General features: G+C 44.6%; 2 protein-coding genes across 3 annotated transcripts; one reads left to right on the forward strand and one right to left on the reverse strand.

Annotated features, from left to right (window-relative positions):
- Positions 1-11,311: 11,311 nt before the first annotated feature.
- On the reverse strand, positions 11,312-58,308 carry LOC144259320 (uncharacterized). Its single transcript, XM_077807530.1, has 19 exons — positions 58,187-58,308; positions 56,513-56,616; positions 55,099-55,213; positions 53,053-53,227; positions 51,196-51,307; positions 50,016-50,122; positions 49,565-49,691; positions 46,729-46,849; positions 45,770-45,855; positions 44,730-44,854; positions 43,689-43,748; positions 29,534-29,600; positions 27,315-27,409; positions 26,495-26,623; positions 23,441-23,555; positions 22,452-22,589; positions 21,119-21,285; positions 18,666-18,754; positions 11,312-11,507 (listed from the first exon to the last, which is right to left on the reverse strand). Exons 1-19 carry the CDS (start codon positions 58,306-58,308, stop codon positions 11,312-11,314), a joined length of 2,250 nt encoding a protein of 749 aa, XP_077663656.1.
- Positions 58,309-68,095: 9,787 nt separating this feature from the next.
- MKRN1 (makorin ring finger protein 1) lies at positions 68,096-102,665 on the forward strand. Of its 2 annotated transcripts, none has more exons than XM_077828162.1 (8): positions 68,096-68,326; positions 83,745-83,873; positions 89,863-90,089; positions 98,992-99,218; positions 99,738-99,952; positions 100,690-100,733; positions 101,273-101,411; positions 101,780-102,665. In XM_077828162.1, the coding sequence occupies exons 1-8, from the start codon at positions 68,178-68,180 to the stop codon at positions 101,862-101,864; spliced, it is 1,215 nt and encodes a 404-aa protein (XP_077684288.1). In that variant the 5' UTR covers positions 68,096-68,177; the 3' UTR covers positions 101,865-102,665. The 2 variants fall into 2 exon arrangements, with proteins under 2 accessions (XP_077684288.1, XP_077684281.1); XM_077828155.1 differs by having other exon boundaries at positions 68,103-68,326; positions 100,690-100,800.
- Positions 102,666-109,706: the final 7,041 nt, after the last annotated feature.

The raw sequence follows: 109,706 nt of genomic DNA on the forward strand, positions 1-109,706 counted from the left end.
AACATTTGTTTGCTTCTGTATTCATAATACTCAGCATTTCTATAATGTTTTCCATCCCCTAATCTCAATTTGCTTTACAATCAGTAATTAATTAAGCTTCCTACCATGCAGTAAGGTAGCTTTTATGTTCATTATGCAAATGAGGAAACTGATGCACAGAGCGGTTTCCCAAGTTCACACAAGACACCTGTGCAGATCTGGGAATAGAGCCAAAGTCTCCTGACTGCTACTCCAGTGTCTAAACCTCAAGACCATCTTTCCTCCTCACCTTGCTTACACTGACATGCTTAGCATCTTGTGATGGGATGGAGGGTCAGAGGACAAATCTGAGATCTTATTACAAATCTAAGGAAAGCAGCAGCATCTTTCCACAGATCTTTTTTAAAAAATTGATTTATATGGCACTATGAATGGTTGGGGCCCTTACAGAATATATATGTGCTTCACAGGTCCCTGCCTGTGACAGGCTATGCAGATCTGGTCCAGGGGTTGATAGGGAAGGGGTTTCATGTTAAATAAAGGATTGCAGTTCTGCTGCCCTGAGTGCAGACACTTGCAAGGCGAGCAAGGTTGAGCCAGCTCTGGGGAATTAATCAATTCCCTCACTACCCTTTAATAAGGATATGCTGTGGGAAATTGAGCACTGAGTTTGCCAGTGAGAGTCAGGCTGTTTAGAGAGGCTGGGGGCTTAGGTCAGATCATGCCCTCATCCCCTCTGAAACTTGACTGAGAGGAGCTGGCCTTTAGATCTTTCTTTGGACTTGGTTGCAGCAAGCCAGGCCTTATGCCATCAGTTTAGCTGAGGAAACCCCTGTTTTGTGTTTGGCCTTCAAAGGGACAGGACACTCTTCACATGTACTTTTCTGTAAACACCACAAGGCTGTGCACACTCCACCTAGCCAGGCAGAGTCTTCCTCTGCTCTGAAAGTATGTCTACACTTGGAGCTGGGGTGGGGGTGTTTCCCAGCTTGAGGAGACATACTTGTGCTAGCTCTGATCAAGCTAAGCTAGCTAAAAATCGCGTGGCTGCCGGCAGCCCAAGTGGTGGGATGGGCTAGCTGCCCTAAGTACTTAACCCATCCAAGACGATAGGCATGTACTGGGGGTGGCTGCCTGCTGCGCTGCTGCAGCTATGCTCTATTTTTAGCGCACTAGCTCTGATCAAGCCTAGCTTGAGTATGTCTCCCCAAGCTCCAAGCGCAGACTTACTCTAGCTGACCTATTAAATTGCCCCCAAAAGACTGCCCTCTAAAGGCACAAGTCAGGACTGCACCACACACGACACTAAATCGCACAGGGTGAGGACTCAGCTTGAATAATCTAAGTTAAAGTCTAAAATGCAGCTACTTGGAGCTTGTCTACATGGGAGAGTTTTGCCATAGTATAGTTATACTAGTATAAACCCCTGTGTGTGGACACTCTTATTCCAGTATAGGAATGGCTTTTTGCTGTTTAGCTTAATCCCTTTCTAAGCGACACAAAGAAAAACTAAAAAAAGGTGCTCTTATGCTGGAATAAGTCTGTCCACGTGGTGGTGTTATGTCCATGTAACTATACTGGTTTAAGTTCAGACCTTAGGTTACACAGAAAAATTGTTCCTACAGAAAACAGGTTTTAGAATATCCAAATTTTATTATGACAGTAGATAGATATGCTGTTTAAGGTCTCCCGATGTTGTTCCTATGACTTCACAAAGAACACTTACACTGGGATTCTGTTGGTCTTTTGGTGTTCTGGACTAGAGTGTCCACACAGGGTTTTGCACTAGTTTCATTAAATCTGTTTAAAATCACTCCTATGGCTTGTCTACACTACAGATGCTACAGCAGCACAGCTATGGTGCTGCAGCTGTGCCACTGTAGCACCATAGCATAGACACTTGCTGCAGTGATGGGAGGGTTTTTTCCGTCATTGTGATTAATTCACACCCTCAAGAGGTGGTAGCTAAGTTATTGGAAGAATTCTTCTGTCAAGCTAACGGTGTCTAGGCCAGGGCTTAGGTTGGTTTAGCTATGTCTGTCGGGGGTGGATTTTTCCCAACCCTGAGTGACGTAGCTGGGTTGACCTAAGTTTTAGGTGTAGACCAGGCCTTAGTATACTTCTGAGTGTAAACCAGGCTCAGGAAAAAAGGTGGTGGTCTGTTTGATTGGAGGGCTTTTTTTTGTTTTTTGTTTTGTTTTACTTACCCCAGGGTAACTAACCCCATTTGAAACACCAATTAGCAGCTAAGGCTAAGCTAGATGCAATGTAACACATTTACAATCATGTTAGCTAATGTAGCAGTCAGCCTGAGGAAAAAACTAGTATGTGATCCTAGTTAAAAGCTGTATCTTAGTGCACATAGGCTCAAGGGGGCTTAATGATGGTTGCACATGCCAGCTTAATTCTGGCATTTCCTAACTTGAGTGCTTAATTTTGCAACCCAAATCACTCAGGGCTTGTCTTCACTACAGAGTTAACGGAAGCTAGCTAGGGCCCCCCATTACTGCCCTGCCTGTAGCTCACTTGCTGAAGCTCGGAGGAGCTGCTATGTGCGACACGAGGAGAGGTTTTGAAAAAGTCCAGTGTGGCATTTTGGCATTGGGTTTTTTAAGTGACATGCGTAAAGCCCCTACCATCTGGTCATCTGTAATGGGCCCCTGACGCATTCATTGCTGCATTGGGCTGGCTGACATGGGAGTTGTACAGTACCTGTTTTCCTGGAAACAGCTTTCAAACCACACTTCCCCTGAGGCAGTTTGCAGGTGTAGAGGCCAAGGCAGCCATCACAGTCTGAGGGTTTCTGGCAGGTCTTAGCCTGAATCCCGGGACAGGAATACTGGAAGGAGAAAGAGAGAGAGGCTGTCATACCAACCCACTCCCTCTGCAACCGACTCCCAGCCCAAGTGATCCCCACACCCTCAAACTATACTGAACTTTAATTCAGGTTTCTAGTGGTTGCACTAGTAAGTGCACTGAGTTCCCCACAGTTGAGGGGAGGGTTATCTCTAAACATAAACATTGCCTTTCTGCATAGGCCTGAGCCATGAAAGTGTGGATCCTGATCCAAATTTCATTTCCTCCTTCTACCCCCAGTATTTGGCTCCGAGGGTTTGGTTTGGCTTGCTCTAGCACTGAGGAACAGACATGACATCGGGATCTAGAGTCAAATTCCAAAGCTCCCTTCACTCCAAAGTTTGGGGTTTCCACAGTTGGAGGTTTAGTTAAGACCCATCTCTGCACTTCAGGTTAATATTTAAACATTTTGAGGTGGAACTGAGCCCCTGATTCCTCCCTCCTCCTCCTTGGTGGTGCTCACTTTCTTCTTAAACTCTCTAATGTTGCAGGGTGAGGATTTCAGAGTCCTCAAAACCTGGATTGATCTGGGCCAGGACTGTCTTTTTGGTAAAGTGCGGATGGTGCCTAGTGCTGTGGGGCCTCTCGGAGCTACAGCAATGCAAATAATTCATCCAAATAAAGTTCTCCTCATCTCTAGGCATAGCTGCAAATCAATAATAGGGACCAATAAGGCTAGCGCCACATGGACTTCATAAAAAACCAGCTCCTTCCTGTTTTTAATTTAGCAAATTATATAACAGACCTATCTTGTGTAGGTGGCTTAGCTACTACCACATTTAATTACTTGCCCCAGGGCTGAAACATGACAGCAGCTTCTCTTAAAGCTAACTACTTTCCTGGCAGAGGCAAAAGGGTCGATTTTTCACAGGCACAAAGGGCAGGTGGGCTCCTAATATCGACCCCAAAGCCACTAAAGGGAGCTTCTGTTTAAAGCTGTACAGCTACTGTGCCATTACTAATTGTGGCTGGCTTCTAAACTGAGCTGCGCAAAGCCATTCAGTTCATTATTCAGTTTTATCCGTGTCAGTGAGTCAATCTCCAGGATTGCACTTGTGGTGGGCCATTGTCTCCAGCACTTGCAAGTTGACAGCAGTAGGATGTTTGGAAATTAGATGAGCTCAGAAGATCCACTTAATCTCTCCCAGGCAGCTGGAGGGATCCTTAATGAATCCAGGAGAAAATGAGCCAAGTTGCAAAGTTGACTGTGCAATAAGGTGATGAGCATTTGCTGCCTGTTCTGGGCTCCTCACTTTATTGTTCTTAAATGGTCTGGATGTACAATCTACATTAGCTAGGCCTTGGCTCTATTTAAGAGACAGAAAATGGTAGATTACAAGGATCTAGAAAGGTCTGGGGGCTTCAGTTCCCATTTTTATAAACAATATAACAAGCAAAAAAAAAATTCTAAAAGCCATAACTCAAATGAGACTGAAGGAAGGAGCATGGTGCTAGATCCCTGCTCTCTCCAAGTGGCGTAGCTCTCTTCCATCAATACTGTGCCTCCCAGTGCACCTCGCTATCTAGTACAGCCACATACCTTGTGCTGTGGTGTTGTTTACTGTGATAAAACAGTGTGCCTATAGAGAGGAGTTAACATTCTCTCTCTCTCTCTCTATATATATATATAACCTCATCCATTTGAAATTTGCTGGAATGAATCTGCAAGAAGAAACCACCCATTTCTCTATAGAGTTGAGCTCCGATGTAGAGAGCTAGGAGGAAGAAGTCTGAGTAGGCCTGGATGAACTGAAAATACTACATGTGGACACCCAGTGCAAGGATATGGACAATGAGCTGGTTTGATTAGATAAGAAACAGTCCCTTCCAGGAAGGAGGACATGCAATTGTGGGAGACGTTGATCAGCTCTCTCCTGGGCACCTGCCATTGAACTGGGGAGGGCAAAGGGGGAAAAGCAAAAGGTGCAGACAGGGGACTCTGGCTTGTACAGTTACCTCTACCACCCTTTAATATTTGCAATTACAACCCATGGCAGCTGGGTTTGTGCAGTCATTACCTAGACAAGGTTCAAGGAGATCCTTTCCTTATCGTATTTCTTGGTTTGTCCATTTCTTCGTTCTCTTAAACAGTATCCTGTTTAAATGCAACTCTAATTTGACTTTGACTGTTAATACTGAGTAGGATAAGTTTGATCTATTGACAGACAGCAGAGGCTGTGTGTCACTGATGCCTCCTCCTCGTCGTGTTGGGAATTAGCTTGAGGCCAATGCCCACGTCCATGGTGTGCACACCAGCACTCTGTCTCTGCTTCTGACTATGGCTCCTCTCTCAGCTCCCAAAACCACAGCATCCTCTCTTCAACTCAGCCCCCCAGTTAGGTCGCCATCCACTTTTCCCCTCTTCTGGGATGTGGGGGAGAAGAATATCTCTGTCCAACAGTCCCAACACTTCCCCACTGGTGAGTGGGTGGGGGGAACTAGTCACTGCCCTGTCCAAGGTGTTTACAGTTCACTCAACCATATAGGCACACAGTCCTTACTCCCTTGGCTCTCAGCAGCAACTGCCCCTACCCTGCAACTCTCTTTTATATGGACCTTCTGGGCCCTGATTGGCTGTCCCTCACAGTCCCTCTCCTATTGGCTGTGTCCCACACAGCCTCCCCAGGGCTCTGTTAACCCCTTCTCTGCCAATGTGGGATGGTGGCTCCATCACACTATGTCATAGGGTCTAAGGAGGAGCTGTGTTTCCAGCCTTATGATGAGGCACTGATGGAGGTCCATACTGGTATAAAGCAAACCCTGTCACTATAGATTGGCCAAGGCTGGATGACCCACATTACACAGATACCAAAGTTTAAAGTGGCCTGGGTGAAGCTGAGTGGCAGATGTGAGACCACTGTGGTGAGATGTGATGCAAGTCAGGTATTCAATGAGTCCATAGTAGCACCGCGATTGGAGATGGAGCTCAGCCCCCAGGGGCTACAGCCCCTATAAGCTACCTGCTCTGTCAAGATGCTATTTTTAAACTTAGATGCTTAAAGTTGATATTTAGCTGCCCAGGTCCAGGCACTTGTAGTTTTGAAACTATGTTGGTGAATGGTACCAGCAACGGTGCCATAATTAGCGTGAGGTGAATTTTTTTCAACCAATAGTAAATTTGCCAAATAATTTTTTATTCAGGGCCCCAAAACTGTTCATGAATTTGGGGCAAAGTCAGTGAATAGTTTCAGCTGAAAAAAAAATTTTTAAATGTTGAAAATTTCCTTCTAACATTTTTCAAAATGAACTGTGTCAACATGTCATTTAGGAAATGTTGTTTTGAAGCGACATTCAAAACGTTTCATTCGACCTGAAGAAAATTTATGTTTTTGTCTTGTTTTGGCAAGGGAACACTGGGGGGGAAAACCCCCGTTTTGGTTTAAAACAAACTGAATATTTTGAGGGGGATTTTTTTGGTTCAGCCACCAAATCGAAAAATCAAATTATTCACTCCGTTTTAATCATAACGCATTTGTTTAGATGGGAACTACTGGCCTGGGAATGAGATTTCTGTACACTTCTTCTTGCATTTCCAGGTTAGAACTGGGCTCGTCTGTTTATGCTGGACTCTAAGAACAGACAAGCTCTGCTGTGTCAGTGCTCTGCACCCATCCCTGGCTGACCTACAAGCCGGGAGTAGAGGTTCCTGACTGGCAAAGATAGGCCATCTCACACTCCTATCTGAGCTATGGCTGCTGTTTAGTATTAAAGTATTAATCTCCCCATCTCCCTAGAAATATTGAAAAAAAGCTGTAATTTGATTATGAGCTAGTGAATGACAGACCCAGATCTTCGGTGAGACCACTTTAAGCCCTGCAGACAGATTAACTAGACTGGATCACAAAACTGTATGCGCACACACAGACTAGGAGAACCACTTGATGGCTTTAGTTGATTGTTAGGCAGGCACAGAGACCCCCAAGAACTCTTTCGCTCTGACTCTCCCATACAAACCCTCAGTATGCTGGCTCCTTCAGGATGGGATGGCCGGGAGGACAACCATCAGCCATCCTATCCTGTTGTCTCTCCAGACCTTAATCATTGGTTTTTATTTCACCTTCTGATGAGATGAACCAGGGCCACCTCCCCACCACCCCAGAGGCAGCTGTTAGACAGGGACAGGTTCTGAGGTGGAAGCAAGACACAGGCTGGGGGCAGTGGTGTGGTGTTATACTCACAGTGTCAGTATTGAATTTCCCATGGCCTTCCAAGTGGTTGCTGGATGCTGGGCTCTTGCTCTTGGGGGGCTGCAGCTTGCTAGTGGCCTTCTGTTTACTGCTTTCTCGTTGTGGCTTGCTCAGCAGTTTGCTGTGGGACCTGGCTCAACTCCATCTTCTCCTGCCTTCTTCTGCACTCTGGCAGCAGGCTGACACCTCACTGAGCTGCCTTTTGGAGCTTTCTCTCCTCCATCTGATGGCTGAGGTGCTTTTCTCCCTCTCTCAGCCCCCTCCTGCTTCTCTGGAGCTACCAACCCTTTCTCATCCCCAGCCTGAACCAGGAACGAGAGCTGCACCAAGAGGACAGCAATGGTGGTCACTGCATAAACCTTCATCCTTGGGCTCTGGCTTCCTCTCAGCTACTGTGTGTTCCTGTGCCCAGCCCAGGTGCTTGTAGGGAGGATCAGACCTGCCTCTTGCTCAGTGTTGGTGGCTGAAACCCTTTTATAAAGCAGAGATCTCCCTCCACCCCACCCCTCTTTCTGGGTGTCAATGACACTGAAATTCTAGCTTTCGTCTTATACCTGCAAACCTGGCTGCTACTGCTGGGAAACTCCCCCTCCCCCAAACTCTCTCATAGCCCTCCCATGAGCAACACCCCCTCCCTCTTTCCAAGGGTATCTGTGTGTGTCTAGCGTACTCTTTCCCAGTTGTGATCATGGCATATTTTGGCTAAACTATTTGCAGGCAGGATTGAGATAAATAAATGGATCTGCTGGCAAACTGTGCACATCAGGTGTGGGGAGGTGCATGAGAGGAAAGGGTTAATTTGGTCTCAAAGGCATCTTTTACAACCATACATTTTTAAATACCTTAGATGACTGATTATGCACTTTCACCACTGGGATGTTGGGGTGGGGGCGTGTTTCTTTCACTGCTTCCAATGGAAAGACCCTTGGTACCCCCACTTTTTGGTTAGGCTGAGGTTGCCCCCTGAGTACACAAAGGTGGTGGGAAAAGGTGTTAGCTCGATGTGAACTGGTGCGAGTATGTGTACACAAGTAGGGAATCACACCCCCAGCTCGTAGTGTACACATAGCCTTAGTGAAAAATGAATGTTTCTGAGACTGTATAACAGGCAGAGAAGATTCCTGCTTTGTTTCCAGTGGTGCAAAACACAACCTCCAGTGCTTACAGGTGAGAGAAAAGCTAGTCATCCACCTTAGCTGGCCTTGCTGCTGAATTTAGCCAATGAATTACGAACACCACCTGCTGGTTTTGAAGAGGAGGAAGGTTGGGCCACTGTAATATTGGAGGGCTAATGCTACACACACACACCCCAACTGCTCTCTATCCATAAGGGTACCAGTGAAGGAGGTTTAATTGCACAGACGACCACCAGTCCACTGAACTCTGAAGCTGAACATTGAACAACCCCAACAAGCAGTGCTTAAAGTTGCAAGGTTGGGGGTTCTAGACCCAGTGGAGAAAAAATCGAGCTGGATCACTGAGGGGCACACACACACTTTAAGCATTGTCTTACCACAGCTGCTGTTCCCAGCTTATGTGAAACCTGCCACTTTTTTAAGACCACTTTAAGCACTGACAGCAAGTTCAGGCTGAAACCGCAATAGGGTATTTCGCTAACCATATACTTCCATCTAACTTGTAAAACCCCATGGGTGTCTTACGAGCATTTGGAACTGCAAGCACATGGACTTGCATAGTGGCTCTTGTGAGGTGAGCTAGGAACTGGGTTAAAATCATCACCTTCAGTGTCACTTGTGACCTGATCATTGTTTGAGTGGTGATACCCAGCCCCAGGTCCTCTGAGGTATTTAGGCTCCTGTGACACAGAGGCCCAGTAGTAGTTCACTGCTCTGTCTCAGCCTCATACACCTCTCACACCAGTTATATTTACATAAAAGGTGACATGCCATATATCGTTTGAAATCTACTAACACACTGGTCATTAATGTCACTGTGAAATGTTTGTAACAACACTGTAGGTGAGATTATAGATCCTTTCTGATATTATGTCTTGGAGACTAAACAGACAAAGGAGATAAAACAGATCTTTTTTCCAAATGAAGGGAAAAGAATATGGTGGCAGATGTCCCATTCAGGAAAGCGGGGTCTGACTTGCTGCCTCCGGGTCAGCCAGTGGCTAACCCTCCTACAACTTTATAAGTGGGGGGGATGTGATCCTGAGAGCATCCCAATGCTAGATGGAATAAACTTACTTTTCATAGGTTTGTTTGCTCAGTAGTCAGAGGATTAGCAACTTGCCAGAAGCTGACGGACGGTATCTAATTTGTATTAATGGTACATTTAGTTACTGCCTCAGTAATAAAAAGCTGGATGCCAGAAGAGCCACAGGTAGAAGAATGGTCTTGTGGTTAAACACTGGGCTGGGAGCTGGTAAATCTTGGTTTGGTTCCCAGCTGTGCTACAGACTCACTGAGAGCTTGGAAAATTCACTTAATCTCTGTGCCTCACATTCGCCATTTGTAATACAAGAACAGCGCTTCCCCACCTCAGCGAGGAGATGTGAGGTTATATTCATTTGTGTTTCGGAAGCACACGGACATTGCAGAGGGGCGATAGAAGTATCTGGATATTTAAGTCCCAACATACAATGCTCCACTTTGATCACTGGGCCATATCATAGAACTGTGTGTCAGTGGGTTGCTGTTCGGCAAGCCCATATATATGTAAGCAGTGTCAGGATGAGCTCCACCCTGACATCTGGTGGTGAGGTGTGGCAAGTTGTGGAAAAGAACTTCAGGGGCTGATCTCATTTGCATAGGCACACCCACCACGCCTAGAATGAGACCATAGCTGCCCAAATGGTCACTTTAGCTGCTGTGGGATCCCCAGTGTCTCTGTTATTGGGACAGGAAGAATAAATTGTTATTACCCTGATTATGGGAACTGTGCTTGGAACTGTATGTGGCCTTTTGTTATGATGGAGGGATTCACCATCAACTAAGTAGCACTCGCTAGGCAAGGGTCATGGGTTCCAAAACTGTGTGAATGGAGAGAGGTTGGGGACAAGTATTAATACTTGGTGGCATGGGCCCCTTGGTGAGGGCCTTACATGCTAATTGCACTTCCTCCTCTCTCCACTGTGGAATATCAGAGCTAATTTTGATTTCATTAGAAGTCTAGTTATAGGCTGCTGAGCTCACTTTGGGCTGACAGTGCACCAGCACTGGGGCTCCCCTACTACAAGCTGAATTCACCTAAGAGCTGAAATCACTGAGTGTTGTGTTAAGTAGTGGGGGAGCCTGAAGATATATTGAGGAGCAGTTTGACGTGGAGCAGTTTGTGGATGGCAGGAGCTGCTTGTGGGCCGTGGAGCTGAGCGAAGGAGTTCGTGGGGCGACTGGCGGAGCGGAGCGCGGCTGAGCGAAGGAGTTCGTGGGGCGGCTGGCGGAGCGGAGCTGAGCGAAGGAGTTTGTGGGGCGGCTGGCAGAGCGGAACGCCGCTATGGAGCTATGGGGCGGTCAGCTTCAGATCATGTAAGGTGCCTCTTACCCCCGTCCCATTTCCACCCAGGTTGGGAGGTAAAGCTCCGCAGATAAACTTTCGAACTCTGGGGCTGCCCTGACCAGGGACAGAGACTTTTTGGGGCATTGGACTTTTGGGACTTTGGGTGATTTGGGGTTGCTGGACTCAAGAACCAAGGGGAAAAGGGCATGCCCCAATTTGCTTGGGGTGGGTTTTTTTTGCTCATGGGTTGTGTTATGAATCCTGTTGGTGGTGTTTCCCCAACATAATGCCACATTGTTTCTCTCTGTTATTAAAAGGCTTTTGCTACACTCAGACTATGTGCTTGCGAGAGGGGAAGTATTGCCTCTTGGAGGCGCCCAGCGGGGGTGGTATATATTTGTCCCAGGTCACTGGGTGGGGGCTCGAGCCGGTTTGCATTGTGTTATTGGAATGGATCCCCTAGATATTGAACCCGGCCCTTGTTGCTGCCAACTCTGTCGAGCAGAAGGGTTACATATAATAAGCATATTGTCTCAGATATCCATTGTTTTGCTGAAGTAGTGGCTGAGCAGGGCTGTTGAAAGGAGTTTGGCATCTACCCTATGAAGATGGGAGGAAGAAATACAAGCTTTTTCAGGAAGGTGCAACCCAAGCTGTTTAAGCACCCTGGTTTTTTCTTTTTTTTTTTTTTTGCTTTCTGGGAGATATTGGCTGTGTGGCATTGGGGGATTGACAGTGGGGGGGTGGAAATCTGAAGTAATGTTGCACTTCAGGTGTGGTTGGGATGGGGAGGTAACATCTGCTAGAGCTGTGGAGCATAAACTCTAATTCATCTTCCACATCTTCACCTCTGGCCAGCTCCTAGCCTTGACCTGTTCCAGGTTCACGCTGACAGTACTGATCTCCTGGGAGACGGGCTCGTATGAACGGAGGGAGAGGCAGGCAGAGAGCAGGCCCATCCGGACGCAGGTATCTGTGTCGTGCCCAGCAAGTAGCCCCGCGATTATCCCTGCCATTAAACTGGGAAGAGAAAGAAAAGGTAGCTTCGGACATTGGGGAATGGTTTTGATTCTGCAGACCTTGTCATCCCAAAGAGACACTAAAGTATCTCTATTCACAAAACAAAGCTAAAAGCCAAGGGTCCCTACAGCAAATCAACCTACAAGCAACAGAAACTGGGATGGGGGAAAGGAGGATCTAACAAGGGGTTTGAGTATCCCTAAGGAAGACTGAAAGTCCCCTCTCTTGTCGTGTCCCAACCTCAGGACGCTGGGTCACAGACATTATCCTTTTAATGGAGAAAGATATCATGTCCTGGAGATGTCCCTTCCCAGGTTCCTGACAAGACTTTAAAACAGTGAGTGCCCCCTCATTTTATTCTATCCCAGCATGCTTTGGAAATAGAGTTGCCAACCCTCCAGGATTGTCCTGGAGTCTCCACGAATTAAAGATTAACCTTTAATTAAAGATTATGTCATGAGATGAAATCTCCAGGAATACGTCCAAACAAAACTGGCAGCTCTGTTTGGGAGGTTAGTCAGTGCGGCATGGCTACTCACTGCAGATGTGACCAGTAGAGCTCAGAATATGTAGCACAGGTGCTGGAACTGGGGGTGCTGCTGCACCTCCTGGCTTCAAGTGGTTTCCATCATATCCAGGGTTTACAGTTTGGTTCAGTGGCTCTCAGCACCCCCACTATACAAATTGTTCCAGCACCCCTGATATGTAGCTCACTATTGAGCCTCAGTGCCTGAATTTAAGAAGCTCCCAGTATCATTGGGACGTAAAAAAGGAGACAGAACTTCCTTTAGAGACTCTAAGTAATGTTTCTTACCATAACAGAGGAGGAGAGATTCCTTCCTCTGTCATGCGCACAGCCAGGCTACTCCCAGTCTCCTGGGGTAGAGTGCCCTGCCTCTGAGATGTTTGTGAAATTGTTTTTAATTTTCTGAGACAAGGTGGGCGAGGTAATATCTTTTATCGAACCAACCTCGGTTTGCGAGAGAGACAAGTTTGGAGCTACACAGAGCTCTTCTTCACATCTGGGAAAGGTACTCCCAGCATCACAGCCAAGTACAAGGTGGAGCAGACTGCTTAGTGTAAGGAGTTACCACATGTTGCAAGAGACCATTCAAAGATCTTTTCCCCTCTAGGCGTTTAACAATGGGGGTGGGGAATAGTTAGGATAAAGGTAGGGAATTGTTGGGAGTTAGAAGATAGGGGATGGGAGCATGAGCTTCTAAGCTTCCTGACTTGCTGGTGGCTGGTTCTATTGACTTCTGCTGCTGCATGTGAGACATTCTGGGTGATGTATTCAAGTTCTATCAAGGGGACTTGGGTATATGGATAGAAGCCTCTTTCTAGCATTTATACACATCTGAAGAAATAAGACAGAGGAAACAGCAGTGAAGATGAGGAAAAAGGAAAGACGAGGAAGAGAGAAGGTGGTGGTGATCATAAGAAGAGAAAAGGGGTGGTGATGTGAAGGAGATGGAGAGGGGGTAAGACTAATGGGAAGTTCTAGGAGGATGGAGGCGATGTTTAAAAAAAGCAGAGAGATAGCGCTAATATCAGGGGAGGGGCTTAGGGCTCTAAAACAGAGCTCCCACGTTGGCAGGGGGAGGGAGTCCTCTTCAGATAAAGTAGTCTTGTCAACTTTCAGACAGCAGTTCATCTAAGGTCTCTGCAGGCTTCATCTGCCTAGTAAAGGTTACAGCAGCTGCAGGTGGCATTTAGTGGTAGGGCCTCCTCGGGTCTGGGGAGCTGCACTTAGCTACCCTTGCCCTGTAGCTATGGGCCAGCAGAGATTTACACTCAGTACCAGCATGGCCTTCCACTCTGAAGAGCGGCTACTGCCGAGAGCTTCCAGGTGCTTCTCACTACATCCTAGGGGTGCGAAGGAAAAACTTCCATTTCTTACTTAGACGAATTACCTCAGTTTCTGCTTAACAAAAGGCACAGAACATTGTGGTTTGTGATGACCTTTCAATCTCTCAACAGCTCCTGAGACTTGGAATAAATATTTGGGGGGGATTATTCCTTAGCAGTGCTGTGTACGTGCATACACTGTTATGTTGTTACAGCAACCAGGGTGCAGGGAGCAAACAGCTTCCACAGACTGACAATGGACCCAGCCATCTGGGCAGGGATTCCAAGAGAACCTTAAGATACAAATGAATTGCATGCTCCTCTTGAGCCAGTGCCCCTACCTACCCCCTTCCCTCCAGTGGCTCCTGCTGGGAGAGACTGAGACTGGAGTAGCTCTAAGCACCTTCCCCAAGCCACAGCTTTGGCACCATTAACTACAGCACAGTGAACCTTGATGGATCCGAGCACAGCATTTGGAAGGTGAAACTAACTGAGACATGAATGTGTTGGCTACTTCTGGTTAGATTCCATTGTTCAATCCCTTGAAACTGCTCACGGCCACTCTGTATGCCGTGAGTGTATGCAGCTTTGGTTTCTCAGCACATGTAGCCTGTGTAAGCACTGGTCTTAAAGGTCTCGCAAGGAGTCTGTTCTTGCATCCAGCACTGTATGAAAAAGAGGATTTCTGCAGAGTGAAGGAGCAGCCATTGGATAGCAGGAGAAGGAAATTACCTAAATTTCAGGAAACTGAAAGATTCTAAGAAATGCCAAATGGACTCAAAGAAACTGAGCTTCGTGAGAGCAGATCAATTTAAATTTAATAGGACTACAGTAATATAGATACTAATGGGCCTGAACTTTCAGGGTCCTCTAGGAAGAAAAAGTTTAGTAGTCATCAGACATATCCTGGACAATGTCTGGCAGGGGAGCAGCTTAAAGCAAATAGGAAGCGTAGGTAAAATTTAGAAGAGAACAAATTATAAGATATTAGGCCACGTATAACAATTATTCTGGAGGAGGCTAGGTCATTGTTCAATGTATCGTGCCCAGTTGTGATCACCCCACCTTCAAGATGTGGCTGAGATTGAAAAAGTCTAGAGAAATGCAGTGCTGAGGGAAAGAGATATGGCAGGATTTACATATGAGGAGTGATTGGAAACACTGTGATTGTTTAGTCTGGAAAGGAGAAAGTAGAGGAGTGTTGACTGAGGTACTCAGAATTACTAATAGCTCACCTTAAGTGATCACTCTGGTTACAGTGTGTATGGTAACACCCATTGCTTCATGTTCTCTATGTATATAAATCTCCCCACTGTATTTTCCACTGAATGCATCGATGAAGTGAGTTGTAGCTCACAAAAGCTTATGCTCAAATAAATTTGTTAGTCTCTAAGGTGCCACAAGTACTCCTTTTCTTTTTGTGAATACAGACTAACACGGCTGCTACTCTGAAACCTGTCATTATGCAAGGCACTGAATTTAGCCGTATGGAGTAAAAATCTATCAACTTCATGAAAAAACTCATACAGATACAGACAGACATCATCTTCCTTTCCAAATGCAAACAGATGGACATTGTACCAAAAGGACTGAAGGTAAAAATTCCATTACAATCTACATACCACACAGACTATGCTGACAGCTTGTGCCACACACTCTCAAAGAAACTGCGGAACCACCTGATCAACATCCTCTACAGCAACCAGGGAAAGATTAAGAATGAGCTCTCAAAACTGGATACTCTCATAAAAAACCTTCCACACAAACTTCCTCGTGGCTGGACTTTATAAAAACTAGACAAGCCATTTACAACACATACTTGCTTCTCTACAAAAGAAAAAGGACACTAAACTATCTAAACTACTACATGCCACAAGGGGCCACAACAGTGGTTCCCTTAACCCGCCCAGCAATATTGTTAATCTATCCAACTATACTCTTAGCCCAGCAGAAGAATCTGTCCTATTTCGGGGCCTCTCCTTCTGCCCCTCCACCCCCACGAACATGATACAGTTCTGTGGTGACCTAGAATCCTATTTTCGACGCCTCCGACTCAAGGAATATTTCCAACACACCTCTGAACAACATACTAACCCACAGAGAGCTTCCTACCAAGACTACAAAAAGAAGGATTCCGGGTGGACTCCTCTTGAAGGTCGAAACAACAGACTGGACTTCTGCATAGAGTGCTTCCGCCGACATGCACGGGATGAAATTGTGGAAAAGCAGCATCACTTGCTCCACAACCTCAGCCGTGCAGAACACAATGCCATCCACAGCCTCAGAAACAACTCTGACATCATAATCAAAGAGGCTGACAAAGGAGGTGCTGTCATCATGAATAGGACAGAATATGAACAAGAGGCTGCTAGGCAGCTCTCCAACACCACTTTCTACAAGCCATTACCCTCTGATCCCACTGAGGGTTACCAAAAGAAACTACAGCATTTGCTCAAGAAACTCCCTGAAAAAGCACAAGAAAAAATCCGCACAGACACACCCCTGGAACCCCGACCTGGGGTATTCTATCTGCTACCCAAGATCCATAAACCTGGAAATCCTGGATGCCCCATCATCTCAGCAGGATTGTCTGGCTATGTAGACTCCCTCCTCAGGCCCTACGCTACCAGCACTCCCAGCTACCTTCGAGACACCACTGACTTCCTGAGGAAACTACAATCCATCGGTGATCTTCCTGAAAACACCATCCTGGCCACTATGGATGTAGAAGCCCTCTACACCAACATTCCACACAAAGATGGACTACAAGCCGTCAGGAACAGTATCCCTGATAATGTCACGGCAAACCTGGTGGCTGAACTTTGTGATTTTGTCCTCCCCCATAACTATTTCACATTTGGGGACAATGTATACCTTCAAATCAGCGGCACTGCTATGGGTACCCGCATGGCCCCACAGTATGCCAACATTTTTATGGCTGACTCAGAACAACGCTTCCTCAGCTCTCGTCCCCAATGCCCCTACTCTACTTGCGCTACTTTAATGACATCTTCATCATCTGGACCCATGGAAAAGAAGCCCTTGAGGAATTCCACCATGATTTCAACAATTTCCATCCCACCATCAACCTCAGCCTGGATCCACTTCCTGGACACTACGGTGCTAATAAGCGATGGTCACATAAACACCACCCTATACCGGAAACCTACTGACCGCTATTCCTACCTACATGCCTCCAGCTTTCATCCAGATCCATTGTCTACAGCCAAGCTCTACGATACAACCGCATTTGCTCCAACCCCTCAGACAGAGACAAACACCTACAAGATCTCTATCAAGCATTCTTACAACTACAATACCCACTTGCCGAAGTGAAGAAACAGATTGACAGAGCCAGAACAGTACCCAGAAGTCACTTACTACAGGACAGGCCCAACAAAGAAAATAACAGAATGCCACTAGCCATCACCTTCAGCCCCCAACTAAAACCTCTCCAACGCATCATCAAGGATCTACAACCTATCCTGAAGGACGACCCAACACTCTCACAGATCTTGGGAGACAGGCCAGTCCTTGCTTACAGACAGCCCCCCAACCTGAAGCAAATACTCACCAGCAACCATGCAACACACAACAGAACCACTAACCCAGGAACCTATCCTTGCAGCAAAGCCCGTTGCCAACTGTGTCCACATATCTATTCAGGGGACACCATCATAGGGCCTAATTACATCAGCCACACTATCAGAGGCTCATTCACCTGCACATCTACCAATGTGATATATGCCATCATGTGCCAGCAATGCCCCTCTGCCATGTACATTGATCGTACTTTTCTATGTAAAAGAATAAATGGACACAAATCAGACGTCAAGAATTATAACATTCAAAAACCAGTCAGAGAACACTTCAATCTCTCTGGTCACTCGATTACAGACCTAAAAGTGGCAATACTTCAACAAAAAAACTTCAAAAACAGACTCTGAGAGACTGCTGAATTGGAATTAATTTGCAAACTGGATACAATTAACTTAGGCTTGAATAGAGACTGGGAGTGGATGGGTCATTACACAAAGTAAAACTATTTCCCCATGTTTATCCCCCACACTGTTCCTCAGATGTTCTTGTCAACTGCTGGAAATGGCCCACCTTGATTATCACTACAAAAGGATCCACCACCACCCTCCCCCCCCCCAGCCCCGCTCTCCTGCTGGTAATAGCTCACCCTACCTGATCACTCTCATTATAATGTGTATGGTAACACATGATTGTTCCATGTTCTCTATGTATATAAATCTCCCCACTGTATTTTCCACTGAATGCATCCGATGAAGTGGGCTGTAGCTCACGAAAGCTTATGCTCAAATAAATTTGTTAGTCTCTAAGGTGCCACGAGTCCTCCTTTTCTTTTTGCGAATACAGACTAACATGGCTGCTACTCTGAAACCTAGAATTACTAAGGTTTCCATGAAACTAATCAGTCCCTTTTTATGCTGTCCTCTAGCATGAGAAAGGGGGAGGCTAATCACTCCTTTCAATTAGTGGCAAATAAATGTGGAAAAATCTGCCTCATACAGACTTCCCAGACAGTTCACTGCAGTAAAATATCAGTCATTGCAGCTTATGAAAAAAGGTCTGGATAATTATGACTGTATCACATGTAGTTATACAAGACAAGGAGGATAATAAAGATGTCAGCTGATCACTATGGGGTCAGTAAGTAATGCCTGTCCCCTCCGACCCCAGTGTACAGCATTGCATCAATGATTAGGTAAGGTATGGTGAGAACTCAAAGCATAAGGTACCAGCCACTCCCACAGGCAGAAAACTGGACCTGATGAACTGAACTTATATGGCAACTCCTGCCTTTAAGGCACTTCCTGGCCTTTTAGCAAACCTTACAACGAAGGTTAAGTCTCACTTCCACTGGAGAGAAACTGATCCAGCTTTGGCTTAAGGTAGTTTACTTTATTTTGACTACTGCTGTAGTACTTCAATAGCCACTAACGTCAAGAAGTTTGACAGCCCAGCCCAGAGTAATTCAGAACTTGTGGCTGTACTGCTGGGACCTTGGATGCTGTAGCATATGTTCAAGACGGTTCTGGGAAAAGGAGGATGAGTGGCCAGATGGGCTTCAATCGATATTAAGCTGTTATGGGCAAATTCTTAGTATGCGTTGTGGAGAATGATGTCCCTTACTCCTTATTGGGTGGATTTAATGTTTAATTCCCAAGCAGAAGAGTGAAATCTGTCTTCATGGTAGTGTTAAAAATTCCAGATAGGAATTCAGCTGCAGAAAATAAAGAAATCCCATAACTGCATCTTTTCTCTGGGTAATTAGTAATATACCTGTCACCCGCTCCTGAGACATTCACTATCTCTTCCCTGGAGATGGGGATTGCTGGGTAGTGGGTGGCACACAGCTCGCCGGCAGCATTCTATAGAGAGGGAGAGGAGGAGTGACATTACTGGGAATTCACCGAATTCTAGAAGCAATATTTGGACCTGGCTGATCTTGCCCACAGCTGCCTCAATACTTAGAGTCCAAATAATATTTTTTTACATTTTGAATCACATTCACTTTGCCTATGTTTGCGCCCTTTTGGGGTTCGCTTTCTACCAAGACTTCTGCAACTGAGAGCGTGTATGTTCGTGGAGAGTGTGTTTTAAACTTGCATTCTTAATTACTCAGGGAAAAGCACATTTTAAATGTGCTTTCTGTGATCACTCCACAGATATGAATCACTGTATCATAGGATGGTCCTTCCTGGAGCACTCTCCTGTGGCAAGCTACAGCATGACTGAGGCACCTGCCTCAGTTTCCCTTTCAGAGTCCCCAGTAACTCTTTGCAAGCTTATCCTCCAGTCCTTTGATTTATTACCAGAAACATATGTCAAATCATCCAAATGATAATGAAAGTACTATACATAGTCCATTTCTCACATCCCAGCACAGAGAGTCTTTACAAATCCAACGACATGGCACCCCACATACTACACTCCAGAGTTTTCCACCACACCTAGGCTTCTTGTCAGTCCTCCTCTTTCCTTCTGCTAAGAAAGCCACCCCAGCCCTTCCCGCAAGAGTAAGTTCTACTCTCAGGGCTGGCTCCTGCGAAGGAAGCAGGTGCCTGGGGCGGGCAACAGAAAGGGGCGGCATTCCGTCAGTTATTGAGGCGGCACAGACAGGTCTTCGGCGGCACTTCGGCGGCAGCCCAATCGATTTTTTTTTTTCGCCGCTTGGGGTGGCAAAAAAGCTGGAGCTGGCCCTGCCTACTCTCCCCAGCAGGAACCCCCAGAGCCTTACCAGGGGAGCATCCCACACTTCCCCTGGCCCTCTCACTGCTTCCCTGAGGCCAGCTCTCCAGTGTGGAGGGGAGTAAGCCTTGCTGCTCTTCCCATCTTCAGCCCTCTCCAGTCCTGGGCTGCAGCTTAGACATCAGCAGGCAACTACCACTGCTGCTCTCTGGCCTTCAGCCTTGGCCCTCTGGCTTGGGGACACGTGCCAGCCACCAAACCCCTCTTGCTGCTCTCCTGTCTAGCCTTTTCCCAGGAACCAACTACAGCTTCCTTCCAGGATCTTCCACCATCCCCCTGGTGTCATAAATATAAAGGAAAGGGTAAACCCCTTTGTTTCTCTCCCTCCTCCCAGCTTTTGAAAGTATCTTGTCTCCTCATTGGTCATTTTGGTCAGGTGCCAGCGAGGTTACCTTTAGCTTCTTAACCCTTTACAGGTGAGAGGAGCTTTCCCCTGGCCAGGAGGGACTTCAAAGGGGTTTACCCTTCCCTTTATATTTATGACACCTGGGCTCACCCAGTCTCCCTCCTCTTTCAGTTTCTCCTTGATCCTTTATAGTTAGGGCCCTACCAAATTCCATTTTGGTCAATTTCACAGTCATGGGATTTAAAAAATCATAAATTTCATGATTTCAGCTATTTAAATCTGAAATTTCATTATGTTGAAATTGTAGGGGTCCTGACCCAAAAAGGAGTTGTGGGGGGGGGTCATAAAGTTATTGTAGGAGGGGTTGCGGTGCTGCTACCCTTACTTATGTGCTGCTACTGACGGTGGCTCTGCCTCAGAGCTGGGCAGCTGGACAGCAGCGGCTGCTGGCCGGGAGCCCAGCTGCGAAGGCAGAAAAATCGCCAGCAGGAGCACAAAAGTAAGGGTGGCCTGGTATGATATTGCCACCCTTACTTCTGCACTGCTGCTGGCGGGGTGCTGCCTGCAGAGCTGGGTGCTCAGCCAACAGCCACTACTCTCGAGCCTCCCAGCTCTGAAGGCAGCGCAGAAGGGTGGCAATGCTATGACCCCCCTAAAATAACCTTGCGACCCTGCTGCAAATCCCTTTGGGTAAGACCCCTAGTTTGAGAAAGGCTGGTCTTCCCTGTGAAATCTGTATAGTATAGGGTAAAGGCACACAAAAGACCAGATTTCACAGAGGGAGAGCAGAATTCCCAGTCCAGGATGCATTTTTCATGGCCGTGAATTTGGTAGGGCACTATTTATAGTCCCAGGTGCTGCCTTGGCCTCTTAACTGGCCAAACTGAGAGCACCTGCTCTGGCACAATGGACCTGGACCTGCCTCCTTTACCACCCTGTGACACCCAGTGGCATAGGAAAGGAAGGCTCAATTTCCATTATTAATCTGCGGAGCCAGCCAGTCCTCCAGGGTCAGGTATATGGATAGCAGCATTAACCTTGGTGAGAGAGGCTTGAAGAGTCACTACTATGCTGGTGCTCCCAGGCACAAGGGAATGAGAACTCCTTGCCACTCAGTTGGTCTTCCTGAGCCTCCTACCTGTTTGTGAGTTCCAGGGCACAGTGAGACACGCCCTTCCACTCTCCTGCCACACAAGAGGACTCCATGCATGCCGAGTGTCACCACCACACAGTGCAGTTGTGTCAGCAAGGGGCGGGTCAGGGTCATCGCAGTCCTGACAACATCCTCCAGCCTGGACGGCAGCTCTTTAGACAGCAATGGAAGAAAAGCCGTGACATCACTTCAGACCACAAAGCTGCTGACTTGAGCTTTCCATGTCACTGGGATGTTGGCCTATTTGTGAGTGGTTTTCAAAGTCTAGCTGGGAGTTTACAGTGCTCTCGGAAAACGCTGACAGCATGAGCACAGGCAGCCACAGAGCTGATATATTGTGCAAACTTCCCACTCACAGTTCCCCCCTGTGCTTCTCATTCCTGACCTGCAACACTCCCCATCCCTATTCCAGTTCTGGTCTTCCACGTAGCCTCTCCAATGCACCTCCACTCCGAAATGAGGATACCATCTCTCATGAGTTTACACCTGTGTGTGTGTGCAGGGGACAAAATAACTGTCTGTGTCTTAATGTCATTGCGTTGGTGTCAGCATAGGGCGATGTTTCATCTCCTATAGAGACAGCGTCACAGTCTGAAGACAAATACCATCATACTGTGATGCTTCATTGGGACATCTGAAATAAACTAGTGATCCTATTTGCTTGGTTGGGCTTGTAGCGTGCATGACAAAAACAGTGACTCAAACTCTAGGATATGTAGCAATCCCAGACCTGCAGCAGTCTCTCCTGGACTAGTTTTTTGCCTTATCTGAGTCAAGTTTCAGAGCTTGCGAAGATTTTGTGAGGTGGTCTAGATGCCTCATTAGTTAACCACGGTCTTTAGGTTCAGTGCATTTATTTTAACACACACACACACACACACACACACACACACACACAACCAAAGGGGGACTGAAATAGAAATTAATTAAAATACAAGTCTGTGTACTAACCCTAGAAAATCCATGTTCTTTCAGGACACATAGAATGGTTACCAGCTCCTCTGCTTAGTGAACTGCAGCTTCTAAGCTAGTTCATCACTCCTCTGCCCAAAGCTGGCCTTCCCTGCTTCTTGGGCTTTGTAAAATCTCCAGCTGCTGTAACTGTTTTGGTAACCAAAGTTAACTCTTCTGGAGGCAGTACTATGACAAACAGCTCTGCTGTTTCTAGAAGTGCTGGTTCAGCATAGTGGGGGACTTGCGGTCAATGGAAGCAGTCAGTCTGGAATGGCGGCAGGGGTGGGGAAAACACAGCTCCCTATGCAGTGTCTAGGTTAATCTGAAAGTATTGCTCTCTCGCTACCACATCACTGTACTGTACCTGCCGGCACAGGGTGCCCGAGGGTCCGATTTATTGCCCTTAGTTCTCGCAGATTGGGGGAGATGTAGGTCAGCGCTCTCCAGCTGTCTGAAAGGAATGGCTTAGAAGCCTTGTTCTCATCTGTCGGCTCATAGCACACTTCAAAACAAAATTGTAGTTGGTTAGCCGATATAACAATCTCTCTGCTTCAGGACAGGCAGATATTTGGAATGCTCGCTGTGATTTTTACAATGTTTGGTATCTACACTTTATTTTAGTTAGCTATCTTCAATCTCCCTTTCTGCTGCAACAGTAATGATTCACCTGCTTCTGGCTCTGGGGTGATGTGATGAGAGGCAGATTCAGGAATGGGCATTTAGTTTGATAGACAGGCCAGTGAGCCAGCCAGCCAGCCAGCAGGAACTATCTTTGTAGTCTCTGCTCACTGGCTGAATCTAGAGAACTGTCTCCCCCTACAGAGCTTACTTCTGAAGAAGATGAGGGAACAATTCTGAAGTCTGAAGATGGGTTGTGAAGAGTCTTCAGCAAACCAAGAAGGGGCCAGTGTATTTCACAAGAAGCAGGGGGGCAAATCATTTAAAAAAATAGGTAAGTTAAAATGTATTGCTTTGCTGAATGCCACAAACCATGGGAGACATACAGCATACAAGTCTGTGCCTGCCTCAGCTTTCAGCTTAGCTTTTCAGTTCACCTTTAACCTTTGCTGGTTTTCTGTCATTGCTGGGGCAGTATAGGTTTCCCTTATAAAAATCTGATGTAGCTGCAGAATAAGAAAAACTAAAAATATATGAAAACATATTTCATATATTTTTTAAAAACCATGGGGGAGGAGGGGAATAACTTGAAATGCAAGATAGTGTTGGTGCCTTCAACTCTCAGTCTCTCATTGAAGTTAGCAGGAGCTGAGGGTGCTCAGCACCTTGCGGGTCATATTTCAGAACATGCACGATTATGCCCCAAGGGGTCCATTTGCAGTGAGTTCTCCTTACCTGCTACCTGGTGCTCTCTAGCAATTTCACAGACGTACTGAATGGTGGCAACTGGCACGTTCCCATCAATACATACCAATGGGGCCAAGCATAGACTCTCCTTGAACTTGCACACCTAGTGAAAATACAGAACACAGAACAGGGGCAGCTTGATCCAACTTGATCCAGCTTGACACAATTGGACAAGAATGAGATTTGCAAACCTAGCGCATCTTGCTGATAGACTCAGGTGGCTAGGATGTATTTGAAATATCAATTTTTGCTGACACTCTTAGATGCAGGCTTGACGTGAACCAAGAAGAACATTTTCCGAGAAAAAGCAGGTTTTACAGGTTCTCAATTTTTTTTCCTTCTCTTTCCCATCCTCTACTACCAAGCCTTGTACCAGACCAGCCTGTCCTCCTCACAGAGGAAGGTTGCTGGTGGCTCCCCCTCAAGATCTTTACTGCTGCTCCTATATCAACTGAAGCTCTCTAGGGAGCAAAATGAGATGCTTCCTCCCCTTTGAGGTCCAGTGGGGTGCCTCTGCAGGGCTCCCAAACTCTGCTAGGCCAGGGAACAAGGGACTACATCTCATTCTCAGATCCCCATATGTCAGTCCATTGCAGTACCAACATTAAATTGCACGACTATCTTGGAGAGAAGCTATTAATACTTACAATGTGTCTCATAGTCAAGCCAGAATGATTAGAGAGGGCAGTTTATTCAGACCCTTGAAAATATTATATTTCAACGGCAGCTAGACACCTAAATGCCTTTTGAGACCTGGCCCTTTTTCAATAACAGGTCTAAACCAAAACAATAGAAATAATTGGCCACATTCAGACCTGATCTAAACAAATGCACCGGGTCTGAATTCAGCCTAACATGTATCTCTCTGAAGCCTTGTGAAGGTATAAATAGAAGATAGGAGTACGAAGGTGACAAAAGACTGATCTGAGTTAGAAGAGGACATCCCAACATATAATGGTGACAGAGCCGTCAGTCTAGCACCAGATTCCTTTATCATAATGAGTATTTGCCACCCAAGAAATCCTACCAAATGCACTACCTGCATATGAAGCCTGTGCTGAATGTCAGAAGGAAAAGAGGTTAGCATTCAACCCATTTGGGGAGAGGAGCTAGCTAGAAATTGCCTGCACACTATGAAGGCCATGGAGAAATCACCAAAACCAGACCAACTTTCTAGCCAAGACTTTCAGAAGTGGGGTGCCTAAAGTTAGGCTCCAAACGCCATACTTAGCCCATAGGAGCCTCTAAGTGCTCACTACCTTGGAAAATCAGACAACTTTTTAGGGGCCTGAATATGGACACAGGAGCCTAACTTTAAGCACTGGCTTAAGCCTTTCAGCTCCTATGTGTGTTACACTGAACATATCCCACTCACAGGCCTTCAAACTCCCACATTCATACTTAACCCTCTATATTCCTGGATCTTCAAATCACTCCCCTTCTTTCTGTGTTTGTGTCTATTACTCCATTTGCAGGCCTTCAAATGCCCCCAATTTTTTATGCATAACCTGTTAACTGGCCTTTAAACATCCATCCAGGAAATCTTATTTCCCCTCTGCCTTTATCTCTCAGCTCTGAGGCTTTACCTCAATGCAATCATCTTTCCCTCCAGTGAGAACTGAACTGAGATTCTCTTCAGCATGCATCATCTTTGCTGCTCCCTAATTACCCAAAGGGGTCACAGGTGTGAAATCAAGTTTTCCCTCTCCCAGGGGCTGAAGATACTGTCTCTATGGTACTTCCAGATCTTGACCACCTGGGCGGTGAATGGCAGCAGAGAGCAGAGGGACTGATCACTTAAGTAAGCAGCCCAGTATTTCTTGTTACTCAGCTAGAAATATTAAGGTACGACATGTTCATTTTAGCAAACGCTTCCTATCACAGTAGTCATCTCCCATAACCATGGCATCCCTGAGGCAGACGTGCAGAATTCAGAGACACTGTGATAATGTATGTCCCAGCCCTGTTGTGGCTCTTTGTGGCTGGCGTGACAACACGCTGCACAAATGGCTGCCACGTGCCGTCGACTTCCATCCCTACTCCAGCAGTCTCTCGCTCTCTCACACATCTCCGCTAAATTTCCTTGAAGTAAACATCACCACAATGCAGCTTTAATCAGTAGCTAGGCTCAGAGTTTCCATTGGTTATTTTGCAAAGCTCCTGAGGATTAACCCATCATGTAATGGTTTTGTTTTCCTGTCTGATGGCAAGGTGTGGGGAGGGGAAAGGTGGAGATGGAAGTGGGAGCAGTGATCACTTTTTCCCCCTAGGAATTCTGAACCTCCTGGGGGTCCCGCTGATAAGTAAGTTACACTTGCCTTCCAAATCACCATCAGTTGTTAAGTACAGGCTCTTGTTTTGTCAACAGTGGAATTAATGGTGGAAGGGGGTAGGGCTGTGGGGGTTTGTTTGTTTGAATCAATCTTTAATCATCACTTCCATTAGTGTCCTGAAACCTTCCCTAACCACCAGGCTGAGAAGCAGAATCTGTTTAGCTGTGTTTAAATAGCTCAGCATGTAGAAACAGAGAGGACGGGGGAGTAGAGAGAAGGTGATGGGACAGGAAAATGGGCTTTCGGGGCCCTATCCATGCTTCCTATTTTGGTTTCCAAAGGAGAAACACCATCTCCAGGTCGGTGGGCATGAAGTTACTGAGGGCTCAAAGGGGCCTTGAGAAATAGGCTGCCTTGGATTAGTTTTCGAGAAGTCTGTGGCACAGACGTTGTGGATAGGGCAGCATTGATGACCCTCAGTTGGGAAAAGAACGTATTCTGTTTCCATCTGGCTAGCTGGAAATAAGTAGCTTTGGCTGGCCAGCAGCTTGCTGCAGTGCCATTTCACTGACCCAAGTTTGAGGCTACCCTTAGGCTTCCACAGGTTGATGCTGCTTTCAGTATGCCACCACTTGCAATGTATAATTATGTTATCTAGGCATCCTCCACCCACAAGCACGTGCACACACGTGCACTAGATACTTGCAGCTGTCACACATCCAGGCTCCTCCTTATGAGTGAAGGACTATAGGTCAGAGGGAGTCCTTACATGTTGCTCCGTTATCTGCTGGTGGATGTCCATGTCTCCCAAGCCAAGGCTGAGCTCCCCGCTGCCTGTAATCACTGCACAGTAGGTGGCTGTACTGTGCCCCGCAAGCTGAAGGACTCCTGCCATGTCCTAAAACAGGAGGAAGAGTCATAAATGGAGTAAATTTCCCTTCTCTATCACACTCAGCTGACTTCAGGTTTCTCTTCCCCCAGCAGACAGCCTCATGGCAGCCCACCTATCTGTTCTCAGTTCCACTTCCTCCCTGTCTTGAGCTGAGCAACATCAGTGAGGAATCCCACAATACCCAGTGTGGATAGTACTGGTTGGTGGTTTGTTTTTAATGGGTGTAAGGCACCCAGGCTCCATCGAGATGAGTACCTAATGCATTATTTAGTAAATGGAAGTGACAGATCTCTCCAATAGAGTTTGGTAAAGCCCTGCCTGCACCCTGCCCCCATCTCTTTCTGATGCTCTGCCTGAGGAAGGAAGGGGGTCTCCGACTTCTCGTATTTATATGGATGATAAGCCAGACACATCCCACTGATGCACAATACTGTCAGTAGGTTGAAGAAAGCCAGCTAGTTCCCTCCCAGTCTTGCCAGTTTTGGTCCAATGTTCTAATGCAAGCAAGTACCACTGAGCTATTATCCTAGGTAGATTTTTTCTGCCTGCATTCAGGAGAATGATGGCACAGGTTAGAGAGCTGTGTGCATTTAGATGAGGTAGGGGATTATACACATGCAACTCTGGGGTTTCTGTACACCAAAGAAGTTCAATTATCATCTCTGTTCCTCTGAGGAACTGTCATTGCATGACCTACCATGTGGTGGCAGTAACGCAAGATGGACTCTGAATATTCATCCTTCCCCAGAGCTGAGATAAAGAGAGGGGTCTTCCCAAGACGGCTTAAACAATCTAAAAACAAATGGCAAGGGAGCAAGATTATAATCCCAGCAGAGGACAGCATGCTTGAGCGCAAATTCCAGCCTGTGAAGGGTGAAACCTTTGAGCATTTGTAGGAAGGCTCTTATTGGAAAAACCGGTGCCCTTCTCCCCATCCACCAGTCCCTTTCTAGTATGTCTTCAGCAGAACGCTCTATCAGGGCTCCCTGTGGCTGCCCATCAGTCTGTCTGGCATGGGGAAAAGACAAGTTTATATGCTGGTCTTCTGCCACAGAAACTTTTGGCTGTGTGGCTAGTTTGGTTTGGTAATGGGGGAAGTGGAAAGGTGGGCAAGGAAGAAACACCGGCAAACAACACCTTTCTTCCTTGGGATCCCACCTACAGAATTGCAACCCAGAGTTTCCCCCCATCATTTCTATGCATGGACTCTGTGGGTATGTCTACACATCATTTTGGAGTGAGCCTCCAAGCCTGGGTCGACAAACTCGGGGTAGTGCTTTAAACATGGCAGTGTAGACAGCACTTTGAAGATGCGGCTTGGATTCTGAAGCCTATGGAAGTGGATGGGCTTCAGAACCCAAGTTCCAGCGCGAGCTGCACCTTCAGAGCGCTGTCTACACAGCTATTTTTAGAGCACTAGCACAAGCCCCGCTAACCTGAATCTATCAACTCAGGCTGGGAGACTCACTCCAAAAAGCTGTGTAGACATACCCTATCACCGCTAGACTTCCTATTCCACTGCTCCAGCTGTACCTTGGACTAGAACTGACTCCGAGAGGAGAATGAGTTTCCCAAGCTATCACAAATATTTCACTTGCATGGACTTTTTTTTTAAAGCCCGTCCGTTCCTTGCTCTGAGGTGATGGCAGATTCACATTAGCAAGCTTTGGGGACTGACCACAAAGCTTAAACTCCAGGGTTCACAGATTCCAAGGCCAGAAGGAACCAATGTGACCATCTAGTCTGACCTCCTGTATAACACAGGCCAGAGAACTTCCCCAAAATAATTCCAGGAGCAGATCTTTTAGAAAAACATCCATTCTTGATCACAGTCTGTAAGTACCTATGTGGGGAACAAATATTTGGTAATGGGCTCTTCAATCTAGCAGAGAAAGGTATAACAGGATCCAATAGTTGTGAGTTGAAGCTAGATAAATTCAGACTGGAAATAAGGCATAAATGTTGAGTAGTGTGGGTAATTAACAATTGGAACAACTTACCAAAGGTTATGGTGGATTCTCCACCACTGACGATTTTTAAATCAAGTCACCCCTTAACCTTCTCTTTGATAAACTAAATAGATTGAGCTTGTTGAGTCTATCGTTATAAGGCACATTTTCTAATCCTTTAATCATTCTCGTGGCTCTTCTCTGAACTGTCTCCAATTTATCAACATCCTTCTTGAATTGTGGATACCAGAACTTTGTACATAGTATTCCAGCAGCAGTCAAACCAATGCCAAAGGCAGAGGTGAAATAACTTCTCTGCTCCTACATGAGCTACATTAGGGTTTTTTCTGTAAACCTTCTCTCCTTTCCCCAAATTAACAACATTTCAAGCTCTGCTCATTACGGCACCAGTAAACCTGGGCTACTGGAGTGGTGCCAATAACTTTACAGCACATATCTTATGATGTCACCCTAATGATCACAGCCTTGAAGGTCCCTTTGTCTGCTTCTCCCACAAATATTTCCATGCTTGCCCTTTATGCGTGGAAATATCCTCCCTGAGTTAATCTCTAAAGCCACTGTGGCTCCTGTAGGAAGTCAGCTAATAACTGCTGCAAACCTGGTCAGCATTAATCAGGGAAGACTGATGTTTGTTGGTTTAATTCTGATTTGGAACCATTGCACTGTGAAATAGTTACTGCATGTAATTACAAGACCTTATTTTCATTTCCCTTGCCTGCCCTCCAGCCCTCCCCTTCTATTTCTTGTAATGCCCACTTGTTGCATCTGGTTTCCTAATAGATTGTAAGCTCTTCAGGGGAGGGACTGTGTCCATTTGTGTGTTTGTACAGTGTCTAGCACCGTGGGGCTCTGATCCTGATTGGGGCTTAGTCACTCCTGCAATACAAACAATACACAATAAACCATTACTTACATGCCCCCACAAACAAAACCCACCACTAAGCACCTGCCAGGTTTCTCCCCACACCTCCAAAAGATTGGCTCACTTGCCCAGCATTTGTCTGTCCGCCAGCCTGCAAGAGTAAATCGGAAGTTAGTAGAGTTGGGAAAGTTGAATAGAACAGAGAGAATTTCTCTGAATATGTTTAAAGTGAACTGAATGCTTCTGAAATGGTAGGCTTGACACAGCTGTGGAGACTGATGTCCTCTAGCTTCAGAACAAAAAACAGTGCAAGCTTTCCTATCCTATTCGCCTGCTGCAACTCTGAGCAGAAAGGACCACTTCGGGGGGTTGGTCGGAAGGCAGTTCATGCTCCTAGTTCATTTAATATTTTGGCCTTATGTGCTGAGATTACTTACAAGGATGCCAACTGTAGTGTTTTATGTGATCTGAACAGTTCTGTACTAAGATAGTGACCAACTCAGACTAGAGTTGAACCACTGGGCCTTGGGCAAAAGGCCCTGTATTCCATTACCAGCCTCCAACCCATTCAGTCCCTCATTTAAGCAGTGTAGAAATATCATTCTTAAATCATTTAATAGATATTGATGTCTGCCTATGCTGTGCATCCTTCTCTCTGTCCCCAGAAGTGTCTGCTTCACAATCTATATATCCTTTCCTTCTCCATTCTCTTCCTAAATGTCTCTGTCCTCATAAATGCCCTTCTGTCCCATCTGTCTGGCTGCTGCTTTCTCTCTCCTCCTGCCCATTCCTTCAACTTTCTCTCGCTTTTTTTAAAGCGCTCTGTCAGTCTGTCACAAACATGGCCAGATTCTGGACTGTGGAACAAACTCTGCTTTCCCGCACCAGTACATTACCTCACCTGGCTCTTGCTGAGATGCAGCAGCCCCAAATTCTTCAGCTAGAAACAGGACAGGCTACTTGCCTCCCCTGACCTGGCAGGTGAAATATCTCTCTCAAGTCAGTTGAGGTGTCATCGCTTATTATCAAAAGGTCTTAGAGCTCTTAGCGCATGAACCAGAGAAAGAACGTTTTTCTGTTCTGCAGTAGGCTTCTATCCAGGGAGGTCGTGAGGATTATCATTGCTCTGGAAATCCCAGAGATTAACATAAGGACATAAGAATGGCCATACTGGGTCAGACCAAAGGTCCATCCAGCCCAGTATCCTGTCTACCGACAGTGACCAATGCCAGATGCCCCAGAGGGAGTGAACCTAACAGGTAATGATCTCTCTCCTGCCATCCATCTCCACGCTCTAACAAACAGAGGCTAGGGACACCATTCCTTACCCATCCTGGCTAATAGCCATTAATGGACTTAACCTCCGTGAGTTTATACAGTTCTCTTTTAAACCCTGTTATAGTCCCAGCCTTCACAACCTCCTCAGGCAACGAGTTCCACAGGTTGACTGTGCACTGAGTGAAGAAGAATTTCCTTTTATTTGTTTTAAACCTGCTACCCATTAATTTCATTTGGTAGCCCTTAGTTCTTATATTATGGGAACAAGTAAATAACTTTTCCTTATTCACTTTCTCCACACCACTCATGATTTTATAGACCTCTATCATATCCTCCCTTAGTCTCCTTTTTTCTAAGCTGAAAAGTCCTAGCCTCTTTAATCTCTCCTCATATGGGACCCATTCCAAACCCCTAATCATTTTAGTAAAAGATTTAGTAAATCTTTAGTAAAAGATTTAAAGGCAGGGAGGAATATTTTCCAAGCATAGGTTTAAACACGGGTGCCAAGTGCCAAAATGCGTCCCCAGCCAGCCCCCGGTAGGTGCCAGAGACGGGGGCAAAAGGGCCACTGCCCCCACCCCTTTTAAAAAACCTGAAATGCTCATAGCCAGGGGCACGATTTAGGTGGAAGGGCAGTTGCCCCCCGCCCAGTGATCCTGCATCCTGGGGAGTCCTGACTGAGGTGCAGTGTAGCTTCCCTGGGTTGCAAATAAACTGCATCCCTTTCCCCCTGAGCCGGGAGGACAGGCTGCAGCTGGTGCGCTAAACTGACCCCAGGGCTGCTCTAGAGCACTGCCCTCACTCGGAGAGTCATGACTGACCTCCCCACGTGGAACCCCATGTGCCTGCAGCATCTGCAATCATTCGAATCTCTGACTTAACAGAACAAACTAGAAGGGTCATGCTTTCATAAATATTTATACCAACTGTACTGTAAATCTAAATGGGGAAACGTTGTCTGCAAAGGCTCAGACAAAGAGGATGACCTGAAGGACTAATAGTCAGACTGCATGCAGCCCACAATGATGCAGAGACAGGCAGTTTGCTGCATATAAAAGTGAAATGAGCAATCGAGATCCAAGAGTCCTGAAGATACTCAGTCATCTTCATACCACCGTGTCTTTGCCACCTGAGAGAGAATTCCAGTGGGACACCACCACCTATTTCGGCTACATAGCTGTTATCACTAACAAAATGAACTCACACAGCCTCCCAGTGGCTGCTGGAGATGCTTGCAGTCAGAGAAGTTACTAGACACATTTTCTGGCAATGCCATCGGAACCAAACTTTCTGATGTCACATAAGTAGCCTGAAAAATACCTTTGTAACAATCTTCACATTGGGTCATTTACATGGATTGAATCTGGAGCATTAGCACCAAAAGCCAGGCCCCTACCACATGAGCTATACATATAATGCCATTAGCTGGTATTACAAGTAGGGTTTTATCTTGTAAACGCCTATTAGTGCTACCAACTACCAGATTTACTCAGTTAACTGGTAGAGGAGCAGTAGACTCATCCTCTATGCGGAGTAGTCATTAGAGAGGGACAAAACATAGCCCATGTGTTATACCTTTAGTATGTGGTTTAATACAAATCCAACTTACTGTATTCAAGGAAATATTTCCAAATACAGAATGTAATATTATGGATTATTTCCCACTGCAGAATGCCACCTATTCACAATAGCAACTGTAGTTGTTGAGAAATGTATTGCTATGCTATAGCTCACAAAAGAATCTTACGATTTAAGGTGAGACTAGACAACATACAAGGAAAAGTGGGCTTTAGAAAAATCTACTACTCACAACATATAATTTCAAACTAAAATACAGACACAGAATAATTCCAGCCTTCCAGGAAAAATATCCCAACAGAAATCAAGGCCCCATTGTACTAAAAACTAGACAGGATAGAAAGAAAGGCAGGAAGAAAGAATTACTATTATCCTCATTTTAGATCAAGGAAAATAAGCACAGAGAAATTAAGTTTGTGTCAGACTCCAGGATTTAAACTCTTATCTCCTGATTTCTAGGTCAGTGCTGTAATCACAAGGCTACCCTACCTTCCCAAGTTTTTAGTCACCTGCATTTCTGCCTGCTACTTATTTAGCAGTTCATGCTCTATTGCACTATGCATACTGGAAGCTGGAAAAAAGCCAGTAACAATAAATTGTTAATACTCTGGGGTTACTACCTGTTCTCATCATTTAGTTGTGTAACTGCCTATATAGTCTCTGAATCTAACAGCTTTCTCAGTTGTGTACAATTCTGTAACACACAGCTAAACAGTTATTTAAAAGGAAAGAAACTCTTGTCTTGTCCATAGCATATACCAAACAGCAAATGCTCATTTTGCCTAGCTGCAATGACCAACTCAGCAATGACCTAATCCTTTGGCATCTATTACATCTTTGTATCTTTTTTATATTTTGACCCCATTTTCAATAAAACTGTTTTATGGTACTATAAAAGAAAGTGCTGGCACTTCACTCCTGCAGGGAAATGGTGTCAGAATTCAGGGCCCATTGATGAGAGATTTACACTTGTTCAGTTGTTCTGGGCCAAGTCTAAAAATGTTGCTCCTTTCCTCTGCCCCCCCACCGCCCATAAGACTGGGATGTAAAAGTATTGTCCCTGAGAGCACCAGCATCGGATCTGGCAAACAGTCAAAACTTCACATATTCACAAATGTGCATTGAATGCTGTCCCAGAGATCATAGAACCTTATGTAAGAGGACTCTTGTCCCCTTACTAAAACTCAATGGGGGTGTTTCGGTTGGCTAGCTCCCAGCACCAAAAGAAAGGGGAAGGGTCCATGGGAAATCAGGACCCTGAGACTGACAGTCCCCAGGAACAATGGGAAGAGACCAATGCTCCAGGTCAGCCTGATTGACAGGGTGGGCAGGCTAATCAGGGAGTCAGGAGGCATCTGGGGGGAGAAGAGCCCGTCCTCTGTGTGAGCTGGATTTGCCTGGGTCAGACAGAGTGGGGCCAAGCTAAGGAGATAGCAGGGGCCAAAGCTGAGCTGGGGAGCAGAGCTGTTCCAGATCCGGGGGGCCAGAAAAACAGACCAGGAAGCAGGTTAATGCTGGGAGCAGAGTCACAGAAGCAGCCCACAGAGCAGACCTGTCCTGGGAGCAGAGCTGCAGCAACCAGGGCCAGAGGGGCCAGAGAAGCAGCCCAGGGAGCTGGAGGCAGAGTGGAGCTGGAGCTGGAGCTGGAGCAGTCTGGAGCTGGGTGCGGTGAGCAGCTGGGGAGAGCGAGGAGGATCCTGGGCAGCAGGCCCAGCCCAGGGAGACACCCCCAGCCAAGAGGCCTTGCAGGCCAGACAGGGCAGGGGCTGGGAAGAAGGGTCCTGCCACCTAGAGCCTGAGGGTGTGTGGCCACCGCCAGAGCAAGTGTCTGACCGCAGCATCCCTGCAGCATAGCCAGGGCCTGGGTGGGAGGCCTGGTGCTTGTAAGGAACAGACTGAACTTCCCTTACATTCCAGATATGCTGGTTGTGATGTCCCTGTGCCACAGAGCAGGGTTCTCTGTTTTCGTTTCACCTTTCCCATTTTTTCCTTATTTTTTTTAATTGATTACTGTTTAATAAACTATATTTGCTTTTAACTGTATGTAATGACAGTGGGACAGGGAAGCATCCAGTGTAGAGAGAGCACCCCGGAGTGGGGACACCCTAGCCCCTGCCCTAAGTGACCACAACGAGGTTGGGGGGTCAAGCCCCCCAGGAATCCTGGGCCAAGCCTTCTTGGGTTTATGAGGACTCTGCCACACAGGAGAGTGGAAGGGGAGCCCTTGAGGTCAGGAAGGCCTCTGGGTAAAGGGAATGGGAGCGAGGACTCAGATCCTTTCACCAGCCTATTTCACCGGGGTAGTGTATAAGACAGGAAAGTTCCCCATAAGAGCGGGACCATTCCCCTGCTTACACTTAGCTGATTAGTATAGAGAAACACACAACTGAGTCAAATCAAAATGGAAACATTTTATAACAAAGCACCTGGGTATCCCTTCATTCTTTCTCCCCTCACCATTGACTGTTGCCCCTCATTTACTATTGCCTCTGGCGTTGACCCACCTGGCCCATAGGTTAAATTTGTCAGTGGTACCTGTGAATTCCTGCTTGCTTTCAGCACTGCCAGGAGTAAAGAATTTCCCCCTCTGCTTCCCCTAATTGCTTGCCTATATGAATGATGCAAGGTTTACACAGCCCCATTTGACAGCAGCAGATTTTCAAAGCACCAAGCTTGGCTATTTTTACTCTGACACCCACTGTCAGCAATAGATGTAGCCTCAAAAAATCCCACCGAGGAGTTAAAAGCCAGAGTGCCTGTCTGAGTGAGTCAAAGGCACTGCTTTGAAAACTCATCCCTATGTTAATGTTAAATCAACCTGCTCACAGCGTGAGCACACTGAAGAGCAAATAATCCATTTTACAGCAATCCCAGTTACATAGATTTCAAAACTGGCTCCAGTAAGAATATTGAAAGGTGCTCATGTAACCCACACACCTCCTGGGTGTGGCGTTCTGTCCCATCTAATGGCACCTAGACCACTTAGAGAGAGAGAGAAAATGAATCTGCTCTACAGCCTTAGCTAACTGCCAGTTGGCTTTTAGCTCATGCGGTAGAGACTCATGCACTAAGCTCCAGAGATCCCAGCCTGCCTACGGGCGACCGGGGTCTGTCGACATTACAAGTGGGGGCTCATCCGGGATTTCAACTGGGAAGTCTCTGAAGCTCGGGATGTGCTTCCTAGCTAAAGAACTATATAACCCACACACTGTCGGCGTCACAAGTGGGATCGACCTGGGGACCTCTGGAGCTTAATGCATGAACCTCTACTGCATGAGCTAAAAGCCAACTGGCTGTTAGCTAAGGCTGTAGAGCAGACTCATTTTATCTCTCTCTAAGTGCTCTTGGTGCCATTAGATGGGACAGAACACCACACCCAGGAGGTGTGTGGGTTACATTCACACTCCCTGTTCTTCAGTCCCTACTTCATTCTTCTCATCACAGCAAACCCTTCAAATTCCTGGTTGTTCAGTCTCTTGAAACAGAGTGTGGCCACTACAATTCTTTTACCATCACTTTGTACATAGATCAGAGCATGTGAAGCTTTGTCGCCCCCCTAATGTTGGTCAGGAGTACAGCAATAGAGAGAAATTAAACAGAACATCTTTTTAAAGCAGCAGGTGATTACAGTTATGGAAAAACTAGCAACCTGCTTTCACAGCAAAAAGAGATGACTCCATGTGGAACAGTTTCTGGATCTCCTTGGACAATTATGCAGGTGATACTCAGCTCTCTCTCTTTTTTGCTGAGCCCAGACAGAGCCTGTTTCCTTGTGTTTTTCTAAGATAGAAACTGGATAAAAACCTGCTCACTTGAGCTTATTTAAGACAAGACAGAGATGATGCTTGCTGGCAGGAGAAAGCATTTTGGGGAACTAAATAGGGACTATGATTTCACTGTTGTTGAGGGTCTTTATCCACCTCTTGTCAAGGTGGTGTGCATTCTTGGAGGGAAGAATAGACTCTTCTCTGCTCCTGGATTTCCACGTACCATGGTAGCTGCATTGCCTCCCCCTGTATCTTTATCTGGCCAAAAAAATGTGGCCTTTCTGCGGCAGGCTAGATTACTTCCCTTTTCAAGTGCTCTATTTTGGGCTATCCTTGAGAGCCACTCAGAATCTACAACCAGTACAGAATGCAGCTGTCTTCTTGTTAAAAGGGACAGCATGATGAGAGTGCATCACATCAGTGCTCTGATATGAATCGGCAATGCAGAACAATGAGAGCTCTTTTAAAAATCTGGTCCTAAAAGCCTAAATAGACTAGGGATCTTGTATTTTACAGATGGCTTCTTCCTCTGTGCCCTCTCACAGCTGCTGTCAGTAAGGCTATTTCTGATGTCAGTTTGCAGTTAAAACTCCTGGGGACCAGAAACAGGGTGTTCTCAGCTCTAGAATTTGCTTTCAGTGATCTGGCATGGCCCACATCTTATCACTTTTGTGTTCATTATAACCTCTTTGTTCACATTCCCTAGCTATGAATGCTGGATTCCTCCAGCAATTACTCCCCTGCATAGGTGTGGAGAGCAGGATACCATATTTGAGAGCAGGATTTTGCCCCTAGTCCCTAATTCAGCAATCAGTGCATTGTAATTTAAACCAGGCCAACCAGGAGTCCCACTCAACCTCACTGTGGTAAATCCAGGAAAAACAGCTACAAAAAAGGGAGAGGTAGTAATTAGTTCCAGGGGATTAAAAAGCCTCTCCCTGTCCACTGAGGAGATAACCACAGGGAAATAAGGTTCAGCTGGAAAAGGGGTTGCTAGGGAGCTAATTAGGTTCAGCTGGCTCCAACTGGTGGAGAGCTTTTTAAACCCTTCCCTGCGTGGGAGTAGAGAGTGAGAGAAGGAGGGAAGCTGCCAGCAGGCTAAGGGCAGCAAGACACCAAACCCTTTGAGGAAGGGAGGCTACACTCCCCCGCCCCAGAAGGGAAGGAAAACAAACACAAGGGACTGATCAGGGAAAGGAATAACCGGACCCTGTGCTACCTGTAAGGATTTGCCTTGCCCAGGCCGGTGTCTCCAAGGCTAAAAAGGACTGAGTCTGCTGAAGAGAACAAGGTACTTTGCCACACATGGTGTAAGCAGTGGGATAGTGAGTGAGTAAGGCTCGGTGGCAAGCCATCTCAGGGCAGGGTTTAAAAAAAAAAAATGGAGGATGTAGTGAAGGCGTTGATACAGGCCACTGCGGCCCAACAAGAAGCTCCGAGGGTACAGATGGCGACCCAGCAAGAGGCAGTATGTGTCCAACAGGAGACGAACCAATTACTGATGAACCAGGTGGCCCAAGATCGAGCCACCCTTACTGAAGTAGTAAACCAGTTGAAAGCCCTGATGCACAGACGCCAGGGGACCCGGCCGCTGCAGGCAAGCAACTATTTACAGAAGATGACAACAGACAACGATATAGAAGGATATCTCTTCGCGTTTGAGAGAACGGCACTATGGGAGGCCTGGCCCCAAGACCAGTGGGCAGGGATCCTGGCTCCATTTCTGTGCGGGGAGGCCCAGAAGGCCTATTTCGACATGACCATGGAAGCAGCTATGGATTACTCCCAGCTGAAGGTGGAAATCTTGGCAAGGTCAGGCGTGACGCCAGCCATAAGGGCCCAACGCTTCCACGAGAGGAAATACCGGGACAACAAAGCGCCAACATCCCAGTTTTTTTACTTAATTCACCTCGCCCGGAAGTGGCTCTGCCCCGAGACCCATGGGCTGGAAAAGGTAGTGGAAATCCTAGTGTTGGACAGGTACATGAGGGGGTTGCCGCCGGACATATGAGGATGGGTCCGTCAAAATGATCCCTCCTCCTATGATGAACTAGTTGCCCTCGTAGAGAGGCACTTAGCAGCCCAAGAACTTTCTCGGATCACCGGGGAAGGAAAACGCCAGAATCGGAGACAAGTCTCCATGCCGAGGCCCCGGTTTGTCCTAGCGCCAGGCCGGATAATGGAAGGGAGGAAGGAGGTGGAAGAGCAGCTGGCAGTCCCAGAGAGACTTGAGGACTGAGGAAGAAAGACTCGGGGGATAAAGCCCAGCAGCCCGAAAGATAGGGAGCTGCCCTGAGCGGGGTACCGATGTTACGCCTGTGGTGAATTAGGGCCTATCGCTGCCCAATGCCCGAATCTAGAAAAGCCCATGTAATGCGAATTGGGAGATATAGGGGGACCATGTGATCTAATAGGTCTAGTTGGGGTTGCGATGGTCCCTCATAGGTACACTAGACCCATTAAGATGAATGGTATAGAGACCACCGCGTTAGTAGACTCGGGGAGTGTGATCACGTTGGTCTCGGGGAAGCTGGTAGGGCAGGACCAACTATCCCGGGCCAAGTGCTCAGGAATATCCTGTGTGCATGGGGATGTCAACTATTACCCAACCATCCCCATAAAAATAGAAGTTCGCAGAAACCCCACTAAGGTGACGGTGGGAGTAGTTCTGAAACTCCCCTACCCAGTCCTTATCGGATGAGACTTCCCAGAATTTGATAGCCTTCTCTCCGGGGAGAACGTAGAAGAAAATAATGACTCCGGGACCCAGGGGGTGGCCCTGCTAGTTAACCCCCCCCCACCCCGGCCTTCCATGAATTTGACCAGGATTTGTTCTCCCTGCCGGGGAAGACTCGGAGGGAACGGAGGGAAGATAAAAGGAGGGGGACGAAGATCCTGACCCAATACCAGAAGTCTATGCTTGTAGGGGAAAGAGGTGGCTCAACCAACAGCGGGACTGGGCTGGCGATCCTATCGCCAAACTGGGTTCCCCAGGGGCTTTCCCCAAATGGGAGACTGAGGTAGACCCCTCCTGAGTTTGGACAAATGGGGATCGCACTTGGGAATTTTGGTCAGGATCAGGCCAATGATCCAATATACAACAATATTCATAAAGAAGTAGTTGAAGTAAATGGGGTCCCCGTGGAGGGGAAAGTTAAGGGCCCAGAGCCATGTTATTGATTAAGAATGATCTGCTATACAGAGTAGTCTGGGTCCAAGAGCAAGTCGTAGAACAACTCTTGGTCCCACAGAAGTATCAGAGGGGCGTGATGGATCTGGCCCATGGCCATTTGTTCAGGGGCCACCTAGGGGTCGATAAGACTCTTGATCGGATCCTGCAGAGGTTATTTGGCCTGGCATTTACGCAGTGGTCCGACGATATTGTACATCCTATCCGGAATGCCAGATACATGGGCCCCGACCACACTAAAGGGCCCCTTTGGTACCTCTATCAATTATTGAGACCCCATTTGAGCTAATAGCTATAGACCTAGTAGGGCCATTGGAGAAGTCAGCCAGGGGCCATCAGTACATTCTGGTAATACTAGATTATGCTACCCAATACCTTGAGGCCGTACCCCTGCGGAATGCCCTAACCAAGACCATAGCCAAAGAATTAGTCCAGATTTTTTCCAGAGATATCCAAGGAGATCCTGATGGACCAAGGGACCCCCTTTGTGTCTAAGCTGATGAATGACCTATGTACAATGCTCCACATACGGACCCTCAGGACATGGGTCTACCATCCCCAGACCGATGGTCTTGTCAACACTTCAATAGGACATTGAAGAACATGTTGCGGAAAGTGGTTAGTCGCGATGGGAAAGACTGGGACGCTCTGCTGCCCTACTTGCTGTTTGCCGTAAGGGAAGTACCCCAGGCTTCTACGGGATTCTCTCCCTTCAAGCTGTTATATGGTCGCCACCCCAGGGGCATACTGGACCTGGCTAAAGAAGGCTGGGAAGAACAGCCGAACCCAGAGAGAAATGTCATTGAACATGTGTTACAGATGAAAGACAGGATAGCACAAGTTGCCCCCCTTGTACGCAAACACATGGAGAAGGCACAGGAGACACAACAGACATACTACAATCGCCAAGCGGCAACCCGGAAGTTCCAGGTGGGAGACCGGGTAATGGTGCTCATACCCACGGTGGAGAGCAAGCTCCTGGCCAGGTGGCAGGGGTGATACGAAATAATAGAAGCCTTAGGAGAAGTCGACTATAAGGTCCGACAGCCAGGCCGCTGGAAGCTGGAGCAGATCTACCATATAAATCTGCTGAAACCTTGGCAGGATAGAGAAGTTCCGGTGGTTGCGCTGGGGGCGCCATCCCCTAAAAGCAACCAGCCTGACCAGGTGGGGATATCTCCGGGGTTGACTCCAGAACAACGATCGGAAGTGATCAGCCTGATCAAACGCAACCAGGATGTGTTCTTGGAAAAGCCAGGCAGGACTACGGAGGTTCATCACCACATCCTCACAGAGCCTGGAGTGAAAGTGAACATCAAGCCATACCGGATCCCGGAGGCCAAAAGAGAGGCAATCAGGACAGAGGTCCAGAAAATGCTGACCTTAGGAGTCACTGAAGAATCTCATAGCTAATGCTCAAGTCCCGTGGTATTAGTGCCTAAGCCTGATGGCAGTATGAGGTTCAGCAATGACTTCCGCAAGTTGAATGAGGTATCCCAATTTGATGCGTACCCTATACCCCGGATAGATGAGCTAATTGACAGACTGGGAAAAGCACGATTTATGTCTACCCTTGACCTGATCAAGGGCTATTGGCAGATCCCACTGGCCAAGGCCAACAAAGAAAAGATGGCCTTTGGAACTCCAGAAGGTCTGTATCAGTACACCGTCCTCCCCTTTGGGTTGCATGGTGCTCCCGCTACATTTCAACGGCTCATGGACAAGCTGTTGCGACCCCCTGGCAAGTACATGGCAGCCTATCTCGACAACATCATTATATATAGCCCCGACTGGGAGATGCACTTGGAGAAGGTGGAAGCGGTTCTGGACACCCTGAGGAAGGCGAGGCTGACGGCGAATCCCTCCAAATGTTCGATCAGGTTAGCTGAGGCCAAGTACCTCGGGAAAATAGAGGGGAGGAGCATGGTGAAGCCCCAACTCAACAAGTTAGAAGTTATACAGACATTGCCCCGATCCCTCCGGAAAAAACAGGTCAGAGCCTTCTTGGGACTAGTGGGGTGCTATAGACGGTTCATTCCCCACTTCACCACCAGGACATGCCCATTAGCAGACCTAACAAAAGCTAGGGGCCCAGACATAATAAATTGGTCTGCCGTGGCTGAAGGTGCTATTGTGGATCTGAAGATGGCCCTCTGCACAGACCCCATACTTGTAGCCCCAGACTGGGGGAAGGAGTTTATCCTGCAAACCGATGCCTCTGAAGTAGGGTTGGGGGCGGTACTTTTACAAACGGTCAGAGGCGACGAACACCCCGTCCTCTTCCTCAGTAGAAGACTCCTGCCTAGGGAATGGAAGAACGCTGTAGTGGAAAAGGAATGCCTGGCGGTACAATAGGCCGTAGAAAGCCTACTCTACTATCTACTAGGACGGAGGTTTACCTTGTCACGGACCATGTCCCTCTGCAGTGGATGCACCAAAACAAAAGACAAAAATGCGAGAGTAACGAGCTCATTCCTGTTGCTTCAACCCTTCCACTTCACAGTACAACATAGGTCTGGAATCCAACATGGCAATGCAGATGGCCTATCGAGAGTGCACTGCTTTCTGACTCAAGTAGCCCAACCCCATAGTGTTGAGTGGGGTGGGGGTGGAGGGGGAGAGAATGTGGTAAACCCAAGAAAAACAGTGTGGTAAACCCAGGACAAACAGCTACAAAAAAAGGGAGGGGTAGTAATTAGTCCGAGGGGATTAAATAGCCTCTCCCTGTCCACTGAGGAAATAACCATGGGGAAATAAGGTTCAGCTGGAAAAGGGGTTGCTAGGGAGCTAATTAGGTTCAGCTGGCTCCAACTGGTGGAGACCTTTTTAAACCGGTCCTGGCATGGGAGGAGAGAGTGAGAGAAGCTGCCAGTCGGCTAAGGGCAGCAAGACACCAAGGGAGGAAGGGAGGTTACACTCCTCCGCCCCAGAAGGGAAGGAAAACAAACACAAGGGACTGATCAGGGAAAGGAATAACCGGACCCTGTGCTACCTGCAAGGATTTGCCTTGCCCAAGCCGGTGTCTCCAAGGCTAAAAAGGACTGAGTCTCTTGAGGAGAACAAGGTACTTTGCCACACTCACATAAATGCATAATGCCATATTCAGCTGTACTGTACACTACCTCCCATCAGAAAACAAAAAAATAAAAAGTACATGTACACTTAAAAGGCAAGCAGGCATGCTTTGAAATGGAGATGACACAATTCTGCTCCAGACAAAACTCTTGAGACACCAAATAGATTTTAAAAGATACTTCCTTTAAAAAAAGCAAAAAAAAAAAAAGCGAGAGAATGAGTTGCTGGGGACATTTACCACTTTATATTTTTTCTAAACTACAATTGATTTCCCATCCAAATCCAAGTTAGTTAAGCAGATTGGCTGTAACTGTAACACCGCAGCTTTTGTGAAAGGCTTCTTAAGATTTGTTTCTGCGCAGATAGGAGTTCCCCCTACGTAAATGTTCTCTAACCATACCCACATGCTTCCTATACACACCCCCATAACTGCATTATACACTCACTCGCCACGCTGCATTCTGTACAGTTTGACACACTGACATGCGCTATACACACAAACAAAAATAAACCTACCCTCAGTACTCTACACATAGACATTGGACCAGATTTTGGCTCCTGCTCCCATTGGTTTGTGCTGCCAACCATAGCGATGCAAAGGACAAAAAACTTCCTCTTGGGAAGTGCCTCTGTATAAGGGTTATCCTAGGGTGCCGCAGAAGTAGCTGTTCCATAACCTCACTTCTAGCATCTGGTACCAGGGATGTGGCTGGAGAAAAGGGGAGCCTGGCTGGGCAGCTCTGTGCATGAGCTGGTCTACTAGAACAGCCCCTTGGGATTGGGGGCAGCTGGATGTAAATTTGATCAGCCTTAACTTACACACATGGGTCAGAGCTGCCTCCAGAAGACAGCCCCTGAACATGAGGGCCACAAAGGTGGTATATTGCCACTTTTGTACCTCCTCTCCTGCCATGAAGTGCACTGAGATCAGCTTGGATGCAGGTCAGATTAGGTTATTGTGTGTGCCCACATACACACATTACACCAGAGGTAGTCAGTTATCTTTTGTCAAGGTCCCAACGTCTTGGTCAAGGTATAGTCAATGTCTAGACTTAAGAGAAAATAATTTAAAAAAACCCAATGATGATGATAATAAGTAAATAAAAATATTCCAGAGTCCATTCAGAAGCATCTGGTGGTCTGTATTTGACCCTCAGTCCGCCTATTATTGACTACCCCGTATTACACCAATACATGACACTGTACCCTCCCCAAATATAAAGGCACATTAGGCACCCACTCTGCACTTCCATATTCAGATACACCACGCACACACACACATTTTTTGGTTTGGAACTTGTGTGAAAGTAGTTGAGAATGGTAGTGTCTACGAGTGCTTTAGATATAGTACCTGTATGGTGGTATTCCTTGCCTTGGCTATGAAGTCCACGTTGATGCCTCCAATCACCACCTTAATGGGGGTGGGGTGGGGGGAGGAGAAAGTAGAGGAAAAAATTGGCCAGAAGAAGTGCTGAGTTTTGTTTGTTTTTCTCAAGCTCACTCTCCCACCAACCTATCAAAGTAGATGAAAATCATACTGTGAAGGCTTGATCTTATCTGGCTAGGCCAGACCAGACAGTCCTTCCACAGAGTGCCTTTGGAAAGAAAGGAAAATCTATTCTGAATTCTACCCTCTGAACTATTCCTCCTTACAGCTAGCCGCAGAAGAAGAATAAACTTCTTGAGGCACGCAGGGTATTAGACGCACACGTGTACACACAACACCAAAAGTACAAAGTTTCATTGGCATAGCTATGTTGGTTATGAGTGTGGAAAAAAATAATTTAAAAACCCCAAACAAACAGTGTAAATGCAACTTGGCTGACAGAACAGTGCTTCTATCAGCCTAGCTAATGTTGTTTGAGGACGGGGTGTAGCTATGCCTGCAGAACTCTTTCTGGAAGTTTACACTGTGCCTACACTAGGGGGCTCTGCCAGCATAGCTATATTGGCCAAGGCTCTGTAGTGCAGACATGACTTTACTTTGCATTGACATCAACTAAGTTGACGTGTTGGGAAAGGTATATATGTGCTGGGAAGGGGAGAAATGTGAAAACAAGGTAGAACCTTAAAGGGATTTGTAGGAAACCCAAGCTGAATGTCCTAGGGATCCACTCTGATGACTAAGACCAATGCCTCTGCTAATCACTGAGGACTTTGGCTCAGAGAAGCTTTTAGAAAGAGGGAATGAAAATAAAGAATGAAGAGGATTTAAAAAGCACCTGAGGGAAATTAGAGAGTGAAGAGAGAGAGACTTTCCAGCTGTTTACAGCAGAATGGATGGTCCTTGCCCCACAGTGGATAAAGTTACCATGTTTTGGACACTGGCTGTGAACTTATCTATAATGCTATTTTTAAATAGGCACTATACACGGAAGAGCAGAGGACTCACAGGCCTAAGTGCAGTTACTTTCTCACACTGAGGCAGGTTGCCCTTCCCTGTGGCAGTTTGGATCTTGCACAGGGCCACAGCTATGCGGCTGCCCACTCTGGCATTGTTCTGGATCAGAGCGATGTCTGAATGGATATTCTTTTTTAAAGAAATGAACAGCAAGAAACTGTCCTGGGAGAAGCCTGTGTTGGAAATTCCCTTCCCTAAGGGGGAGAGAACAGGAAGTGGAGACTGGGACAACGACACAGGGGGACCTCTTGGTCCTGATTCACCCCACTCTAGTTATTGTACATATGCCAGATTCCCCTAGTGCGTGGACACCTCACAGTCTTTAAAGGCATTTATCTTTACTATGCACCGTGGACGCAGGGAAACGCTATCAGATGGGGAGCCTAACGGTTAGGTGCCTAAATACCTTTGAGGATCTGGCCCTATGTGACTTGCCTAAGATCACACAGGAAGTCTGTAGTGGACTAGGGAATTGAATCCATGTCTCCCAAGTGCACTTCCTAACTGCTGGGCCATCCTTTTTCCTCACCTGTACCAAGTAGACTTACACACTGATGTGCTGGCACTTAACTCTCACTTTGCATCAGTGTAACTGACTGAACAAAGCAGTGGGGAATCAGGCTCCATATGCAGGGTGATTGACCACACTCCAGTACGCTCAAGCACAAATGCTACTCAAGTGACATATAATAACGATGCCCAGTCTTCTCTCTAAGACTGACAGAGCCTGGCAGCTTGGGTGTTTGGTGTACTGCCTGTCCTGAAAATTGCAGGGGAGCCTTGGCTTTAGAACTCTTCCTCTCTTTGCCAGTCACTAGTTCTTACAACAGAAGTTGAGGGAGACAGAGTGTTATTAACAAGCTTAACAACTATTTCTGTGCGTTCAACTGTTTTGAAATGCTAAAGTTTTTGCGCTTTCAAGTTTCCAGATTAGCAACAGTGACGGTATTTTGTGGTCAACCTGTACAATGACATTTTTTGGAGGGGATTGTGGAATATTTTTTTTTTTTTTTTTTTTAGTAAAAGGATACTGGAGTCCAGCGATTTTCCACTAGTCAGTTCATTCACCTTCTGTAACATAAAGGGAGTCAGCTCTTTCCCTATGATCCCTTTTGACCTGCAAACAAAAAGAAAATACCTTGTGATAGGAAGAAGTGAGCTAGCAGGGCATCAGAGTGGACGCACTGGTTACTAACAGATAATCTAGCTATATAACTGCATGCTGTCTAAGGCCCAGTAAACAAGCCTCAGTACACAGTACATAGAACTATACTGAAAATCATATCAAGGAGTCACCCAGACCTGAGATTAAGGACATAGTCTGCACTATATCCTTGTTGCAGTGTAGTCTGGAGAAATGATCACAGCAAGAATAGTCTGGGGCTCCTGAGATCTGCAACATAATCTAAGTATAGATTTTAAATTACTACTCATTTTTCAAAGCGAAGTAGTTAGAATGATATTTCTTCCTTCTACTTAGCTGCTAAAAATTGTGTTCTGGGTTTCCCTCACCCCCAGAGAACAGTATTTTTCTGTACCTCCTTAGCTTGGGCTTAGGCGTTATTACTGATGTGCAGTGAAATTCACCTCTCTCTGCAGAAGAGGGTTCAAGTATTCCATAGATCTTGTTTTGGCCATCTGCACAAGGGTGAATTTCACACACAATTAATAGATGCAGGGGAAAGTGAAAGGGAGAGCTAATTTTTAAATCATTTTTGTTTTGAAATACAAATGTATTTACAGTTTCTGTGTCTGCTCATAAATTCTGATTTAGCAGAGGAGATGGAGATATTTAATTTTTTTTAAGGCAATGCTGTTCTCTTTTAAAATGCCCATCCCTGGTCTGTGCCAAGGCATTGATTACAAAAAAATTAAAATTCATTAAAAAAAAATTAAATATCCCCATCTCCTCTCCTAAATCAGTGCTGGAGCCTCTTATGTGGTCACTATCACAGAGTGAATTAAGGACAAAGTTTGGAGTGTTTCTCACCGGGCATTGCTCAGAGCTTCTTGGATGGCATTTTCAATGACCTGTCCTGAAGCAGCTTCCTCCTCAGGGCAGGGCACTGCAATCAGCACTCCACTGCCCATGCCCAGTGCCAAGGTGCTGGCTGAGAGAGGAGAGACAGCTGTTAGTTGTGTCTGTGTGAGCTGAATAATCCAATCAGACTGTGAAGCACCAAGGCATAGGAGAGAGAGAGAGAGAGCGAACGCGCGCATAAGTGTGATGGAATGTTCCCTGACATCAAGGATTGAGCCAGTGATCTCCAGAGCTGAAAGCACAAGTCTCTGCCGACTGAGCTAAAGAAGAATCAGGCCTCGTAGCGGGGGGGCTATAACACACACATCCTTTGTGGGTTAGGCACAGCTGGGGACATGTAAATTACAAGAGCCTGTAGGTTGTATGTGTAAAGTCTGATGCGGGGAGGGGAGGTCTGTGTATAAGTCAGGTATATGTGTGAGGAAAGCAGTGATTTGAAGACAACATTTTAAGAAGGTTTCAGAGTAGCAGCTGTGTTAGTCTGTATCTGCAAAAAGAAAAGGAGGACTTGTGGCACCTTAGAGACTAACCAATTTATTTGAGCATAAGCTTTCGTGAGCTACAACTGTACCTCACGAAAGCTTATGCTCAAACAAATTTTTTAGTCTCTAAGGTGCCACAAGTACTCCTATCTTAAGAAGGGGCTCCCTTGTTGTCTAGACCTGCTTTGAGCAGGGTTAGACGAGTGGGTGGTGGTAACGTCTGTGCTCTGTCTGCACTAGTGCTCCCGCTGTTGCTGCCAAAGGTTGTCCTGCAGCAGTGGGAGATTTCCCGAAAATGGCTAGTGTGGACATATTGCCTAAGCAGTTCCCCTGCCTGGCAGCTTGTCCTCACAGTGGCAGTGCTGGCAGGCAAGATTTCCTGTGGCCTTGATTGTGGGATGGTTGAGTGGGTGGGTAGCAGGTCCCTGCTGGCGGTGGGCTGGGTAGTCAGTTGGGGAATAAGTTCCTTCTGGTTTTTAAGGTGGGCAGGTCTCCCCTGGCCACTGGAGGTCCCTCCTAGCTGGTTTGTATGTAAGCAAGACGGTCTCCCCAATATGGTGAAGTATGAGGATGAGTGGGAGAACATGGCTCCACACTCGCACCTCATACCAGCTCTTCTGACTTCAGGCTGGGACTGGGCAGACACACAGTCTCTGGCCAGAATAATAGGTTGCTGTGGCCACAGGACTCCCATATAGTGCTGTAGCAGCTTGGCCCTGTCTCCTCATCCACTGTCAGGGATGGTCTAGAAAATGCGTGGTCCTGTCTTGAGTGCAGGGACTAGATGATCTCTTGAGATCCCTTCCAATCCTACGATCCTATGATTCTATGACTGCTGGTGGAAGTTTGGAGGGGCTGCAGGGACCGTGTGGGGTCTCCCCAGTGACAGGGAACATAAGGAAGGAATTCCCTTTGCAGTAGCTGCAGTGATCGCAGCAATAGTGGTTGAATTCAGAGAGGGCTGAAGATTTTAACAAGCAGAGCCAGCTTCATGCTCCTGGGCAGATTGCAAAACAATTTCTTGTCCCCTTATATGTAACCAGTTTCTTTCCAAAATTATACCATGCACAGGGCTACACTGAGGATTTTGGGGGAGAGTTAGAGAGATGATTCTTCAGGATATACCCAAACTAAACTCCAGAGCTGTGCTGAACCCAGATTTTTCATTCCAGGGGGAGTTTCATGATTTCAAAATTGTTTCATTCCAGAAGGGATTGAAAACAAAAAACATTCCCTACAAACAAATACTCCAAAAAAGAAAAAAAGTGTTTTGTTTTGATAAAGTAAAATAGTTTGTTTCTGATTTTGACTTTTTTATGACTTTTTGTTTCAATTTTTTTATTTTCTATTAGACTTCATAAGAGAAAATCAAAAAAAATGAAACAAAAAGTCATTTTGAAACAGCAAATCAGAACATTCTGTTTTAAAAAAATCGAAATGGCATGTTTCAACCTTATTGAAATGTTTTTTTTCTATTTTTGTCTCAAAACTAATTTTCATCAAAGGTGACATGATGCATTTCTGCGAAACGTTTTGCTTTCAGCAAATCAATGGGAAAACATTCCATCGGAAAATTTCCAGAGCCTGCTCCAGAAGTGAAGACCGTGTGTGTGTGTGTGTGTGGTGGGGGGAAAATCTGTTTGTCTTCCCAACCTGCTCCAGAAGTAGAGACCAGCTGCATAGTCCCTTCAGCCCTAGCAATCAATTTGCACCAGCTTATGTTTTCAAGTCCATCTTTGCAATGAAAAGGGACAGAGACTTTTTTTTTTTTTTTTTTTTTTGGTAGGGAAAGCTGTGATTCTTCTTCCTGAGGTCCAGAGGCCAGCTTTGTTAACAAGGGGCTCACCTGAAACCCCTCCAGATCCTCAGAGCAGGCAAACTGTATGTATGTGAGAGTGGCAGGGTGTGTGCAAATAATTCTATGCAACTCAGAGCATAGGTGCTGAAACGGGGGCTGCTGGGGGTGCTGCTTCACCCTCTAGCTTGAAGTGGTTTCCATCATACACAGGGTTTACAGTTTGCTTCAGTGGGTCTCAGCACCCCCACTATACCAGTTGTTCCAGCACCCTTAACTCAGGGCATATGTAACTTCTGCTTAGTTGGTTCCATCTAAAGGCTGAGGCTTTTTTTTCTGGCTGCTTCCAAAGCAAGGGAACAGGAAAGCTGTTCTTCCGGACAGCCTCCTCGCCAGGTGAAATTAACACAGAAAATAAATCATTAAGACAGAGCAATTTGTATGAACCTCTGCCTTCTGATCCAAATCTGAACTTCACAGCTTGGGCCTTTCACCACTGCAAACTCACCAATAAGTTTGGCAGCCTCCTCCTCATTCTGCACCTGACACGGTGCTTGGAAACCACTCTGGCGGGAGAAGAAGGCAGGGAATTCCCTTGATTCCCCAAAGGCAGCCACGCAGACACCCTGAGTCTCCTACAACAGTGAAGATGAGATGAACAAATAATCAGCAGATGGAATGAAGAGCCACCAACAGTGGCTACTTTCCCACCTACCCAGCTAAGAATTGCTACACTGTAGAATAGAATTTGGTTAGTTTTACACATCCTCTTTTCTAGTCTAGATATTGCACAGTAATTTTCAAAGCAAAGAGTCAGATACGTAACTGTGGAGGAAAATGCAATGGCCTTAGAACCTGGCTTGGTGAGACAATGTTGGCAAGAACAGTGGGGCTATTGGGGATTGACTGGTTCTCTGCCTTCATTTTCAGCAGCCCACACAACAACTTGTGCTACCTACCAGGTATTCCAGCGTCCTACCAATGTCCAGAATAGACTTAACACCTGCGGAAACCACAGCAACTGCAGTGCGTCCTAGCTCGGTCAGGTCAGCACTCACATCCATAGCTGTTAAGGGACAAGTAGCCTTTGTGTTAGTGAGAGTTGCATTCCTAATCGTCATGCTCTCCTCCCTTGCTGGGGAGATGGAAGTGAAGAAGAATGTTGTGTCCAATTAAAATTGCAGTGCAAATTTTACATAAGAGGAATATAATTCTCTAAATTTGGACACTGGCCAGAACACGATGAGTGATACCCCTTCACTTGCAAAATGTGCTGTGGGATCTTTCTTGACCGTAAGGGATCATGGTCTTGGTTTTACATCTCATCCGAAAGGCAGCGCTTTCAAACTGTGCTGGAGCACTTGGTTTAGTATTGACTCAGAAGGGAGAATGCCACTAAAAAGTCATGTTCCTACAGCATCCTAGGTTGTCCTTTATGGGTCACCCATCCTAAGCACTGACCAGGGCCCAATCCTGCTTGCTTGCAAGAGAGTCTCACCTGAGTACAGAGAGCGAAGCATATTTATCAGTATCCCCAATAACTTCAGCTTCCCTGATAGTCTGTATCAGCATAGTTTGCTACTACAAAGGGTGCAGCCAGCTCCCATTGGACTGAATTACTGGCTAGCAAGCAACATCAAATGGTATACACACCATTCTGTGGATGGGAGAAAGGTCAAGAGAAGCTCCCATCTCCCTTGGGAAATATAGGTGTTCTAGAGGAAGAAGTTGAGCCTTGTGGAGAGAAAGAATTGGAAAGAAAGGCAGGTGAAATATCAGAGGCCCTGACGACACTCATTCTGAAACCATGCTAGCATCGACTATGTGTCTACAGGCATGTTCCTGGTAGGGTTCTTGTAAGATTTCCCTGACCAGTGTAGTCAGGGATATTTTTCTGAGAAGTGTGCAAATTAAACTTTGTGCTATAGATACCAAGCATAGTGTGGTCAGAGCCTTAGTGTAGATTTATCCCCATCTTTGGAATGAGGCAGGGGGTGATTGTTCTACTCTTCCCAGCAGGAGAATACTGTGGGCCTATACAGACTAATCAGGAAAGAGAAAAAAGGTGGACGTAAACAATGAAACTTTAACATTAATTCAACAACAAAGAGACAATATGAAGTGCAATGCTCCTCTTACTCTTCTCTCCTTCGCGATGGACCCCTCCAATTCCTCCTGTCACAAACACGGGGATTCCTGCTTTGTGTGCCACAATCATCGTCCCTGACACAGTGGTACCGCCAGACAAACCCTGTCATGGAACAGCCAGTCATAATCCACACACTATGTGACCAGGGGAACTGTATGTTCATGGACGAACTACCAGCAGTTGCAAAACATTCTGCTGTGCCCAGTTTGCGGGTAACAGAGTACTGCTACAGTATTCTTTTTAACAAACCCTCAGGGAAAACCAAGAACATTCATTTGCAGTAATAAACAATAAGGCCATATTCAGAGATGCTGAGTAAGGTGGAATACCTTAAATTCTCTTACGCAGCCTGACTCCTCAGGGCACTCAAATAGTACAGGGGGTGGGTGTGTGCAGTGTAAGGACTGGGATGGAAAAGTAAGTGCTGAGGAAACTTATTTTGATGTAACTGACACACTGCAGAGTGTCTTTAACTTCCACATTCTTGCACCTTGATGGTTGTTGCTTTTCTTGCTATAGGGGACACTAACAGGTAAGCTTGTGCTCTGGATAGCAGTAGTGATTACCTGGTTAATAAAAAGGTTAATGAGGCATGATTCTTACAAGAAAAGGAATGATTGTGACTGGTATGAGATAAGACACTGTTAGATATTGCTGTTGAGATATGGAGTAATGAAATGATGTGGCTCGCAAAGGGTAGCATTACGTGGATGCTGTTGCCAGAGGTATCAGGCCAAATGGAATCAGTGGGGCTGTGCCCATTCACACCAGCAGAGAATTTGATCCATCATTTCTCTGTCAGCCATCCTTTCTTGTCAGTGTTGCTATTCATGGGTACAATGGTCTCTAGATATTCATGCAGGCAGGTGCATTGATGTTGGGCTCCAGAGGTCAGCAGTAGACACATGAGCCATAATAACACCAGGAAGAGAAAGGAGAATCTCTCATCATGAATGGAGATGAAGTCTCTTGAGTCTTCCTGTATAGACTATTCAGATAGAGAATCTGTGTCACAAATCTTTGTCCAAGCTATTTGGAGGGAAGACAAGCAAGAAGCCCCAAATTCATGAGGTTATACTGTAAATATTTGTTTAAAAAATCTTATTAATGGCTGGTCACCAAGCTGAATCCAGTCCAGACAAATAACAACCTAAAGTCATTGCTGTCTTATTGCTGTTCATTGGCCTATGCAAAATGAGCAGATGGTCTCAGTCTGATTCCTACTGGACAATCATCCACATCATAAAAAAACAAAACAAAAAACCCACCATAATAATTGGCACCCTTGTTAACAGTCCCAGCAGAGGGGGCAAAGAATGAACTCCCCTTCATTCCTGGAAGTGTTCCCATGATCCCAGGATTAAGGCATGTTGGCAAGTCTTGTACTGCTGCCAATTTTGCAATGCGCGCTTTGCTGATAAACAGAAGATTTCAGGCACCAGGGTTTCAAACTGGCAATTCTCCTGAGCAGTTAAAGTCACTTCAACTGTTGTGTGTGTGTTTAAAGTGTATGGCCTATCATTGTAGTTGCATTGACCATCATTTGCAGCACACCAGTGCTTTTTCACTGTAGTGTGCATACTCTAAGCCAAGCCTCACTTTTCATGCTGTGAGCCAGCAAAGAATGATTTCCTTGGGGAAATGGCTATTGAATTGTGGTTTCCTAGCTCTACTAGTGTGGAACCTAGTTAGGAACATGTTTTGTGAATATGTCATCTTAACAATAGAAAATTGTATATGACATCTCCAATACACTGAGAAGAATTTTTCCCACCTGGCTTTAGGCTAGGGCAGCATAACATTGCTATAAAGAAAACTTGATGACAATGAATATCTACATACAGTACCTGGCTGAGAACGTAGGGAAGGTCCCTCCGAGATACCTTAACTAAATTTTTGCTCTTTGCCAGAAACTGAAGTTCCTCATCATTAAGGCCGATGTGGATCCTGCCATTTAAAATGCCCACGGTTGCAGGTACTGACCCATTTGTCCTTACAATCTCTTCCACCTCTCTAGCCATGCTGGAATAATACAAACAGAGCAACAAAAAATAAAACAGAAAAGTGAACAGGTGGGAAATATCTTCAGATCTCTTTGCCACCATGTTCCAGTTGCTACTTTATAGCATTCCCTCATCTTCTGCTAAATGGGGGTCCCCTCCTGCACCTAACAACTAACAGAAGTCTTTGGATCTCATTGCCAGAGTGCAGATCTTCCCCCGGCTCCCATTGCCAATGCTCAGTAGCTCTGAAAATCGGGCCCTTCATATGTTTAGTTTCCAGTGGGTGACTGAAGGTTTGACCTGCCTGTCTGTGTTGCATAGATTAGAGATATGATTTGTGGTGGAGGTTTTTAATTATAGTCTTCCCTCCCTAATATGCAGCCATGTCTATTCTGTGGCCAGTGAGCAAAAAAGTGCTGTATGTCCCAAGTCACTTATCAGTTCTGACTTCATCCTAAAGGGTAAACCAGGGCAGGTGTGGGTGGAAGAGACTGAGAACTCTTCCTAAACTGTGCCATAGATTATTTGTTTAAAAGTGGCTTTCCACATGGCAGAGCAAACAGGTGTGGATGGGATTTGTTTCCATTAACTTGATTTACTGTACCCTGCCAGCTTTTCTCTCCACCAAACAGCTGAATGTGAATATCATGGAGAAATGAAGGGCAATGATTTGGTATGTTAAGGAAGCAATTACAGATAATCTGGTATGTGTTTATATTAGGTACCTCCATGCCTGCCATGTTTTGTAAGACCTGAAGATGTAGAGGCCAAGTGCTGTCAGCTCCCTGAAAAGTGAGGGTATTTAGTGTAAATGATCCTCCTGAAGGATGGGATTGCTTTTTATAAAACATTTTGTATCAACTGGCTAATGAGTCACAGCTCATTCACCTTTATTGGATAGTCACCTATTCCAAGTCTTCATTAAACACTCAAATTCCTGCTCTCATACTGCTGACTTTAGATGTGGACAGTGAGAGGCGTGGGATACTAAAGCGCTGCAAGCTGGGGATTCGTCATCTTTGCAGGCTTTTTATTTACTAATTTGTGAGACTACTTCATTTTTTGTTGAGCAGAATGCAGATTTGGCAGGTCCTTCTGCCCCGCGGCTTCTGTACCTGCCCTAAACAGCCTCAAGCTGTCTTCTCACAAAACCAGAACTCACTGCATTCTGATCTCTAAGAAACAGCACCAGAGGAAAATAATGGCTGTGTAAGAAAGAAATAGAAAATTCAGTACAGTAACCTTCCTGTGCCGTGGCTCAGTAGCTAAGCAAAAGTATGGGAGATTGCTTACATTTTTGGCAATGCCACTCAGGGGAATACTGATATAGAGGGTACCCACAAGTAAAGGGTTGGTTGCAGAGATGGGGTTCCTTGGCACAGTGCTGTCTTAGCATAGGCCAGCAAGAGAGTCCAGCAGAACATTGTAGTGGCATTTACAGTCAATGTTCTTATGGGTACAGATGAGCAGAGGTCATCACTGTATTCTAGTAACTTTTACATTATAAAAGATGTAGCCAAAGAAACTTATGAGTACTTGCAAGGTCTCCTCAAGCCATCCAGCCACAAATGCCAGAGATCTCTATCCAGACAAGGGAATGTCATCATTTGCTGCCACTTTGTGAAGAAGGCCAGGGATTTGATGCTACAGATGGATATGTATAGTACATGTAAATCTGGGATTTGTCATGTAGTTCTGCTATCTTTGGAAGCCCAGATGCAACTGTTTTGTAACTGAGGTCATATTCTGCATGTGTGTCTCACCCTCAGTTCCCACTAATTGTAGTGGCAGCTTTGGGTGTACCACAAATACAGAAACAGGCCCATAGATTATCAGGCACAACCGTACAGTTTTGCTGCACTAGGGTCATCAAATCATCAAATCTACAACCTCAAATTCTGGGGATAGGGCATGCCATGTGTAATGATGGTGCTCTCCAAGGCTACAATCGGTCTCCCATCAGCCAGAGCTTCCGCCACAGAAGATGAAACCCTGAAATGAGTTCCTAGGAATAAAATATAGGAAAATCATTTATATTTTAAGGCGGCAATAGACTTCTTGATTTATCATACTGATATACATTAGGCAGTGTGGGAATAACTATTCAGGGAGTTGGAGAATCACACTAGGATGAGCACACAACCTAATTTTTATGGGACAGTCCCAATTTTTGTGGATCTGTCCTGTGTCCTGCAAAGCCATTGCAAGAAGCAAAGCCTCCTGAAATGATTAAATCATTTGGGTAAGAAAAAAAAAGTTTATGCTTTGCAGCGTAGTTTCATCCCATAATCAGAGTGTTTTTCTCTTCCTGCAGAATGATATGGGAAAGGTGGGAACACACCAGCATTTGGAATCCTGAACGCTTTGCCTCTCTTGAATATACCAAAAGCCCAACAAAATCACAAAGGGCTGAAAAGAGAGTTTTATTCCATATTTCCAATGGCATCAGATTGTAAAAAGAGCAAATGTAGAATTGTTTTGCATATGGTAAATTCAGTATGGAATTTACAGGATTTTTTTAAAGATAAATGGTTTAAAAAAATTATTCGGACTTTTCAAGTAAATATACTACTTAGTGCCACAAACCAGAAAAGAATTAATCATTTTGAGACCAATTTTAGGGGAAATTTTGAGAAGAGAATGCTGTGAATTTATTCTATATCAGCTCAGCACCTACAGCGCTCACCAAAGGCAGGAATTCAGATAGCCCAAGTTTAGATCTATGCCCAAGGTGTCATCAGATTTAGACAAACAATTTTATTAGGAGTAATGTAGAGTTTGAAGAGTGATTAGGATCCTTTTAACCCTAGTATTATTGTTTTTTGTATTGCACTAGCATCGAAGGGTCCCAGTCACGCCTCTCCTGAAATCTGAACTGTGAAGTCAATTGCCAGTCAATTTCATATTGAACATTATGGGCCTCATTATCCTCTCCCACCAATTTTACAGCTGTGTAACTCCAGGGACTTCAAGGAGCTAATCCCAATTTACACTGGTGTAAGTGGGAGGAGAACTGGGCTTTGCAAGTCTGCTGTGATTTGAGAAGGGTGTGCACATTAAAAGAGTGGAGCTGTCAGTGCTAAAAATATCACCACAGCCAAGATATTACAGTATCATGCACCGAAGTTCCCTTGCCCATATATTTTCCTATAAATGCCATAAAACAGAAGCTCTCTGTGAAATGAGTTTTAAAAGGCCTCGGGCTACCTTGGGTAAGCTGCCTCAACATTGTTCCCAGACGCTGCCAGTTCAGGATCCCGGCTGCATTCCGATCACAGGGACTTTTTCAGAGGACACTACTCACCATGCAGGAATCTTCTCATCTGAATGATTCTAGGAGCCACAGAAGCTGTTTGTCTTCCCAAGGTACAGGCCAGATTTCCAATCATGCTGTGTGGAGGGATGGCACTGTCAGGAGAGCAATGTCATGTCAAATGAAAGTAGTATAGAAGGCAGTGTTTCCGAAACTGCTTGTTAATCATGAACTGCAGCCTGACTCACTGTGACCTCCAGACTGAGAAACCAAGTTGTATGTGTTGTAGAGGATGGCCTAACAGACAAAAAAATCCTAGGTATAGATGAACTGGGGTTTTGGGTGCCTTAAACAAAGTGGTAAGCAGTATGGTAAAATGTGCAAAGAAAGAAACCTGCAGACAAAGAGAAAGCCAGATGGCAGATAGTAAATATGGAGAGACAGACTGGCTTCCCCAGAAACAAGAGGTCTGACTGATCTCTTACTTTATGTAATCATTACGTACAAAGGTACAAAGAGCTGGAAATGGGGAGTTTCAATTCAACTCCAGCAATAGCTCCTTCAGTCCTTCTCCAGAAGCTATTCTTTTCTCTGAACGACTTCTGTTAATGTCTGTGAAACTATTCCTGGGAGTCAGGAAGTCTTCCTGTGTGACCCAGGGCAAGTCTCTTAACCCTCTGGGTCTCAGTTTTCCAGCTGTGAAATGGTATAATACTTCCTTTGTCTGTCTTGTCCAGTTAGGCTATACATTCTTTAGGACAGGAAGCGTCTTTTTACTGTGGGTTCATGCAGTGCCTAGCACAGTGAGGCCCTGTTCTCAGTTGGGACCTCTAGGCACTACTATAATAGAAATAATTAATAATAATTAGTATTTACACATTCAGTGATTTTTTCTAGAATCTCAGAAATCCACCTGTAAGGGAGGGATGGGTCTGTTTCATATAAAGAGGGGGAATAGTTCTTATAGACATCCTCTCTCAAGCCACCAAACAGCAGTTGCCAAGAGAGATGAGACACTACTGACCTAAACAGTGGGCCAAACCCAGGTGTCCATACTCCTTTTTTAACCTGTCCTTACTAAAACAAAACCCCCATTTCATTAAATGTTTGGAATCAGATATGATCCATAGGTAGCAAAATCCCCCTTCTGTATATGTGCTCTTTATTAGATCTGTGCTAAACTCCAACAGTTTGGGCTCCCCAAGGGTTTGCACAAACTTTCTAGTTTTAGTTGTGTGAGCCTGCCACCCACAGACCAAATTCAGCCCTCGTGTAACTCCTTTGAAGATAGTTTGGTTGATATCGGGTCACTCGAGTTTCATGCTGAGTTTCCAGTTTTAAACAAACCCACAAACCGAATGTGAACCATCAGCTGAAATTGCCAAGTTGCACCTGTTTGTGGATCAAAACCAACTTGTTTCCACCCAAAACCCTACATTACCTCCAGTTTACTAGAAACTACTCAGCCAACATTCACTTAATATTCAGCCTAGGTTTCTGAGAGGTTTTTGAAACTTGGCAGATATTTTCGCAAACCCTGCCTGACCTTTTGGTTTATGACAAAAGATATGGAGTTTCATTCCAAAAGTTTCACACAGTTCTAGTTCAAACTAGTTTTTTTCCAAGTAACCTTCCCCCACACCCTCCAAGCCAGAAGCCCTTTGTTACGCACCGTCAGCATTTGATTTCGTTAAGTGGTGGACTGGTATATTATCAGTCTCTTACCTCTGGGTTTCTGTCTGACATACATGGGCTGCTGTCTGCACTGAATTTTCACTCGAGCAGCTCTGCAGGGAGGTGGGACTTGCAGCAGAATTGGCTTGAGCTGTTCTACATTCCAGCCACATGAACATGTCTATCTATCATTAACAGCATAAGCAGCTGGGGCTGGTCCCTGCGTAGGGGATAGGAGAGGATTTTACAACTGGATGGGGATTTCTTTTGCTAACTCGGTGCCAAATATTTTTCCCTATTTTCACATTACTTTTTTCCCCACTTTTCATGTTCCTTTGTTCTTTGTACTAGGTTTTAAACATGAACTTAGTGCTGGTGAAAGCCACTAAAGAGAGATCCCTGGAGATTTAAGTTCTACTTCTTTGATCCACAGATAGCAAAGAAAGTAGCAGTACAAGCTTCCTTTACGGCCCTGCCAACATGGGAGGTGTTAAACCCACCTTTGGAGGAGCGCAGGTAGTTCACTCTAAATGCCCATTCAGTCCTTGGAGGCTCCGCAAGGAATGCCGCTGGATTTAGTGCCAGGTTTGGTCATGTTTTTTCTGACGTGGATACCTGTCCCCTGGGACATTTACGGAGAACACAAGCTCATTTCACAAAGGCCACTGGATAGCTCTCAAACTATAATTACTTTCAGACGCTACTCATCTGAGCTGGACACAGACTTGGACCTAGAAATGAAATGGTCTTTATCCCCTTTCCAAAAAAAAGCTTACATGTAGCTGTCTAAAACACAGTGTTTGCTTAGATGAATCAAATAAAAACCTCTAGAAAGAACTAAACAATTAAAATAAACAGTATGTCATATTTTCAAGAGATTATATCAAATTTAAGGTCAGGGTCGATCTCATAACTTCTACAAATGACTCCGGGTGACCTCTGAGTCGATCAGCAGTATGTCTTTATATGCATCCTTTCTTCCCTTAATCCATTCTGACACTGAAGGTGCAGATTTTTTTTCTTCCATCTCCTTTGTCTTGCTAAAGACAAAAGGCATAGTTAATGGTAGTCCCAGTGTCGCTGGCCACCCGTTGCATTTTTACACTGATAGTTCATCCATTTAATGTTGGTTTTTGTGTTAAGATTGTTTAAACCCACTCAAAAGAAGCTGAAAACTTTAAAATTCAGTGGTAATTTAAAATTCTGTCATAAGCAGGCGTAGCTCCCATTCATTTCAAGTGGAGTTGAACCCACTTACACTAGGAATTACTTTGCCACACATATCTTACAGCCTGGGGCCCTGATCCTACCCTGAGCTCTGTGTGGGTGAGCACTTGCAGGGAGCCCCACTGAAATCAACTGGGCTCTGTACAGTCAGAGGGGTCCACCCATGTAGTGCTCAGTAAATTTCAAGTTAAACTTCCACTTTATAAAACAAGCAAACAAACAAAATCGAAACCTTTGGGAGGATACAAATATACAGTCACCCACACAAATTCTGCCCTACTGTACCTTCCTGAGAACAAGTGACTCTAACTCAATCTTACTCATCTATATCACAGGTTCCTCTTATTAGCGACCACCGAAAGGACCTTAACAGAGTCCCATATGATCAATGATCCAATCCCGAGCTATTAGGGTGGAGGAGGTTCTACACAAGCTGCCTTATCTTTTTCTTCTGTGTACTTTTTTCTGAAGGGGATGCTAGTGTGCAACCTAGGGTAAAACATATGTTACTATCCATTACTTTTGTTGGCAATCCTTTTATCTGACATGAATTATGATCTCATGGGATCCAGTACAGCCACAATCTTTCTGTGCAACTTCCATGCGTAACACAAAAGTAACTAAAGTAATCAGTAGCCTATTATTTCTATACCAGAGTAATCAGTAATATGTAACTGATTCCACTGAAACCTAGTAATCAGTAAATCTAGAAGATTATTTTGGAAAGTAACATTTATGCCTTGCAGTTACCCTTTCCAAATTGACCTTTCTACAGTTTTGCTAAGCACAGCATTAATTATAGCAGTAGTGTTTCCTTCTCCCTCCACTGTTTCAATAAAACACCTCAAGAAAACTGCATGCAAAGCATGCAAAAAATATGTACACAATCCAATTCTGACTTGTACACACTGCAAGGGAATTTATCTGCAGGGAAAGATAAGGGAAAGGTGCCCACAAATATAGTAAGTGGGGCTTTGCACATTTCTGGAATTAATGTCATCTTTTGTGGGGGGGTATATATAGTACAAATGCTTTATTTTATTTTATTTTATTTTATTTTCAGGAAGGTCTTCTGGGAAACACTGCAGTACTGAAGAAACTTATCTGGGATATCACTTTATTTTTTAGAGACACCAGGTGGAGGTCATATCTTTTATTGGACCAACTTTTGTTGGGGAAAGAGACACACATTCAAGCTTACACAGAGCTCTTCTTCAGGTCTGGGAAAGGTACTCAAAGTGTCACAGCCAAAATCTTTGCAGGCTACCATACAAATCAGTTTGGTAATCAAGCTGCATACCCAGTTGTTGACCCCTGTTTTAGTAAATTGACACTTTTAGCCAAGGATAGCCCAGGCCGTTCTCATTCAATGTGACCTCAGCATGCAGTTCACCATATCAGGAAATCCAAGTGTAACAGTTCCGAAGAAAATGCAGCCTTCGGTGTATGTTTTCTTCTGTTATTTTTCTCCCCAAACCAAATGAAAACCATTCTCTCTGTGGGTGTCAGGATTGCAGCTCAGCTCTGCAACTTAGCCATGTAGAGCACAGGTGTCACTATACTACCCTGGTCATGTGCTGGTAACCTTACACTTCTTGTAACCTTACACCCAAGATATCTGGAGTACATATTTTAGGTTTGCCATAACGAACATATGAACTTTCGTGAGCAATACACCAAGACCAGTTCTTCCCTCAGTTCAGTTTAAACCCATTAGGCTCCATAATCAGTGAAAGAGAATAAATGACTTTGATACTGAATACTCCCCCATATAAGAGGCAGACTGGCAGCAATGTTCTAGAGAGAACAGAAGCTTCTGGAATGGGGAATACAGTGAGTAATGTCAGAAGGACCAGAGATAGGGGCAGGAGTGGTGTGGGGAGTCCAAAATACGGTCACAGCTGGAGTCAGTCAAAGAGAGGAAAACTCACCGTCAGTTGGGAGCCAGCAGATCAGACTCTAAACCAGGGGTGGGCAAACTTTTTGACCCGAGGGCCACATCCGGGTTGTGAAACTGTATGGGGGGCTGGGTAGGGAAGCCTGTGCCTCCCCAGCCTGGCCCCCACTCGCTATCCGCCCCCTCCCATTTCCTTTCCCCTTACTGCCCCCCTCAGAACTCCCAACCCATCCAACCCCCCCCGCTCCTTGTCCCCTGACGGCCCCCTCCCAAGTCTCTGTGCCACTAACTGCCCCCTGGGACTCCACCCCCATCCAACCTCCCCTGCTCCCTGTTCCCTGACTGCCCTGAGCCCTATCCCCACCCCTTGACAAACCTCCCGGGACTCCCACGCCTATCCAACCACCGTCCCGCCTGCTCCCTCACCATGCCTCTCAAAGCAGTTGGAGCTCGCGGCCACGCCACCGCGCTGTCCAGCAGGAGCAGTGGGCCAGAGTGCTGGCAGCGCGGCGAGGTGAGGCTGTGGGGGAGGGGGAAGGGGGGACAGCGGGGCAGGGGCCTGGGGCTAGCGTCCCTGGACGGGAGCTCAGGGGCCGGGTAGGACGGTCCCATGGGCCGGATGTGGCCGGCGAGCTGTAGTTTGCCCACCTCCGCTCTAAACTGAAGTAAGTTGTTTCCCAAAGCCTTAGGGAAAAGGAGTTTGTAGCTAGAACTGGCTGGAAATTTTCTGAGGTGTTTGTTGGAAAATGACAATTCATTGAAACCAAAATGTTTCACAGAAATTAGGGCTGTCAAGTGATTAAAAAAATTAATCGCGATTAATTGCGCGATTAATCGCACTTTTAAACAATAATAGAATGCCATTTATTTAAATATTTGTGGATGCTTTCTACATTTTCAAATATATTGATTTCAATTACAACACAGAATACAAAGTATATAATGCTCACTTAATATTTATTTTTGATTACAAGTATTTGAACTGTAAAAAAACAAAAAAAAATAGTATTTTGCAATACCTAATACCTGTACTGCAGTGCAATCTCTTTATCATGAAAGTTGAACTTACAAATGTAGAATTATGTACCAAAAAAAACCTGCATTCAAAAATAAAACAATGTACAATTTTAGAGCCTTCAAGTCCATTCAGTCCTACTTCTTGTTCAGCCAATCGCTCAGACCAACAAGTTTGTTTACATTTACAGGAGATAATGCTGCCCACTTCTTGTTTACAGTGTCACCTGAAAGTGAGAACAAGCGTTCTCATGGCACCGTCGTAACTGGTGTCACAACATATTTACGTGCCAGATGTGGTAAAGATTCATATGTTCCTTTATGCTTCAACCACCATTCCAGGGCGCATGTGTCCATGCTGATGACAGATTCTACTCGATAACAATCCAAAGCAGAGTGTACTGATGCATGTTAATTTTCATTACCTGAGTCAGATGTCACCAGCAGAAGGTTGATTTTCTTTTTTGGTGGTTCCGGTTCTGTAGTTTCTGCATCGGAGTGTTGCTCTTTTAAGATTTCTGAAAGCATGCTCCGCACCCCGGCCTGATCAGATTTTGGAAGGCACTTGAGAGTCTTAAATCTTGTGTTGAGTGCTGTAGCTATCTTTAGAAATATCACATTGATACCTTCTTTGCGTTCTGTCAAATCTGCAGTGAAAGTGTTCTTAAAATGAACCACATGTGCTGGGTCATCATCTGAGACTGCTATAACAGGAAATATATGTCAGAATGCAGGTAAATCAGAGCAGGGAACACACAATTCTCCCCCAACGAGTTCAGTCACAAATTTAATTAATGCATTATTTTTTAAATGAGCATTATCAGCATGGAAGCATGTCCTCTGGAATGGTGGCCAAAGCACAAAGGGGCAAACGAATGTTTAGCATATTTGGCACTTAAATACCTTGCAATGTCTGCTACAGAAGTAGGAGCGTTGCCAGAAGATCAAGGGAAGTGATTATTCCCCTCTATTCAGCACTGGTGAGGCCACATCTGAAGTATTGTGTCCAGTTTTGGGCCCCCCGCTACAGAAAGGATGTGGACAAATTGGAGAGTCCAGCGGAGGGCAACGAAAATGATTAGGGGGCTTGGGCACATGACTCATGAAAAGACGCTGTGGGAACTGGGCTTATTAAGTCTGCAGAAGAGAAGAGTGAGGGGGGATTTGATAGCAGCCTTCAACTACCTGAAGTGGGGCGTTCCAGAGAGGATGGAGGTAGGCTGTTCTCAGTGGTGGCAGATGACAGAACAAGGAGCAATGGTCTCAAGTTGCCATGGGGGAGGTCTAGGTTGGATATTAGGAAAAACTATTTCACTAGGAGGGTGGTGAAGCACTGGAATGGGTTACCTAGGGAAGTGGTGGAATCTCCATCCTTAGAGGTTTTAAAGGTCTGGCTTGACAAAGCCCTGTCTGGGATGATTTAGTTGGGGTTGGTCCTGCTTGAGCATGGGATTGGACTGGATGACCTGCTGAGGTCTCTTCCAACCCTAATCTTCTATGATTCTAAGAGGGAAGCATTATCTCCTGTAAATGTAAACAAACTTGTTTGTCTTAGCGATTGGCTGAACAAGGAGGAGGACTGAGTGAACTTGTAGGCTCTGAAATTTTACATTGTTTTGTTTTTGTACACTTTTTGATTTCAATGACAACACAGAATACAATATATATGAAAATGTAGAAAAACATCCAAAATATTTAATACATTTCAATTGGTATTCTATTGTTTAACAGTGTGATTAAAACTGTGATTAATCATGATTACTTTTTTAAATTGCAATTCATTTTTTTTAGTTAATTGCATGAGTTAACTGCGACCAATTGAAAGCTCTAACAGAAATGTTTTGATTCACTTCTGACGAAACACATGGAGGTGTCTATAGGTTTCCTGCTAGTTCACAAGGGCATCCAGGCGTGCAGGCTGCCCCAAGGTCAGGGATCCCAGTGATGCCAGATCTTCCAGGATCCCATTTCTGTGACAGAGAATCTGGAAGCCCAGGGAACCCCAGGTCCCAAGTTCCGAGGCTTCTGGCTCAGGCATGGCTTGCTGGGCTTCTGGGCTTCCAGCTCCCCATCAGTCCACGCAGCCAAAGACTAGGGAACTTAGAAGCCCCAGAAGCCATGACTGAGTCAGGAGCCTCAGAGCTTGCCTCCCTGGCTCAATTTTGTTTCAGAACTTTCAAAATGGAAAGTTTCTAACATTTCTAAATGATTTTTTTTCAGATTTTCCCTTCCACAAGAAATTCTGAAAATTCTACTTTTGGTTCAAAAGTGGACTGGATCTTTCTGCAGAATTTCTTACAGAATGTAAATTGCAACTTTCAACGAGCTCCAATAACAGGCAAGGATTTTTAAAGCATGACTGTTTTACCTATAATTGTAGGTAGGCCTATCTTAACCCAGACTTCTAATCTCTGGGGTTTGAATGTCAGCAAGTTCCCCAACAGTCTCTGCTTTCCCCAACCATACCCCACCCACCCTGCTGCCCTCAGGGATTCCTTTGTAATCCAGTATGAGTCCTTTGTTCTCCTATGTTTTCTGAGCCTGGTTAAACCAGTCAGGTGACTCAGTGGAGTGTTGGAATAGCAACATTAAAGTCAATCATCCTGGGACTTCACTGAGATGCTGTTATTTAGGCTATTGTCCTCCTTCCTGCCTGCGTTTCCTGACCAACCTGCTATGGCACTGACTTTATATATGCATACAGCAGACATCACAATAACCCACTCAACATGTAACATCAATAAATCGTTACAGCCACTTCCAGATCTGTCACACACTCAACATTCATTTCCCTCTTCAGCTCAAAACTGACTGCCTTATTTTTAAAAACGTTCATTACCTAATGGACCCTGTATTTCTCTGAATCCTCCTCTGCTTCCTCTGCTCATTCAGCACTAAACTGTTATCTGCCCCTGTGGACAAACTCACCACTGTTGATGCAAGAGCCTTTCCTCTGCAGCTCCTACTATCTGGAACAGCTCCTCTGCATTTTTCCGTCTTACTAACTCCCCTCTTTTCAAATCTAATTTCAACGTGTTTTCTCCCTTGACTGCACCTCTTTTCTCTTGCTATTGTTATGTAACTTTGTAACTGAATTGTTTTAACTCTGTACACACTTTGAGATACAACTTGCATGAAAGAAACTATGAAAATAAAGTAGCGTGGTACTGTATTATCATCAGATGACTAAAATAGAAAGGCTGGGTTAGAGGCCAGTTAATTTGGTCATTGTTGTTTTGAGGGAGTAAATTTAAATTTGACACCCTCCCAGTCCCAGATGGAGTATAAATCAGAGGTTGACAACTCAGCACAAATTTTAAACGATCTTCACCACAGAATAACTACAACCTGGTCCTGAACAAGGTATTTGACAGAAAGATGAAATGAGCAGTATTGCCAACCCTAAATAATAAAAAATCATAGGTCAGATGCAAAAAAATCTTGAGGCTTAAAGCAAAGAATACATTTAGGGGTTTTATTTGCTCCCTTTATTTATTAATTTTTTTAAAGGCCTTTAAGATACACTTGGGTCACATGTTTGAGCTTTTCACCACAGCTGTGAGGGCTATAACTTGGGGGGGGGGGGGGCTAATGAAAACTGAGATTCTCAAATATTCATTTGTCTCCAGGAGCTGTGGCTTTTAAGTAAACCAAAAACTATTGCGAGATTCATAATAAAATTGCAAAGTTGGCAACACTGACATGGATAATATACATTGTTCTTCAAGTTCCTAATTACTGCAGTAGGGAAAGGACTTAAAAGAAAAAAAATAAAAATTTGAATAGCAATTGGCTGCCAGTGTGCTGAAAGTACTGCTTATCATGCTGACTAATATCGTCTCATTGTTTTCATGTACTCCCCCTGTTGATCTGTCTATATCCATCTCTTTTCTCTTGACTTGTACTTAGATTGTAAGTTTTTGGGAGCAGGGATTGTCTTTTTGTTCTGCGTTTGTACACACCTAGCACAATAGGGCCATTGTCCATGACTAGGGCCCCCGTGTGCTATGATAATACAAATAATAAATAATACCAAGACATGGATTGAGCAGAAAGGTTTACTTAGTGGCCACTCAGATTCTCTCTGGGATGGCTAATTTGCAAAGCATAATTGGGGTAAAAGAATTTATCTTCCCTGATTTAAGTATTTTCCTTCTTGCCCCTGCATATTTTTCAAATTATGAAATCTTTTCAAGTACATAAACAAAGTGCCCATATAACTGTATTGTTATAACCCGCATCCTCCTTCACCCTGTCCCTTCTGGTTTGTCACCTGGACTTCTTAGGTTACATCACTGTAAACTCTTTGTCGGGTGGACAATGCTTTCTTATATCATCTGTGAAGGACTTAGCACACATTTGGGCACTATAAAGCAATCATAGATTATAAGATTGCTTCTGGGTCTTAAATGAATGTGCTTATATGAATGTCTGTGGAAACAGAATTGCCAGTGCACATCTCAAAAATAAAACTTGGAAGTAAATGGACTCAGTAAATTTAACATATTTATTACAGACAGGAATTGGCATCCCCCGTATTTCAGCCTCTCCTGGAAAAAAACAAAAGCCTGTGGATTAAAATATCAATAATGTATCTGAAAAGAGCAAATGTCATTAAATTATTGAACTTCTATTCAAACTTTTTTTTTTCTTTTAAGCCATTTCATACCTTTGACATATCCCCTTTGACATATCCAATTACTTATATAATATAAAAAGTCAAAGAAGGGTTCTGAAGCGGAACCATTCCGTTCCTAGGGATGCTAGGCAAATCCTCTTGCTGTTCTGAAGAGATTTGCCCAAGTTTCTGAATCTGCATAGACAAGGGGAGAGGTCAGGAAGCCTGCACATCACATGAGCTAACTCGAAGAGCAAGTTTATAAACCTTAAAGAAATGAAGATATCCATTGTCACTGTGGGCATTTCAAGGGTGTGTGTGAGGGAGATTGAGAACATTTCAGTTGTGTGCATGTCACTGAGGCCATTTCAGTTGTGTCTTGTGTAGGTGGACATTTTGTGTGTGACCAAGAATGTTTCACTGTGTGCAGGAATTTATTGCTCATGACAGCTTTACTGGCTTGCCGGCCCTGAAGGCCTCTATTTATGCCCTCGTATTTATACGTGTGGGCTTCCCAAATGGCTGGCCAGTGTGCCTCCCCAATTCTAGGGTGAGAGGATTGTGATGCTTCTGTTCCCATGGAGGCCGGGGCTTCTCTGATGCTGTGGGAGATCCCTGTCTCGCAGCTGCATGTGTGCCTGGCAATGTGGCATCTCCATACTGTGGTGTACAGCACCGTGCACAGAGCTGACCACTGGGGCCCCAGCAAACATAATGTGCTGGGCCTCAAACTGCCCTGCAGCTCCTGAGCCCAGCCACTGGGGCCACTCCCTAAAGCAGCCGCTAGCCACAGGCTCAGCCCCATCCTGCGGCTGCTGCTCTGGGGTCGGGTCAGGCGGCCACAGCCAGGCAGGCAGTGAGGGAGCTCGGGGCCCAGCAGGGGGAAGCAGGCTACGGAAATTGCCCAACCCCTTCGCTCTCTGGGCTCCCGCGGCTTCCATTCTTCGGTCAAGTGGGCGTGGCCAAGTGACTCTAAGCGCCCCGCCCACCGAGCTGGTGACCGAGCCCCCTCAGCCTCGCACGTCGCGCTCCGGAGTGGGCGTTACTAACGAGCCTATCCACCAATCAGCGCTGTCCTTCCGAGTGGGCGGTACCACGGGGGTGTTCATCCCGAGTCTACGCCTTCCCGGCGGCACCCCCCTCCAGCCCCAGCCGAACAAAGGGGCGGGGCCACGAGGGGTCCCCTGAGGCCCTCCCGGCTCGTCCCTTCGCCCTCCCTCCCCCGCCTGACCGGAAGGATGTGCTCCCGGAAGTTCCGGTGCCGTCGCTGTGTGGGATAAACAGTAATGGCGGAGGCTGCGGCTCCGGGAACAACAGCGGCAACACCGGGAGCAGCGGCCACGGCCTCCAGCCCCACAGCCGCGCCCCCCGCGCCGCCGCCGGCCGCAGCGGGGTCGGGAGGAGGGGGCGGCTGGACCAAGCAGGTCACCTGCAGGTAACGCGCTGCTAGGGGAGCGGAGCGACACCGGCGACCCCTCGGGGCTGCTGCCCTTTCCCCGCCTGGGTCCCCCGGCGGCTGCAGCCCGGCCGGCTCCTTCCCAGTCCCTGCCCTCGCGTCGCCTCTGCCCGGGCCTTCCCGGGCAGCGGTCTGGCCAGGGAGGCATCGTCTCCGTGTAGATTTGCACCCCCGTGGCTGTGCCCAGGAAGGGCCCCCGCCAAACCGGGCTCCGCCTCTAACCCAGCCGCTCCCACCCCTCCCGGCGCCGCCCCGGCCCGCTGTACAATTGTTCAAACTTTTTATGTTGTTGTGAAGAAGCTGGAGCTGCCTGCCCTCTGGGCGCTGCCGTGTGAACGAGAGGGAGGACTCGGATGTGGTCTCGGAGGCTGGGGGAGGGTGAGTTGTGTGGGGTTTTTTTTAAACGCCTCCCTCCCCTCCAACATCACAGTGACCCAGATTTGCCAAAGTGACTAGAGATTTTGCTGGTCCAATTGGAGATCTCTTAAAGAGGCCTGTTTTTTTTTTCCAGAAAATGTTGAGCGTGCATGCAGTCTAAAAATCCGGCTCTTTTAAGATCTCTCAAGTTGGGCAACCAAAAATCAAAGCAATCCAAATGGCTAGATGTGATGAAAAATCTTAGCCAGTGTGTTTGGATTTTGTTTGTTCTTTTAAATCGGAGGCAGACCTTATCCTACCTCATTCAAGTTGGAGTGGTGGGAGAAAAGTAGGATTGCCCAAGCAGAAAATACCAGTTTATGTGAGATACATTTAATTTCAGCTTCTTCCAAATGGAAAATGCCGAAGGGTGGATAGAACTTGCTGCAGCAGATGGGTGGGGAAGGGTTGAGGGAGAGGGTGTTCTTCCTGGCTGCTGGCTTACCTTGTTCAACTGCAGGAATGACCTATTCTGAGGATCTTTTTAAAGTGTCTAGGCAGGTATTTGCATGGAGAAATGACTGTAGTTGAGCCAATTGGCTGTTCGTGCTTAGACACCAGGAACTCTTTTGTTGTGTGGGATTATGTCCCACCAATGGTGGATGCACATAGCTGTCAGAACACAATGTGGAAGACCCACAGCGATGTTCCAAAGAAGATGATAAATTCAGGAAGAGTAAAATGTGGGAGCGTTACATTCTCAGTTTCAGATATAAATAATGTAGCATTTACTAAAATATTGGATTTATGCCCAAAGTTTGACATTTAATAAACAAGGACACAGGAGAAAGCTACAAAAAAGTAGGGAGATTTCTCACTTTTGTAGTACATTATGTAGATCTTTAACACACTGTATGATTCTTTTATATAATTTTGCTTCCTTCAAGCTTATTTTATTTCTGCAGAACCATCAGAAATACAGAGGTTTGACACATTCTGCTGAGACTTTCTCAGTGTACAGAAATCTGCAAATCATAAACTCTACAGGGCAAGATTGGCAGGTTGGGCCACTTTTGAACCTTATATTGGAGGGGTGTTTGCAAGTAGAAATAAATATGAAATGTTGTATTGATTCACAATAATTAAGCTAAAATCAGGTCATACTGCAATCTGCAATAATTCAAGTACTACAGTATCACACAGCAAACTGAAAATTCAAGCTAATATCTGGGCTCGGTTTCTTGGCATATAAATATGTCGGAGATTGCAAAGGTAAAAAAGTATCCCTCTTTTGGATTAAGAGGTAGAACATGTCATTCTGCAATACCATATGTCTTGTCGCTTTGTACAGCAATTAAACAAAAGATTTGTGTGGCCATTCTCTAAGCTAGAATACATGCAACATTGCAGTTGCTATCAGAGAGTGTAGCTTGGAGTGTTTTGCCTATTTATAACAATAGTTCTGTAAACGTACATAGAGCTTTACAAACCATAAAGATGCTTCAGGTTCCTGACCTGAAGAGTTTATAATCACATTCTGATAATAAGATATACAGGATGACAGTCCAGTCATGAGCAGGTCTATGAAAGTTTTCTCTGCTCTTTAATCCTTAATGTTTTGTTTTGATAATCAGAATTGATATGAGTGGATGTTCTTCTAATTCTTATGCGAAGAGGAGAGAGAGGGGAGAAATATATTTCATTTCACAAGCTAATTTTTCAGTTTTGCTGACTTTAAAATCTGTCTAAGTGAAACATACAACACTTGTTTCATTAAAGTAGGGGTGTGACAATTCGACATATAGTTAAAGAAGTGACAGTAAAATGTGATAAGTGGGATTACCAAAAAAACCTCACGGAAAACTGAAGAGTATTTTGACAGAGACAAATAATTTTCTGTCTTGAAAGTCAACTACTGACTACTAGAAAACATTAAGTAATTATATCAGGCTTTTAGAAATTAGCAAGAGAAAAACTGTCAAGAGTTTGATCTAAACATTTAAATAAAATCCATTGTTTAGAAAGTAAAAATGTCAAGTTACATAGAAGCATAATTAAGGAGCTGCTCATCTTGCAGGCAAAATCTGTGTTGAATTGCAATTGGACATATTTAAAATGGACATATTTAATATACTATCGTAAAAATATTCCAAAACCACTTGGGGAGGTAAAATAGAGAAATATTCTTGGGAGGAAGTAGAAAGAACAAATTCTAGCTTTGAATCGCATACTACATGTCTTTTCTCCTGTATATTCTTCTAGTAGAGCAAATGCACCCTGAAATATTAAAACCATTATCTGAAAGTAATACAGTAGAATCTCAGACTTAAACACTTCCTGAGTGGAGGTTGTTCATAACTCTGAAATGTTCGTAACTCTGAACAAAGCACTATGGTTGATCTTTCAAAAGTTTCCAACTGAACATTGATATGATATAGCTTTGAAACTTTATTGTGCAGAAGAAAAAGGCTGCTTTTAATCATCTTAATTTATTTGAAACAAGCACAGAAATGGTTTCCTTACCTTGTCTTTATTTTTTTTGTACTGTACAGTACTTGCTTTTTTCGTCGCTGCTGCTGCTGATTGCATACTTCTGGTTGCAAAATGAGATTTGTGGTTCACTGGTCAGTTCATAACTCTGGTGTTTGTAACTCTGTGGTTCTACTGTAAGAAGCTAGCTAGGAAGCTGGCTGACCATGTTTCAGATGTTTGCTCATTTGGATGTGGCCTGGAGTGTCCACAGCCTGCTATTATAAATGGTGTGGATATTTAGGATTGGATATCTCCATTCTGAGTGGTGAGCTGTAAAATGATGTGACTGTTTGGACAAGGGAAGCTAGGTCCTGTACGAGAACTGACAAGCTGGAAAACTGGTCTATTTAAAATAATGTGAGCCATGGTCATGCCTGGCACCTTGGAAGGTAAGAGATTGTCTCATTTGTGCTATTAGTGTAGATACTTTGGGGTGGAAGGAATCCCAAATTTGATAAGATTACATAGTGCCAACTGTGCCCACATATCTATTCAGGGGACACCATCACAGGGCCTAATAACATCAGCCACGCTATCAGAGGCTCGTTCACCTGCACATCCACCAATGTGATATATGCCATCATGTGCCAGCAATGCCCCTCTGCCATTTACATTGGTCAAACTGGACAGTCTCTACGTGAAAGAATAAATGGACACAAATCAGATGTCAAGAATTATAACATTCATAAACCAGTCGGAGAACACGTCAATCTCTCTGGTCACGCAGTCACAGACATGAAGGTCGCTATCTTAAAACAAAAAAACTTCAAATCCAGACTCCAGTGAGAAACTGCTGAATTGGAATTCATTTGCAAATTGGATACTATTAATTTAGGCTTAAATAGCGACTGGGAGTGGCTATTTCCCCTTGGTTTTTCCTACCCCCCCCCTCCCCCCAGACGTTCTGGTTAAACTTGGATTTAAACTTGGAGAGTGGTCAGTTTGGATGAGCTATTGCCAGCAGGAGAGTGTGTGTGTGTGTCCGTCCCTGGGAAAAAGGGAGGGGGGGGTGAGAGAGCCTGGATTTGTGCTGGACATGGCCCACCTTGATTATCATGCACATTGTGTAGAGAGTTGTCACTTTGGATGGGCTATTACCAGCAGGAGAGTGAGTTTGGGGGGGGGGGGGGAGGGTGAGAGAACCTGGATTTGTGCTGGAAATGGCCCAACTTGATGATCACTTTAGATAAGCTATTACCAGCAGGACAGTGGGGTGGGAGGAGGTATTGTTTCATGATCTCTGTGTGTATATAAAGTCTGCTGCAGTTTCCACGGTATGCATCCGATGAAGTGAGCTGTAGCTCACGAAAGCTCATGCTCAAATAAATTGGTTAGTCTCTAAGGTGCCACAAGTACTCCTTTTCTTTCTATTAATTTGTGAAGACCAAACTGTTTACATTAAATTAAATAAACTAGTGATCTGGTGTATGTTCGTTTTTGTTGCAGTTCGCTCAGATGAATGGATGAGTTACCTAGTCATGTCATTTTGAAAGCACCTACTGCCATGGTGCTTAAGTATCATACCTATCAGTGTCAATATTGCTCAGCCTAATAACCATACATAGTTACTTGTATGTAAAGGTATTCAAGCCCACAGAATTTTGCTGAGTGTAGTAGAAATAGACATGGAATTATAAAATTTATCAGACGTATGCAACCCCAAGTTAATAGTAGGCTGTCAAATTGCTCTTTGATAACTGCTAACCTGATGTGCACTAATGCAAGCTTTGCAGAAAAACTGTGATATTAGCTGTGGAGTCAAAGAGTGATGGGGAGGAATTCATTCTGTTTCAGTAACTTTCTAGTTACCTGGTGGTGGTGGTTGGGTTTTTTTCTGGTGAATTTCTTGCGTCTGACGGATTCGATCGACTTGAAGCACTGATTTTAAAGCTAACTGTACATTGCAGTTCCGAGCTGTTGTGAACGTGTGAAAAGAATAGTTTGCCTAAGTTCAATTTGCTACTAGGGTTCAGTAGTAGAGAATTTTTGTTGCCGTTGCTTTGAGAGGTTTTTATTGTACCTTGTTAATTGGGGTAAAAAGGCTTGGTTCTTGCTATGAAGTTTTATTTTAGTTCTAGTAAAACAAGCCTGAATCTTACCATGAAATGTGACAGGGCATAATAGTCTTCCTAAATAAAGATGATTACTGGCTTGTCTCAAGAAGCAGCTTGTTTGATCTTAAATCTTAAATACTCATGAGAAATGCTTCTCCTACCCTGGATGTCCAGAGCAAGTAGTTTGCTCTGACAGATGTTTTAATCTCTTGCATCGTGTTGAAGAGCTTAACTTCAGATGGATATCAGCTATTCGGCAGATGTTCTCAGTCCGTGGTACAAAGTGTAATATTGAAACGAAGACGGGAAGATTCTTGAGGTTTTAATATTTTGAGATTAGGGAGCAGGAGGAGGAAGAAACAAGGTTGAAATATTCTAGATGAGTTGTCAGTGTTGTCAGCAACGCTCTTCAGTCGTGTGTGAGACTTTGGGATGGTTATCCACAGAGATTCAAGAGTTGTGTATAGGGAATTCTCCCTCTACTTTGCAGCTTGTGGTAAAGGCTTCCAGTTGTTGCTTTGGAATTTTATAGTGGAACTGCATCTATCTTAACATCTTCTCTGTGTAAGACCGTATGCCCTGTAGATCTGTGTTCTTTTTGATGTTAGGTAGTCACTAAAATGCTTATGGGTGGAAATGAAAGGAATAATGGTTACTGTGACACACTGTACCTCAGAATGACACCCTGTAACCCCCATATCAACCACATATGAATGATGAATATTTCATACAAAGCATGCCATGTGAGTTGTTGTATGAAAGGTCATGATCTGCTGAAACCTGTTGTTCTGTCTAAATGTTTATCACTAGTGTGTATACAATTATGAGATTGTGCTGTATTGTTACTGATATACACTGTAAGTTTGCTAGTGGCACACAAAGGATCCCTAGCTAGGTTGGTGTTGACCGCCCATTAAAACTGTATGACTCAACTATGCAAGTACCACATAATGGGAACTGCACTGTGACCTGGGGGCTGCTTGTTCACTGTGACTCAGCAAAGCCCACCAGGACATGCCTGGGCTAGTGTCTGCCAGGCACATGGGCCAAGGGTATAAAATAAAGAACTGTTGCAGCGTGAGGCGGCCTTTCTCCACCTACGCTGGAAACAACAGGGATCCCGAGAAGATGAAGATCGTCTGAGGAGACTGGTCCAGGCTTCAGGAGGGAAGGCTGTGCATTAGACACTTTAACATGCAGGGGGGTGAGAACATTGCTTGATCTAAATACTGTCTGGTATGATAAGGTTTACTATTTAGATTGTGCACTTATTTTTATTTGGTAACCATCTCTGTCCTTTCATGTCTACCACTTAAAATCTATCTTTCTGTAGTTAATAAACCTGTTTTATATTTTATCTAAAACAGTGTATTTTGCTTGAAGTGCTTGGGAAACCTTTACTCAGTGTACAAAAGCTGGTGCGTGTCCTCTCCACATCGAGGGAGGTATGAGCTAGGTAATAAACTTACACTGGTCAGGTTTCTGACCAGGGCAAGATGGTACAGCTCTGGGGTCCTAGGCTGGGGAGCTGGGTGAAATGGCTGGTGCCTCTCTATATTGTTAATTCATGAGTGGCTGGAAGAAGTATTCCTGGAACTCAACTGGGTGGATGTCTATGTACATTCGGTACCTGGAGAGGTTTGCAGCTTGTTGCGCATCACAATGTGAGAGGGAGCCCAGGTTGGGAGGACAGAGGCTTCAGCGGTCCCACAGTTCAGGTTGCATCATGGGGATCCCGTCACAGTTGCACTTCAAGTTTTGTTGGATAATCAGCTGCACCCAAATCATTCTAGAGGGGGAGCGCCACAGCAATTTTGTCTTGGGAAGAGATTGAATTGTGCCCGCATTAGTATTGTTTGTTATGCCATCAGCAGCCAGGGGCTTGTTCTTGCAAGATGCTCAGTTCTTTGGCTCCAGTCACAACGCAATTAAGCACCTGCTTAACTTTAAGCATGAGACTAACCCATCTTGCAGGATCAAGTTCTAGATCACAAGTGGGATAGGAATTTTTTAAAATAAATACATAAATAAATTTAGTTGGATGCCTTCCATAAACAACTTGTTCTTTGACTCTGAGAATTTAAATGACCTCTTAGGCACGCCAAGGAAAACTGATCTGCCACTTGACTAGAACTAATCAAATAGAGGATGCTTTAGACATGCTCCAATCCTTTGAAGTTTTCAGTAAAACTTTCTCTTAGCTATAGAATATTTCTTAAACCCAAATATTTGGAGCAACTTCCTTTCTTAGTAATAGTGTGACTCTGTCACCTGACAAATACTCTGCCTGACTTCTTGTATGTTTTTTCAAGCAGGTTTCTATTGTACTACTCTTTGCTGATTTTTTTGAGGTGGGGCAGTTAAAGCCTCTAGTATAGATTCCCTAACTAGCCATAGGTATGAAGAATTTCCTAACTTTAAATGACAGGTTTCAGAGTAACAGCCGTGTTAGTCTGTATTCGCAAAAAAACCAGGAGTACTTGTGGCACCTTAGAGACTAACCAGTTTATTTGAGCATAAGCTTTCGTGAGCTATAGCTCACTTCTGTATTTTCCACAGTATGCATCCGATGAAGTGAGCTGTAGCTCACGAAAGCTTATGCTCAAATAAATTGGTTAGTCTCTAAGGTGCCACAAGTACTCCTGTTCTTTTTGCTAACTTTAAATGACATTGTTTCATCCAAAGAGGTGGAAAGTGCCTAGAATGGTGGACGAAATATTCATGTCACTTGGGTATGAAATGATCACTCATCTGAGTTTTCACCTCTCCTTTGAATGTATGATTTGTTAATCTGTTGAGTACTTAGCCATGGTATATTACAAGTGTGGTGTCCATTAGATGATTGTGGGGAGGCAAGGTGAACAGGGTGAAGAACCTTAGTTTGTCCCTTTTATTCCATTTCTGCGGCTCTTCCGCTTATGTATTTCTGGAACCAAGACTGAAGGAACACTGAAGGGGTTAAAATTATGTATTAACTGATGCTTTGACCAATTATCAGAAACAGAAACTTACTGTGGAGTTTCTTCTTGTTGGTGGTAATACTACAAGCAGTGCACCATAAATCGAGGGGTACTATTTTGTGCAAAAAGTAGAATTTCTTAATGAGTCCCATGAAATGTTTCTCTTAATCTCAGTTTACAAGAAATATGGCAGAGTCTGTCAAACCATATGATAGGAATATAGAAACAAATATTAACTGTACTAAGAGCTATTGTCACTTAAACTGCACCATTTTTATATTTATAATTTTTGTCCTCAACTTTCTTTTTCTGGAAAACTACCACCATTTGTTAATATCTTCCAACACTTTCACAGTGCAATATGAATATTGGTCCTGTTGCTCCTTTTATTTTGAGGCATCCCAACTTAATCATTAGATAAGGATATGTATTGCGGTGTCTCAAACTTCTAAATTTTCCTGTCCTTTTTTCCATAAGCAGACTGGAGGACTTGAATGAAATTGATATGATGGCTTCCTAGATCACTGTCAGTAGTTTGTACAAAGTGTTCTGTATGTTAAGAACAAACAATTTTCCATTTCTACCTTGAGTAAATTCTTGCATACCCTGTTGGTAGTTCTTGAGGGGAATGGAGTAGAACAAATCTAGCATTCGCTCTTTTTAATAACAGCAGCATTGACTGCTGTTTGGCTGCTTCCTTAGACAGTGTAAGACTTGCAGAAGAATGACAACTTTTTGGGGGGGAAAACAGATGGACAATTGTTAGGTGAATGACTTGGTATCTTGGTAATAAATTATAATATCTAGATTTTATTAGTTACATATCTGTATTTGAATATAGTTTTTCTTTGTGAATAACATATAACCCTCCCATTCAGGAATTAATTGTAGCTTCTGAATAAAGAGAACTCCTAAAACAACTGTATTTTAAAAGACTGTTTTTACTGAGTATCCTGATCCTTCCATGAAATGCTGTCTTCCTGAAAGGAGAATACTAGCCTTTATTAAACTCATTTTGTTTTTCTTTTATTTTTAGAAGGATAACTCTTTCAAAGAGTGTTCAAATGACTATAGTAGATTTCTAATTGACCTGGATTCTTTGATTTAGGAATTGTAATGTTAACTTCAAATGTATTTGTATGTTCTCAGATTTCTTTATTGGTTCCCCCCCCCCCCAACGGATTACTAACTCAATTGCTTTGATCCTAGTGAAGTCTTATATTGCTACCTATAAAAATTATATGAACTGGCTCATAATGTCTTTTGAATGATCTGTATACACATACACATCTCAATTCACCATTTTTGCTGAGAACTTAAACCGTTTATTTATGGCTTAGAAGCAGCTGCCTAGCCAGCAGAGGGAACTCTGTTTAACTAATGAATTCTGTACCTGATATCTGTTACTGGAGTACAGTGAAGTGGCCATGGAGCCTGGTTAGCTTGTTAACTTAATCTGAAACAAATAGAAAATGTATTTTTTTTCAGGTGGATAAGACAAAAGAATGGAAGAAAAATATTTCAGTTAAAACATAGATAGTATGTCTGGAAATAAAATGAGAGGTTTTTTTAGTTCATATCAAGCGAGTAAGTTTCTCTGAGTTCCAGGACACTAAACAAATACAAATGAGCATGATCTGACAGCTTTGTGTGGCTTTTTGAGATTAAAGATTGGCACAGTCCCCAGGTAGCACCTTAAAAATGTCAAAAGGTGCTAATAACAATTGTATACATATTTTCTCCTTAGTTGGCATTTGGGCATCCTCTGAAGAGGAAATAGATCCATTTTCGCAGGGCCCACATAGAGGTCAACATCACTGAAGTGAAAAGGGTGGAGGCAGTGGCCGAATAAACAAAATGGAGCTATTTGGAGACAAAATGCAGTACACACTAAATTCAGAACTGATATATACTTGAACAGACAAATCTATTAGAAAGACATTACAAATCCATGGAAAGGAAATGTTGCATATTGACTTGACTAATAGTTGTACTATTGATAAAACATTTGATGTATAACAGGAGTTACTGGAAAAGCAAATAGAAACTTAGAATTCAAGACTATGATTATCTGCACTCAAAGGTGACCACTTTTTTGGAACAGTGGGTTACAAACATATTTGTTCTCCTCTCAGGTGAGCTTTAAGTTAGAGTTAAGGTTGTAAATAATTTAATTAAGTGAAAATCTTCAATAGAATACTTCAGTCTTATATCCAGGCAATTCACAGTTGGTTACACTTAAAATTTAAAAAATTAAAAATGGAAGTAGAGTACAAATAGGAATGATAGAGTAGGTCATATTGGTGAAGAGGTCATGCTGGTAAAGGAGTGGCATTATGCTTAAAAAAAAAAAAAGGTCAAGATTAAAATCTTAAATGAATTAAACTGTACCATACAATCTCTGTGGATAGAAATTTCACGCTTGAATAATATGATTATAGCAGTAGGATTATACTACAGATCATCTGATCAGGATGGTGACAGTGGCTGTGAAATGCTAAGGGAGGTTAAAGAGGCTACAAAACCAGAAAATGATATTATAATGGGTGATTTCAACTATCCGTATATTGACTGACAGTCACCTCAGGGCACGATGCAGATATAAAATTTCTAGACACCATAAATGATTGCTTCTTGGAGCAACTAGTCCTAGAACTCACAAGGGGCGAGGCAATTCTTGATTTAGTCCTAAATGGAGCACAGGATCTAGTGCAAGAGGTAACTGTAGCTGAACAGCTCGGTTATAGTGACCATAATATAATTAAATTTTGCTTAGCATCCTTTTGGGGAGGCGCTACCAAAAAACCTCACCACAATGACATTTAACTTTAAAAGGGGGAACTATACAAGTATGAGGACACTAGATAGGCAGAAATTAAAAAGAGCAGTCACAAGGATAAAATGCCTGCAAGCAGCATGGAGACTGCTTAAACGCATAATAGCGGCTCAGACTAAATGTATACCCCAAATCAAAAAGATGGTAGGAGGACCAAAAGAATGCCGCCATGGCTAAACAGCTGCATAATGGAGGCCATTAGAGGCAAAAAAGCATCCTTTAAAATTCAGAAGTCAAATTCTAGTGAGGCTAACATTCACAAACTCTGGCAGGTTAGGTGTAAAAATATAATAAGGCAGGCCAATAAAGAATATGAGAGGCAGCTTGCCAAAGACACACAAACTAACATTAAGATTTTTTTTTTAATTTTCTTTTAAATACCTCAGAAATAGGAAGCCTGGAAAACAGGCAGTGGGGGCCACTAGATGACCAAAGTGTTACGGGAGTGCTCAAGGAGAACAAGGCCATTGCAAAGAAGCTAAATGAATTCTTTGCTTCAGTCTCCACTGCAGAGGATATGAGGAAGGTACCCACATAGAGCTATCCTTTTTGGGTGACACATCTAAAATGCTGTCCAGCAATGATGTGCCAATAGAAGAGGTTTTTAGAACAAATTGATAAATATTAAAAGTAATTCATCAGGAACAGATGGTATTCACCCAAGAGTTCTGAAGGGACTCAAATATGGAATTACAAAACTACTAACTGTAGTATGTAATCTATCGCTGAAACAAGCCTCTGTAACAGATGACTGGGAGGGAACTAATGCAATGCCAGTTTTTAAAAAGGGTTCCAGAGGTGATCCTGATAATTACAGGCCAGTGAGCCTAACTTCAGTACCAGACAAATTGGTGAGGCATGATTTTCTTTTGCAAAAGCCATGTTGACTCTTCACCAACAATTTGAGTTTATGTGTGTGTCTAATTCCTTTTTTCCCTATAGTTTCAACCAATCTATTAGTATTCTTTTGAGGGAGTCAGCAAGTATGTGGATAAGGGTGACCTACTTGATGTGTACTTGAATTTTCAAAAAGCCTTTGATAAGGTCCCTCATCGAAGGCTTTTAAGGAAACTTAGTAGCCAGGGGATAGAGGGAAGGTCCTCTTATGGATCTGTAGTTGGTTAAAAGATAGGACACAAAGGGTAAGAATAAATGGTCAGTTTTTACAATGCAGAGAGGTGAACAGTGCAATACACCCAAGGCTCTGTACTCTGTTCGACATGTGCTGTTCGACATGTTCATTAATGACCTAGAAAAGAGACTGAACAGTGAAGTGGCAAAGTTTGCAGACAGTACAAAATTATTCAAGATCGGTAAGCCCACAGCAGACGGCAAGGAGTTACAGGGGGATCTCACAAGATGGTGACTGCCTGGACAACAAAATGGTAGATGAAATCAGTGTTGATAAATCCAAAGTAATGCACACTAGAAAGCATAATCCCAAATATACGTATACAATGATGAGTCAAAAATTAGCTATTACTACTCGAGAGATCTTGGAGTCACCGTGGATAGTTCTCAGAAAAACTTCTACTGCACAGTAGCAGTCAAAGTCTAACACTATGTTAAGTCTTGTGAAAAGTGGGTGAAGTAGAGATCAGGCTTAATAGGTGATATGCATATGGATTGCAGATGGAGTGTGAACTATTTCTGGAGCATGGTGGGGCATTTGGCTCATGATAAAATAAAGCGAGGAAAATAGTCTAAGGACAACACCAACAATTCAAAATTTAGAAGCAAAGTCTTTCTCTGGGGTGGATGTGGGGCTTGTTTTTTCTTCTGCTTTTTCATTTTACATTGCTGCAGGCATTTGAAATGTCTGCAGAATTTATGTCCAATATGCTGTAGAATATAGAAGGACCATCTCACTATGTTTGGTTTGCCATATCTTCATTTCTAAACAGGCTTCGCAGGAGATGAGCGTGAATGAGCTGACTACTTGCATCCTCCATGTTCCAAATTGGGCTGATACAAGTCTTGGCCACTGCTATGTGACATGCTTTCTCTCTTTGGGATTAGATGACCCTCTTCAGTGTGCAAGGGATCACTTTTTAAATCCAGTTTAAAAAAAAATTGTTATAAACATCTGTAGAAACCTGAGACTTGATCCTGCAAGATATTGTTCTCTCAGCTCCCATTGATTTCAATGGGAATTGAGGGTGCTTTGCATCTGACAAGTTTGGGCTTTCCTCTCTTAAGATGAATTCCAGAACTTGAATCATTTTGGTGCTTAATATGGAGTTGTTGAAACACCGACAGTTACAGTTGTACACGCTCTGAACCTTTCCTGGTAGCCAGTTCCAGTTGGGCTCTGGTCATTTCACATATTCCACTCTGGCCTCAGTCCTGGCCATCCAAATTACTCAGTTGAGTTTTGAGTATGTTTTCAGTTTTCCTCTCCATGTGCTATTGTGTCCCATGCAGCTTTTCAAGCCAGTTCTGCTTACTGTGACGCAGAAAGAAGACTGGCTCAAAGATGGAGTTTGGCCTTTATGCTGGGAATCAGAGGGGTGAGCTCCTAAAGAAATCTGCTTGGTCCAGCTACTAACTCCAACTGTGCTAATTTCCATTTGACACATCAGCAAAATCTCCCACAGACCTTGATGATCTGTTCAGGTTTCATAAAACATGGTTAAACTTGAAAGGACACGAAGAATCTGTATTTGAATCATGTTACAACCAAATTAATTAGTTCTCCATGTATGTGTAATTCCAACCCTTCAGAAACAGCTGTTGCTACAAGGCAGTGTGTCATTAGGGCTAACTTAGAATTCAGGGGCACCCTAGGTAAAATGATTAAATTGGTCTTTGATGAAGAAGGATCATATGAGGATTCATTGCTATAAACCAACTTGTATATCTTGATCCTGAGATGGTAAATTAGGGGGGCGGGTCCTCAAATTTATACCTTCTCTTGAACGTTTCTGATTTATTGACTTTCTCAAACATATTGAATATATTGAAATCAGTATAGTTGTTGAGTTTGAGAGCTAAAGTTTTCTGATAACTAAATTTGAGAAGCGACATTACTTATAAAATGTAAGAAGTTTGAGTGGCTACTTTCTCCGGTTCAGTCTCTCAGGATGTAATAGTGTTCTGTTTAGCTTATTGCTTCCAGCTAAATTTTAAAGATTATCTTACCTTTTAATATAAATTTTATAAATGCTCACTTTGGAATCTGAACACTTGTGTCATGACTTAATTTCTAGTATCTGGAATATGAATCTATACTTGTGTTTACAGTTTGAACCATAATGTTATCTCAAGCTGCCTTTCAGGGACATATGTAGGCATATGTAAGCACCATATTTGGTATTCTAAAATATGTGCAATGTGACTATTATGCAGTGAGAACTTTGAATTTCCTGACTTTTGAATCTCAAGAACAATGTTGCGTTAAGTTTAATTGTGTTTAATTATAACCATGATATTCAAGTGAATTTCGTTTACAGTATTTAAGCTAACTTTGAGAGGGGACATGATAATACTTTTCAAGTACATAAAAGGTTGTTACAAGGAGGAGAGAGAAAAATTATTGTTAACCTCTGAGGATAGGACAAAAAGCAAGGGGCTTAAATTGCAGCAAGGGCAGTTTAGGTTGGACATTAGGAAAAACTTCCTATCTGTCAGAATGGTTAAGCACTGGAATAAATTGCCTATGGAGATTGTGGAATCTCCATCATTGGGGATTTTTAAGAGAAGGCTGGACAAACACCTGTCAGGGATGGTATAGATAATACTTAGTCCTGCCTTGAGTGCAGGGAACTGGACTAGATGACCTCTCGAGGTCCCTTCCAGTTCTGATTATCTTTAAAGGTTGAGTGAAGAGCTTCACTATCTGTATAGGGTAGGAAACTCAGTTTCTTCCAAGTCATCCAGCAAGGAGCAGGATTGCCATGGAGTTCAGCAATCTGAATTTACTGATGGCCCAAAATTGGTGCTGATTTCATGATGCTTGCAGGCAGCAGACCCATATTGTTGAGGCAGAGTACCTCTGCAAGGTTCCTTCGGATCCTGACTTCGCTATGGCAGCTTAGCTCCTTCAGAAACTTTGCTGATATCGTCTTCAGTGACCACACTGAAGGCCTCAGTGGTAGAGATTGTATTATTAGAGGTGGGTGTTACTGTTTGTACAACCAGCTGTATCTTTCAGGTAGACTTCAGCCCCCTGGGGAATATGTTTTGGCTTTTCCCTGGCCCAGAGCCATCAATGGGCTTCTGTGGTACTTGGGTCAAAGTAAGAGAATAAACTGCTATTCTCCTCACAGAATTGGTGTTCCAATTTCCTCCTCCTGGGTTTTGCTACCCTCTGCACCAGAGTGTTGGGGCAGCATGTGGCTCACTGGCTTTTTTTTTCTTCTTGGCAGTCTACCCTTGCAGTCTCTCAACATAATCTTAAATTTAGAAGTACAAACAAGGTGCATTTAAAATGGGGTACCTCTCACCATGATTTATTCTTAATCACCTTCATTTAAACTTTATTTATAGCCTTACATTGGCATGTGGTCCAGGAGCTCATCACTCTCTAATACTGAAGTTCTTATTAATTCAACATTGCTTTCATTTCATTTACATTTACTTTGGATGGTAATATATCTGAAAATCCTAATCTGCATAGCTCTTCCATTGGTCCACTTCTGTAATCTTCTGTCTTGCAGGTATTTCATGCATGGGGTTTGCAAGGAAGGGAACAACTGCCGTTACTCCCATGATCTCTCCACAAGTCAGTCTGCTATGGTGTGCAGGTATTATCAGCGAGGATGCTGTGCTTACGGAGATCGTTGCCGGTAAGGAAAGATTACTGAATGTTACTTCTTTGAAAGAGGGACTTTCATCCTCAAGTTCCAATGTGTAAGACTCAATGGAGGATGTCTATTAATGGGAGAAAATAAGAGAGAAAACAAAACTTGAGCAATATTTTCCTATATTCCATTGAAACTGCCAAATTGTTTTAATAAGAATCTCTCCTTCACAACCCACCTCCTCCTTTTTGCTGAGTCCTACAGCGATGTCTCAAATGTATTGCTTACTTCACAGCAGAAATAAACAGGGAAAGGGAGGGAGGAGACCATTGTTCAGATACAAGCAGAATTCAGATCTGGCATGTGTGATAACAATTGCATAATTAGACCTATTTGTCAAAATCTAGATGACTTTTTCAAACTGACAGGGCTGGTGCGATAATCAGTTACACTTGGTAAGTGGGTCGTTATCTTCAGAAATAACTGATTCCCCTTTCATCTGTACTTCTGATTGTACCCATAGCTGTTGAAAAGTGAGCATGTGACGCTTTTAAGGCCCTTTCTAGGGAATATAACTTTGAAGTATAGTAGCGAGGCATCTAAAGTATTGTCTGTGCAAACAGGTGTGAACTTGCTCATGCAAGCTTAACCTTACTTAAAATAAGAGGCCTGTAACTCTCTGACAAGAGGAGTGTGCATGCAAAGGATTTTGAAATTGTCCCAATGTGGAACAGGTTTAGCAAGGCTAAACAGTCATAAATTGAATAAACTTCAAAGGCTACTCTTAGGTCTCTGACTTAACATCTTAGTTAGTGAAACCTGCATATAGTCAAATATTTATAGCATGATTGTATACAGCTGCACACTGCAGGAACACTAATGATATCAAAATAAAACCTAGTACAAAATCTAATCTTTTTTTCTCTCTCATGGGTAGTGGAATTACTATTATATGAATGTAAACCTGCGGAAATCTCTGAACAGCCATTTTTATACTCTGGCCTATACCACTAAGGGTATATCTACACTATGAAATTAGGTTTATATTTTTATAGAAGTCGATTTTTAGAAATCGATTTTATACAGTTGATTGCGTATGTCCCCACGAAGCGCATTAAGTCGGCGGAGTGCGTCCTCACTACCGTGGCTAGTATTGACTTACAGAGTGGTGCACTGGGGGTAGCTATCCCTCGGTTCTCGCAGTCTCTGCTGCCCATTGGAATTCTGGATTAAGTGCCCAATGCCTGATGGGGCAAAAACATTGTCGCGGGTAGTTTCGGGTGCATGTCGTCAGTTGCCCCTCCCTCCGTGAAAGCAATGGCAGACAATCGTTTTGCGCCTTTTTTCCTGGGTTACCCGTGCAGATGCCATACCACGGCAAGCATGGAGCCCACTCAACTCGCCATCACCGCTGCTGTTGTGAGCATTGTAAATACCTCGCACATTATCCTGGACTATATGCAGAGACGCCAGCATGAGGAGGATTTTGATGAGGACATGGACACAGATGTTCCTGAAAGCACGAGCTGTGGCAGTTGGGACATCATGGCAACAGTGGGGCTGGTTGATACAGTGGAATGCCGATTCTGGGCCAGGCAAACAAGCACAGACTGGTGGGACCACTTAGTCTTGCAGGTATGGGATGATTCACAGTGGCTGCAAAACTTTCGCATGCGTAAGGCCACTTTCCTGGAACTCTGTGAGTTGCTTTCCCCCACCCTGAAGCACAGGAATACCAAGATGAGAGCTGCTCTGACAGTTGAGAAGCGAGTGGCGATAGCCCTGTGGAAGCTTGCAATGCCTGACTGCTACCGGTCAGTAGGGAATCAATGTGGAGTAGGCAAGTCTACTGTGGGGGTTGCTGTAATCCAAGTAGCCAGTGCAATCATTGACATTCTGTTATCAAGGGTAGTTACTCTGTGAAATATGCAGGTCATACTGGATGGCTTTGCTGCAATGGAGTTCCCTAACTATGCTGGGCGATAGATGGAATGCATATCCCATTTTGGCACCAGACCACATTGCCAACCAGTACATACACCGCAAGGGGTACTTCTCAATGGTGCTGCAAACACTGGTGGATCACAAGGGACTTTTCACCGACATCAACGTGGGATGGCTGGGAAAGGTGCATGATGCTCGCATATTTAGGAACTCTGGGCTGTTCAAGCAGCTGCAAGAAGGGATTTACTTCCCAGACCAGAAATTTACTGTTGGGGATGTTGAAATGCCAATAGTTTTCTTTGGGGACCCAGCCTACCCTTTGCTCCCATGGCTCCCATAGCTCATGAAGCCTTACACAGGCAGCCTGGACAGTATTAAGGAGCAGTTCAACTATAGGCTGAGCAAGTGCAAAATGGTGGTAGAATGTGCCTTTGGACGTTCAAAAGCTCGCTGGCGCTGTTTGCTGACTAGGTCAGACCTCAGCACAACGAACATTCCCATTGTTATTGCTGCCTGCTGTGTGCTCCATAATGTCTGTGAATAAGGGGGAGACATTGATCGTGGGGTGGGAAGTTGAGGCAAATCGCCTGGCATCTGATTTTGAGCAGACAGACACCAGGGCAATTAGAAGAGCACAGCTAGATGCGCTGCGCATCAGAGAGGCTTTGAAAACCAGTTTCCATGACTGGCCAGGCTATAGTGTGACAGGGGTGGGTGTGTGTGTGTGTGTGTGTGTGTGTGTCTCTCCTTGATGCAAACCTGCCCCCTTTGCTGATTTTAATTCCCTGTAAGCCAACCACCCTCCCCCCTTCTAAATAAAGTAACTATTGTTTTGAAACCATGCATTCTTTATTAATTAAAAAAAAGAGAGATAACGGACAAAGTAGCCCGGGTGGGGTGAGGGAGGAGGGAAGGACAAGGCCACATTGTAGTCACACTAACAATCAAACTGTTTGAATGACAGCCTTCTGTTGCTTGGGCCATCCTCTGGAATGGAGTGGCTGGGTGCCCGGAGCTTCCTCCCCCACGTTCTTGGGCATCTGGGTGAGGTGGATATGGAACTTGGGGAGGAGGGCATGTGGTTATACATTGGATGCAACTGGGGTCTGTGCTCCTGTTGGCTTTCCTGCAGCTCCAACAGATGCTTTATCATGTCTGTTTGCTCCCCCATTAGCCTCAGCATCGTGTCCTGCCTCCGCTCTTCATGCTCACTTAATTCTTTCCTGGCCTCTGCCACTGAATGCCTCCATGCATTAAGCTGTGCCCTATCAGTGCGGGGGGACTGCATGAGCTTGGCAAATATGTCATTGCAAGTGCGTTTTTTTTCGTCTTCTAATCTGCGATAACCTCAGGCACGGAGATGGTAGGGGGAGCGTAGAAACATTTGCACCTGGGGGAGACAAAAAGGGAGAGTAAAATTTAAGATGATACATTTCTGAGAATAAAAGGGAGACTCTTTCACAGTGAATCAAGCAATTCACAGCAGACAGCACATGTGCTTTAGGTACAAGGTTGCATTTTGCCTTTTATATTGAGCGCCTGCTGGTAAAAGCTGGGCAACAGAATTCTAGGCAGCCATGGTAAGCCTTTTGGTACGTGGGGTTGGCTTTTTACGCCTTTATAACGTGGGAATGTTTTCAAACTGCAGCGCCCTCCTTTTCCATAGCAAGCGATGCTGGTTGGGTTTCACATTTAAAAGGAGGGGCTGTGGTTTTCGAGTGGGTGTGCAGAACACACCTCCCCCCACCCCTCCGTGTGGTTATTCTCTGGGATGATCCCTTCTCCCCTCCCCCCACCGCGTGGCTATTCTCCGGGATGATCCCTTTTTAGCCAAGCGCAAACAGCCCAGCATGAATGGGGTCCTTTTACTGTTCCCTTACAAAAATTCCCTTATTTCAACGAGGTGACCCTGAATGATATCACTCTCCTGAGGCTAACAGAGAAAGACATAGACCGAATGTTGCTTGAATGCAACCAAAACCCAGGACCGTTCACTGCCATGGTTTGTGCTGCAATGATTCCCGAATACTTGCTACTGGCTTGGCGTGGTAAAGTGTCCTACCGTGGAGGACAAAATAAGGCAGCCCTCCCCAGAAACCTCCTGCAAAGGCTTTCAGAGTACCTCCAGGAGAGATTCATGGAGATGTCCCTGGAGGATTCCCGCTCCATCCCCAGACACATTAACAGACTTTTTCAGTAGCTGTATTGGCCGCGAATGCATCCCAGTTCTTCAGGGCAAATCAAACATTAAACACTATTGCTTTAAAACCCTGTACTTTAGTGACAAATGTGCACTCACCAGAGGTGCCTTCTCCAGCTTCAGAGTCGGGGATCCCGCCTTGGGAGGGTATTGGCTCCAGGGTGATGAAAAGGTCCTGGCTGTCGGGGAGAACGGATTCACCGCTTGCTTGTTGTGTATTCTCCTCCTTCTCCTCCTCTTCCTCATCCACAAAATCCTCCTCCCTGTTGCGTGAGACCCCCCCTCCCCCTTTGCAGGTGTCCACGGACAGTGGTGGGATAGTAGTAGGGTGTCTCCTCCCCCCAGAATGCCATGCAGCTGATCATAGAAGCGGCATGTATGGGGCTCTGACCCGGAGCAACCGTTTGCCTCCTTTCTTTTGGTAGGCTTGCCTGAGCTCCTTAACTTTCACGCGGCACTGCTGTGTCCCCCTATTGTAGCTTCTCTCCAACATGCCCTGTGAGATTTTGGTGCATATATTTGCATTTCTTCTTTTTGATCAGAGTTTGGCCTGCACAGATGCTTCTCTCCATACAGCAATCAGATCCAGTGTCTCCTGTTCGGTCCATGCTGGAGCTTGTTTGCGATTCTGGGGGGACTGCATGGTCACTTGTGCTGCTGAGTTCGCCATGCTGACCAAACAAGAAATGAAATTCAAAAGTTCCCAGGGCTTTTCCTGTGTACCTGGCTAGCGCATCGGAGTTCAAAGCGCTGTCCAGAGCAGTCACAATGGAGCACTCTGGGATAGCTCCCGGAGGCCAATACCGTCGATTTGCGTCCGCACTACCCCAAATTCGACCCAGCAAAGTCTATTTTTAGCACTACTCCCCTTGGTGGGAAGGAGTACAGAAGTCTATTTGAAGAGCCCTTTAGGTCAACGGACTGGGGTTGGTTGTGTGGAGGCAGTCATTTTTAAATTGACCTAACGTGGCTAAATTCGACCTAACCCTGTAGTGTAGACCAGGGCTTAGTCATCATTCATTTGAAGATGTGTGTAGGTGTGAAGGCTTAAGATTCTCAATTGAAAGAGCAAGGGAACCATGCTGAGAGGCATGGTTGACTTCCCTTTGAGAATGTTACTGATTTACACAGAACTAGGACGCCCACTCCAATCAGACTGAGTACTTCTTCGCCTTTATGTTTTAACAATTGTATCTTCTTCTTTAACTGTTCTCATCAGTGTAAAAATCTTTGGCAAATATCTCTGAAATATTAACAGAAAAATAAATCGCAGATCTGCAAATGAAACTAATGTTTTAGTCTGTGGAGCCTGATGGCTGTCAGGACTTGGACTTCTAAGGAAGCAACATTTTCAGTCTCTTGGTGCATAGGGGATTAAGGTCTCTCATTAGGAAATAGTGACACCTTTTGTGCTCATCATGGATGTAAGGCCAGGGAGTTTGGATGGGGAAAGTGTGTTTACTGAGTCAGAGTAGCTGTTTGGTTTTTAATGTCTGAAGTTAGACAGAAGGATATTTGAATGAGGCACAGTGATTAATGTTGAGCAAGTAGGAAGTATTCAATAATAGCATATCTGCATGTGCTTTGAAAGGGCTAGCTTGAAATAAGCTGTTGTAAGAAGCACACAGGCAAATTTGCTGTAGACTGCTTCATCTCCTGCAAAATCACCAATAGCTACTGTCCCCTTAAACAGTGCTGGTAGGTTTTAAAGTAAACTGTTTCTGTTTATGTAAAGGGTCACTTTTCTAATCTAGCTCTGGGATATTTAGGGCACCTCTGGTATTATGCCTCAGTGACTCCATTTCCCTGTGCTTGTGTATCAGTCCTTTGTACAAGACTGTTGTATGGGTGACTTCTTACTGAGTTCACATGCAGCATTTAATTTGTTAGATATGAACATACCAAGCCATTGAAGCGGGAAGAAGTGACTACTGTGAATCCAGCTGCAAAAACTTATCCATCAGCATCTTCAGACCTCCCATCTCTCCCTGAAGCACTTGAAGCAAGCACTGGTGAGACTGAAGTTAAAGATACAGATCTGGCAGCTACAGGAGCAGGTGCTGAAGACTGGGTGAATGCTGTAGAATTTGTCCCTGGGCAGCCATATTGTGGACGTGGTAAGCTGATCATGGGATAACGGTAATTTTCTTTTGTGGGTTCACAAATTACATGCAGTGTGCAAACTACTTCAGTGTTTTGTCATCTTAAGCCATCTGTAATGAGTGTGAACGTTTTGTTTTTAAAGTGGAATATATTCTTCATGAATTGTTTTTAGTTGATCCCCCTATTCTGAAGTTGGCTCACATACTCTTGCATGGGCAGCACAGTGATTCCATAGCAGTTATTGGGGGTAATGGAGCACCTGGGGCACGGACCCAAATGTTCTAGAACCTGTATAATGAAGGGCTCGCCCTGTAGTTCCTCCATTCCCTTTTTTCCCTGGTCTAAGTAGGTTGCAGAACCTTCTCCTTCAAGTTCCCTCTCTCTCCCCTTAGAGAAGCGGTGCATGTGTGTGTTGTACATATACAATTTTTTAATTGAAACAATATTAGATTCTTTTCTTTCTAGTGTTTATCTTTCTATAATTGACTTTTCATAGGACACCATGGATGATGTTGGCAAGAAATCAGATTTCAAGAGGGTGCCCCTCTTGTTACCAAAATATATGTGATCAGTACATCTGTTGTCTGGTCTGCCTTGGAGAATCTTTGTGTTGCCTTTATTCCCAGGCCCAGGAGGAAACAAGCTGGCTGAAAATGCTTACTTAAAAGAGGTTCTACTGCCTGGCCATATAGCATCCGTGAATCAGGGCAACAAAAACTCCAAATAAGACCTTAGAGCATGAATAGCTGTTACACCACACCATCATGGCTGGGGTGGAGGGAACTTTGGTGTTGAGTCAGTATAGTTCTGAGATTATTAGACGCATTCTGTTCCTGAAGCAACTCTTGATGCCCTCATATCTGCATACTGAGTTCACCATCTACCTCTACTGTTGGTGTGAACAGAGAATAATTTCACAGTTAAGACTCCAAGGAAAGGGCAGCTTTTGGTGCTGTTTGATTTTGAAGGCAGTCATCTTGCAGGCTGAATTCTGTTCTGGAGGTATCAGAATTGGTGACTGTGATAATCATTTGGTCTGTGTAGCTTGGATGTTCCAGTAGGTCTACAGGAATAAAGATCCACCTGTTTTCCCTTACTGTGCTTCTTCTCTATAGTGACAGTATGCAGATCTCTGTTTTCACTGGAGCAAAGGGGCACATAGTTCAAAAAACCTTCTGCTTGTGAAATCAGTTGAATACTGGATCTAAGAGCAGAGCTGTGTGTTTTGAAGTTTCTTCTTCAGTGCCTTGACATTTAGGAATGCTGTTTGGCCAACATTCTTAACTTGCTTGGTCTTACTGAGGCTTGGTCCTCTCCATGCTTGGTCAGGGACACAATTTATGGAGACTCAGGGTCACCAGAGCATGAGTCTAACAAAGCTGAGAGGCATCGTCAATACAGAGGAGGAAGAATTGGATGACTTTGAGGACTGGAGTAATAGAAATTGAATTAAAATTAATAGCATAAAGTGCAGGGTCATGCATTTAGGGACTAACAAGAATTTTTGCTATGAACTGGGGTGTCGTCAGGTTAGGGTGACCAGATGTCCCGTATTTAAGCCCTCCTGTGGGTGTCCCAACTTTTTCTTTAAAATGGGCAAATTGCCCCATATTTTCTGTTCCCCTCTCCCCCTCCCCCCCCCCCCCCGTTCCCGCCACATCAGTGCTGGTGGGTCCTCCCACTGGCTTGATCCCTGCTCGACAGCCTCCCGCCCAGCGGTGAGGGGGGTGGGGTCTAGTGGCCGTTGATGGGGGTGGATGTGAAAGGCTAGTGGTGGGGCGAAGATGCAGCGCGTGGGGCTGGCTGCTCCCCCTGCTGGTCCATCAGCGCAACCCCTGCTGTGTGCTGGTTTTTGGCCAGCAGGGCCCCGTCCCATTTCATGCTGGCTGTGCGCTGTGGTGGCTGGTGAGTGTGGGGAGGCGCCAGGCGGCAGCCAGTTACATGTCACCTCTGCTGCCCATCCATTGGCCCTCTACATGGTCCTCCTCTCGCTGTCCACGCCCTGCTTTGTCCCCCCAGCCCCTGGTCAAAGCGCTCAACTCACCAATAGCCTGGCTGGCAGGCTCCTTCCTTCTCCCACTGCAGGAAAGCCCAAGAACCTCCGGCCCGGGGTGCTGACTTGGAGGAGCAGAGTCCTGTATGTGCCAAAGCCCCGCACAGCGCTGGCACAGGGAAGCCTCTCCACCCCTCAGCTAAGCTCTGGAGTGAGAGGGGGGGAAGCGATTTCCAGCCTGTTCATGCCCCGAACCTGCAGGCTCCACAGCAACCCCGGGGCAGGGACTTAGCACCCTCTTCACCCACCCTTTCCATCACCCTGGGTCTTGCCCCCGGGGAGCGTGGCTGCTCCATCCCCTAGGCATCCTCCCCTGCTGAGCCACCTCTCTGGCCAGGTTCGCTGAAGCCTGTGCAGTCAGGTTCCCTGGGCCCTGGTGCACAATGCATTCTTAGGGCTTAACCCCTTCCTGCCCATGCTGTAGCCAGAGGCAGCTGGGTTATGTTGGTGGCCAGCAGCAGCCTGGAAGCGTTAGCTGTCTTTCGACACTAATGCAGGCAGGAAGGGACAAGTTGCTTCCAGCTACATGAGGTGTGGGGGGGGAGAAGAGATGAGCTCTGCAAAGACTCTACAGGTCATCCCTCCCCCACCCTTACCCCTGTGCCTGGAAGCAGGTCCGTTCCCTCCAACACAATGCCAGAAGGCTGCTGCTGGCTACATTCTGGTGTGAACCCTGGCAGAAATCTGGGGAGAGGAGTATGTGACCCTCCATGCCTCCCCACTTGTTGCCTCGGGAAGACGCAGCGCCAGGTACCAGGAGAGGCAGGTCCATGCCGGAGGCCCAGCCAGGCAAGGAGGGTGGAGAGCGATGGGCAGGGAGGCTCAGGTCGGTTGGTCACCATCCCTGTGTGAGAGAGGTGTACGGGACTGTGTGTGTGTCACCCCTTCCCATGTGAACCTTAAAGATAAGAGGGTAAATCAAAAGAAGCCAACGATACAGGATTTCTTTTTAACGGGCTCAGTCAACTTGTTTGTTAATTTGAATGTTTGTACTGCATAGTTCTGATTTAATTGCCATTGAACTCGCTTGAATATGAGTACCTTTGCCAAGTGTCCCGTATTCAGCATAGAGAAATATGATCACCCTAGATCAGGTGGAAATGATAAAAAGGCATGTGCGTATTCGTCAGTCACAGGATAACTGAGCCATCAGTGTGATGTGGTGGTGAAAAAGGCAAATGCAATCCTAGGATGCATCAGGGAAGGTATTTCCAGTAGAGATAAGTATTAATAGAGGTGATGGTAAAACCTTATCTGTACTATGGACAATTTTGGTCACCCATTTTAAAAAAAAAATTTAAAAATTGGAACAGGTGCAGAGGAGGGCTACCACGATGAGCAGGGGAATGGAGAACCTAACTTATGAGAGGAGACCAAAAGCATGGCTTGCTTAGCCTAGAAGAATGAAGGCTGAGAGGGGTTATGATTGCTCTTGAAATACATTGCAGGTGCTGGGGGAGTTAAACAGCAGAAGAGCTATTTAAGCTAAAGGATAATGTTGACATAGAATGAATGGATAGCTCTGCCCATAAATTCAGGATGGAAATTAGAACGTGGTTTTTAGCCATCTGAGGAGTGATGTTTTGGAACAGCCTCCCAGTAGGGAGTTAACAATAGGGACTAACAACCTAACTAGTTTTAAGATGGAGCTTGGTAAGTTTCTGAATAGAATTATATATGAGAGGGTTGTCTGCAATAGCGGGGGATTGGCTTCGACCCAGGAGGCCTCTCCTAGTCCTATGTTCCTAAATAACTTTGTATTTCCCCCGGTCTCATTCCACATCCTTTTATTTAAAAAATACTTTCTATTCCTTGGAGTTCTTCAGGGTATTTATTTTTAATTTATAAAAGTTACTTCTAGGGGAATTCTGCAACAAATTAAAAATTCTGCGCACAATATTTTAAAATTCTGCAAAACTCTTCATATTTTTTGTCAAAATAACACAATATAATCACTCTGATTTCAATTATTTTGGTAATTTATTTAAACTACAATAAGGTGGATGGCGAATGAGAGTCGGGAGCAATGGAGGAAATCCCCAAGACCCTTGCCAAATAGTAATGTAGCTAGGTTTGACCCTTAATTTCTAGTTATTAGACAACAAATATATGCAGCCATATGCTCGGTGTTACCTCATAGGCAACAGACGAGCAAGTGAGGGCTGGGGAATCAAACTCGCAATTTATATTGGCTACTGACCATCTTCAGAAAGGTCAGTAGCAAACAGTTCATGGAGCACATTTTGATAGGAAATTTTTTCAATCCAAAAATGTAGACCAGTTCTAATCATGAAAGCACCGTAAGTATTTATAAGGCCATACTGTCCTTTACAGTAAGGCCCCTGGCAGGCCGGACCAGTTTATTTACCTGCCACGTCTGCAGGTTTGGCCGATTGTGACTCCCACTGGCCATGGTTCGCCGCTCCAGGCCACTGGGGACTACAGGAAGCGGCGCAGGCCAAGGGACATGCTGGCCGCCCTTCCTGCAGCCCCCATTGGCCTGCAAACCGCGGCCAGTGGGAGCTGCGATCGGCCAAACCTGCGGACACAGCAGGTAAACAAACCGGTCTGGCCTGCCAGGGGCTTTCCCTGAACAAGTGGCAGACTGGCTTTGAGAACCACTGCTTTACACCACTCTGGCAATGTGAAAGAGCCTTAAAACTTTTATCTGTTTTATACTCCGGGGGAATTCACAAAGACAATGGGAACAATTCACTAAGCAGGCAGGCTGCTACATTCTGCTCTGCCTGAGGGGACAGAGCCTGCCCCATGCCTACCTCCTCAGAAACACCCTGAAGCCCTGCCCCTCCATGCTGAGTGTGCTGCAATAGCGAGTGAGAGGGACAGTGTGTCTGTCCGTCTGTCTCATTTGCACAATTGCCTCCCTCCCCTGGCGGTGATTTATGTCTCTACCGGCTGCTCTGGGACCTGAGCCAACCTGCCTGTGCCGCCGGGGAGGGGCGCATGACCGCTCTTGCAGCTTCCCTTTGCTTTCCCATCAGAAGTCATTTTTCTGTGGGGAAGCAAAGAAATCTGCCGGGGACATGAATTCTGTGCGTGAGCAGTGACGCAGGATTCCCCCAGGAGTAAAAAGTGCTCATCGGTCACTGGATTCTGAGCCATACGGGGGGGGGGGGGGGGGGTAGGAATAATATACTAGCTCCAGGGGAGATTTCTCCCGAGTACCTACGAATTAAAATGACACTTTGGAATAGGAGGGGAAGAGGAACTCATGACTGAGGAGATTCCTTCCATGTTCCATGAGGAACACCTCTCAGCTTCTTCCTATTTTAATACATGCCAATTGCACTAGACTCTTGAGAACTTTTTGTATATGCAGTTCAGGAACAGACAAAATCTTTAGTATGTTGGGAGATTTTTAAAGGTATCCAGCACATAAAACTGCAGATAAGCATCTGGTGGGATTTTCACAGAGGACTATCTGCATTTTTAGGTACCAAGACAACTTTAAAAGATAGCTAGCTTTAAAAATCTAGCCCTGGGAATCAAAGGAGGGAAATAGTACTGTATTAGTGTGCCTTATGGAGTCTACAAAAAAAGCTTCTGTTGCAGCTAGCCATTTGTTTCAGTAGCAAAGAACCTGATGGGCTTTTTCAGGGCCACAAGGACTTCCCTGACTCCAGGTTCTCATTTGGTTGTGACAGCATTATTTGGCCCAGAAGATCAGGTCTTTCAAGGCTGTAAGATCAGCACCTCTGGACAGTAATTCAAGGACACCAGGTCAAATGGATAAGAGCCAAGGCAGTTGTTCTTTTTTCTGGTTCTTAATGAAGATTGTCATTTATCCGTGTTGTGGCAGAATTATGATTTGCACCTTTAGTCCAGGCTCCTGCCCTTCTTGGAATATTATTGTTAGCCAAGAGAAATGAAAGCTGTTGCTTGGGAATGTCAAGAAGCAGCTAAAGATAATGTTGTGTACTGCTAACAATATATCTGATACATGTGATGTTCTGAAAGTGACCTTAAGAAGACACCTGTATCTCAGAGCTTTCAGGTTGTTTCTGTAAAGTTCAGATTCAAGCTTTCATGGAAAATTATGCACAATAACTTGAAAAGCAACAATGCTTTTCCTCAAGATTAGTCTGGAAGCCTTGGTCTTTGAGTTGTGTGCTTTGTGTATGTTTGGAGTAACAAACACCCAGGAAATACTCTTGAGGTTCAAGCTTGGCAATTCACTTCCAGCACTTAGGTATAATCGGCAAGCCAGACTAATCTCTGGAATGGCTGAGAAGAACAGCCAAGCAGTGTGGAGGGGAAAACGTCATGATCCAGGATCTACCCCATTTCTCCATTGTAAACCTCTTGAAAGCTGCTTCCTTCCTTCCCGTGATGCAGATGAAAGAATAGCTTGCAGGCTTATACAACAGCCTGCTGGACCAAATTTTTTTTTTCTTTTTTTTTTTTTCTCAGTCAGGAGAGTTACATGTACTCTGGCAACCAACAGAGGTCCCTTCATCCCAATGTAGTAGTATCGTGATGCATGGAGGATTGAAGAATGGGAGCAACTGGAGAGCTTTCTCTTTGTTGAAAAGCAAGTCTTTGGGATTAGTGAGTTGAGAATTAAGTCATTCTTTTGTCTTTCGCTTGCCTGGGGCAAAAAAAAATCCATAGCAAACAAGCTGAGCCAGGATCAATATGACTGAACTTTAAAGTAAGCCTTTTGTGGTTCAACTTACCTCAAGGTGGGGGCATCCAGAAATACATACATACTTCTGCAGAGTATACCAAATGCCTGACTATTTGCACAAAAGCAGTGATGCTTGTCCCATACTTTTCTGCTCCATGGGGGTGGAAACCTTATTTTTCCCCCTCTTTTGCCTCTGGTTCTTGTAGAGAAGATGCAAGAGGCAACACACAACTCTTGTAGTACCAGATTATAAATGAGTTCTGGTTCTAGGCCTCATTCTGGCAGAGGAGCAACAGGTGATTCTTCTCTTCTTTTCCAGACCTGTTATCTCACAAGGGAGGATTGAACCTGCACCCAGATCCATAGTTCCTCCCTATGGCATTTTACATCCTGGAGTTTAGTAGATGAAGACTGCTCTTGGAAGAAACCCGGCAAATTACATTAGAATCTTGTAAGCCTTCCATTGGAAATCTTATGCCCTAAAGTGGAACTGTTTCTCATTCCTTTAAGGAAAGAGCCTCCAGATCCTGTCCTCGTTGTTTTATATTGGATTGTTTTTTCTTTCCCATATCAAATCATGGATTATCTTTCCCCACAGTTAAAGTAAGCCTTTAAATTAAGCATCTATTAAGCCTTTAAGAATAGTTGTCTTTTTTCACCTATCTGAACCTGATGCTCACTAGGTCAACAGAAGATCCATTCGAACCTAGACTGTTTTCTTTTTTGCTTATTTTGTAATGTTGATCAGAAATGCAAGTGAAATGCAAGGTGCCATTGCTGATCTTTCTTAGTGTTCAATATGGATAAACTTAAGTTTTGTCCTCATGCCAAAGTGGCATCTCACTTGTCATTTAAACTGAACCATTATCTTTCCTCAGCTCATGACTGAGTTGGTGAGGCTATTCCATAATTTGGATGATAAAAGGAAATTCAGTTATACCATTTCACAAATCATCCTGTAGGTTCCTGGCACAGAGGGAGAAATCTCAAGAGGAATCCATCTCAGCCCAGAGGGAGTAGACAAATGGATAAGATTTTCAGCTCAATTATTGACCAGGCAGGGATCCTGTTAATCAAAAGCTGCTGGGACTCCTTTGACTAGGGTTGCTGCAACACTGCCAATTTAATTTAGAACTGTCTGTAGACATATCTAGGAACTTGGAGAGCATTTTCTTTAAATTTAATTCACAAACTTACTCAGTGTTCTCTTGACGACCAGGACAAATCCTATGGCTGATTAGGAACAGAAGTCCTTTAATCACTATTTCAGCTAGTTCCTGGGGGACTAATATTGCTAGTTCTTCTCCCCAGAATGAAGAACAGCCGAGGCAATTTATGAAGAGGAAACAAAGATTACTTATCTGTGATCAGAATTCTCTGCAGGTATGATCTCAACAAATCCACGCTCGTTATCCCGCCTTACACTTCAGAAGGGGGATTTGAGATTTGCCAGAGAAGTAGTAAGAGACTTGGGCAGGGTTCTTATCCTCTGTTCTAGAAATTTCCTGTGACTCCAGCAGTGAAAGCCACCCCAGCAACTAACTGCTTAAGAACTGCAGCCTGTGCAACAGCATGCTAACTAACCTGACTCATGAGCATAAGAATCTGTTGAGGCAGTATTTTTGTAGCTCCAAGTTAGTCCTCCTGGTAAGTATCCTTCCTCTTCTACAGGGCCTAGGTGTTGGCTGTATAGGGACAAAACACCAGTTTTAGTGGCTGAAGCACAAGAGTTTAACCACCATGTACTGAAGCTTGTTTCAGCCCATGTAAATCATGTTTGAACTGATTCAAAAAGCAGGAGGGACAGGGTTTTTAACCTACTGTCAGCATGATTTAATTCAGTTCATACTTGAACCAAACCTTGTTACAAGCATGGTTGAACCACAAGAGTATTTACCCGCTTTCAGAACTGGTCAGTTTTCTTAGTATTGACCTTGTCCTGTTGGATAAGGTTGACTCTCACCACTAATGCACTGATTGCCTTGCCTTGCTTATATTGAAAGCTGAGAAAATCAGAGTTGAAACTACTTCTGCACTTCCTTCTAGGGTGAAGAAATTGCTACGTCATTTCAGGGCGAGGTTTTGAGGGCTTTATTGTTATGTTCCTTGGATAAACTGAGTTGGTTTGCCGAAAGTTTTTATAGCTGAAAAGCATGCATTGCAAACCCTAACACTCAAATGTAACACATTTACCATCTCTAACTTCCCCCTGCAGCTGCCCCTTCCTGCATCGAAACACCTTTGCAGGGAATGGTAATTGAGGAAGAGTATGAAAAGCAGCAAGCAAATGTGGAGATGAAGAAGCAACTGTGCCCCTACGCTGCAGTAGGAGAATGTCGTTATGGAGAGAACTGCGTGTATATCCATGGGGATGTGTGTGACATGTGTGGGTTGCAGGTTTTACATCCAGTTGATGCTGCCCAGAGATCCCAACACATAAAGGTAAGGATACAAATGGCTTGTGTGTTGAATAGCTTCAGGTTACTCCCTTGCCTTGTGCAATCACTTGTCATTCATTCCCTTTCTTCTGAAGTTGACTGCATGCAAGTCAGTCAGTTAACAAGAAGGTCCACATTGCAAACTGAACTATTTCCTGTCAAGGCTGTTTTCAAAGCAGCCTTGTTTAAAAGAAGCTGGACGCTGTCTGCATTGAGGATAAAGTCTGTATAATTGTACTAATGCTTGTTTCAAACACTCAAATGTGGGTAACTTAGGTCAGTTTTCATGAAGTTTTAGTTCAGCTATTTCTGCCTGGGTTCTTGGAAAAGAGCCTGAACTTGAAGTTGACCATTGCCTCCTATTACCTGAAAGATTGTTTTTTGACGACCTGAACCTTCCAGATGGTTTATATCCTTTTTAGTGTAGAATGTGGGGAGAATACATTTAAGATGAAACTAGTGAGTCAAAACGTATTAAATAGTGCACAAGATTACAGGCTGGTTTTCTCTCTCTCCTCTTCAGTCTTGCATTGAGGCTCATGAGAAGGACATGGAGCTCTCATTTGCCGTTCAGCGTAGTAAAGACATGGTGTGTGGGATCTGCATGGAGGTGGTATATGAAAAAGCCAACCCCAGCGAGCGCCGCTTTGGGATCCTCTCCAACTGCAACCATACTTACTGTCTCAAATGCATCCGCAAGTGGAGAAGCGCTAAACAATTTGAGAGCAAGATTATAAAGTGAGGCACTTCCCCATCTTGATTGTGCTTTGTTACGTGGGAAGAATTTAGTATCTTGTGACAACTTGCAACAAAGTCCCCCCACAAAGACTGCATTTAATGCATCCTAACTAACATTAATCCAGAACTGAAGTCATCTTCCAGGGGTAGCATTTTGTTTGTATTACAGTCTGACCTAGTTAATCTAGATTAGTTTGCAAAATCCACTTATTTGGATGAAAATCATGTTTTGTCTTCAGTTAGTTACCGTTTAAAGGTTTCAGGCACCCAGATTAGATGGTGAAAACAGATTAACCAGTTCTGAATGTATGTTTCCTAACTTTTCACTGCCCTTATTAGCCAGCCAATGACCCATACCCTCTTTGAGGCGTTCTAAAGAAACCCAAACAAACAAATACAAAAACCAAACAAAACTACAAAAAAAATAAATTTATCTAAATCTAAAGAAAAAGGAGTCTGTGTGAAATGTTTTTTCTCCCCCCCTCCCCCCCCCAAGTTCTTTGGAGACAAAACGATCAGCTGCTGAGTTGAGTTCTGAAAGAAGAGGAAGAGTTTAGGTTGTCGTCTTGTGCAAAAGAGAACGTAGATTGAAAAAGAAGTACAAAGTCCTGGCAGTAAGTGCCCAGGCACACTAGGATATATCTTTAAAGATGGGATATGTGCTGTGGTATGTTTTATAATGGGACAGAGCGCCCCTGTAATGTGGAATTTTGCAGTGCAGTCTCTTCGTTCCCCAGGTCCTGCCCAGAATGTCGGATCACATCTAACTTTGTCATTCCAAGTGAGTACTGGGTGGAGGAGAAGGAAGAGAAGCAGAAACTCATTCAGAAATACAAGGAGGCAATGAGGTACGAGCGCTGCAGCCTTTTGTCAAGTTAAGACTGCAGAGATAAGGGCACACCTGGAGAACAAGGGTGTTTATCCAAAGCCCTCTCATACCTCCTTTCCACCCCCACAGTGCATCCTTACTTATCCACCCACAGATGCATGCATCCACACAGTCACCTAGCTTTCCTATGTACTTATTGACCTCACAAGCTTTTTCCTTACCCACCCAATACATAATTGATACAGTCATAAGGTGGTAGACTTGTGCACTGTGAGTCATCAGCTTCCCTATGCATGCATCTACCCACGCACACATCTGTTGGGTATGCACATAGTGTAATACATCATTTCTGTGTATGTATTTTTATTGATAAAATGGTGTCAGCGGCAAATGGTGCATATTTAAAGAGACCCCCTGGACGATAGGCAAATGCAATACTGAATTCTGACTGGCTCTGCTGTGAGTAAGGGTTGCGATATTTTCCTTTCCAGCAACAAGCCATGCAGGTATTTTGATGAAGGCCGTGGGAGCTGTCCATTTGGAGGGAACTGTTTTTACAAACATGCATATCCCGATGGTCGCCGAGAGGAGCCACAGAGACAGAAAGTGGGAACATCGAGTAGATATCGAGTAAGTCTCACTGCTTTTGCTTTCTAAAACAAAGGGGTAGACTTTTTGAAAGAGAGAAGGAAAAGGTGTGAATACCTCAAATTTGCTTATCTAGTAAAACATACATAGTAGATTGGAGGGGAGAGTGGTCCAAAGACTGGAAGTGATGGAGGGCAGACTGTGCAAGAGACATATTTCCTAATGTCACCTGTATCTTGAGGCAGAAATGTTGGTGGTGGTCAGCTATAGCAGGAGTAAATGCAGATCCCATTGTGAAGCATGGCTAGCTGCATGTTATATACCTGGGAGCTGAGCATTGTAAGCCCCAGGAGCATATGTATCTTGTAACTCTCGGTCACACAAGAGCAATAACTGTGTTCCCTTTGCAGGCCCAGCGAAGGAATCGGTTCTGGGAATTCATTGAGGAGAGGGAGAGCAGCGACCCCTTCGAGAACGACGAGGATGAGGTTGTGACCTTTGAGCTCGGCGAGATGTTGCTCATGCTTTTGGCAGCAGGAGGCGATGATGAGTTGACAGACTCCGAGGACGAGTGGGACTTGTTTCACGACGAGCTGGAAGATTATTATGACTTGGATCTATAGCACCTGTCAGCGGAGTTTGGACTGTCTGCTCGGCATCAGGCAGTAGCTCTTTCCTGTGGCGTGGCAGTGCCTGTGTTTCTCCTAGGCAGGCCTATCGATTCCAGGTGCTGTTGTAATAACTTTGACCCAGGGTCTGTCTCCTCCCCTCGCCCCAGGAGTGTTTGTTTTTCTCTGTTTAAACAAATAACAAGACCTCTTTAAAACGTTAGTTTTTGTAAAATGAATTAACTGTCAAACAGTTAGCTTAGGTTTGTTGCTTCATCTGTGTTCCTGACGGGATTCACCCAGTTCCAGGGTTAAAGTGTTTACAGGACTTCCACACTCATCTTGAAGAGCCCAGATACAAAAATGAGAGCAGTGGCCATGCAGTGGGGGGATATAAATTGGCCAGTGGCCTTTTTCTGCTGTGGACTTCAAATCAGTACTTCCGATTTCAGGCCAGACACATGTACTTCTTGCTGGCTTCAGCTCTGTTCCAACCCCTGATGTACACATCTTCATTTGTGGTTTTGGTCTCCTGTTTACTTGCACATTACTATTACTACTGTGTAACCAGAACCAGGTGCGACTGTTCCAGGTTTTTACTGTGTTTAGCATGAAAGGAAAATGTGTTTGTACGTGAAAGGAGTACTTTCAATGTGTATAAACAAATAAATGCAGAGTTGGATCTCAAGGGCTGGGAGACTCTCTGTATATGTTTAAAAAAACAAAAACCAACTCTCCTCGCATTTTGGTGCATGAATTGTAATCTCCAATTGGACATGAAACTGGTTTAGTGGTCTCAGCCCAGTCTGTGGCAATGGTCTTAACCATCAGATATAACTTGGCATTCCTTAATACATCAGCTCTCTCTAATGTATATTATAGGGGCTGACTAAAAGTAGGAATCTGGTTAGCCAGAAGAGGGTTCTCACCATATTGTTATCCAGTAGAACATCAGGTCGGGATCCCTTAATTGCATTGCTCACATAGTTTTATACCATCGATAACCACTCAAGCCATGAGCTTATCTAGGAAATCACTATACTACTTAGTTGGTTCAAGGCACTCCTGGCTCATATCCCATCTGAATTATGCAGATTGCTTGGAAGAGCTGCAAACTTGTTGTGAGTTATTGGGTTACCTAGCGAATAACTAGCAGTCATGCAATAGCAAGATAGAATCCCATTGATAAGAGCTCATCTTTTGCCACCAAAGCTCCAATGCAGGAATTTTAACCTTGTGTTAAATTATTGCTGCTCTTTTAATGACTCATGGATGCCCCATGATCTGTTTTGCTGCTTCTCTTGCCTGAGACAGCCTCTCCTTTCACTTTTAAAATGGAATAAGAAGTTGTTGCTGAGGTCTATGATGTATTGTTTTGCAGCTGCCTTTTGTAAGAAGCACTTTTCCCAAATAAAAAACAAACAATTAAACAAGAAGTCTGTTCTTTCTTTAAGCTGGGAGTCTCTTGATCTCAGCCTCTGTTTGTATGCCCTTAGTGTAAACTAGTCTGGTTACTAGTAATTACTGAGTCCTGTGCAATGCCATAGTCATGTTGCAGCATTAATACACAACTGTATCTTGTCAACAGCCTTGTGCAAAACAGGAAATTCTATAATATATAAAGAGAGAACATTTTTATGAACAAAGACAGCTGAGACCACCAAACTATGAAAGTGCTTGGGATTACCACTGAGTGATAACAGAGGTGGCTTTCCTTCTCAGAGTTGAGGTCTAAGACTGGCTCAATTCTGTCAGTTTGTTCTGGGCTGTACATTTTACAACATGCACATCAAATATTGCTTGTGGTGTCAGTGGATAACAAACGCCTCCTATAATACTTCGTACTTAGTACTGTTTATCCAGAGAACTCAAAGCACTGCTGTAGGCTAACTACTTCCTGGTGGACCACACCCTCCTTTATGGGCCACTGTGTATATTACACTGTAAAGTGCCTTTGTCACTGGGAATCAGGAGATATTTAAGTAAACGGCAGTGAAAATGTTTTCAAATAGACTGTGGGGGCGGGGATGAAGGAAAAGGTGAGTACTGTTGAAACTGGTCTTAGCCTATCCAGATTCCTTATCCTGCACACACACATTGTGGTGGCTAGTAGAATGCACAGATCCCAAATGGGGAGAGAAGTGTGGGGGTGGAGAGGCCAGGCAGAGTGGGGGGGAAAAGGATACAGAGCTAGGTGGGGGAGACAAAAGCATAGGAAAAATAGGGAAGGATGCAGCGAGAGAGTAACAACCGTTTTGGAAGGAAATGGGAGAGGAGGAAAACAAGGGTTAATGAAGAGAAAGCAGAACCAAACATGATGGACAAATTAACTTCCCTGTAGAAAGCTCGGTGCCAAATCATTTACAAATGTGCACATACTGTTTAAATAACAAAAAAAGTGGTTCTGTAGGATATTTTGTGGGAGAGGAGGAAGTGTTGAGAGGGAAGGGAGAGAGGTAGCAGACTTGGCTGTGCAAAGGAAAGGAAAAGGGAGCCCAATGTTCTCTGTAGGGGTTAGGGATAGAATAGTATGCTTCATCTTCATTGAGAATAAGCTGTGCGCACTGAAAGATGTTGAATTTGGCTTTTGAAAATCTTATGCACTGTTTGTTTCTGCATCTGATGTGAGATGCAATCGGGCACTTGCGTTATTCTGGGTGCTCATTCATTGCGGATGATACTAAACTGGGAGGAGTGGTAGATACGCTGGAGGGGAGGGATAGGATACAGAAGGACCTAGACAAATTGGAGGATTGGGCCAAAAGAAATCTGATGAGGTTCAATAAGGATAAGTGCAGGGTCCTGCACTTAGGATGGAAGAATCCAATGCACCGCTACAGACTAGGGACCGAATGGCTAGGCAGCAGTTCTGCGGAAAAGGACCTAGGGGTGACAGTGGACGAGAAGCTGGATATGAGTCAGCAGTGTGCCCTTGTTGCCAAGAAGGCCAATGGCATTTTGGGATGTATACGTAGGGGCATAGCGAGCAGATCGAGGGACGTGATCGTCCCCCTCTATTCGACATTGGTGAGGCCTCATCTGGAGTACTGTGTCCAGTTTTGGGCCCCACACTACAAGAAGGATGTGGATAAATTGGAGAGAGTCCAGCGAAGGGCAACAAAAATGATTAGGGGTCTAGAACACATGACTTATGAGGAGAGGCTGAGGGAGCTGGGATTGTTTAGCCTGCAGAAGAGAAGAATGAGGGGGGATTTGATAGCTGCTTTCAACTACCTGAAAGGGGGTTCCAAAGAGGATGGCTCTAGACTGTTCTCAATGGTAGCAGATGACAGAACGAGGAGTAATGGTCTCAAGTTGCAGTGGGGGAGGTTTAGATTGGATATTAGGAAAAACTTTTTCACTAAGAGGGTGGTGAAACACTGGAATGCGTTGCCTAGGGAGGTGGTGGAATCTCCTTCCTTGGAAGTTTTTAAGGTCAGGCTTGACAAAGCCCTGGCTGGGATGATTTAACTGGGAATTGGTCCTGCTTCAAGCAGGGGGTTGGACTAGATGACCTTCAGGGGTCCCTTCCAACCCTGATATTCTATGATTCTATGATTCATTGGTGTATCAACAGAATCTAGCTGGCCACAGACAGGTTCTCCTAGTACAGAATTACAGCTCAATACAAGGTAGGCACTTCCGTTCTTTGGTTTTTTTCTTATGAAATGTTGCTAAATTTTTTAAAATGCAAGAAATTGCACCTCTCCCCCCGCTACCCACCCACCCAAGGGGAGGTACCTTCCTATATCATTGCACAGCCTCTCCACTTGAACTTGGCTGGCTATGGGTCTGATTATTAATTAATAACCAGACTTGTTTATAATCAACTCAGATTCTGAAGGGGTTAGCAGTGCAACAGATTACATTTTAGAGAAGAGGCTAAGACGATATTTGAGCAGTATACCAAAAAAAAATGGTATAATCAATCATTGGCTTCTGCGTGCCCTTTCTTAGCATACAAGAGTAAGAGGAAGTTAAATATGATTGAAAGGCAACAGATTTTGAAATGCTAAGCGACAATGTTTGCAAACAAAATTGATCTGTGAAATGTGCTACTACTGTGGTTTGGGTTTTTTTTTTTTTTTTTTTTTAAGCTTTAGATTCAGAAATAGATGAGATTAATAACATCCACAGTAATTTCAGGATAAAAATGTATAAAATGTATAAACTCTCATGCTTCAAGGCATAATCCTGCCAATGAAAACTTGGAATTAGAAAAACTTCTCACAGCCATGTTCCTTCTTCTGGCATCTTGGATTAGCCCTTGCTAAATTTCACCTCTGCTAAAGAATTATGCAATGGAAATTTACATTGGTTCACTTGACTTTTATATCTTATGGTAGTGCAATGGGTCCACACAACTCATCCCACATAGTATAAAGTTGTTCATATGTGCTCACACAGCACTCCTTCTGCTGTTGCAGTGTGAGTAAATATTCCAACATAAGTCCTGGCACAGTGTTCCCTCTAATTTTTTACGTCCATGTGTGGACTGAATTTTGTTATGTGCACCAATATGGAGGTGATGTGTGGTAGGGGTGCGGTCAAGGGGTTTGGAGTGTGGGAGGGTGCTCAGGGCTGGGGCAGACAGTTGGGGGTGTGTGAGGGGGTGATGGCTCTGGCTGGAGGTGCAGGCTCAGGGGGGAGGCAGGGATGAGAGGATTGGAGTGCAGGTGGGGGCTCAGGTCTGGGGAAGAGGGTTGGGTGCAGGGGGTGAAGGCTCTGGGATGGGGCTCAGAGCTGAGGCAGAGGGTTGGGGTGAGGAAGTGTGAGCTCTGGGGTGGGGCCGGGAATGAGGGGTTTGGGGTGCAGACTGCCCCAGGTCTGTGATGGGGAGAGAGAACTCCCCCAGCCCTCTCTTGCCACAGCAGCTCGGGGCTGGGTGAGAGATGCTTCTCCGCAGCTGCGGCAGCTCTGGTGGGGCTGGGCTGGGCCAGGGGAGGGGGCACCTCTCGCTGCCTGCGGCAGCTCTGGAGGGTAGAGGGGGAGGGGCTCCACCAGGGGCTCCTCTCCCTGGTAGCTTTGGTGGGACAGGGCTGGGCCGGGCACCTCTCCCTGCCTGCATGGCCCCTGATAGCCTGCTAGTTGCGTGGTTTACAGGGAATTTAGCTCCTGGGAACAGGATTATTTGCCATAGCAAACCACAGTGGGTCAGGTGCGCTCTCTCTCTCTCTCTCTCTCTCTCTCTCTCTCTCTCTATATATATATATATATATATATATATATATATATATATATATATAAACATTTTAACATATTAAAATAGCATGCATTTTGTAAAATGAAATGATATTGTATAGCAATATCCTTTATTTTTAAGCAATAAAAATTGGCATGAGTTTTCTTTTATAAGTAGCAATGCATACATACAATGACCAGCACTGCAATAGCTCAAACCTGGAAAGATCATCAGAATGGGACTTAAGGCAAAGAGCAGAGACTGCAGAGATTGCTGGAGCCTTGTTCGATTGTGCTGTAAAGACCACTTGCAACTGCAATGCCCGTTCTTTCAGTCTAATTGAATTAGAATGGTGTAGTAACCTCAAGCATGTACATAATTGTGGTGAATCTGCTTCCAAGCAAGTAAAATTGCAACAGCAATGGCACAACTTGTGCATCATCGTAATTTGTTTTGTGTGTGAACATGAGCTGAATCACACTCAATTCCTGGAATACTCTGCAGTAAACTAATCTTAATTCTGGCCCAAGGTTCCTAGATTTTTTTGGGGCGGGACACTTTTGGTGTGGCAGACAGGAAATTATATGGCAGCTACCTTTAAATAAAAAAAATGATTTAATTAGATAAAATTGACAATGCAGTCACTAAATCCTTTGCAGTCAATCTGGGTTCGGTGTCCAATCAATAATGGTTCAGTTTCATACTATAGACAAGATTGATGCAGGCAAGTGTAATGGACTACAGTCTTAACTGCAGCTACCTTTTAGAGTAGCAGATGTTAGTCTGTATTCGCAAAAAGAAAAGGAGTACTAATTTATTTGAGCATAAGCTTTCGTAAACACTTCTAGGAAGTGGTCAATATTGCTTTTAAAAATCTCATTATAGGTAGTGTTTACTCTTTTTATACCATATTTTATAAAAACCTTATTACTGCCTAATAATGTAAGATTAAAATATTGACTTGCAGTGATATTTAGGCTCCTAAATGCCTTTTGAAAAGGGAGTTAGGGTCCTAACTCACTTATGTGCCTTTGAAAAAAATTACCCTTAGGCTCTCTAGTTCAGCTAAAACAGAGCAGTCATGTAGAACTGGGTTTTGATGGCCTAACCTGTTTGTACTGAAAATTTCAAGATCGATCCTGCTCTATGCTACAGCTGTAACCAGTTCTAAACCCTGTTAATTTCCCAGTGTAAACAGACCCTAAAAGCTCAAGGCCCCTGTCTATATGGGAATGTAAAAGTGTTTGTCATCATTCCTTTTAGAACCTTTTAAAGCATGACTCTGGATAACATTTGAACTCTCCTGTTGACTGGCCTTACCTGACTCTTGCATTTGGAAGAAGAGTTGTAGTGTTTCTAAGTCTTGTAATATTTTATGTTTGACAGCCCCAGCTCTTACAGTGATTACATGAAAACCTCATCTTTCATTATAAACCCCTCTTTCCCTGTCCTTCCCCCCCCCCCCCCCCAAAAAAGTTCTGTCCCTCATGTTTGTGGAAAAAAAACTTGAAAATATGAGCATACCCTAAAGACTCAAAAGCCAGAAGGCAAGTGAAAAGACCCCACGTTTAATACTTGTGGCTTTTAAGCCAATCATGATATTTTGGGGGCCTGACTCACTTTTAAATGCTCATGATTGGCCAGACTGCAGTTGACCTGTTATAGACACCACTGATAATCATAGGCTTGTCTCAGACAGTCTCATCTGACACTAGTGTAAAGGTCTGATGTTAGTAAGTGTAACAACCATTTGAAACTAGTTTTATGGGATGTTAAAGGCTCCCTCCATATTTTTGTAGCTAAGAGATTTTAAATAGAGGACATGGAATACCAGCAAGCTTGTGAAATAGCACAATGAAGATCTAGCCTCATTTTCTACCTGCTTGTTAATGGAGATGTTAAACAATACAGTTACAGATGGTAGGGGTTGGAGGTGGCACAAACAAATACAAAGAATCCCATAGCAGTTTAAAAAAAAAAAAAATCACCTTGCCTTGGCACAGGCTATATACCCCTGTGCTTTTTAGTGAGACACTTGCTAGATAGAGTTAAGTTTTTCTAATTTAGCAGATGGGTATTTTTCCTGTGGTGGTGGCTATTTTGTGTCCCAGAATCTAAGCTTCCATTTTCAATGAAGTTTCTCACTGTTATGGCTTAATTTACACTGGAAAAATATTCTCTGTAATCATTAATATTGCCCAGGATACTAGAGCTTCTGCATTAGCAATCCTAATGCACTTTTCTGTGCATTCACACATAGCAGTGTAGTAAAGCGGTGTTAAACACATTGCCCCTTGGCCTCTGACCCAGCATGATTACTTTATTCAAGGGCTTGGGAGAGATTTCAAAAGGGAGTCTATGAGTAAGGGTTCAGTGGAATTGTGGGAGATAGGATCAAACTCCTAAAAGTCCCAGGGAAGAGTAGCCTTTTCCTTAATATCATCCCAAAATGGAGGCTACTCTTCAGTGGTAGGATTATTTGTTTGAGCTACTGAAGATTTGCTAAGAGCCCCCCAGCAGGAGTTGACATGCACTCACTTCATGCAA

The sequence above is a fragment of the Eretmochelys imbricata genome, chromosome 1, assembly GCF_965152235.1.
Source record: "Eretmochelys imbricata isolate rEreImb1 chromosome 1, rEreImb1.hap1, whole genome shotgun sequence".
NCBI classification, from domain to species: Eukaryota; Metazoa; Chordata; order Testudines; family Cheloniidae; genus Eretmochelys; species Eretmochelys imbricata.

Excerpts from the sequence above, each read along its gene's own strand:
- LOC144259320 (XM_077807530.1), bottom strand. The coding sequence starts at position 58,308 with ATGTGGCTGGAATGTAGAACAGCTCAAGCCAATTCTGCTGCAAGTCCC. Across the intron at positions 50,123-51,195 it reads CCATCGCGAAGGAGAGAAGA|CTATGGATGTGAGTGCTGAC; the intron begins GTAAGAGGAGCA and ends GTCCCTTAACAG. Across the intron at positions 45,856-46,728 it reads GAAGCTCTGAGCAATGCCCG|GTCAAAAGGGATCATAGGGA; the intron begins GTGAGAAACACT and ends TTTTGTTTGCAG.
- MKRN1 (XM_077828155.1), top strand. The coding sequence starts at position 68,178 with ATGGCGGAGGCTGCGGCTCCGGGAACAACAGCGGCAACACCGGGAGCA. Across the intron at positions 68,327-83,744 it reads ACCAAGCAGGTCACCTGCAG|GTATTTCATGCATGGGGTTT; the intron begins GTAACGCGCTGC and ends TCTGTCTTGCAG. Across the intron at positions 99,219-99,737 it reads AGAGATCCCAACACATAAAG|TCTTGCATTGAGGCTCATGA; the intron begins GTAAGGATACAA and ends TCTCCTCTTCAG.